At 44.7% G+C, this 144,179-nt stretch overlaps 1 protein-coding gene across 14 annotated transcripts; it reads left to right on the plus strand.

Annotated features, from left to right (window-relative positions):
• Nucleotides 1–27,015: 27,015 nt before the first annotated feature.
• tle3a (TLE family member 3, transcriptional corepressor a) lies at nucleotides 27,016–102,440 on the plus strand. 14 transcript variants are annotated; one of them, XM_060853132.1, is made up of 21 exons: nucleotides 27,016–28,131; nucleotides 28,311–28,408; nucleotides 28,763–28,826; nucleotides 29,435–29,479; nucleotides 53,238–53,300; nucleotides 55,361–55,465; nucleotides 64,893–64,922; nucleotides 67,458–67,662; nucleotides 69,340–69,356; nucleotides 77,554–77,670; nucleotides 78,446–78,496; nucleotides 80,671–80,823; nucleotides 83,846–83,972; nucleotides 84,592–84,773; nucleotides 84,902–84,978; nucleotides 86,577–86,826; nucleotides 90,120–90,367; nucleotides 91,798–91,945; nucleotides 95,151–95,301; nucleotides 98,549–98,625; nucleotides 99,799–102,440. In XM_060853132.1, the coding sequence occupies exons 1-21, from the start codon at nucleotides 28,108–28,110 to the stop codon at nucleotides 99,904–99,906; spliced, it is 2,340 nt and encodes a 779-aa protein (XP_060709115.1). In that variant the 5' UTR covers nucleotides 27,016–28,107; the 3' UTR covers nucleotides 99,907–102,440. The 14 variants fall into 14 exon arrangements, with proteins under 14 accessions (XP_060709115.1, XP_060709120.1, XP_060709118.1 ...); XM_060853137.1 differs by having other exon boundaries at nucleotides 84,592–84,758; XM_060853135.1 differs by having other exon boundaries at nucleotides 67,461–67,662.
• The last annotated feature ends 41,739 nt before the right edge of the window (nucleotides 102,441–144,179 follow it).

Raw genomic sequence — 144,179 nt, forward strand, 5'->3', positions numbered from 1 at the left:
TGGTCGGGATCCTAACTCAATCTACCCTCTTCATTCCACCGTACCTGCCTAACGAAAATCTTTCAATCTCAGTTTTGAAATTTTCAGTTGTTGACAGCTGGACCAGCTTCCTGGGCAGTGTGAGACAGATTGCCCCCTGTGCTTTGTGTGATGAACTGCTTCCCTGAAGTGCCTGCCTTTAATTCTAAGATTCTGCAGATACCCCCGCCCGCCCCGTGCTCTGGACTTGCCTCCACCAGAGGGAATCATACCTCTATCTACCCTTATCAGAACGTTTAATCATCGTAAAAACCTCAATTTGCTCCTGCTCCCCTGAAGGTTCTGTCTGACTCTTGCTGGCTTAGAGTGTCACAAATTGCAAGCACTCTCTGTCACGTTGCCAAAGTGCCTATTGTGTATGCATGAGCACAAGTGTGTCAGCTGCAGCTCAGTTGGTAGTACTCCCACCTCTGAGTCACAAGGTTCAAGTCCCACTCCAGGGCTTCAGCACAGGAAACCAATGTTGACTCCAGTGCAGTGCTATGGAGGTGCTATCTCTCGGATGTGATGTTAAATGCTGAGCCTCCTGGGGCATGTGAAAGATCCACTGACATTTCTTTGATGGAAAAACTGGGAGTGGTTATCCATCATTCAAAAGAACAGGCTAGCTCACTGCTGTCAGTGGGAGCATGCTGTCTGCAAATTGGCTGGTGCTACATCTCAACAGTAACTCCATTTCAAAGGTAATTTATTGTCTCTCATGTGCTTAGAGCTCCACAAAAATGAAATTTGTTAAATTAAGCTGTAAGTGTTAGCAAGCCATTTGACTGCAGAGTGTGGTACAAGGCAATCTCTACACACAAGGTCACAACAAACTAGCAGATGAGGAAGGCTATTCAGCCCATCTTAATTCTTCTAGCCAAGAGCTGCTATCCGTTCCTCTATAGCAGCTTCTAATTGTTCCTTACGTACCTGAGGGTTAATAGTTCCACTCTCTCTCTCTCTTTCTCTCTCTCTTTCTTTCTCTCTTATAAATTTATCCATATGTTAATAACTCTTTCTGTAAGCAAAGGACAAAAACAATCCCAATATCAATCCTAAAACTCTCCTTTACCGTGAACCCAGCTCTAACCCACAATTTAGGTTAATATTCTGGTTACAATTTTCTATAAATGTATAAAATCACCAAACAAAGAAGTTTAGATCACTCCCCTACCTCGCCTTTCCTCCTAACTTAGTCCTGACTTTGCATTCAGTCTCTAGATCCTCTCTGTAAAATCTCCAGCACATCCAGCTCTGTCCAGTTGAACTTATATCGAAAGCACTGTTTACCTGAAAATCTCTAACACAGGGTCAGTTCCTCCTTTGACAGGGATTCTGGCCTGGTTGAACATCTTATGGGTTTTACTGGTTGCAACTCTGTATGCTATTGATGATGTGTTTGAGTCATAGTCTTAGAGTCATGCAGCTCGAAAACAGACCCTTCAGCCCAACTTGCCTGCACTGACTAAAATTCCCAACCTAATCTGATCCCATTTGCCAGCATTTGGCCCATACCCCTCTAAACCCTTCCTATCCATATATTCCTCCAGATGCCTTTCAAATGTTGTAATTGTACCAGCCTCCACCACCTTCACTGGCTGCTCATTCCATGCACATGCATGAAAAAGTTGCCTCTCAGCCTCCTTTTAAACTTTCCCCCTCACCTTAAACCTATGCTCTTTAGTTTTGGACTCCTCCTCCCTGGGGGATAAAGACTTTGGCCATTATTCTCTTTAAAGGCTCTGACAGAAGCACTGCAATGCAGCTGATCTCTGCCAATCTACCAATGATACCTGTTCCCTAAACTCTGGAATTTCTCCCAAAAGTCTCTGCCTTTTTTCTCTGCTGCTTTAAGATGTGCTGTTTTCCTAAATCTCTACATGTGCCTGGGTGGCAAGTTTAGTTTAAACATAGAACATAGAACATAGAACATAGAACATAGAAAAATACAGCGCAGTACAGGCCCTTCGGCCCTCGATGTTGCGCCGACCGAAGCCTACCTAACCTACACTAGCCCACTATCCTCCATATGCCTATCCAATGCCCGCTTAAATGACCATAAAGAGGGAGAGTCCACCACTGCTACTAGCAGGGCATTCCATGAACTCACAACTCGCTGAGTAAAGAATCTACCCCTAACATCTGTCCTATACCTACCACCCCTTAATTTAAAGCTGTGTCCCCTAGTAACAGCTGACTCCATTAGCGGAAAAAGGTTCTCACTGTCAACCCTATCTAAACCCCTAATCATCTTGTACACCTCTATCAAATCTCCCCTAAACCTTCTTTTCTCCAATGAGAACAGCCCCAAGTGCCTCAGCCTTTCCTCATACGATCTTCCTACCATGCCAGGCAACATTCTGGTAAACCTCCTCTGCACTCGTTCCAATGCCTCCACATCCTTCCTATAGTATAGTGGCGACCAAAACTGCACACAATACTCCAGATGAGGCCGCACCAGAGTCTTATACAACTGCAACATGACCTCAGGACTCTGGAACTCAATTCCTCTACCAATAAAGCCCAGTACACCATATGCCTTCTTCACAGCACTATTTACCTGGGTGGCAACTTTCAGAGATCTGTGTACACCAAGATTCCTCTGCTCATCCACACTACCAAGAAGCCTACCATTAGCCCAGTAATCCATCTTCTTGTTACTACTACCAAAGTGAATGACCACACTTAGCTACATTGAACTCCATTTGCCACCTTTCTGCCCAGCTCTGCAACTTATCTATATCCCGCTGTAACCTGTCACATCCTTCTTCACTATCCACAACTCCACTGACTTTCGTATCATCCGCAAACTTGCTCACCCAGCCTTCAAGCCCCTCCTCTAGGTCATTTATAAAAATGACAAACAGCAATGGTCCCAAAACAGATCCTTGTGGAACACCGCTAGTAACTGCACTCCAAGATGAACCTATACCATCAACTACTATCCTCTGTCTCCTTCCAGCCAGCCAATTCCTAATCCAAACCTCTAATGCACTCTCAATGCCATACCTCCGTAGTTTTTGCATTAGCCTGCCATGGGGTACCTTATCAAACGCCTTGCTAAAATCCATATACATCACATCTACTGCTTTACCCTCGTCCACTTCCTTGGTCACCTTCTCAAAGAACTCAATAAGGTTTGTGAGGCACGACCTGCCCTTCACAAAACCATGCTGACTATCCTTGATCACATTATTCCTATCCAGATGTTCAGAAATCCTATCCCTTACAATTCTCTCTAAGACTTTGCCCACAACAGAAGTGAGACTCATTGGCCTATAGTTACTAGGGCTATCCCTACTCCCCTTCTTGAACAAGGGGACCACATTCGCTATCCTCCAGTCTTCTAGCACTATTCCCGTAGACAACGACGACATAAAAATCAAGGCCAATGGCTCCGCTATCTCCTCCCTAGCTTCCCAGAGGATCCTAGGGTAAATGCCATCAGGCCCAGGGGACTTATCTATTTTCACCCTTTCCAGTATTCCCCGGACCTCTTCCCTACATACCTCAAGGCCATCCATTCTAATCACTTGTGACTCAATATTCACATCAGCAACAGTGTCCTGTTCCTGAGTGAATACTGACGAAAAGTATTGATTAGGTGTCTCTCTAATCTCCTCCGCCTCCACGCACAACTTCCCACTACTATCCTTGACTGGACCGATTCCTACCCTAGTCATCCTTTTATTCCTGACATACCTATAGAAAGCCTTTGGGTTTTCCCTAATCCTACCAACTAAGGACTTTTCATGTCCCCTTCTCGCTGTTCTTAGCTCTCTCTTTAGATCCTTCCTGGCTACCTTATAACTCTCAATCGCCCCAACTGAACCTTCACGCCTCATCTTTACATAGGCCGCCCTCTTCCCTTTTACAAGGGATTCCAATTCCTTATTAAACCACGGCTCCCTCACAAGACCCTTTACTCCCTGCCTGACTGGTACATACTTATCAAGGACACCCATTAGCTGTTCCTTAAACAATCTCTACATTTCATTTGTGTGCTTCCCTTGAAGCCTATTTTTCCAATCCAAGCATCCTAAGTCATGCCTCACCGCATCATAATTTCCCTGCCCCCAGCTATAACTCTTGCCCTGCAGTGCACACTTATCCCTCTCCATCACTAGAGTAAAAGTCACCGAGTTGTGGTCACTGTCCCCGAAGTGCTCACCTACCTCCAAGTCTAACACCTGGCCTGGTTCATTACCTAGAACCAAATCCAGTATAGCCTCACCTCTTGTTGGCCTGTCTACATATTGTGTCAGGAAACCCTCCTGCACACATTGGACAAACACCGACCTATCTAACGAACTCGAGCTATAGCTTTCCCAGTCAATATCTGGGAAGTTAAAGTCCCCCATAACAACCACCCTGCTACTTTCACTCTTCTCCTGAATCATCCTCGCAATACTTTCCTCTACTTCTCTCGGACTATTAGGAGGCCTGTAGAAAACTCCTAACAGGGTGACCTCACCTTTCCTATTTCTAACCTCAGCCCAAACTACCTCAGACGGCGAGTCTTCCTCCATCGTCCTTTCCACCGCTGTAATACTATCCTTGACAAGCAATGCCACACCTCCCCCTCTTTTACCCCCATCTCTGACCCTACTGAAACATTTAAACCCTGGAACCTGCAACAGCCATTCCTGTCCCTGTTCTACCCACGTCTCTGTAATGGCCACAACATCGAAGTCCCAGGTACCAACCCACGCTGCAAGTTCACCTACCTTATTTCTTATACTTCTCGCATTGAAGTATACACACTTAAAGCCACCTTCCTGTTTACAGGCACCCTCCTTCGAGATCGATGCCATGTTCCTAACCTCCCTACACTCAAGGTCCTGAACCCTAAAGCTACAGTCCAGGTTCCCATGCCCCTGCAGAGTTAGTTTAAACCCTCCCAAAGAGCACTAGCAAACCTCCCCCCAAGGATACTGGTGCCCCTCAGGTTCAGGTGTAGACCATCCTGTTTATAGAGGTCCCACCTTCCCCAGAAAGAACCCGAGTTGTCCAGAAACCGGAATCCCTCCCTCCTGCACCATCCCTGTAGCCACGCATTTAACTGCTCTCTCTCCCTATTCCTCGACTCTCTATCACGTGGCACGGGTAACAAACCAGAGACAACAACTCTGTTCGTTCTATCTCTGAGCTTCCAACCTAGCTCCCTGAAAGCCTGCCTAACATCCTCACCCCTCTTCCTACCTATGTTGTTGGTGCCAACGTGGACACAATCTGGGGCTGCTCCCCCTCCCCCTTAAGGACCCGGAAAACACGATCAGAGACATCACGTACCCTTGCACCTGGGAGGCAACATACCAATCGTGAGTCTCTGTCGCTCCCGCAAAACCGTCTATCTGTGCCCCTCACTATTGAGTCCCCAATAACTATCGCTCTACCTTTCTCCACCCTTCCCTTCTGAGCAACGGGGACAGGCTCCGTGCCAGAGGCTTGAGCCTCGTTGCTTACCCCTGGTAAGTCATCCCCCCCATAGTTTAGTTTACTATGTCAAGAATACTATACAAATGTAAGTGGCTATGGTTGCTGGTCTGTGATGCAGGGGAGAGGAGGCAGACATTGGGCAGCTCCACACCCCTCATCCTTCATCCCTCTCCATTTCAGCTGTTCTGCAATCCAGTTACAATAGTATAGGAGTTGGGACATCACCTTATGGCTGTAGAGACATTGGTGAGGCTACTTTTAGGATACAGCATTCCGTTCTGGTCTCCCTGCTAGAAGGAAGATATTGCTAAACTTGAAAAAGTTCACAAAAGATCTGCAAGGATGTTGCCAGGGTTTGAGGGTTTGAGCCAAAGGGAGAGGCTGAACAGGCTGGGGCTGTTTTCCCTGGAGTGTCAGAGGCTGAGGGGTGACCTTATAGAGGTTTGTAAAATCATGAGGGGCCTGGACAGGGTAAATAGACAAGATCCTTTCACTAGAGTGGGAGAGTCCAGAACTACAGGGTGACAGGGGAATAATTTAAAAGGCACCAAAGGGGCAACTTTTTCACAGAGAGGAGCTAGCACTGTGGATTGTCTCTCGGTGACCTCCACTACAAGTGTGCGGCAGGATTCTGATGCCTCCCACTGTCGACCAACCTGTCAGTATCAGGCTGCATGAGGATGGACCATGAGAATGAGCTGGAGCTGCATCATCACCTTTGCCCCAAACATGAGTCAGTTCCAGCACACCAGGGGTTAAAGCACTTTACAAAGTCCCGCAGCCAGACTTTCAGTCAGCTCAGTATGATTCAACCACATGTGGCTTAACAGGCAGAGATGGGCTGCACATCCACTCCTACTGCAAACCCGACATGTGAAATGGATAACAGAGAGACTCAGAATCTAAACAAAACATGAGCCGTTCACCACTAAATAACCACTAAACTGAGAAATGTGTACTGTCTGGATTACATCTGGCAGAGATTTGTATCTCGATAGCATCGATCTCCAATATGAAACATACAATCTTAAAACTGCATTAAAATACTGCTGGATGCACCATATAAACAAACTCCATTCAGCCCATCTTCGTTCATTCATGCAGAGTGACTCTGCCGCTGCAGCAGGAACGTTTAGAGCAGATTTTTACATGGTCCCGAGGTGTTTCCTTGGGCAGTTCTCAGACAAAATCTGATACTGAGACCAAGGGCGGAAATAGGGACGGGTGTCAAAAAGGCCAAAGCAGCATTACAAAGGAGAGATGTGCGTGTGAGATGGACATGTTTATGGTGGAAATGGTTAGGTTTGGTGCTGAAGGCAAGGCCACCATTATCCTAAAGCAAATACAAACCAACCTCACACAGCCTGTCCTTAAGGCATTCATGTAGCGCTGTGGTAGTGTCCCTATCTCTGAGCCAGGTGACCTACATTCAGATCCCACCTGTTCTAGAGGTGGGAAATAACATTTCTGAACAGGATGATTAGAAAAGATCAACACAACCTGCCTTCACAATTTAACCCTTTAGACTTTGATTTGTTCAGTTCAATGGGTAACCATCAGTCAGTATTTGACAATGCTTCTTGGCCATTTATCTGTATCTTCTGTCACTTAGCTTCCTGCCACCACCTGTTTAATTATGAAGAGGAATTGGATAGACGGCGATTGTTTACTTTGGAACAGAGGAGACTGAGGGGCGACATGAGTAAAATGATGAGGAGTATAGATAGAGTCGACAGGAAGGAATGTTTCCCCTTAGCGGTGGGATCAGTGACAGGGGGTGTGGGGGGAACATAGATTTAAGGGAAGAGGCAGGAGGCTTTAAAGAGGATGTGAGGTAAAACCTTTTCCACCAGAAGGTGCTGGGAATGTGGAACTCACAGCCTGTGAGGATGGTAGAGGCAGAAACCTCCTAAACACTTAACAAGTATTTACAATGGGCCGAGTGTTGGAAAATGGGATTAGAGTCGTTCAGTGGTTGTTTTTCAGACAGACTCAATGGGCTGAAGGGCCTTTTTGTGTGCTGTAGACGCCCTATGACTAACTGCTCCCACTCAGTTAAAAGCCTGTTTTCCTGAAGTTCCAGGTTTTGTTTTCAGACAGCTAAAGAAACAAAACCCGAGCAAAGAGAATTTTCTTCTGATGCATTTGATGCTTTCCCTCCTGTGTCGCTCAAAGTGTGATGAAACAGGTCTGAGAGTCCAGGCCAGAGTCAAACCCCTCCCTCCCCCCAGTGTGGTCACACTGCTTGTTCTGGTAATCAGTGGCCCAGAGGTGGAATGTCACCGAGGGGTTAGCAACAGGGTACAAGGCTGAGCTGTTGATGCAGATTGTTACGCCACTAATTGGCTTCATCGCTCACAAACACACACAAGAGAGAGAAAAAAAACTTCTGTGACTGAGCAGTTTGGTGCCAGCACCCAGGGATTGTTGGTGACATTGGGGAGGGTGAATAGTCACGGTTTCTCCGTGGCTACCCCCATTCATTCTGTCCGCATTGATTCCAGCCAAGAAACGGCTATTCCGAGGCTTTGGAAAGCATCCAAGCCCTTCTGTCAGACACTCGACTTCACTAGTTGTTGGAATGCTTTCCTTTTGAGCTGCTAACCCCAAACATGAAAGCTGTCTTATAAGTTTCAAATTATGCACCCTTTGTTTCTTAATTATATTCATTCTGGGAAAGGATTCTTTTCATCCCACCATTTCATCTCACTACAGCGAGCGAAAGCAAATGTATGAAGTAGACAGGAACAGAATGACTCGGATTTACACAAGCCATTTAGGCCAGGCATATAAAATTAGGCTTTAGACAAAGCCTTTGTTCCTTTAGTGTTGCTGCCTTCAAAGGCTTCTTTTTTGTTCAGTTTTATTTTTTGCTTCTTTTTTTCCAACAGGACTGTTGATTCTGTCTAAGGTCACAAAGCTCATTTGGGATCATCCCTGAGGTGAAGATAAAGTCACTATAGTCCCATAGGGCTGCGCTGTCATTACAGATATACAGAGAGAGAGAAAGAGAGAGATGATTGGTGGTGGTTTAACCTGAGGGCCACCATGCCTCAGGTGCAGAGTAAGGGAGGAGGGTGAGAAAGTGGGAGCTATGTGGTAACCTCAGCTGGTGCAGGAAGTGAACCCACGCTGTTGGTGTCACTCAGCAGTCCAGCCAACTGAGCTAACTGACCCCCAACCTTTAGGCACCCCAGTCATAGTATATTTTGCAAATGCAATGGATGAAAAGTTACATTTACATAGCACCGGCTAGTCAAAAGTGCTTTTAAAATAATGAATACTTTGCTTGTTGTAATGTGACCATCACAACAACCAAACAGCAGATTCCCACAAACAGCAATGTGATAATGATCAGATTTTTAAAAATGTTATTAACTGAAGAATAAATATTGGTCAGGACAACAGGGAGAACTCCATTTCTCTTCCTTGAATCAGGATATTGTCTATCCCTAAGAAGGCATTGCTTTAATGCGGTATCTCAAATATAGCATCTCCAACATTGCAGCTCTTCCTCAGCACTGACCCTCCGACAGTACACACTCCCTCAGCACTGACCCTCCGACAGTACACACTCCCTCAGCACTGACCCTCAGACAGTACACACTCCCTTAGCACTGACCCTCCGACAGTGCGGCACTCCCTGAACACCAACCCTCTGACATTGCAGCACATCCCGGTCAGTACTGACCATCCGAAGTGTGGCATTCCTTCAGTACAAACCCTCCAACAGTGTAGCACTCCCTCAAGCACTGACTCTCTGACAGTGTGGCATTCCATCAGCACTGACCCTCTGACAGTGCAGCACTCCCTCAGCACTGATACTCCAACAGTGCGGTACTCCCTCAGCATTGACCCTCCGACAGTTGATACTCCTTCAATGCTGACCCTCCGACAGTGCAGCACTCCCTTAAGCACTGACCCTCTGACAGTGCAGCAACCCCCCCTCAGTATTGACCTTCCGAAGTGTGGCACTCCTTCAGTACAAACCCTTCAACAGTGTAACACTCCCTCAAGCACTGACTCTCTGACAGTGCAGCACTCCCTCAGCATTGACCTTCCAATAGTGTGACACTCCCTCAGCACTGACCCTCCAATAGTGTGACACTCCCTCAGCACTGACCCTCCAATAGTGTAGCACCTCCTCAGTACTGACCATCTGACAGTGTGATACTCCCTCAGCACTAACTCTCTGACACTATGGCAGTCCCTCCGCACTGACCCTCCCTCCATGTAGTACTCCCAAAGCACTGACCCTCCAACAGTGCAAAATCCCCCCTCAGTACTGACCCTCCAAATTGCAGCACTCCCTCAGCACTGACTTTCAGAAAGTGCAGCACTCCCTCAGTATTGACCCTCCAAACTGCAGCACTCACTCAACATGCACCCTCTGACAGCGTGGTACTCCCTTAGCACTGAACCTCTGACAGCGTGGTACTCCCTTAGCACTGAACCTCTGACAGTGTGGCAATCCCTCAGCACTGACCCTCCACCAGTGCAGCACTCTCTCAGCATCGACCCTCCAACAGTGCGGCACTCCCCCAGCACTTGTCGCCCTGACACTGTGGCACTCCCTCAGTGGTGGGTCAGCCTTGATTTTTCACTGACATGGTGAGTAATAAAGTTTGGCCCAACATGTTATCACAAGATGGAAACACGGTTTGTGAATGGGTTATTTCTTGCTTAGTAGCTACCAATAAGAAGAGACGTGAGGGCATGTGCGCAGAGTGTCTGAGGGTGACAAGAATGTACTCGCAACAATCCAGCTCAGACAGTAATGGAGAAATTATCTGACTGCACACTGTCGCATTGCATCTGTTTATCTGCAGATCTTTGTCAATGCTGTTTGAGTAGCATATCTTTGAGTGCTACATCAATACTCTGGGTCTCTGCACTTTGCTAAAGATTACAAACCCCAATTAAATTATACAGTGGGTTCTCTCACATTGAGGTTTTGTCCTCAGGATGATAGGCAGTAAAAACAGCTGCGGAGAATGGGATCTGCTGGAACCCTGAAGATGATGGTTCCATTTCCACTTTGACATTAATCAGTTTGAGACCTTCCTGCATTTCATACTGACGTGGTCCTTAGCAAAGAGAAAAGGAAGCCAAAATTGAAGAGGCTTTTCTTGAAAGGAAATTTGCGTTTTGGTATAATTAGAAATTAAATTGGCAGATGGGAGGAAATCTGAATTTGATTCTTTCAGAACAATGTTGGCTGTTTGGGATTTTTCCGTGCCTTCAACTATACGTAACAAAACTCTGATGAATAGTCACTGAGCTGGGAGAGACTCGGTTTTTCTCTCGACACAGATGCTGCATGAACATCTGTGGTTTTTTCTGTTTTCATTTCAGATTTACAGCATCTGCAGCACCTTGCTCTCTGTAAAAGCAACAGTTTCCGCTGCCCTTCCCTGGGGAAAGATGGCACTGGTCTTGCAGGCAGTCCAGAAAAGGTTCACTGGGCCAACTCCAGTACAGAAGGGCTGTCTTATGAGGAGTGGTTGAGTAGTTCAGGCCTGTACCCAATGGAGTTTAGAAGAATGAGAGGTGACCTTATTGAAAGATTTAAGGCTCTTAGCAGGTGTAATGTGGAGAGGTTGTTTCCCCATTTGGAAGACTTCAGGACCAATGGGTGGGGTAATCTCAGATTAAATGGGTTACCTATTTAAGATTGAGATGGAAAGAATGTTTTTCTCTCAGAGGGTAGTGAATTCATGAAATTCTTTACAGCCAGGGTCATATAGGTGAATAGCAAAGTATATTTAAGGCTGAGCTATTTCATTAGTGATGGAGTCAAGCATTCCAGGGAAAAGGCAGGAAAGTGGAGTTGAGGATTAGCAGAGTAACCATGATCTCATTGAAGGGTGCAGCAGACTTGGTAGACCAAATGGTCTAATTCTGCTCTTATGTCTTAAACCTATTGGACTGTAACCTGGTGTTGTGTGATTTTTAACTTTGTACACCCCAGTCCAACACCAGCACCTCCAAATCATGACTTACGTCTTATGGTTGTGTGGGATAGGCTGTAACATGATACTAGGATAGTTTATTAAATGAGGACTCTCTGGGATTCCAGGTAAAACATGGTTAAGCCTTGAACAAGATGTGTTCAGTCACATATCCATTACCTCAAGGTTTTCCCCAGGAATACAGGGGGTCAGCCTGGTCAAAGCAAGCTAAAGTTTGTTTACCATTTTCAAAATTAACAAATTACGTCCTCAACACAATGCCCTAGTGTGCATACGGAGTGACTGCATGCTATGACTCAGAAGGGTTACACAGATTCAGCAGACTGATACCAGGGTAGAAAGGGTTAAATTACAAAGTTACATCGACTGGACTTGTATCCCCTTGAGTGTAGACAATTACGGAGTGATCCAAACCATGGGGAAGAGGAGAGGTGACTGGGGGGCCAGGGAGAATAAGCTGATTAAAGATTCTGATGCGGTGGATGGGGGTAAACTATTTTTTCTTTGGTGGGAGGGGGAGTCTGTAATGAAGTGGAGACAAGTAATGTTAACATTGGAGCCAGACTCTTCATGCAAAAAAATGTGTGAAAATGCGGACCTCTCTCCCATCCCCTAACTTGGAAGAGGGTACTGATAGTAGCAGTCAATTTTCAGGCCTGAGTTTAATAGGTTTTTATTGGGTTAAGTTCTCAAATGATAAAGAGCAAAGATGGAGAAATAGAATTGTGTTTCTGCATCCATTCATGGAATGTGGGTGTTGCTGTCTGGGCCTACATTTATTGGCCCTTCCTAATTAGCCTTTGAGTTACAAATCAGCTTTAAATCAATTGACTATCAGTTCAGGCCCAATGGACTAAATGGGAGAAAGTGAGGACTACAGATGCTGGAGATGAGGCGTTTGCCCGAACCCTCGATTCTCCTGGCCCTCGGTTGCTGCCTGACTTGCTGTGCTTTTCCAGCACCACACTCACAATGGTCTAAGTGTCCTCCTTCATATTATATTCAATCTTAGAGATTTTTACTGTGTTTAAATTTTTTTCTTGAACACTGACTTCTCAATTGAAAAATCCCAGGCTGGGCTTGGTGTCTCCTCCTGTGTGACTTTATCAACAACAACAATTTGTATTTGTAAAGCACCTTTGATGTAATTAAATGTATCAAGACTCTTCTTGGGATTGATAACAAACAAAATTTATCACCAAGCCCCATGAAGTGCTATTGGGGCCAATGACTACTTTGAAAGCTTGGACAGAGAGGTGAATTTTAATGCCTGTTTTGAAGGAGGAGGAGACAAAAAGAGGAAGGGAAAGATTTGGGAATGGAATTCCAGAGATTACAGCCAAAGGAGCAGGGTTACGCCAATGATGAAAATCGGGAATGCACAAGGGGCCAGAGTTAGAGGAGCTCAAAGATCTCAGAGAGATGTAATGCTAGAGGGATGTTAGAAAGATAACAGGGAAATGGAGAATGGGAGACGAAATGAAAACAATGATGAGATACGGGTGGCACGGTGACTCAGTGGTTAGCACTGCTGCCTAACAGCACAAGGGTCCCAGGTTTGATTCCAGCCTTGGGCAACTGTCTGTTTTGGGTTTGCACATTCTCCCTGTGTCTGCGTGGGTTTGCTCCAGTTTCCTCCCACAGTCCAAAGATATGCAGGTCGGTGAATTGGCCATGCTAAATTGCCCATAGGTTAGGTGCATCATTCAGAGGGGAAATGGGTCTGGGTGGGTTACTCTTCGGTGGGTCGGTGTGGACTTGTTGGGCCGAAGGGCCTGTTTCCACACTGTAGAAACTCTAATCTAATTTTAGAATTTTTGCCCCTTGGGAAAAAAGGAGTGAGCAAAGGAGGGGAAAGGTCACAAGGGGCTTAAGGTACAGGCAGCAATCAGTATACAAAAAAAAATCAAAAATACAGAGAATATAAAAATTAGAATTCTTTTAGATCGAATTGTGAATGCAATTTGGAATGCAACACTGTCTCTTCAAGAACCACATACCTTCCACAACCATTCCCAATGGATTGGCAAATGCAACATAATCACTATTGTCATCAACTGGGGGTGTATGGAGGCCAGTCGGTCTGGAGATTTGAGTTTGAATGAATTGCTGTCAGGGGGACTGTAGCCGGTCTTGGATATTGGGAGGGTTGGAGACTGTTTTAATGTAAACGTCAGCTGAGGCAATCATCAGGATACTGCTGAATAATGTGGTAATACAGTGAGAGGAGTGTACCAACAACAGAACACTCTGGCCTGCATGAGGACTGAGTGATTCAAGCCCAGCTTCAGATATGGTGAATTACAGGGAATTAACTGTGGAGGAACAGATGTCTATTACCATTATAATGAAATGACTTTTGGATTTACGGCAGACAAACAGAACATTTGGGACAGGTTCACGCCGACCTCTTCCCACTCACCTTATTCCTCCAACTCCCTTCTCCCATGTTGGTTCTTGGACAGTTCCCCTTAATGGTATCTATACACCTCAGCTCAACGGTATAGCGAGTTGGAAGGACTTTTGTTCTGAACTTTTTATTTCAGTATTTTCTCATTTATTCCTACGATGTGTAATTCTGGACTTTTTATTTCTTTATTATTCTAATCTTTTTCCTTAAGAAATTGTACTGAAGAATCTGTACCTAGTTATGTTGTACTTAAGATGGCGACTTGTAAACTTTTCACCGTACTCGTGTGAGTACATGTGACAATGAAGCTTTTTTAATTCAGTTCAGTGAGTTCCACATTGTAAACATTCTGTGGATGAATATATCTTCCTGAAATCATGAGGACAGGAGTAGACCATTCAGCCTCTCTAAACTGCTCCTTTCACTATGATCATTGCTGATTTGATTGTAGCCTTAACACCACATTTCTTTTATCCCCAATAGCAATAACTCCCCTGTTAGTATTTCAGGATATCTTTGTTACAGTCTTATACCCACAACACCCTTGTGCTGGTCTGGCCCACCTGTAGAAACAGCTTCATTGTATTTAACCCGTCCAAACCTTTCATAATCTTAACAACCATGAACAGGTCACTATTCATTTTTCTTTCTTCAAGAGAAAGGAGCCCCAGCCTGTTCCGTCATATTCCAACACCAAAAGATCACAGTGAAGCTGTGTCAGATGTTGATCCTTGAAGGAGATTCCTGGATTGAGAATTCTGTGGGATATGAAAGAGCAGGAATGGTGATCAGAATAATTGAATTTGATCTTAACTCATTACAAGATCTAAAATCATTGACACTATAAACTTTTCTCCCTTATTTGTTTTGTGCAGTTGTTCCAGACAGTGAGGGTAAAGCAGGAGATAAGGGCTAGCTGAGTTCCTCTAACAGAGTGACTGTGAGGTGACTGTAAAAATTCCATTGCTTTTGTACTAAAAAATCAATAACCCAAAATTCAAGAAAATGTTGGAAAAACTCATTGGGTGGCACAGTGGCTAGCACTGCTACCTTGCAGTACCAAGGTCCCACGTTCAATTCCAGCCTCGGGCGACTGTGTGGAGTTTGCACATTCTCCCCGTGTCTGCATGGGTCTTCTCCCACAGTCCAAAGATGTGCAGGTGAATTGGCCATGCTAAATTGCCCACAGTGTTAGGTGCATTAGTCAGAGGGAAATGGGTCTGGATGGGTTACTCTTCGGAGGGTCAGTGTGTACTTGTTGGGCCAAAGGGTCTGTTTCCACACTGTAGAGATTCTAACCTTTCTTGTCTCTGAATTTACACCAACCAGATCCATTGGAACTAATGAAAAATAAGGTAGAAGTTGCATTTATATATATATCACCTTTTATGACTTCAGGCATCCCAAAGGGATTTACTGTCAAGGAAGCACTAATGAAAATGACTTCAAAATATAGGAAAGACAGCAGTCAATTTGCCCGCAGCGGGTTCCAGCAAACAGCAATGTGATCATGACCAATAAATGTGTTCAAAATTATTAGGAGTTTAGATTGAGTAAATTAAGGACAAACTGTTTCCAGTGGCAGAGAAGAATTGCGAACTAAAATTATAGGAAGGATGTTATTAAACTGGAGTGGATGTAAAATAGATTTACGAGGATGTTGAGACTTAAAGGTTTGAGTTGTAGCAAGAGGCAGGGATTATTTTTCCCGTAGCGTAGGAGGCTGAGGGGTGACCTTTTAGAGGCTTATAAAATCGTGAGAGGCATAGATAAGCTGAACAGCCAAGATCTTTTTTCCCAGGGTATGGGAGTCCAAAACTAGAGGGCATAGGTTTAAGGTCAGAGAGGAAAGATTTAAAAAGGACCTGAGGGGTAACTCCTTCAGGCAGAGGGTGGTGAGTGTGTGGAATGAACTGCCAGAGGAAGTGGTGGAGGCTGGTACAATGACAATGTTTAAAAGACATTTGGACAGGTATGTGGATAGGAAAAGTTCAGAGGGATATGGGCCAAATGCAGGCAAATGAGACTAATTCAGTTTGAAAAGCCGGTCGGTGTTGAGCTGAAGGGGCTGTTTCCGTATTGTACGACTCTACAACTCTATATCACGGATAGTGATTGACAAAGGAACCAGAGACGACATGAGTTCTTTTAATCACAGTGAGTTTTTCATAAGTGAGGTGGAAAATAATTGATGTTGGTTGAGTGGTAAATATTGACTCAGGTTGTGGGGAAACTGTGCTACTTTGCATAAAGCCATGAGATCCTTCAGATTCCGTATAGTTACAATTTGAATATTATGCTACGATTTGCCAGCAGAGACATTTTGCATTTAGAGAACACCACATCAGATTGTTGCAGCAGCTCCAAACACAATGAATTCTTTCAGAAACACATAAAACACTGGGTCTATGGGCAAACACATCCAGCAAACACAGCCAACTAACTTGTTGGAGACCAGCCAAGGTAGTGAGATAACTCCCTGTTTCACAGGTATCTCCTTCAGGGAAATCTTTCATTCCCACCTCCGCTACAACCAAACAGGTTACATTGTATTCAGAAGAGAGTTCTGTATTCCAAGGAAATTGTTGTGGTTCTGTTCGCCGAGCTGGGAGTTTGTGTTGCAAACGTTTCGTCCCCTGTCTAGGTGACATCCTCAGTGCTTGGGAGCCTCCTGTGAAGCGCTTCTGTGATGTTTCCTCCGGTATTTGTAGTAGCTTGTCTCTGCCGCTTCCAGTTGTCAGTTGCTGTCCGCTGCAGTGGCCAGTATATTGGGTCCAGGTCGATGTGTTTGTTGATAGAATTTCTGGATGAGTGCAATTTCCAAGGAAATTGACAACATAACACTCTGGGCGTTGAGATGATCAGACTCAAGGAGTGCGTTGACATTGTGAAGCTGGAGTTGAACCTACAACCTTCTGACTCAAGAGAGCTACTAGCTCACCAAGTGAAAAACTAAAATCACAACTTAATGTTTTCCATGACTGCAGCTGATATACACGCTCACAGAAAGGTTATAAAAGAAAGTTTACACTATTCCTAAAAGTAACAGATGCTAACAGTAGCCCCAAAATACTACTTCACTGTCTCTCAAGGCTGCTTGTTTTCTAGCGGGGCGTTTTTTTCTCTTAATACAATTCTGTTGTCAAATAATTTATCTTGGTCCCATAGAACCTGTCAAAGCTGGTTAAGACAGCCACTAAGTTTTCATGAGGGGCAGGTGTCTGACAGTCTGGCAGGCTATGCAGCTCATTCAAAGATGGAATCTTGTGACAATTTACTTCTGCATTTTTAAGGAGGAGTTTCACAGGCAGCCAAATTTGCTTCAACTTGATACGACTATCTTTGTAAATGATATGAGCTCTGTAATTCACATGCAGCCCATTGAGGACTGAGGCCTCAATCTCTTTTGATCTGCAGTTGTGTGTTCATTAGTTCTTGTCCTTCCTTCACTTTAGTATATGCTGTTATTTGCTGCTCGCAGTCTCCTCTTCACTGGGGAATTCAAATGCAGTATGGGTATTTGCTTTGCTGAATGTCTCTGTTCAGCCTGTGAGTGTGACCCTGTGATCCCAGTCACTTGCTATTTTAATTCCCATCCCACTCCCATTCTGGCCTGCATCTCTGATACTGTTTCAATCAAGCTCAAAGATGAACACTTCATTTTCGATTATAGCCAATACTGAGGTCACATAATAACCACTGCTCCCATTCCTTTAGACCACTCACTGCTGTTGGTGATGTCACTGGTACTGTTCTTTGCACTTTCCTCAGATTTATTGTCACCCACTTTTGTCATTAAATCTCTCCTAACTTATCACAGACATTTCCTTTAGTTTCCTCCCTTTCCTTGCTCCGATACTTGCTCATAATCTCTGACACCTTGAACACATTCCAATATTGATCAAATGGGACCAATGCAAAAGGCAAATAGCATGTGAGAAGATGGTTGTGGACGTTGGAAATCAGTTATCTCAGCTCCAGGCCAACTCTGCAGGGGTTCCTCGTGATAGTGTCCTCGACCCAACCGGTTTCAACTGCCTCATCAATGACCTTCCCTCCAACATGACAGAAGTGGGGATAAAAACCAAAACAACATCAGATGTTTCTGGAAAAGGTCAGCAGATCTGGCAGTATCCACGAAGTGAAATCAGTTAATGTTTTGGGTCCAGTGACCCTTCCTCAGAATGGGGATGTTTGTCGATGATTGCACAATGTTCAGCCCCATTCATGACTCCTCAGGTACTGGAGCAGTCCTTGTTCAAATGCCGCTAGACCTGAACAATACCCAGTTCTGGGCCGAAAAGTGGCAAGTTGCACGGTGGCTTAGTGGTCAGCACTGCTGCCTCACAGAGCCAGGGACCCTGGTTCAATCCCAGCCTTGGGTGTTTGTGTGGAGTTTGCACATTCTCCCCATGTCTGTGTGGGTTTCCTCCCACATTCCAAAGCTGTGCAGATTAGGTGAATTTGCCATGCTAAACTGCTCATAGGGTTCAAGGATGTGTAGGTTAGGTCGAGTAGGGGAACGGTCCTGGGTGGGATATTCTTTGGAGGGTCAGTGTGGACTTGTTGGGATGAAGGGCCTATTTTCACACTGTAGGGATCTAATGTTCACACCAAATAATTGCCAGGCAATGACAATCTCCAATAAGAGAAAACCTGACATCACCCCTTGACCTTCAATGCCATATGCATTACTGAAGACCCACTATCAAATTCTGGGGGGGTTACCATTGACCAGAAGCTGAACTGGACTAGTTATTTAAATATTGTGGCTGCAAGAGTAGGTCAGAGACTAGGAATCCTGCAACAAACTCTTGACTTCCCAGAGCCTGTCCATCATCCACAAGGCACAAGTCAGGAGTGTAATATTTCCAACTTGCCTGGATGGATGCAGCTCCAACAACACTCAAGAAGCTCGACACTATCCAAGATAAAGGAGCCTGCTTGATTGGCTCTATATCCTGAAGCACCCTCCACCATCGACACTCAATAGCAGCAATGTGTACCATCCATAAGATACACTGCACAAATCCACCAAGGCTCCTTACACAGAACTTTACAAGTCCACAACTACTACCATCTTGAAGGACGAAGGCAGCAGATATATGCCCGTAAGATTCCTGTCCGAACCACTCATTGTCCCAACTTGGAAATATATCACCATTCCCACAGTGTCGCCAGCTTAAAATCCTGGAATTCCCTCCTTAAGGACATTGTGGGTCTATCTTCAGCAAGTGACTGTAGCAGTTCAAGAAGGCATCTTGTCAACCCCTTCTGAAGGGCAAGTAGGGCTGGGCAATAAATTGTGACCCAGTCAGCGATGTCCACATCCCATGAGTGAATTTGAAAAACCCTGAAATGCTAAATCCGTCTCGGCTTCTCTCTCTTTCTCTCTCTGAAACTGCTGCTGGGTATGCTGAGTATTTCCATCATTTTGCTGGTTTCCACTTGTTTTAGTTTTGATTAATAAAGTGTCACATATGTTATGGGATCTTGCTATTCCTAAATCAGGTCAGCCATGGGTCAATGTTCTTCTCTGCTCCAATGTCTAAAGATGTTCTAAAGTGCTTTATCGCCAATTAGAAATTGTTGAAGTAGAGTCCCTATTGTACCATGGGAAATATGGCAGTCCATGGGCACAGCAAGATCCCACAAACAGCAGTGATAGTAAATTAATAATCTGCTTTTGTGATGTTACTCACGAATAGATATTGATCAAGAAATCATCAAGAACATATTTTTATTTCCTTGAAATAACCTCAGGGAATCTTTTACAGGGTAGAGGAATCCAAAGCTAGAGGACATAGGTATAAGGTGAGTGGGGAAAGATTTGAACGGGATGTAAGGGGCAACTCTTTCAGGCAGAGGGTGGTACATGTATGGAATGAGATTAGATTAGATTACTTACAGTGTGGAAACAGGCCCTTCGGCCCAACAAGTCCACACCGACCCGCCGAAGCGTAATCCACCCATACCCCTACATTTACCCCTTACCTAACACTACGGGCAATTTAGCATGGCCAATTCACCTGACCCGCACATCTTTGGACTGTGGGAGGAAACTGGAGCACCCGGAGGAAACCCACGCAGACACGGGGAGAACATGCAAACTCCACACAGTCAGTTGCCTGAGGCGGGAACTGAACCCAGGTCTCTGGCGCTGTGAGGCAGCAGTGCTAACCACTGTGCCACCGTGCTGCCCAAGCTGGTATGAGCTGCCAGAGGAAGCTGGTATGGTTACAACATTTAAAAAGTATCTGGATGGGTATATGAATAAGAAGGGTTGACAGGGATATGGGCCAAATACTGGCAAATGGGACTTGATTAATTTAGGATATCTGGTCATCATGGATAAGTGGGACCAAAACATTTGCTTCTGAGCTGTGCATCTCCATGACTGTACATCCACCTGAGACAACATGCACTTTAACATGTCACCTGTCAGCTGCCATCTCCAATGTGCTTTTGTGCTCAAGTCCTGGAGTGGGATTTGAATCTGCAACTTTCTGACTCAGAGTGAAACCCACTGAGTCACAGCTGTTCGGCAACCCATCCATCCTTAAGGTACTCAGAGGCCTCCCTGTACTCAGCCAGCACATGGTTTCTCATTAACTTCCAGGGGTTATTTGGAACGGAACCCAATCTGCCGTTGACACATCTGCCTCTCCAGATCACTCAATGAGTCAGGCTTAGGAAGAAAATAAAGTCCAGGCTTTTACAGCAAACTGCCAACTGCTAAACTAGCTGCATAAGTAGAATTGTGGACTTCAATTGATTACATTTAATGAAAGTGGTGACTCTGTGAGACTGTGAACCCATGAAATGACTCAGCTGGTGATTGCACTCTAGAAGCTAAAGGTCAAAAAGATTCCTATTGTACAGCCATTGTGCAGTGATCACTGCTGGCTGTTAGTCCTGATTGCTTGGGGAGAGATTAACTAGTTACCCACATTATGGGTAAGATCTTTCCCAGCTGCCTAGGAGGATTCTGAACCCAAAGTTTAATTTTAAATCATGAGACCGGTCTCTCTGGATCCATAGCTTTTCAAATTGCTCATCTCTCCCGATCCCTTTAATCTTCTCCAGCTCCAAAACCCTCGGAGATCTCCACACTCCTTCAATTCTGGTCATTTCAGCATCTCCATTTCTAACTGCTCTAATGCTGACGACTGCACCTTCAGCTGTCTCTGCCCTAATCTCTAAAATTCCTTTCCATCTCTTTATCTCCCTTTCCTCCTTTAAGACACTGCTGAACTCCTTCCTCTCTGACCAAGATTTTTGGTCGTCTGGCTAATTATCTCCTTGAGTGACTCAGTGTTTTTGTTTGATAATGTTTGTGAAGGGATGGTTTATTAGTAAAGGCGATCTATAAATGCAAGGTGTTCCTGTGTAAATGCTAACAGCCCTGTGATACCTAACCTTCATGAGTGGGTTGAGAACTTGATTTCAGGTATTCAACCATGAACAAATTTATTTCTGTCATAAAAGAGAAAAAAAGTTGCATTTATATAGCACCTTTCAAGAGCTTCAAATGTCCCCAAGTACTTTACAAACAATGATTGTTTATTTTTACTTGAAGTGTAACTATTGCTGTAATATAGGAATTATGGGAGCTGAGTTGTGCATAGCAAATTCCCACGAACAACATTGAAGTAAATGGCCAGACAAGCTATTTCATGATGTTGTTCAAGGGATAATTATTGGCCAGACTACCCAGGAGAACTCTCCTGCTTGCCTTTGAAATAGAACCATGCCCTAAATAAAAACTAAAAGAACTGCTAGACTTCTGAGGAAGGGCCACTGGACCCGAAACATTAGCTCTGATTTCTCTCCATAGATGCTGCCAGACCTCTTGAGCTTTTCCAGCAATTTCAGTTTTTGATCCTTTATGTCCATCTGACAGGACAGTTATAAAGCTGCTGAACAGGGCTGCTCTTCAATAAAAGCAATGCCAATACATTGATTCTCTCTCCACAGATGCTGCCAGACCTGCTGAGTTTCTATTTTTTCTCCCTTCCTGAATTTTACTTTCAAATCAGACCACCCATCTCCTCCACTCCAATCATCTGAGATACTTCACTTAAGAGGATAGAGGTGGGGGAACCTCAGTTTAGCCTCTCATCAAAAAGAGGCATCTCTGGCAATGCAGCACTCCCTCAATACTGCATGGCGACTAACGGTCTGGATTCAGAGTAGAAGCAGGAGCAACAACTTTTAGTCTCAGTCTCAGAGAGGAGGCTATTCCCCATTGAGCAAAAGCAGACCGCCAGAAAATACCAGGAGCATGTGGAAAGTGCAAATTCAGTGAAGTGTTCACTAGTTAAATATCTAGCCAACACTAAATGCCAAAGCTTCATACTAAAGGACATTGTTATACTCCAGTGAGACTATTATTAAGAATTCAGTTGGTAAATAAATAATGAGCTTTCTACTTCTGTTTCACTCAGTGATGCCAGCTCAATTGATGGATGCCTAGATACTCTTTATAGCCTTTTAAAAAGATATTTCTCAATTACTGCATCGGTCAATATGCGGAATATGGTGTAAGTTGTTGTAGATACATGGACTTCGGTATCTGAGAGTCTTGGAGACAGATGTCTGGCGCCCTTCAGCCACAATCTTTACAAAGGCCGGAGCTGTGTGTCTCTGCAGAGAAAGGAATGTGTCTTGGCATCACATCCATACACATTCCATGCCCACGAAAGCTTCTTGGGAATTTTTGCTGAATCAGTATGGTGAACACTTCTCACCAGCTGAGTCAGCAGGTCATTGTTGTAAATACCCACTCAACAGCCTTCAGCTCCATCGTCCGTTCTCCCACTGCCGGCGCTGAGAAAGCAGCGCACTGTCAAACGTTCTGCTCTTTGAATGAGATTTTAAGACTGAAGCCATGTCTAATGTCCACTCTGAATGTAAAAGATCCCATGAAACTATTTATAAAGGCAGGCAAGTTCTTTCCCAATGTTGTGGCTGATATTTAGGCCAGCATTCATTGCCCAGAGGACATTTAAGAGTCAAACACTTTGCTGTGAGTCTGGAGTCACATGTAGGCCAGACTGGGTGAGGTTAGCAGATTTCCTTCCCTTAAAGGCATTAGTTAACCAGATGGGCCTTACACCAATTGACAGTTGCATTGTCATTAGACCAGCTTTCCATGATTTTAGTCTCACCATCTGTCATAGATGGATTCAAACCCATGTTCCCAGATCATTAGCCTGGGTAGTTCTGGTAACTAGTCCAGTGACATTACCATGAAAGCACCATCTCCCCTTACGTTCCAACACTTCAGTAATTGGGAATGCCTTGGCAAACGCTGTATATACAAAAGCCAATTTTTTTTAGAGCAATTAATTGCAGCAATAACCACTGCTTTGAAACTGTCTCCCACGACCCGGGAACGAATAACAGAAAGCAGCTTGAGAAAATCAGCATAGCAGTGGCCCATGTAACTCTGAAGATTGAAGGTCAGGACTAGTCACTGATAACGGCCGGGAGATGGACAGAGCCTGGGGTTGGATTTCTCAGAGAACTGCAGGGCTTGGGGGATTCATTTCCAATGATGAGGGAGAAACTCAGTCAACACTCAAAACTGGCCCGTGGAGGTGAATGAAAGGGAAGGGTTCGAAGGGCATGGGAACAGGACAGTTCAATGTGATACAAACTATTTGATGTGTAGCTGAATGGCTGTTTGTATTTTGTAATGTTGAAGCATATGCTGTACCCTTTCTGATGCTGCCATGATACTGAGAATTGGGCGTATCTTTCAAACAAGAGTAGCAAAATGTTACATTTAGGTCACAATCTGGATTCTCTATGTACACATAGACATTCTAAAAATGATAAATTAATAACTCAAATGAGAAACTGCACTGCAGATGGAATGTGGAAAGAACTTGTTCAAAGTTCGTGTGGAATTTTTACCTCCACACAAGGAAGGGTTTAAACCGGAGGCAGGAACAACAACAATCTATATTTATCTAGCACCTTAATGCAATAAAATGGCATTTCACAATAGTGTTGTCAGCAAATTTGACCAAAGGACAACTTTGACCATAGCAAAGGACAGATGACCAAAGACTTGGTCAGGACAAAGAGCTACATCTTAAAGTTTGTTCTGATGATTAGATTAGATTACTTACAGTGTGGAAACAGGCCCTTCGGTCCAACGAGCCCACACCGACCCTCCAAAGAGCAACCCAATCAGACCCCTACATTTACCCCTTACCTAACAGTACGAGCAATTTAGCATGGCCAATTCACCTGACCCGCACATCTTTGGGCTGTGGGAGGAAACCGGAGCACCCGGAGGAAACCCATGCAGACACGGGGAGAATGTGCAAACTCCACACAGACAATCGCCCTAGGCTGAAATTGAACCCGGGTCCCTGGCGCTGTGAGGCAGCAGTGCTAACCACTGTGCTGCCCAAGATGGAGGCACAGATATTTCGAGATGAAATTCCAGAATTTTGGGCCCAAGCAACTCAAGGGTTAAGTCAGACTCAGACTCCCTACAGTGTGGAAGCAGGCCATTCAATCCATCAAGTCCACACTGACCCTATGAAAAGCATCCTACCCAGACTCACCCCATCCCTGTAATAATGCATTTCCCATGGCTAACCTAACCACCTAGCCTACACATCCCTGGACACTATCAGCAACTTAACTGCCCTCTGGGCAATTAGGGATGGGCAATAAATACTGGCCTAGCCAGTGATGCCCTGATCCCATGAATGAAAGAAAACATTGACTCACACACAAAGGCAATGTCTAGTCATTAATTCCTGGAAAAGGCAGATTTTATCAAACATTTTTCATTTCTTTTGTTTTTTCAACTGACGAGATTCTAATCTCCTGCTTATTTTCCCCTTTGTCTTTTGCCAAACATCAGTGGTGCTTATTCAAATACTTCATTATGCAACACGGCCAAATGTTTTCAAAGAAATCCACTTCAAGAGCAAAAATCAGACTGGATGAGAGGAGACTGCTGATTGGTTGGCCTCTGAACTCTTGATTGTTTGAGGGTGTACCATGGAGAATGCAGTAGTTGATGATGATTGACAATTAATTGCCACACTTCATTTAAAATTTTAAGCCAGGCAAGGTTGACACTGATTGGTCAAGGCATTACCTTGAGAAATGGGCCACTGAGTAGCTGTCACCTATTTTGATAAAATGAAGAACTGTGGGTACTGGAAATCTGAAATGAAAACAGAAATTGCTGTATAGTTTCAAGGGGTCTGGCAGCATCTGTGGAGAGAGAAAGAAAGAAAGATAGTTAGTTAGTGGTAGCATGGTGGCTCAGTGGTTAGCACTGCAGCCTCACCGTGCCAAGGTCCCAGGTTCAATTCCAGCCTTGGGCAACTGTCTGTGTGGAGTTTGCACATTCTCCCTGTGTCTGCATAGGTTTCCTCCAGGTGCTCCAGTTTCCTTCCACAGTCCAAAGATGTGCTGATCAGGTGAGTTGGCCGTGCTAAATTGCCCATGGTGTTATGTGCATTAGTCAGAGGGAGATGGGTGGGTTACTCTTCTGTGGGCTGAAGGGCCTGTTTCCATACTGTAGAAACTCTAATCTAATCTTAACCTTTTGGAATTCAGTGACCCTTCTTCAGAACTCAAAATGGCGTGTTTTTCTCGATGCTTTTTGCCATTTGCTATATGACGCAGTAATACTGCCCTTATATCTGAAACTGAAGGGCAAGGTTCAAATCCCAACTGCTCCAGAGGTGTGTATTAACAGGTTGGCTTTAAATATAAAAGCTTGCTATGAACAGATTGGTTGCCCTTCGATTGTGAGAGGCGCTATATTAATGTAAGTTTCTGTTGAAAATATTGTTGAGGCCCTGTTATGCTTGTATTGTTTTCGACATATTAACAGGGCGGCCTGCTGAGCCAGAAACTCCGCTCCTGGATTTCCTTCTTACCGTCAAATTTCAGCCAAGCCTTTGCCACTCAGTTTCAGTCCCACGTGGGATGTTTCCAACGTTCTCAATTAACCGGCCAATGAAAACTAATCTTTTCAGTAGCAAATGACCCTGACACTTCATGTAATATAAACAGTTGAAACGATTCCAATTAGGATTCGAACACTTTAAAAATAATTGTCAAGCGCTTGAGATTTATGCACTAAGGTCATAATTTATTGCATGGAACAGATCACGACAAGATGCAAACAAAATAAGATATTTTTTCGCTGTTTCAGTACTTGGGTGATAGAGGAGGCTGAATGGGAAATTAAACAATGACAAGAGTTTGGAGAATCAACTTTCAACCCGATTAGAACTTGCAGCCTAGCTTTCAAAATGATCATTCTGCTCTAGATATTAAGATAATGGGGAAATTTCCCCAATCAGCCGATGTCACATTCCCACATCTGCCTTTGTGATGGAAATATTGATATAGCTTTTTTTTTGAGGAGGTCAAACTCTTGAAGTTGGAAGTAAGGATCCATCAATACTTTAAGTTTTTAAAAGCTTCTGAATCGGGGCAGCAATCCCGAAGGGCTTTTGGTGGGTAGGGAACTTATCTCTTCCAACACCCTCCCACCCCCCCCCCCCAATCTCTATGGTACCAATTGGCTGCAATCCCTTTCATAAGGCGTCCCCCAATTAAAGTTTGCTAAGTATCGATGGGTTTTGTGATCATCACATTTTATTAAATGTGGTTTGAAAAGCGCACACGTTCCATAAAAATAAAGAATTCTGATTTTGTATTTAATCTTTCCCCCTTCCCCAAACTCCAAAACAAAAAAAAACCTCGCGCGCACACACACACAGATCCTTCTACCACATGGTACTGACAGATTGTTTGAGCTGTTGGGGGGAAAGACATTCAAAACTAATTAAGCAGCATTCCAGCCGCTATTTGCAAGCAGTAGGCAGAATCAAAGGCATTTGTCAGCGCTACAGCCGCGGCGGCCCCTCGTGGGTTTGATTGACAGCTCGGCGGGAGCAGGCGGGGCCAGGGACGGCTTTGACTGACAGGGACCGGGGACGCCGACCAATAGCGAGGCAGGGCGCAACCGATTGGCCGGAGGAGCCCACCCCCACGGGCCGCCGCGGGAGAAGCGGAGCCCCACGTGGGGCGCGGGGGCTTCGGATTGGCTGAGGCCGGGCCCCGCGGAACGTTGGTTACTTTCCACCCAAATATGGTCAGGCTCTCGGGGCAGTTTCGGAGAAGGAGAGAGAGAGAGAGAGAAAGAGAAATAGGAAAGCAAAGGAAAGGAAAGGAAGGGAAGGGGAAGCCGCGTGGTGTGGATTGTGGCTCTGTCTGTGTGTGGCATTCCGTCTGATCGTTCCCAATTCGCAGGAAAAAGAATCCCTGTCTGTCGTTTTGCTACAAAACTGTTACAGTAACAAATATTGTTGCAAAATACAATTGCAACTACAAGGTGGAGAGAGAGATCGTCCTGGGATTATGTCAATTGCAACAATCGCCGCTGAACTTCATTGAAGATTATTGCAATTTCCTCCTCGCTGCTGGTTTTCTTTTGGGCTGTTGTTCCGTGTGTTCCCTTCCTCCTCGATTTCCCCTCCCTCTTTCCCCCCCACTCCCGCCTCCCATCAGCTCGGAAGAAGCGAGCATGATCTCTCCGTCGAGGCTTGCGGGTCTGGGATTCGCCGTCGCCCCGCAGCCCCTCGGCTGCTGAAGCCGATCCTCCCAGGAGGAGGACGGAGCCGGATCCCGGCACAAAACTTCCAGATTGCCCGGCCGCACCTTCGCGGAAGAAAAAAGTGGACGCTATCGCCCTCCTTCTCTTCCCACCCCCCCCCCCCCCCCCTCCCATTTCTCTGCCTCCCTCCGGACCACGCTGCCATTCTGTTTTCGGAAACTGAATCGCGACTTTTCTGTCTCTGTGTGTGAAGAGAAGCCTTTTGTTTTTACAAAAAAAACACATTGTGTCTTTGCTTTTCCCCCCCACCTCAGCCGGAGTCGCTGCTAACTGACTGTTGTACCATGATCTCCCTTAATCCAAACTGTGCTGTCGGAGCTCCCCTCGTCTTCTAGCACAAAGGGACTTTTTTTTAAAACAAAATCTCCTCGCCTGCAGCCCGGAGGACTTGCTGCTTTGTTGTGTAGCATTGGGAGTGGTTCTGATCCTGAGCGGCGTGGCCGTAGACTCTTCACAGCTTTTCTCTTGTGTTGTGGGCTTGCATCTTGTTCATCGATCGTTGGAATTGTATCTCCCTCTTTTCCCCCTCCCGTGGGGTTCTTTCCCCTTTTACCCCCCCCACCCTTTCCCCTAATCGGGGATACATTGTTTAAAAGATGTATCCTCAAGGCAGGCACCCGGTAAGTGTCTTTCACACTCTCTATTTTGATACAAACAATCCTCTTAACTTGAATAGCGAGAGTTTTTTTTTGTTGTTGCTCTTAGACGTAAGGAGCACCTGATTGCGCCGGTATCGAGTGAGTGGTGTTTGTTGATTCGGAGGTTTTGTTTTTTTGAAAAATGCTGTTTGTACTTGCAGGCTCCTCATCAACCTGCTCAACCGTTTAAATTCACCGTGGCGGAATCGTGCGACCGCATCAAGGAAGAATTTCAGTTCTTGCAAGCTCAGTATCACAGGTGGGTCAATTCGATGGTGTTTACGCTGAGTTGGTTCGAGAGGGAGCGATCAGAATCTAGTCCATCACCCCCTATCTCCCCCCAAAATCTATCTTTCAGTCTACACCACTTCCCCCTTACATTTACAATTCGCTAGACAATAAGCAGACTGTATTTTAAAGTGATAATATTGAGCAATAAAGCAGTGAGCAATTTATTTGCTTTGTTTAGGTTAGTAGATGTCATGTAAACAAGCTTTTAAATTATTCAGCGTGTGATGTCAGTTCATTGTTTGGTTAATGTGTTGACACAGTCTCGGTTCCCTGAACCCCTTGAAATTGATACTTTTTCCTCTACGGTTTCTTTTTAATTCAGTTTAAAAATGGAATGTGATAAACTGGCAAACGAAAAGACAGAGATGCAGCGTCATTATGTTATGGTAAGGCTCTTTCTTTTACACACACTCTTCCTCCCCCTCCCCAAGGTATTTGTGTCTCTCTTCTCAATCCGGAATGCTCCTGTGTTAATCCATGTGAACATTTGTCAGTAAATTTTGTTGGCCCTCATTACGAGCTGATTAAAATAGGACATGACATAACCATTGACACCAACTCAATCAAACTTATTCAGTTGTCTGTTTTGCAAATTTCAAGATTTTAAATCATTGTGTTGGGGATTGTTGCTGAATTTGGGAAATACTTTTAAATTACAATCTAATGTTTAGTTGTAAGTAGTTGACCTTTTTGTGGAATAACACTGGTTGCTAAACACTCAGCTCTCCTTTACATCTGAGATGGTTTTCTTTTGAAAAGGTAAACGTGCTGTCCACATGTAGTCTATGAGTGAACAATTTTATAATTTCCCATCACCACAGCTGTTTATTAAAAGGACGCAGTCAGAGATGGAAGCAGGGATCTTAAAATCAAATTTAGGTGGAAATCAAGTGATGGTACACAGAGAGAAAACAACAGACAAGTGGGAAATTTGCAGGGAGATTTTCAAACATCCCAGAATGTAAATTAATGCATTGATTTTTTATTGTTTCAGTATTACGAGATGTCTTATGGGTTGAATATTGAGATGCATAAGCAGGTAAGAACAATGTGGAAATCTTTCCTTTAGGATGGGAAGATGAATTGCTGTAAATTTGAGTATTGGCTGTGCATAAAACTGATCCCCGTGATTCTACAGGTGGAGGGTCTGAGTGACCTTTGTGTGCCCTATTTCTACAGGGGGAGGGAAATTTGGGGTTTGTTTTGAATAGTTTGGATATAGTTTTGTTTTGAGTTGTGAATGGCAGTTCCACTTTCTGCCACAAGTTGGGGCTGCAATCTGCGTCTGACTGATAACAACTTCACTTTTTAAAGAGAACTCATTTTGCAGTGCTCCAATTCAAGCATCAGTCAGTCCTGCTTTCCCAAGTAGCATTGTGTGCTCCTAATTGGAGGTAATGTGAAACTTGGGTAATCAGTCATGGACTTAAAGGGACAGGGCTCCTTTTGTCTCTCCCAAGCAGGCTTTGGAAAGGATCAGTCCCCACCTTACATATTCTTCTTTACAAAAGTTCAGCGATCCTTTCAATGTCAAAGGCATTTAAAATTAATGAGGATGTTCCATGAATTTTTAAAAAACAGCTTTTTTTGGGGGGCAATTGTATTCGGCCTTTCCTCTCTCCACTTTAAAAAGGGAATTATAGTAAGTTTTTTAAAACTATCTTGTTTGTTTTCAATGGTGCTTGAGGAATTTCAGTCCAGTGATAAGTTGATACCTTGAAGCCAAGCAAAGAGAGGACGTCTATTAGCAAAAAAAACCAGGAATCCAAACTGAGATTCCTTTTTTCAATTTGCTTTGTTGAGTCTTTAAATGATTCCATTGTGGTCCTATCTAAATGGTCAAGCCTCCAGTAATATTCAGGCGCTTGTTCAACTGCTCCCTCCCTTGACCTGTACCACAACACTCTTGCTCTCTTTATGTATGCAAGCCCAAGGGCCGTAAAAGATTTTTTTTTCTGCCTGTAGTTACCTGTAACTGTGCAGTTATCCCTGTTGGCTCGGAGTTTGACCAACCCTTAACTTGTTGATGCCGTGTACTTGAAAACCAGTGAATGTCAGATTAGCCCATTTGATTGTTCTCAATCTGGAGTATGGTTGCTGCCCTTTTTGTGAAATAAGTTTATTGTCAGTTATGTTTGTCTCCAGTTTTCTCTGGTACCTGTCACTTTTTTTAAAGCTTTTTTTTCCCCTCCTGGTACTGATCTGAAATGACTTCAAGGGAGAAATGTGAGTGCTGTGTTGGAATGTGACGTGTTCAGCAGATAAGATACTATCAGGGTGGGGCTGTGTGCCTGCTGGAGTGAAGATCACTAGATTGGAACAGATTCTGTTTTGGTTACCATTGGTTTTGCTGTCATTGCTGTGGCCTTTTATTTTTGTCCAGCAGTGAGTTGCCTGGAGGACTGGCTGGATCTGCCACTGTGTTGTTGATGATTCTTTGACCTGTTGGTTGGAATCTGTGGACCTTTTTTTGAGGTTTACTGCACTGATAGGGATGCTTTCTTTTTTGTTCGAAGGATAGAGTTGTTCTTCCTAGAACTCTGCGCACAACGTTTCCCTCTGTCAACATTTTTCTTTTTTTTGGGATGGGTGGCAGGGATGAAATAACAGATTATCCAGTTATTGCGTTACTGGGAGCTTGTTTCATGTAAATCAGCTTCTGTGTTGTCGATGTTATGACAATGATTTATGCTTTGCTGGCTTCCTGAGGTCATGGTACAGTGAAAACCATCGCAGGAATGCAAGCTCTCGTTCCCGCAGAGCTGCCGATTTTGGGAAACTTTCCTGTGGTTCCTGCTCTTTGATTTACTGACGTGTGCGTGAGGCTGCGGAAGGTGTGAGGCAGCCTGGGGTGCTGAGGTGAACAGTCTGACTCCTGATCGAGACTTTTTCAGTTCAGCCCTTGGTGTGAATCGAGCAGAGTTTGTGGGTCTCTGTTCACTGACCACTTAGCGGCACGGTAACCCAGTGGTTAGCACTGCTGTGCTCTTCCAGCACCACTGATCCAGAATCTGGTTTCCAGCATCTGCAGTCATTGTTTTTACCTGCTACCTCAGCACCAAGAACCCAGGTTTGATTCCAGCCTCGGGCAACTGTCTGTGTGGAGTTTGCACGTTCTGCCTGTGTCCACATGGATTTTCTTCAGGTGTTCTGGTTTTCTCCCTCACTCCAAAGGTCTGCAGGTTAGGTGAATAGGCTGTGCTAAATTGCCCATGGTGTTCAGGGCTGTGTAGGTTAGGTGCATTAGTAAGGGGAAATGTAGAATAATAGGGTTGGGGAATGGGTCTGGGTGGGATACTCTTCAGTGGATCGGTGTGGACTTGTTGGGCCAAAGGGCCTGTTTCCCCACTGTAGGGATTCTATGATTCTTGCTGTAGCCCATCTCCTTGTAACTCTGTGAGACAATCTGGAGAGCAATTGCACTTTAAACATTGTTTTCACCTTCTGCAGACGTCAGTGAATTATTTACAACGTAACCGAGTTGGAGGCGAGCAAGACTGTGATAAATTTACTGGTTAGCCTCCTTTCACCAATTTTGCAAGTTAAGCGATTAAACTTTGGCCTGTTCACTAGGAAGAACTCTACCCCTCTATGAAAATAGCACCGTGGGATCTTCCCATTCACTTAAAGGACGGGCAGGGCTTTGGTTTGACTTTAGTGACTGAACGTCTGGCACACCCAGCAATGCAGCAGGCCCACAGTCCTGATTCTCAAACTATTGGAGTATAGCAGAAACTCTACCTGGTTCACAGTCATCCTTTTCAGAAAGGAACGTTGCTGTCTATTGCCTGGTCTGACCTGCATGCGACTCTAGACTCTCGGCGAGCTGGTTAGCTCCAGGTTTCCCTCTGAAATGGTCAAGCTGACCCTTTGGCTTTAGGGAGCTCGAGGACATTAAGGGACTGGCAATAAACTGCTTTCCATGTGTCCAAGAATGAAACTTTGAAAGTAAACCTTCCAGCTCAGAATTAAGGCTAGTATTGATCTTATTGCTTGTGAAATATGTGGTTTTGAGATTTGTTTATTTTTCCCTTTCTTCTGGAATTCTTGATTAATGTTTGTTAGTTACAGTGAGTTGGAACTTGGTGTCCATCTGGCTGCTGTGTTCTCAGTTTGAACAAGCACAGCATGTCTCTGTCTCTCTGTCTCTGGCTCCTCCATGTTTAGTTTATTTGACTGTAGATGGGATGGGAGGTCTATGTCAAGACCACAGTCTGTGTGTTGTGATGTTTTGCGCATTCATAATCCCTCTAGTCGCAATGACCTTTACAGAATAGGATTCATCCTTGTCCACATCCATTTCTACACACCGGCTTTCGGTTAGTATGGGGTTTATTGTTGGCAGCTTGGTATTAATCAAGTCCATTCCTGATGAAGGGCTTATGCCCAAAACGTCGAATTTCCTGTTGCTTGGATGCTGCCTGACCTGCTGCGCTTTTCCAGCAACACATTTTCAGCATTAATCAAGTGCAACCTGTTAGAGACCCTCAGTGGAACTGTGTCCCATTTTCTCTCCACCTTTCCAAATTCTCTAAACTTGCCCCTTCCCTATCTTTAACCTCCCACCACCAGCCCTTACACCCACTCTGCCTCCCACCCCCCAGCAGCCCCTACACCCCTTCCCTATCTCTGTCACCTGTCACCAGCCCTTGCCACTGAATATTTATATCTTTGCCCTGTCTAAACAAAGCTTTCTTTCTTTGTGAAGATCGGGAAAACAATGAAGCAACTTTCAAGAATGACAAGATAATAATCCGTTAGTCTTGTTCCTTTAACGGAGCTGTGAGATTTATTTTGAACAATAATGACGGCTCTACATTATTTTGGCTTTTGCAGTGGTCTTCGCTGGTTGCAGTTTTGTGTTGGAGTGCAGATTAACTGAGCTAATGAGCTTTTGTATCACTGGAATTTCCCAGCCTGCAATTGGACTTGTGGCATGTTGTTTCCCAGCATATCGCCATGGTTACTGGAGGAGTGCACGCTGGGTGTTGTCTAACAGAAACAGTCACTTTTCAGTAAACACTAACACAATGTAAAACCCTGTTGTTGTAAGTGAAGAATTCTTTGTTAAGGGAGGTCTTGGATGGACAGTTGTTCAAAGGTCCATTGTTCAGTGTCTCTGGACCATTCCCATCCTTAGCCCAAACCTGGTGTTCACAGTTTGGGGGCGTGACAGTGTCCGTTGGCCTGGGTCCTGATACAGGGAAAGGATGGAGTTGTACTGATTTGTCTCTTCCTGTTTTCCTCCAAAAGCAGGTTACTTGCAATTGAGCAGTACTTTTTCCAGCCTTTAGGACATCCAGCAGTGTAGTGAGAGAGCAGGAGAAGGCTATCTGGTCCCTTGAGCTTGTAAGATTTAAGGCCGATCTGTTTGTGGTCTCTACTTCACACTCCCACCTGCCCGTGGTCACCTTTTTGACTTTTGTCTAGAATCCAGCTACCTCTGCTACCTTTTGATGTTCAGCGATTCTGTCTCTATTTCCACATAGTCACGAACCTCTGAGTCGAGCGCAATTTCACCCCCCTCCCCAACTTCAGTGAGAGATCTCTGTTTTTCTTTCTTGAACTGTGCCCTCCCTGTTTCAAGACTCTTCCCACAAGTGGGTCTTGTGTCTGTGCTTCACTTCCTTGCCCGTCTCCCCTCGGATTCCAAAAATTCATCTCTGTATTGAAAATACCCAATGACTGGAATGCTGCTCCCTGGAGAGCCAAAGATTTGCACTCCTCTGTACACTTTAAAAATGATGTTCCTCTTTTTTTATACTTTTTGGAAAATGTTTCAAGTGGTGAATTTGAGTTTTTAGGTCGCGTTAAGATGACACCCAGCCTAGATGTTAGGAAAAGTGAGTTAACTTGACAGTGCAGTGTGTGATGGGTGAATCGAGTTTATCCCCTCATTCACTTTTTTTTTCCCCTGTGTTATTCTTTAAAGTATCTTGTGTTATTATATTATACAATCCCTACATTGTGGAAACAGGCTGTTTGGCCCAACAAGTCCACACTGACCCTCTGAAGAGTATCCCACCCAGACCTGTTCCTCTATCCTAAACTCTACATTTACCCCTGACTAACACACTTAACCTGCACATACCTGGACAATTTAGGATGGCCAATCCATTGTAACCTGCCAATCTTTGGACTGTGGGAGGAAACCTCACCGAGACATGGGGAGAACATTCAAACTCCACACGGTCACCCGAGGCTGGAATCGAACCCGGGTCCCTGGTACTGTGAAGTAACAGCGCTAACCACTGAGCCACCTTGCAGCTCTGTATATAATGGACTTTTCAAATGTAGTCCCTGGGATGTAGGAATTGTCGCTTGTGTCTCCCAGCATTTATTGACCATCAACCCAAGACTGACCGAGTTCTAGCATGTAGGAGCTGTGAGATCTCTATAACTTGGAGCTTCTGAGACAGTGCAAAGCATTTTATATCATTTCCAATCACTCAAACAACACTTTGAAGTTCCCTTTTGTACACCATAAAGATGGCATCCCATAGTTTGTGAGAAGATTTGTAGCTTGGGTGCTCGTTGTTGTGGTTCTGTTTGCCAAGCTGGGAATTTTCTGTTGCAAAGGTTTCGTCCCCTTTCTAGGTGACACCCTCAATGCTTGGGAGCCTCCTGTGAAGCGCTTCTGTGCTGATTCCTCCGGCATTTATAGTGGCTTGTCTCTGCCGCTTCCGGTTGTCAGTTGCTGTCCGCTGCAGTGGCCGGTATACCTAAAGTACACAAACCAGACATCCCACTCAGACCCATAGTATCCCTACCAGGGACACCATCACACAAACTGGCTAAAGAGCTACAGCAGAAACTGAAACACCTGATCAGCGGATCCAGACGCTCTGTACAGTCAACACAGGAATTCTTGGACATCATCAGAAATATACACATAGACAAGGAAGAAACCATGGTCTCATTCGATGTAACGGCACTGTTCACCTCTATTGACAAAACCCTAGCCAGAGAAACAATATCCAACCTGCTGGACATACATAACCGACAATAGGACGTTGAACCTATTAACAAAGACGGCATACTTAAACTACTGGACCTGTGCCTCACAACACTTCACATTCAACAACCAGATATATGAACAAATCAACGGAACACCCATGGGCTCACCCATCTCTGGACTCATAGCAGAAGCAGTAATGCAAAGGTTAGAAAAAACAGTTTTAACGCAAATACAACCCAAACTCTGGGTCAGATACGTGGACGACACCTTTGTAATCATTAAAAACACAGAAATAGAAAACACACACCGGATCATCAACGCCACACTCACAGGAATCCGATTCATGAGAGAGGAAGAAAAGGACAACCAGCTCCCATTCCTAGACGTGATGGTACAGAGAACACCGAACGGAGAATTCACCACGAAGGTACACAGGAAAGCCACACACACAGACCAAGTCCTGAACTATGAAAGCAACCACCCCAACACACACAAACAAAGTTGCATCAGGACATTATTCAAAAGGCCCACAACACACTGCAGCACACCTGAACTACAAAAAGAGGAAGAAGAACACCTATACAAGGTATTCACCAAGAACGGATACCCGCGCAATTTCATCAACAGATGCCTAAAGGAAAGACAACGAAATGAGGACATACTGCAACTCAAAGGACTGGCCAGGCCACACTACCATACATCAGGAGCATTTTTGAACTGATAGCCAGACTACTGCGACCACTAGGACTCATAACAGCACACAAACCAGCAGCCACTCTCAGACAACAACTCACCAGGACAAAGGACCCGATACCCAGCATGAGCAAAACCAATGTAGTGTACAAAATCCCATGCAAGGACTGCACAAAACACTACATAGGACAAACAGGAAGTCAGCTAACAATCCGCATCCATGAACACCAACTAGCCACAAAATGACACGACCAGCTATACTTAGTAGCCATACACTCAGATGACAAGCAACATGAATTCGACTGGGACAACACCACTATTATAGGGCAAGCCAAACAGAACAGCCAGGGAATTCCTAGAGGCATGGCACTCATCCACAAATTCTATCAACAGGCACGTCGACCTAGACCCTATATACCGGCCACTGCAGCGGACAGCAACCGACAACCGGAAGTGACAGAGACAAACCGCTATAAATGCCGGAGGAATCAGCACAGAAGCACTTCAAAAGAGGCTCCCAAGCACGGAGGATGTCACCTAGAAAGGGGACGAAACATTTGCAACAAAAACTCCCAGCTCGGCGAACAGAACCACATGGCATCATATTGTTGTTTAGGGAAATTGGGGTAGCAGTTTCTCACACAGTAAGATCCCATAAGAAGTTGTGAGTTGACTGTGGGGCAGAAACAACTTTTATCTGAATCTCCCTGAGAGGGATGAAGTTGATACTGAGCTTGTTAAAATCCTTCCTACATCTTGACCCCATCTTCCAACTTAGGAGCATAAAACCAGAATCCCCTGAGCTGTTTGATTAATATCTGGTAACTGATCTGTTGTTAATTGATAACCTTGAGGGAGGGATATTGGTTTGAACACTCCCACAGCTGGTGCCAGTGCCTTGATTTTACCTCCCACTGAGGGAACTGTGTGTCTGGCTCTGTGGTACTCCTTCAGTACTGCATCCCTGGTTCTGCTATACATGTGATTCTCACATTGGATGAGAACTTTCATTCCTAAGCCTTTACAAAGCATAACAAACAGATGAGCAAAGATGAAAGTTTAAGGAAGACAGTGCAATTATGTTGCTGAGTGTTTATTCGGTTGGCGACCTGTTGGGGGTGGGATGGATGTGTGCCATGATTACTCGTGTTGTTTGGGAGGGGGTGTGTGTAGGGGATGGGGCAAAGAGAGAGTGGGTAAGTGCTTTATGCAGCAAATCCCAAACTCCCCTTGGGTGCTGTTACCCTTTTAGTTGTTTTGTTTAAATTGATCCCTCCCAGAGGCCTATCTTTGTAATTCTGGCAGGATTACCCCAGGGATTATCATGGGGTACCTAGGGCTTATCCTTGTAAACGTCAACTCGCATTTCAGTAGTACCATTTTTTTTAAAGTAGCAACGAGCCCTGAAGTGTATCACTGGAAACTGATGAGATGAGATGTTAGCATGCCTGAATAAATGTGTGGTGGATTTTTAAGGTGAGGAAGGAGAGGGTGGGAGGGAATTCCAGAGGTTGGACTGGTAACAGTGATTTCAGCCATTGGTGGGATGATGACTCGAGGAGTGAAAGTGGTGCAGAGTGGAAGAGCGCAGAGATTTAAGAGATGATGAGACAAATTTTGAGGGTAGGGTGAAGCAGTGGGAGTAAGTTTGCAAACCATCCTAGAATCAAAGCAGCTGTCTGTGTAGTGGCGAGTGGGTTGGGGTAGGGGTGGTGAATGGTTCAAGCAGTGTCCTATCTTTCAAACTTGTCTGTCAGACACCAAATCGGGCATTCCTGATAAACCTCAGTGGGTCTGGCAGCATCTCTGGAGCAAAACCAGAGTTAATGTTTCAGGTCAAGTGACCCTCCCTCAGAGCTGTCCATTTCATTGTCCATCTGTGCTGAACCCTGTCTCTGCCCACGAGATGGAGTGCAGCCACTCCGCTGTTTTTTCTACCTAGTGGGATGGTTTAGTTTGGAGCTTCGAGTGGGATCCGACATCTAGGGTTAGGGGGTGGGGTGGGGTGGGGTGAGCACATTGGTATGTGTTAACCGCTTTGGGAGAGAGCATGAGCGAGTAACCAGGGCAGTGAGATGAGTGGGAATGCTGCCTAATCAGCTGGTGTTGATACATCGAGTTGTGGATACCTTTTTGGTACTGGCCTGGAGCACGCAATAAAAAGCTTTGTGTACATTGTTCAACACCTACCTTCTGTCGGTTTCTTCTCTCTCTTTTTCCCAAGCCTTGGTTCTCTCTGTTTTAAGCAGCAATTGTGATTCTTTGCCCTTCTCGCATTACACGTGGATGTTATAAGGTAAAATTGCTGGCAAAGTTACTGCCTCTTAAAGGCATCCTGCAACGCTTTAAATAGTATCATCTTGTTCCCATTTTATATCCCAATCCTGCCCCAATAAAGCAATTTATAGCAACAACACTTGCCTTTTTAAGTGGCACTTTGTTTGAATATAGTAGAGTTATACAGCATGGAAACATAGATCCTTTGACCCAACTAGTCCATGTTGGACTATGTTCCCAAACTAAACTAGTCCCACTTGTCTGCGTTTGGCCCATCTCCCTCCAAACCTTTCCTAGTCATGCACTTATCCAAATATCTCAAATATTGTAACTGCCCCTGCATCCACCACTTCCTCTGGCAACTCATTCCACCTGTGAATCACTTTTTTTAAAAAAAAAGTTGTCCCTCATGTCTTTTTTAAAAATCTTTCTACTTTAAAATATGGTCCCCATCAGGGAAAAGACCCTCTTCATTCACCTTATCTATGCACCGCGATGACTTTATAAACCTCATGCTCCAGTGAAGAAAAGTTTCCAGCCTTTCCTTCGAACTCAAGCCTCCCCATTCATGGCAACACCTGGTAAATCTTTGCAGAACTACCTCCAATTTAATGTCCTTCCTATAGCAGGCTGACCAGAACTGCACACAGTACTCCTAAAGTGACCTCCTCAACATGTACAACATGTTGAGGTACTCTGTAGGATTCCCATCCAACAAAGCTTGACATTGATGTAGGGCAAACGCCCCATAGAATTCAGCCAAGGGGCGTATCTTCCTAAATGTTTTGATTTGAGGTGATCTGGAGTGATTTCCAGAGTTTTAGCTCTAGGCAACTGAAGCCGTGACTTCCAGTGGAGGGGCAATAAGAATCAAGACAGTCCAGAGGTTGGATATGCCCAGAGATCTCTGGGCTGGAGAGGTTGATGTATCATTCTGACACCAAGAAGTGATTTTTTTTTTTCTGGTTGTGTCAGTGAGAGTAGGTTTTGTTCTGAGCTGTGGAGACAGGCTGGCATTGCTTCAGGATTGTCTGTTCTGCAGACTTGCCTCAAATTAGGATTTTTAAATTGTTCTTAACTGACTTGTTTATAATCTAAAACATCAAATGCTCCCAAAGAGGACAGTGATGACATATTTAATAGTAGCCATGATGTGGAGCTTCCTGATGAAGGAGCAGTGCTCTGAAAGTTAGTGCTTCTAAATAAACCTGTTGGACTATATAACCTGGTGTTGCGATTTAAAACAAAATATAGTAAATGATACCATTTTCAAGAATTGATTTTAATAAATATTGATTTGGTGAAGGATATAAAATTCAACACTGACCTGAAAGTGGCATACAACAGCCTGTGTCCCTGTATTTCCAGTCCATTGTTTTGATCATGACACCCCCATTATCCTCTAGTCCTTGCTTTATTGCTGAGATGGGGAGAGACCGCTTCTTGTGTGTTTTGGTGGGTCGGTGGTGTTGGGTATTGCTGGTCGCACGTAGTGGCTCTTAGTTTCCAAAGTGAATCTTTTTTAAAGATATTCTGGTCAGTTTTTGTTGAGAGGATCTGTCATAAATTAATTTAGTTTTGAACTGATTGCAACCACTTTGTGCACAGCATGCTCCCATAAGAGCAACGTGACCAGTTAGCTTGTTTCAGTCATGCTAGTTTATGGGGCACCGTTACTAATGGGAATGTAGGAACAGTGTGGCTGCTGGGATGGGAGATGATGGGGACGGTTCTATGATTTGTGAATCATAGAATCCTTATGGTGTGGATGCAGGCCATTTGGCCAATCGTGTATACCCTGACCCTCCTGAGGAGCATCCTACCCCATCCCTGTAACCCAGCATCTCTCATGGCTAATCCACCATGTTCCTGGATACTATGGGGCAACTTAGCATGGCCAAACCACCTCCCCTGTGTATCTTTGGATTGTGGTATGAATCCCATGCAGCCATGGGGAGAATGTGCAAACTCCACACAGTTGTCCAAAGGTAGGATTGAACCCAGGTCCCTGGTGCTGTGAGGCAGCAGTGCTAACCACTGAGCCATCGTGAACTCCAGTGACTTGTGTACACAAAGTAATTCATTGCATAAAGTGCTTTGACATTTTTTCAGCATGAAAGGATATCTTTTATAGATGCGATTTATGGCTATTAATTGAAATGGTTGTTGGAGTCTCTTTAGCTTCAACAAACACACTGCTCACTGCTTTGATTCTTTTCCCTTGTGGCATCATAAACACCAGCCACTTAAATGACATGTTTGCAAGAATTATTCAAGTGTATATGTTCGCTGGGGGGGAGGGAGGGCTGTGCTCAGCTAATTTTTTTTTCTCTCCCCTTTTCCTGTCCCTCCCCCACTTGTACGTATACTCTGGCTCACTTCTCAGTTCCTAATGATAGTGTAAGGTCAAATAGCTTTCACCATGCTTTTGACGGGAGTACTGAAGTGAGCACTTGAAATGGTGCTAGACAGCGGAAAGTGCTGATAATTGTGGAGCAGGAGTGTGACCACCAGTGCTCTGGGGCTTGTTTTTATCCACTTAATGGATGGTGTAGTGTAATGGGCCTTGCCAGCTCATGTTTTCTCTTCATTTTTAATCTGTCATTCGCATTGTTCATCCTCCCACTCAGACTGATGTGCACACGTATTTGTGGATCTGTGACACTGGCACGCATCCTCTGGTTTCTAGTTAAATGCGAAGTTGCTGGTTTGGGTGGTCATCCAGGAATACGACTCACTGTGACAGCTCCAAGCCACAGGAGCTGGTTTTAATACCTTACAACCCAGATCTCTTCCTGGTGATCTCGTCAAATGACCTGTACGCGTCATCCCACCCAGTCCTCTCCCTTTCTCCCCCATTGCGATGCTCTTTTTTTGGGAGAAAAAAAATGTGCCTAAAGAACCTTTTAAAAGGGGAAGGAAATCTGTCTCTAATGCTTCCATTTTTTTTTAATTGTTTGCAGCAGGACATTGGAAATTAATATTAAAGGCAGGGTCAAACTAGAGCCTTAGCAGCCCTCCTGGGCGTACTTGCTGAGACCTTCCTCTTCTACACCTTTTAGAGTTTAGTTCAGACAAGGTGCTAGATTCTGGGAGCATCTTTGCTGTCGAGTAGCCACCGCCTGATTTGGTCCGAGCGAGGACTGAAAGGGTTGGGTAGGAGCAAGTTACACTCGATGCTGGAATCCAAACTGTAAACAAAAGCTGCTGAGTTTAACATTGAGTCCAGATGACTCTCCAGGTCTGGACTTGATGTTAGCCTACTCTCTCTCTCTGTTTGACCCAATGTGATCTCCAGCATTTTTTGTTTTTGGTTTTCAGTTTGGAAAGGGTTAAGTGTTTGCAGGAGCAGATTTGTCCTTTTTTTTGCCCCGAACCTGTTTGTTTTACTTGTAAAGTATTTCTGGCATCACTGTGTCCCAGCCTTTTTTTCTCTCCTCCCTCCTCCGTTATGTTTTGACAGCAATGTCACCACAACATCTTTGAGAAAAATGTAACCTTGAGGTTGTTTTTGCTGTTTTTTTTTAAAATCTCCGTCCTTATCTCTCACCTGTTGCTGGCATTTACTTGCGGGTAGCTTTCCAATCCCCTCCCTCTAACCAGCTGTTGGAACTATTCCATCCCCCACACCACCACCCCAACCTTGGGTTTAAACAAAAACACCCAGCCTGTTTGAAGCCATCGTCATCAGAGTTGGGGTGTGGGTGGGATGTCGTTGTAAAGGTTGCTCCCTGTTCCAGTTCTGCTTCCTTCCTGTTGCAGTTATCACCAGGCCAAAGATTTGGTCAGTGGGGAGCATTAATACATGGGGGCCCCCCCCCACCCCTGGGGTGGTTTTTCACGGTAGAGTGTGTCTTTTCAAACCAGGAAGCTTGCACATATTGGTTGCAGTGCTCAACCTGCTATCACTTGTTGCCCTTTCCCTCACCTAACCTAATCTGAACCCAGTTGGGTTTTTTTTTGAGGATGATGCTGTTGCTAGAATTATTTCCTCTCGGGAGACCAGAACAAAGAGGCTAAACCTACACCATGTGCTCCAAGTGTGGTGTCACCAAGACCCTGTACCTCATTACGACTGTCCCTGTTCTTGTGTTCCACTCCCTTTGCAATAGATAGCAACGTTCCAATTGTCTTCCTAATTGTATGCTGTATGGATATCTATTTATTTGTGTTTCATGTACCATGGTGGGCATTGTGCTCTGCAGTTCAATTCTCCATTTAATTGTATCCGGATTTCTATTCTTCCTGCTAAAGTGGGTGAATTCATGGGGAGAAAAAAAAACATTCCCCCCCCCCCCCCAGCAATTATACAACATCTTGTTCACTCACTTAGCCTCACTCTATCCCTCTCTCCACCCCCTTGACATCATCGGTTATCCAATATCGTTTTGTTGTCCCATGTAGGTGTACAGTGAAGAGCTTTTGCAATGTCTCGTCTCCTTATAGTGACATCTTAGGTTCAACTCTTGGATACAGCAGAGGAATTAAAAGTAGTTGCATTACTTAGAGTTGAAAAATAAGTTTTTAAAAATAGGACAACATTAACCTTACTGAAATGGCACCCCTTTCAAGTAGCTACCATGCGTTCAGTCCCTTTATCCAAATCGAGAGTAGAGTTTGCCCTAGTACTGATCCCAGTGACCCTCCCAGGTTCTGGCTTACTCACTGCACCATGTTAACTAACCAAGCCTCTATCCATAGTTAGAGCCAGGCAATTCAGGAAGTTATTAGGAAGCATTCTATAGAGAAGGGAGTGGGAATTTGGATGTCTGTCTTTATGCAGTTTGACAGCTTTGCTGTAATGAGTCAGTAGCTTCTACTGGGATTGAGCAGCTGAACAGCGGTGTGCTCTGTTCATAGTGAGTTTCACTCACTCACTGTGTCTGAGAATGTAGGACCACAGTTAAAAGATGGCACGCATATAATCTACAAACCTGAGATTCCTGGGATCTACTCAGTCTGTCCAAGCTGGATTCTCTTGAGCAGGGATCACCTTCCATTCCTTTGTGGCAAATCTTCCAGGATTCCTGCTCCTGACTGGATAGAAATCCTTCTGCGAAGATAAGATCCTACACTGTTGTTCTCTTCCTGAGTAAAATAATTTGCCTGATCTGTGGTTAGACTCTTTTTTTTGGAAAGTAATCCATTTGTTATTTTATGTGTTGTTGCAGTCAGTGTGAGTGAGAGGTGATCAGGGAGGGGGCGGGGGGGAGAGCGCGAGAGAGAGAGAGAGGAGGGGGTGAGTAATGTATTCAACCACCCTGTTGTTTCAGTTGGAACTTTTAAGATATTTGTAGCAAACGATAGAGCTTGGTTTAAGTAACTTAGCTCAACACATTCCTCTCCAGTCTGCTCTCACTGAGGACTTGTCCCACTCGCTTATCGTGAAGAGTCGGATAGTGCCAGACAAAATATTGCAGATTATTGACTTTCGTTCTCCTGAACGTGGCTTTGCTTTGCTGTGTGTTATCAGTCCCTTACTTGCCCATGTATTTGAGTTGCACTTTGAGCTGATGTAGTTGGAGCAGCTTATTGCAAAAGGGCAACTTGGGGAAGGAGGCTTCCCTCCTTTTAAAGAGCACAAGTTTCCTCCATCAACTATTAGGGTTTCTGTGACTCTGACAGCTTAACGACCACGAGGTTGTCAAACTATCTGCATCATTGGTACTTGCGATGTTTTCAATTTGATATTTTCTCATCAACTCTGGATATCCAGATTTTTTTTATCGCACATCTCTCTGAGCAGATGGCGCTTGAATCCAGACCCCCTGGCTCAGATGTAGGGGCACTACCACTGCACCAAAACAGCCCTACTCTTGTAATTTGACTATGATAGTGAAAAGATTCTGATTTAAGACTATGGCTGATTAATACAGAGAAAGCTACGTAAGCTGCTTGCCAGTCCCCAGTGTCAGTGAGATGGAACTCTGACTAGGAAAGTTTTTCATGTGATCAGACTGTCTTAGGAGGATGCTGAAAAGCAACTTTGTGAATTTATTTCCAGCTTAATCTTTCTTTTAAAAGTCTGGACTCTTGGATAATGCATGCATATTTTCTTAGAATCCCTACAGTGTGGAAACAGGCCATTTGGCCCAACTAGTCCATAGTGACCCTCTGAAGAGTAACCCACCCAGACCCAATCCCCTGTAGTTTCTTGACACATGCATCTAACCTACACATCCCTGAACACTAATCAATTTGGCATGGCCAGTTCACCTAACCTGCATATCTTTGGACTGTGGGAGGAATTCCACGCAGACACGGGAAGAATGTGCAAACTCGATGAAGACTGTTGCTCAAGGCTGGAATCGAAACAGTGTCCCTGGCGCTGTGAGGTAGCAGTGCTAACCACTGAATCACTGTGCCACCCTTCTGTTGTTGACAATATTGTGAGATATAGCCTGTGGTGCAATTTAAAGGTGAAACTTTTAATAAAATACTGCAGCATTAGCTTATTTGATAGCAGGACCTTTCAATGCTTGACACTTGGGGACTAGTTAAGTTGGCGACAACAATGAGAGGTGGCAGGAAACACCAGGATCTAAAACAAAAGCGTGACTTTCCAGACGTGTGGAATCTGAAAGAAAAACAAATCCTAGCAATACTCAGCAAGCTTGACGATGTTTGTGAAGAGAGAAACCGAGTTCATGGCTTCCTTGACTGGAGGGAGAAAAATACTACACTGTTTCTCACTGGAGGCTGAACTGAGTATTTCAGGCACTTCCCTGGTTTGTACTTATCAGGTTCAAAGTTTTGGGAGAAGATTTGTAGCTCGGGTGCTCGTTATTGTGGTTCTGTTCGCCGAGCTGGGAATTTGTGTTGCAGACGTTTCGTCAGCACACAAACCAACAGCCACTCTCAGACAACAACTCCCCAGAACAAAGGACCCGATACCCAGCATGAGCAAAACCAATGTAGTGTACAAAATCCCATGCAAGGACTGCACAAAACACTACATAGGACAAAGAGGAAGACAGCTAATGATCCACATCCATGAACACCAACTAGCCACGAAACGACACGACCAGCTATCCTTAGTAGCTACACATGCAGATGACAAGCCACATGAATTCGACTGGGACAACACTACTATTATAGGACAAGCCAAACAGAACAGCCAGGGAATTCCTAGAGGCATGGCACTCATCCACAAATTCTATCAGTAAGCACATCGACCTGGACCCAATATACCAACCACTGCAACGGACAGCTGGAACTGACAACCGGAAGCGGCAGAGACAAGCCACTATAAATGCTGGAGGAAACACCACAGAAGCGCTTCACAGGAGGCTCCCAAGCACTGAGGATGTCACCTAGAAAGGGGACGAAACGTCTGCAACACATTCCCAGCTTATCAGGTCATGTAGGACAGGAAATTACTTTGCCTGTTTTTTGGAGGAGGAACTCCTCCAAATCATTTCCAATTTATCCCAAAATATCCTCCCTCCATTTCAATATGGGGTTTGTGGAATGAGTCCTAACATCCGTTTATTTTGATCACCTTTAGTTCTATTTAAGCTGGCAATGTTGTTACTACCCGTTAGTATGTGTTGTGATATTAGCAAGGTGGGTAATGGTGGGGCTGGTTATGTTGGGATTATGAAACAAACTGGGAGCCGGTGTGTGAATGGAGACTGGAGAAGCTTGGGGTTGTTCTTGGAGCACCGGAGGAGTTGGCAATTTAATCAAGATGTTCACAATTCTATCCGATTTTGATACCAATTAACCGATAGGCTGATGTTTATGGTGGGTGAGAGGTTATAGAAAGGAAACCCCCTTTACACCACTGTGTGTGGCTGGACACAGGTGCCAAAGTCGCTTTCTGAAGAAAATTGAATAGAATATTTTTAAGGGGACATGTTTCCTGGAGACTGAAAGCAATTGGATCGCAGTTTCAAAGGGCCGGCACAGACCCAATGGGCCGAATGGCAACTGGGGTACTTCCTGTGTTTTTTGATTCAATGGTGGTGTCACCCAGAAGAAGTCTGACAGAGGACGTTAGATCTTTCTGCTCTTCAGAGTCGATGCCTTCTGGCACTGCACATTACTGAGGGAGTTTGTCCCAAGAAGAGTGTTGTCCATATCTGTCTTTTAAGGATGGTGTAGACAGACTGTTCATCTTGGCAGCCAAGTCTGATCCTGGTCTAAATCCAACTGCACCCTTCCCTCTGGGATCACTGCTGTGCCATTGAATTGGAGGCTGAGCCAGACGCAGGATAAGCCTGTGGGATGTAGCTTGGTGAAATAACTCCAGAGGCCAGTATCCTGTCACCAAGTCACCCCTTTTATGAGCAATCCTTGACTTTAATGCTGTCTCTTCGGAGTCTGCCGTGAGTGTTAGTATCTCTGACACTGTCCCCTATCTGTCAGCCAGGGCTCCCTGATAGAGTCTGCTAATTTGGTCCAATCAGGCAACTCATTGAGCTCCAGCTGACTGACCTTGTTACAATCGCTCCCCTTAGGATATCTTGTGGTGCTATCTAAATGCAAGTAGAGTGCTGCTCCAATTTATGCTTTCCCACTCCTGTAAATCTGTTCTGAATGTAACGAGTCATAACTTTTGTGTGTTGAGGTATGTGATGTTACCTGAGAAAGTGAAGCAAGATAAATTTGTCTGGGTTGTGTGTGTGTGTGTGGGGGGGGGAGGTGCAGCTTGGGGGAGGCTGTGTTGAAGAGTATCGTAAATGGGACAGAAGCCTCAAGGTAGGAGCCTCCTTTCCCCTCTGTTTGCCTGCTGCTGCTGTCTGCTCGCGTTATCTGCACTTAATTTGCAAAGTGGCTCCGATTAGCAGCTTAAACTCCAATTGAATGACCTGCGTTGGTGCACGTTGTGCGGTTTCACAGACAGTTGTGGTCAAAGAAAGATGCAATTTACATAACGATCTCTGGGACTGGTTCTTATGTAGCCATAGTAACGGGAAAGATGGATTGAGAATTATTCTTGGCTGAAATTACCATTGCTGTTCTGAGTGGTGTGTTTTTGCCACTGAGGTCTCTCCGAGTATTATTGTGAGGCTTGGTAACGTCCACACTCTGCTAATTTGGACTTTGTGTTGTGTGTCAGACTTTTGGTGACTGACTATTCAGATGTGTTTTCAGAGCCCACACTTCTCTTGAGTTGGGTTGAGCAAACAAAATCCTTGCGGTTCACTGCTGTCTAGTCGTGGTATTTGTAGGTGGTAGGGCAATGCTTGAATTTAGTGAGCATATGGTCCTGCAGCAAAGGGAGCAGGCAAGTCAATTGCATCGTAGCTGGCTGATTGGAATCATTTGTCCAGCCCAAGACTCTGTGCAAAACCCGTGTCTATCAATCTCAATTTTAAAATTTTCAAGTGATAATGATGCAAGGCTGGTTTGAACAGATGGACTGCAGAATTTGATGACTCTGAAATAGTATTTGCATCTGCACTGCAGACCCGTTCTGCCTAGCAAGGTATCATTTTTCTCATTTTAATTTGATTTCCCCCCCCGTGTACATATGCTTGCAATCTGAACATTAATGAGGTTCCTTTTACATTTTTAGATTTTAACCTGTTGTAAGTAGAGAACTCTTTTTTTTTCCATTTTAAAATTGGGGAGTGGGGGGTGGCGGGTGGCGGGTGCAGGAGTCAGGAGAGAAAGAAACCACTGTTGTTTTGTTTCTGGATAAACAGAATGCAACCTCCCAGATTCAAATGGAAAAGAGGTTCCAAGTCTCTGTTTAAACACACGTACCTGGCCAGCTGAAAGTAACTGCGCTGTACTGAGTCGTGGTTAACTGTAACCAACTAAGACTTTCCATAACAGGCTAATAACTTAATTTTTGCTCCATCCCACTTGGGAATAGGTTTTTTTTACTCATTCACTGGATGACGGTGTCACCAGATAACTGCTGGCTGGCATGGACAATAAATACTGATTAAGAGTCAACCACATTGCTGTGGGTCTGGAGTCACATGTGGGCCAGGCCAGGTACGGTCATTAGTAAACCAGATGGGTTTTTCCAACCGTCGACAATGGATTCCTGGTCATCACAGGCTCTTGATTCCAGATTTTTATTGAATTCAAATTCCACCATCTGCCATGGCAGGATTAGAACCTGGGTCTCCAGAGTTGGGCCTCTGGGTTAAGAGTCCAGCGATAAATACCACTTGGCCATTACCTTCCCCTTCCACCTGCATGTGTTGGTCTGTGGGTGTGCCTGTCTGGAATTTGGCCCCTGCTGTAGAGAAGGTTGCTCTGGTCCTCAGCAGTGTCACTGACTAATTCCTTGGGCAAGCAAAGACTCCAATGCGGTGACAGCATTTCATTTATCTCCACAATACCCTTGTGCTAGTGGGTTCTCCATCCCTGCCACTCTCTGGGTGAATAGAACTTTCTTCTGAATCCTCGACTGAACTTGCTACTAAACAGGACAGAGGGGAAAGAGTTTGTTGCTGTGGTCCTGTTGGCTGCCCGGTTCTGGGAGAATGTGAGGACCGCAGATGCAGGAGTCAGTCAGTATGGTGCTGGAAAAGCACAGCACGGCTGCATCCGAGGAGCAGGGGAGTCGACGTTTTAGGCGTAAGAAATGTGTTGGGGTGTGCGGTGTTAGGTTGGAATGGATGGATGGGAAGGAAGATGGACAGGTCAAGAGGGTGGTGTTGAGTTGGAGGGTTAGATGGGGGATGACATGGGGGAGAGGGGTAATAAAGAAACTGGTAAAACTGACCTTGCTCCCGTGTGTTGGAGGGTCCCGAGGCAGAAGATGAGGCATTCTTCTTCTGGGCTTTGATTTGGTGGAGGAGGCCCAGGACCTGCATGTTCTTGGCAGAGTGGGAGGGGGAGTTGAAGTGGTCAGCTATGCAGTGGTGGGGTTGTTTGGTGCGTTTATCCCAGAGATGTTCTCTGAAACATTCCACAAATCGGCATCCTGCCTCCCCAGTGTAGAGGTGACCGCATCAATAGCAACAGACCAAGTAGATGAGGTGGTGTTTGGGTGTGCAGGAAAATCACTGCTGGATGTGGAAGGATCCTTTTGGGGCCTTGGATAGAGGTGAGGGGAGAGGTTTTGGATGCAGACTTTACACCTGCCCAGTGACACAACAGTGAAAGCACTTGGTCAGCTATAAAGCATTTTGGAATGATTAGATTAGATTCCTTCAGTGTGGAAACAGGCCCTTCGGCCCAACAAGTCCGCACCAATCCTCCGAAGAGTAACCCAGACCCGTTTCCCTCTGACTAATGCACCTTACGCTATGGGCAACTTACCATCGCCAGTTCACCTGCCCTGCACATCTTTGGACTATGGGAGGAAACTCACCCAAACACTGGGAGAATGTGCAAACTCCACACAGTCACGCGAGGCTGAAATTGAACCTGGGACCCTGATGCTGTGAGGTAGCAGTGCTAACCACTGAGCCACTGTGCTGAGGTTGTGAAAGATGCCATGTAAATACAAGTGTGGAGGGCCTGAATACCGGGAATCTGTCATGAGTTAATGCTGTGGACTTGGCTTGCTTCCTAGTTCCAGGTGGGGTATGCTTTTGGTCAGGCAGTGATAGGCACATGCCCTCCATGTGCAGAGTCTCTCCCTGTACAGACATACGTTAAAATGCTGAGTGCTTTGTGTTGTTTTGTAAAGTGGATTTTTTTGGTTTTTTTGCAATTGTTTGGCATCTGTGTCATGTGGGGGATTGCAATGTTGAACCACCAGAAAACCTGGAGGCCAGTGGACAGGAGTGACTTGTGAACTGTCCCTGTGTCTGAAAGTGGTTGGTCACTTCGAGAATCCCCAGAAAGATGCAGTGGGGGGAAAAAAATTCCATGACCATTTTAAAAACACCACTTTACTTGAGCGGCAGTTGAAGGGCTCTTAATTTACAAGGTGATTAACAGGAAGAACCCCCCCCCCCCCCCCCCCCCCCAATCGTTTATGCATTGGGAGTGTAAGGAATGTAAAAATCGTTAACGTCCCCAAAGTCTCAACATACATAAAATATTATGTAAGGTTTATAATAAAATAAATTTCACTCTAACTCAGAGGAGAATGGGTTTTAGTTGAAGGGTCAAACACTTTTTTTTTCTATTCACAGTGTGTGAAGACAATATTCCAAGCAAATTATATGATTTTAAGCTAAATGAGTAAACTAAGTTACTGGTGAGATAATTGTTCAACCCTCTCTACCAAGTTTAACATTAGTTCAGTATTTCAGACAAAATCCATAATATGCTGTTGAGCAGAGTAGAATTAGCAAATGGCACCAGGTCTGATTTGGGGTATTTACTCAGCGTGGATGATTTGGACCAATGAGACTTTTTGTTTGTTTGTTTGTTTCCATGCTGTATGATTGATTCTTGTAGAAGTAAGAGGGAAAACATATTCCCACCCTGCATTTGACCCATCGGTGTAACCTCACCGAGCTGGCTAAGCCTGATGGAGCAGTCTCCGCCTCATTTATCCCCCTCTGGCTGACTCTCAGCCCCTTTGTGAAAGTTAAACAGCTGAGAGGCACGGACTGGTTTGAGAGCAATTGCTGTCTTCCATTGAGGTTGGGGGGGGGGGCTACACGGAGACATGGTGCTGAGGGACCTTCTCAAACTGGGACATGGCAAGGTGAAGCTCAGTGAAGAGTTGGGAACAGCTTTGGTTGTTACTTGCATTAAGCCTACTTTAAGATTCAGTTTTGGTGACCTCCTGTCCTGGTGGAGGTTTACTGAGTGGGTCAGCATGTCCGAGGGTGGTGGTGCCCGAGGGAGTTCTGTGTTAAACATCAATTGCCTGAAGAGTAGCACAATCCCAGCCGAAAGGTGGACAGCTTCCTCAGTCTACGCCAGCCTCCTCTCCCTGTCTCTCCCTGTCTCTCCCTGTCTCTCCCTGTCTCTCCCCTCACCATCACTCCCCCTTTTCATGTGGAGCAGGCCTTGTGAACTGATATGTTTACATCTTCTATGTTATTGGTCTGTTCAAACTGTCTTTGACTTCAGAAGTCTGCTGTACTCCTGTGCTTTACGCTGGAGCCCACAGAGAATGCTGAAGGTTGGATTTGATGTCGTTTTGACAGCTGTTTAACATCAAGGACTGCATGCAGGTTTAGTGATAGAGGGAATAGGAACATCTACCATGGTGATTGTCTCTTAATGAAACTTCAGATGTCTGTGAGCTGAAATGTACACGAATAATCCTTTTGAACTGTTTAGTCAGGTAATTGTTCCCTTTAAGGGTACAGGTACTTGTGAAATTTATGGTGTGTAAGGAATGTGTTCAGCAGTGACCGTTTCACGTAGTCAGGAATAATGTTTCCTAAGCAAAGGAGCTTTGCGATTGCTGAAGTATTTCTGCTTTACTGGCCTTGTTTTCTAAGTGAGGGCTGACCATGAGGGAGATTGTTAATAGAGCTGCATAAGGTGCAGCCTGTGATTTGTTTGGATGGCAGACTGTGTGCTTAATTGGGCAGCGTGGAGAATTGTGTTCAAGCAACTGGAACGAGAAGAGCAAACCTCAGTGTATTTCAGAGCACTTGGACTGTGCCCGAAGTGTTCTCTAGTGCCTTGTTTGACGCGTTGGGCTGAAGTACAATCCCTTTTGAAAGCTCCTAATTCAGCAAAGCAATCTCCAATCCCTGTTGTAGGCTTGTCTCATCTGAGATAGGAAGTCTCAGGTTCCTGTCTTCTGAGTGAAGAGGCAGAGATGCAACAAAATTGATGCATTCTGTACCTGCAGTGCTGACTTGTTCCCATGGCAATGTGCTCGTGGGCCATAGTCAAGGAACGCGGGCTCGATCTCCCAGCCATTTTCTGGTCATTCTGATTAAACCTCTATCGCGATTTCTGGTGGCTGTTGGGAATTACTGTTTTATTTTGCAAAGGAATCTCCCACTCTGCCCTGTTGGAATGTTTTGAAGAGTTAATGAGCAGGGATGATGAGGGTAAAGTTATGGATGTGGTGTGATGGTGAGCAGCCAATATCCGTAGGCCTCAATGGTCTCACCACCGTACAGGAGTGTGCGGGGAGTTAGGCTGGAAGTTGAAGATTATCCATCATGTTGTTTGAAATCTAAGAAAAGCTGGAAGTGTTTGAATGATTGCGCTAGTTTCTGTTTGTTTGTAACTGGAGCAGCAGCTTTTTTGATCCAGTTATTGCACTTTGTATCACTAAGATTAAATAGAAGGGATGAATTCCACCTTTGGATGGTGGGTGAGGGGTGATGGTGTCTGTACCAACCTGAGCTTTCAGGACCTTTCTTTTTTAATGGATATATGATTATTAAATGTGGCTCAGATCTTCCTGTCTCCAAATGATCAGACACTAGTCCTGAAAGTTACACTGTGATCACTTCCAAGCAATTACTGTGTGGGACTTCAAAGTTTAAACCCCATGTAGGCAATGACCTGGCATCTAGAACTCTCTAGTCTCCAGCTCCGAATTAGAGTTGGAGCCTTCAAACTGACTTAGCTGATTCAGGAAAAGTTTTTAAAGGAATTTTAAAACCAATTTTAACCCTTGGTCAAGTGTAAAACTGACCCTTATTCTGACACACTTGCCCCAGTAAATTACACTCTCGTTGATTTGCCATCACCTGCCTACCCCCTCCACATTATGCTCTCTCGCACGGTCGTTCTCTCTTCCCCCAGTTACTGCTGTAAAACTGGATGTGATTTCTCCTCTGTGAATGGGCATGCACCGTGTTTCTCATGGACACTGGGTCCTGCTTGGCTGTTGTTATTGGACACAGTCACATTCTGTGATATCGTTCCAATAAGTAGTTAGCTCCATAATGGTGTTATCTCCCCCTGCCTCGTTGCTTTGTGTTCGTCATCTGCTGATGCCATGTGTTTCTGCAAAACAGTTTGTTTCAAATTCTAACCAAAGATTTTTTTATCTCTCTTGTTTCCTTTCTCTCCTGCTCAGACTGAAATTGCCAAAAGGCTAAACACGATTTTGGCACAAATCATGCCATTTCTTTCACAAGAGGTAAGTGGTCCTGCTTGATCCTCGAGTTCCTTGCTATTCATTGCTTTGTGTGGGTACTGAAGTTGAAATGTATCCAGTTTGTATTCAGTCCATGTCACATAAGAAATCTTTCCTGGCTCTTTCATTGAAACAACATCTCTTCAGTATCTCCTACCCTGACCACCTTATTCTGTTATTATACCCCACTCCACAAAAGGCTATTCCGAACGGGAATATTCCAGGTCCCAGTGCTAGTGTGATCTGAATGGGTAACCTCTTAATTACCCCACTTACATGATGTAGTCTTAATGGAGAAATGCTGTACAAATCTGTCTATGCTCCATCCATAGAGGCACATGTCAAAATTTAAACCCTGGCTGTGAACTATCTGCAGTTGCAATAGAAGAAAGTTTGCTGGTGTGGAAGGATCCAACCAGGGAGCACGAGTTAGATTGGCCAAGTTCTGGATTTTCTCTTGGTTATGTTGGCATGCCCAGGTTAACAGCTGGTCAATGCTGTTACAATGCCCACTCCATCCTAGCACAGGAATGCCTCATTCAGTACTTGTCTTTTTTGATCTCCTTCTACTCTGCTGGATTTTGTTTGTCCCCTGTTTTCCCCATGCTCCTGATATCCTGTTCTAACAAAAGTTTATCTGTTTCAATCCATATTTGCAATTGGAGGATCTATAGGTCAGTCTTCTCAACATGATGGTTGCATCCTTGTACAACCCTGTGTAGGAAAATTGCACATTAACGTTTAAAGTGATGGTGATGTAATCGCGTTAAAGTTACAACTAAAAGTTTGCACTTTAGAAACAGCATTCCCAATTTGACAATGGCGTTACAGCAAATTAGTGTTAATGAAACGCACGTTATGGCAGAATGGCCTGTAATTCCAATTTGCCATCATTCTGAGTTTGAACTGGAGACTTTAGTTGGCTTTCAATGGTGGGCAATTCACGACCTCTATTAACTCCCCACCCCCATTTCTGACTCAGGCTTGTACATTGCTGATTGGTGGTGTCTCTGTTGATTGAACCATGGTTCCTCAACATATTTCTGATCACCATTCTGACTCTGTTAAAGATAAGAGCTGAGGAAAACCAGTCCCTGGTGTGAGATTCCCACTGTCTGTAACTGCTCCCACCTCCACACTGCAGGCTGCGCCGATCCGACCCTGCCTGGTGCCTGGGCTGCATTACCCCAGCATGGGGAGGTGCAGCCTCTTCTGGGCTGGCAGCTACAATCCTAAAGCTGCTCAAAGACCCCCTAGCGTGCTGCCCTCTGAAGGTTTGTCAGGAATTTGGAGGGGGTGGGCTCTCCAGTTGACATTCCCTGACACTCGCGCCCCCCCAAAAGACAGGATTATTTTTCCAGTGACTGTGCGGTCAGTGGAGGATAGTTATGTAAATAGTGTGTAAAACTGATCCTAGTCTTATCTGAAAATGCAATCTTTAGGCATGTAATCGAGAAATTACCCAACATCTCCTTCTGAGCAGGTCTTGAGATGAGAATCCCTATAGAGTGGGAAGAGGCCATTCAGTCCACTGAGTCGTTAGTGACCCTCCAAAGGGATCCCACCCAGACCCACCTCATTCCTGAAACCCTGCATTTCCCATGGCTAACCCATCTAACCTGCATATCCCTGGAAACTGTGGGACAATTCAGCATACCTTTCCACCTGACCTGTACGTCTTTGGGAGGCAACCCATGCAGACGTGGGGAGACTGTGTACAAACTCTACAAAGACAGTCACCTGAGGTTGGAATTGAACCCAGGTCCCTGCTGCTATGAGACTGCAGTGCTAGCCACTGAGCCACTGCAGCACTGCATGACTGATATTGTTCTGGTTCAGCCTATCTCATGCTGGTGTCTGATCAGTCCAAGCTGAATTGGGTTAGCGTTTATCGGACAGCACTAGTTGAACACCACCTGCTGTTCAATCTTTTTTTTTTAAAATGTGGTTTCACCTCGTTTATCTCCATCTTAAAAAAAAATTGAAACTGCATAATTCCTGGATGTTTTTTGAATGTGTTTCTTCTCTTTTCCCACTTCCTGATTCTCCCCTCAATCTCTCAGCATCAGCAGCAAGTGGCACAAGCTGTCGAGCGTGCCAAGCAGGTGACTATGACGGAACTAAATTCGATCATCGGGGTACGTGGAGTTCCCAATCTGCCTCTCACAGTGTGTACACTCTCCTTTATTATTACTTGACAGTATTGAAGAGTAAACTAATACAGTTGGCCTGTTGAAAGGACGGTGGTGCTTTAATGATCTGTAACAAAGACTATCTGTAATGAAACAACAAAACTCAAAAACTGTGTTTGCCAGCAGTAAATGTTGGCACAGCCTGTGTGCAAAACTATAAAACTGCACTGGCTGTTCAATCCATTGTCCAACTAAAAGCCTCCCTCTCATTGAAAGTTTTTATTTAAAAGGGATAGATGGAAGAATGTTTCCCCGATTGTAGTGTCTTGAACTAAGGGCACAATTTGGACTGAGATAAATTGTTTTCATTCAGGTTGTGAATCTTTGGAATTTTCTCCCCCAGATGGCTGTGGAAGCTCAACCTTTGAGTATGTTTTAAGGTAGATTTTTACAGAGTGAAAATGTTTTGGAATATGGCAATAGGGGGAGAAAAAGCATTGAAGTGGCTGATTGAGGGCAGACCCAATGGGCTGAATAGCCTATTCCTGCTCTTGTGTTGCTTCCAGTTGCTCTCGCACCTCTCCTCCTCAATGTATCTGTCCAGTCCACAACATCTAGAGTGGTGGAATTTGAACCTGGGGGTTACCTGGGTCTCTGGGTTAACAGTCCAGTGACAATACCAATAGGCCATTGTCTCCCTTTAAGAAAAGAGGTGTAACTCATGTGGTATTGGAAGATCCAAAAGGCATTTATTGTAGCTCATTAACATGTAAGAGTATCATACATGGGCACATCAGTGCCTAGGCTATATCAAGCAACAGAGCAGCATGCTTTCAGCAGTCAGCTAGGATGGAAACCTGCTTTCTCCCCCAACCATTCTTGGGTCACATCTTCTGAGAGATTCACGAGCATATCCCTTTTAAAGGGGTACTGTCACACTGTCTCTTAAAGAGTATGCCCATTATCCGAACACAGCAGTGCTGGCAGTACCTGGAGGAGATCACTGCAGAGCATTAGAGAGAGTTCCCTTGATCTTAGTCACCTACAGTATGAGACGAAGCTGTGTGAAGTAGCAGGTTTGCAACTCTTGGTTTTAGGTCATTGATGTTTAGCTGTACTCAAGCCCCTAACAATTTGCAGCTACTGAAATTAGTGGGGTTTTTTGGCAGGGGGAGAGAGAGAGAGAGAGAGAGAGAGAGAGAGAGAGAGAGAGAGAGAGAGGGGGCAGGGTTGCAATGCTAAAAACATTGCTTGGCAGCTCAAGTTTTGCCTTGAATCCTGTTCCATTTTATTAAAAATAACCTGATCACTAGGTCTGGTGCCTTTTCATTAAAGAGTTGCCGCTCACCCTCCTTTCAAGTTGTGACTGCACAATTGGCTCTGACAATGTTGTATTTTGATGCAAGTCGCTATAGAAATTAATTGGGTTAAATTAGTGTTTAGCACGTCTAATTAATGGTTTCAATGGTGTGTGACATTGCAGCAACTGGAGATATTTGACGTGAAAAGATTCTGGTGGCTGTCAATGAAGATACTAGAGGGGGTGGAAAGGGCTTTAACACAACGTGATCCGCTAAGTGTTGGAGATGTGAGCAAGGGTGTAATCAGGAAAAGGAGAACTCCAAAGCCTCAGACACGTACTTTGCTTTAATCTTTCCTTCTGATGCATTAATGAATAAACTACCTTCAGACACTCCACCCAACTCCTGAAGACAAATTGATCTGGTCTCCCCTTGGATGCTTTATAAAAGATTTTTTTTTCTCGTCTTTCAAAAATGGCAAGATGTAAAGGAGGCTTCAGAATAAAGAGGCCACAGTTTGATTAGCCTCCTCCTCTCTTTTTGTGTGTGGGAGAGTTGAGGCCAAGAGATGGGTCGTGGCAGCTGGAGGCAGATATTGGAATTCAATTAAGGCAAATGAGTTAGGCCTGTGACCCCATTTTTGAGGTAATTGCTTCCTTGAATCTGGCTGAATACAACTGTTGGGCTGTCATTAAAGCAGGCAGCCATTCAGTCAGCTTGTCTGATGAACCGTTGCAATGATGGAATTATGGGCAATCAAGGAGAGCCTCTACTGTGGTTCTGTGTGTCTCTCTCTCTCTCTCTCTCTCTCTCTCTCTCTCTCTCTCTCTCTCTCTCTCTCTCTCACATGCTGCAGTGACATTCAGGCATGGCCTTTTTTTTTGTCTGTCCCAAGAAAACTGAGGCTTAATTTGATTTGGGGGTGGCAGGAGGCACCTAGGTGTAGGGTAACAGTCTCCCCTCCCCCGCCCCCTACTCCCCAACAAAAGGCCACTGGTGGTCTCTATATTAATGGCCAGCCAATCCAGTTAGTTTATTGTGCAGGATGTGCTTTGTGCTGCCCGTGGCTATGAGCAGGATGACGGGGCGGCACCTTTTTATTCTAACGTTCTCTCCTCCTGAGAGTTCTCGGATTGAGGCAAGTTTGTTGTCAGATGCAGGATCCCGCTTCTGCGGTTTTGTTTTAAATGGTTTGTCTCTGACAGCTTCTGGTTAATGTTCTCTTGCTTTCAACTCCTTCAGTCTCCACAGTCGTGGGAAATGTTACCTACCAATCATCTTTGGGAAAGGACAGGGAGCAAGAGTTTAATTTTACCTTACAGCCTTCACTTGTGAATTTGAGCCAATGTGTTACCTTCTGAAACCCCCTTCTTTTTTAAATTAAGTCGCTCTCTTGCTCTCTCCCCACACGTGTTCAATGGTTTATTTTGTGATTATCTCCTTCTTCTGGATAAAGTATGTAAACAGCCTGGCCTTTGGAATAATTTGCTATAACTGTCTGTTCCCAGTTGTGATTAAGAAGTTTATAACATAAACTGTCCCCTCAATGTTTGGGAGTGAAGGTGGAAAATATTCAAAATTGCAAGGTTTTGATGGGGGCACTTATCATGTATGTAAGGCTTTGCTTTTTGAATGTTTTATATTTAAAAAAAATATTTGTGTTTGAGAAGCTCAGATCTCTGTCCCTGGGTCAGTAACTCTGCCCCTGCAGTCTCCAAGGCCAGGCACTGTCTCCTGTCTCGGTGAGATGCTACTGTGCAAAGAATTGACCTCTTTTTGTTTCTGGAACTTGTTAACAAATAAAAAGGCCTCCTGGCTGATATATAACACCAGTGCAGGCATAAACAGTCTGGACAAGTTGTCCTCTAGAGTTTTACTTCCTCCCTCTAAATTTAATCTTCAAACAGCAAAACTCTCAGCATCATTTTCCAGCAGAATGAGCAGGCATGGATTTTCACTCTTTCATCACGGGTCATTTCACAATGATGCTCATTGATGCTTGCTGACCTAACTGAGATCCCAGTCAAACTCCATTGTTGCTTTTAATGCTCTGGGGTTTTTCCCCTGTTCCCTCGGTTACTGTGGGACCTTCACCTCCCTCCACTTTGTCTCTGCCCATTGGAAGCAGGCACTTTGTGTCAGTAAATCTCCATCTCTGGTGCCTTAGTTTTCATGAGGGGGCTGCAAGAATAGGCCTGTACTGCCTTTCTGTTCAATGGTGGCTAATCTTAACTTTAACTTTCCTCCTTTAAATTCCCTGATTTTTTTTGTTTTGACTCTTGTCCAACGTGTTCTGATCTATTGCTGAAAGCTTCAACAGAGCCCTCTGCTCCAGCCTCAGCACTTTCTGCTGGGCTTGGGGGAAAGAGTTAATGATTTCCTCACCCTGTAAATGACGATGGTTTCCTGTTATCACTGTTGGATTTTAGCTTGGCACCCATTTCATATTTAGATTCCCATCCATACCATATAATAGCGAGGGATAAACTATTGGCTCACTTTACCCAAAAAGATGTGAATTATATTGCTGTTTAATTTTCTACAGCCCTGTGAGTGAGCTCAGTCTGAGACAGTGCCTTACGTTTAACCACCTTGGCCTTTCCAGTTTTGTTGAAACCATTCTGAGGTCTGGAGAGATTCCCCCCTGCATGTCAGTGATGGATAAAAGGCAACGCTTAATTGTAATGGTCACCAGATGTCTGCCTGACTGTAAAACAGACCGTTCCTGCTGAGAGAAGATCCTAATGTGTGCTGCGCTGAAGGTGAATTTGTGGGATCGGACACTAGCCAAGTTGTTCCTCTTGTTTCTGAGGTAGAACGTTGTACGTTATCCCGGTAAAGAGACTAGAAGAACCATCCAGACAGAAGCCCCAGGTGTCTCTATGGGGGAGTGCTGCCCTGTTGGAGGAGCTGTCTTTGATGCATTAATCAAATGAAGACTCTTCGTGTATGGATATATGGGATATTGAGGCGGGATATTGAGGCACGATATTAAAGAAGAGTGAATGAACTTATGCCCGGTACCCTGGCCAATCATTACCCCTCAATCAACGCTATCTTTTAAAAGAGAGGGCTGATTATTTGGTCATTATCGTCTGGCTGTGCCCAGGTTAGCCGAGATTCCTAGGCTTTACAACAACCCCACACTGCTGCAATGCTTCAGAGTTCAGGAGTCCATGTCGGACTTGAAATGTTATCTCTGCTTTCTTTGCACAGATGCTGCCAGACCTGCTGAGTTTTTCCAGCAGTTTGTTTTTGTTTCAGATTTCCAGCATTTGGAATTCTTTGTTTTATTCTAGTGGGTTTATTGAAAATAATTTGTTTTGTTCCTATAGTTGAAATACAGAAAAAAAGTAGAAGGAATAGGCCATTCGGCCCTTCGAATGTCCTCTGCCATTCAATATGAACATAACTGATCATCCAGCTCAGTCCCCTGTCCCACTTCCTCCCCATACCCTTCAGTCCCTTTAGCCCTGAGAACTATATCTAAATCCTTCTTGAAAACGATCAGTGATGTGGCCTCAGTCGTGTTTTGTAGCAGAGCTTACAATTTAAGCAGAGAGGGATCTGACAGTGATGTTCAGGTTTTTACAAGGCTCAACTGGGGATTGAAAAAGGCTCTTTTTTTTAATGACTGACTGACTGTTTATTCTCCTGCAACCCCTCCCCTCCCCCAAACCAACCACCCTTCATGGAGGGAGGCTGGGGTGGGGGGGGGGGGGGGTGGTGGGGTGTGCTATTGTGTGAAGGTGTGTTGGCTTGATTCCATGTAATAGTCCTGAGGTTTTCACTTATAGATGGACCTGGTGCACGCAGGATGACCGCACACGTCCTGAGGGTTTGACCCCTTTCCAAATGGAATATTGAGGGGAGCATTGCAGTGATGGCTATTACATAATCCTATCACCACCTGGTGACCACCAACCAAACCTCACCTGCCTTTGCTCACCTCCCACATCCATCCTTGTTTCCCACAGTCAATTGGAAAGTGAACAGACTGTGATTAAACCTAGATTCCCAATTGCATTTTTAAATCAAATGACTGAAAATTAGAAAGTTCCTTCGGAGTTTTTTTTTTAAACCTGTCAGTGTTACTAGCTGCAGTGCCCAGTTCTTAGTTTCTGGAGCGTTGGCAGCCCAGGTTCCGAACACTTCTTCATAAGTTGTTAACTTGATGTTTCTGTAACCATTTTGCTGTCTTCTCTCTGGGCATCCAAACTCAGCACAACAAGCAAACCTTAAGTACTCCCTCTTTGCTCCCAGACACTTTTACTCTTGGATAGAATGATTGCATCTTCCAAATCCAACATGCGAATGTAAGGAATAGCTGCTGCCATTTGGCCTTTCCAGCCTGCTTCAACATGTATCATGGTTGACCTTCCACCTCCATCCCACACCCCCTTGTTGACCCCAGCTTTCCCAAAAATGACTTTCCATTGGGTGCCTGCTATCTGTCTACTCCTGGTTGGAGGATACTTGACAACAGTGTATTCCCCCCAATGTCTCTGGAGTAGAACACTTTGGAGGATCTTTGATGAAGTAAGTTCTCAACCTGGGTCGGCTATGTTGGGCTCTCTGTGACCCGATGTTTTATTCCCTAGATGGTGGTAACAACCACAGTATCTACTTATCAAACTGCTTTGGTACGTTTTTATAAATGAGGGTAAGGCCACAGCAGATTAAGTTGTCTACCACTTGCCTTGTAATCTTGGTCTCCTTATCCTCAAGAGGACATACTTGCCATTGGATGGAGTTAAATGAAGGTTCATTACTGGCTTCCTGGGGTGAGCAGAGTCAGCCGGCACTCTTAAGTTTAAAAGGATGGGATGTGATTTGATGGAAACCGATTTTCTTGGTGAGGGTGATGGGCGGAGAAGCTGCTTCCCTCTGACTGGACACCCTCCAGCTGGATCGTGGGGTGGGAGGTGTTCACGGGCTCTGGATAAAGGCTGCTGTATTTGGCAATGGAATCCTCGCTGATGTTTGGGAATCTTTGCAATCCGCTTTTCTTACACGATGATGCTGCTCCATCTTTGAGCAGATTCTCAGATGAGATTGAGGGAGTTGGCAAGAAAGTGGAGCTGCTGGTGAAGACCCATCGTGATGTTGAATGGTGGAGTGATTCTGATGGAGTTGAATAGCCTACCCCCCCGACCAGGTTTTAAGATCATTCACGGATGAACCAGTGTTGGAGATGAGAAATACTCTTGCTGCAGCAAGTTGGTGTGATCTGGAACAGGTGGTAGACGCACAAAGACGGAGTAATCCAAATGGAATTGGATAAATACTACAGGACCATGGGGAAACATCAGGAAGGAAGTGAAATGAGTTGAAGAGCTGGCAGAAGGCATAATGGCCTCCACATCATGGATGGTAGGATTGTCAGATTTGTCTCTCTCTTATCCCTATTAGATTGTATTAACACTGAGAGAGCAGTCCCCATACAGCATGGTTTTATTCCTTGGTGGAATGTGGGTGTTGCTGGCTGGGCTGTCATTCCTCACCCAGTCTCGCTTGCCCTGCTGAGCTGTCTCCCTGAGCAGTTGTGATTTTGACCCCAGTGCCAGTGAAGGGACGGTGAGTGTGTTCCTGATCAAGATGGTGAAGATATGACTGAACATTGTGGTGGGTGTTCTGGTCTTTGCCTCATCCCTCGCAGCGTGATGCTTCAACTCTTTTGACAGAAGCAGCTTCTGATCTCAGTTGCCAAAACAAAATCACTTTACCCCTAAATGCTCCACGATTTGTGCAACCCCCCACCCTCCCCTGCCTTGGGAAGTGAGGAGAATATCGAACCCCAGCTGAGTTCCTTTTCATGGTTAAATAAACCAAGCAAGGCAGTCAACAGCACGTTCACAAACTGAGGTGTACATTGCCATTTTATAAGTCAATTGTTGTTTCTAATCTCTAAACAAACCAAGCACATGATAGCTCTCTCGCTAATGGGTTGCCATCTGAATCGAGTGGGCCATTTAGAAAATTAGCACCAAAGTTCAACTGAGGCACTGACCTGTTATTGAAACAGTAATTGCTCCATCTCCACGTTCCGCTCTCCAGGTCACATTATCAGATGTTGCTGCATGATCTGGGGGATTGATTTCTGGGTCTCTAACTCCCTTGTATCAGCAGCCCTTATTCCTGTAACTGGTTAAATAGGAGTCTGTGCAGTGACCATTACCTGGCTGCTTGGCTGTGGAGTTCATCAAGTATCTATTGACTAGCCCAGTGTGCGTGCGCTTTCAAACCGATCGGTGATCAGGAATGGTTTGAATTCCTGAGAATGATACATAGTTCCTCATCTTTCTCCTCTGTACCACTGCTTTTCCTTCCTTCCCCCTCCCCTCTCTGTCTTCAGCCCTCTCTTCTTTCTCCTCCCCCTCCCCCCACACCAGCAAAACAGAGAGCTATAACTCTTTCCCCCCCTCTCCCCCCAAAGACAGAGCCTTCATTGAGCAGTTACTGTTTAATTCGTGACAACAGCTTTGCCTTGTGTTAGGCTGATTTCGATCCAGGATTGTTGTGGGTCACCGATCCTGTGGTTGTACGTTTTAATCTCTTCTGATTTATGGAGTTGGGAAGTGCAAATTTGCCAGCAAATGAACATTTTTACTGTGAATTCTCAATCCAAGTTTTAAGATTGTACTTCATAAGTTTAGAATTGCTCACAGTGTGGAAAAGGGCCATTCGGCCCATCAAGTCCACACTGATTCTTTTTGAAGGGCTTCCCACCCAGACCCAGCCTATCCCTGTAACCCTGCATTTCCCGTGGCTAAACCATCTAACCTGCACATCCCTGGACACTATGGGGCGATTTGTCAGAAGGAAGAAGGGCTCATGCCCGAAACGTCGATTCTCCTGCTCCTTGGATGCTGCCTGACCTGCTGCACCTTTCCAGCAACACCTTTTCAGCAGCAATTTGTCAGAAGATACAGAAGAGATTGTAACTGGAGTGGGAGGGGTCTTTGGCTGCCTTGTCAAGGTAGTGTGACGTGTAGCTGGAGTTGCTGAACGGAAGGTTGGCTTGTTTGATGAACTGGGCTGATCCCTCCCTCAGTGGGGACAACGGGCAGTAATATCCAGGCTCCAGGCAGACCCTGTGGTGCTAGGGTGAAGGAATGCTTCACACTGTGGGTACTAGGATGCTCTAACAAGTGCAGCCTTATGGATGGTATGGTTTTGTGAATGTGGAGCAGGAGATCAATGCAAGGTTATTGTGAAACTACAGATGTACAGTTGGCAGGATCTCTCATGAGGAAAAGTTCAATGTGTATCCACGGGAATCTAGAAAAGCTGATCAGGAAATGTACATGGTCCTGAGTGGACTGCGAGAGGTGGATACTGACAGGACGTTGCCTCTACAGTTGGAGTTTGAAAATTAGGGAGCTTCCTTTTAACACCAAAAAGAAGCAAATAATTTTATTTTTGAGTGTTAAGGGTCTATCACTGTACAGTTGGTTCTGCTATAATGTGCATTTCTTCAACACTAATTGGCTTTAATGCAATTGAAGAACGTAGACCGTTATTTTGTAAAACACAAATTTTCCTTACCTATATTGGCTATAATGCAATTTTGGCCCCTTTAGTGTAAATGGTGCTGCTGCTATAAAGTGGAATTGCACTGGAACGGAACCACTGTTACATCTGAACCGACTGCATTCCCAGAGAGTAATGGAGGTACAAACATGGAATTTTCAAGGTGGATGTAGATATAGTGTCTTCACTAACAGGGAGTTGGGGAGTGTCAGAGAATGGCCAGGATTGTGGGGTTGAGACTACCGCATGATCGGCCCTGATCTTTTTTGAGTGGAGCAGGTTCGAGGGGCTGAATGGCCTACGTCTCGTTCCTTTGAGAGTACATGCGTTGGCGGCAGAAGGGAAGGAGGTGGAGCAATGACAGGAACGGATTGATCGTTGCGTGTCCTTTTTTTTTTCCTCTCTCAGCTTCACCCTGGCCCGTGTCTCACCACATCCTGTGAACCTCATTCAGATCAAAAGACCAAATTGACTGTTGGCTTTTGTGAAGTCATATTTTTTAAAAGGGTTTATTGTGTGGTTTTTATTTTTAAAAGGTGGGGTTGCTGCGATGCAGATGGTGGGAGTTTATGTTCGTTATAATTTAACATCTGAAATCTATTTTTTTTTCTTCTTTTTCATTTCCCCAGCAGCACCATGCTATCTACCCACCTCTCACGGTTAGTCCCTCCCAGTGGAATTCTTTATACCTGTTTTTTAAATATGTCTCAAATATGCTCCCAGTGTGAGTTGCTGCTTCTGTGCAAGTTGTGTGCGCACACAGACCTGGCTGCTTCTGGCATTGCAGTGTTCTTAACGCTAACTGGCAGTGTGGCTAAGCTTAATAGGGACTGTGTGGATATCAGCTGCTATCCCTAAACCCCTTCCTTCTGCTTTCTAAGGTTGCGTTAGCTCGGGTCAGTGGGAGAGATGGGGATGATCCTGTGCCAGATTTTATCCCTCTCTGAGCCCCAATCGTCAATTTTCACTCTCCACCCAGACCGGGCTGGCTACGAGGGGTCAGCAAGTGTCCGAGCAGCAACTGTGGTGGGGGGTGTGTGGGGCAGGGGTGCTTAGTGAGGCAGAGAAATGGCTGGAGTGCAAGAGTTCAGGTGAATGAGTTATTGGACCCTCCATATTGGACCAAATCTGAAGAGTAAGTGTGCAGGGCTGTGGGGGTGGGGGAAGCCATCGAACACGGAAACAAACCCTTTGCTCCAACAGTCCACGTTGACCATGTTCTCAAACTAGACTAGACCCACCAGCCTACACTTGTCCCGTATCCCTCCAAACCTTTCCTGTTCCTGTACTTGTCCAAATGTCTACTAAATGTTGTAAGAGTTCCTGCATCCACCACTTTGTCTGGCAGTTCATTCCACACGTGAGTCACTCTGTATTGGGAAGAAAATGTTACCCGTCGTGGCTTTTTTTTAATCTTTTGCCTCTCACCTTTAAAAATGTAACCCTTAGTTTTGAACTCCATCACCCTGGGGAAAAGACCGTTGTTATTCACATGACCTATACCCACTGTGATTTTATAAATCTGAGGTCACCCTTCAACCTCCGACTCTCCAGTGAAAAATGTCCTACCCTATTTTTTTTTACAAGTCCAACCCTTAATTCCCAGAAACATCCTGGTAAATCTTGGAGTAATGGGCACCTGTTGTCACAAAGATGGTACAAGGGTGATGGCCTGAATGGCCTCCTCCTGTTCTCTGACATTCTGATTTTCTTTTCCCCCTCCCCCCAATGAGAAGAACAAGCAAGGTCAATGAAAAGTCCTCTGGTTCATCCCTCCTGCCTGTACAGTTGGCTGGCGGGTGTCTCGAAGTCCAGACATTGGCTCATTCCGGGTTTTAACTAACTATATGTTTGTCATCAGAGGAATGGGAAGAAAAGATTAAAAATAAAGGTCAGCTCACTCAAAAATGAGAGGACACTGACCTCTTTACCTTCTGAATGTGTCTGTTATGAATGCTATCGATGTATCCCAGAACCTTGACTTGTTTAAAACCAATCCCTGGGTATTCAATTGAGGGGCAATCTGTCAAGGATGAGAATGATAATCTGAGAACCATAACAGCTACAAAGCATGCCCTTGAGCCAAAAATCTGAACTAATATAACCTGTATGAGCCGGGGCTGTGTCGCGGTGGGTGCTGTGTGTGTGGGTAGGCCGGGGCTGTGTCGCGGTGGGTGCTGTGTGTGTGGGTAGGCCGGGGCTGTGTCGCGGTGGGTGCTGTGTGTGTGGGTAGGCCGGGGCTGTGTCGCGGTGGGTGCTGTGTGTGTGGGTAGGCCGGGGCTGTGTCGCAGTGGGTGCTGTGTGTGTGGGTAGGCCGGGGCTGTGTCGCGGTGGGTGCTGTGTGTGTGGGTAGGCCGGGGCTGTGTCGCGGTGGGTGCTGTGTGTGTGGGTAGGCTGGGGCTATGCAGCTGTCTGTACTGATGTTATCTGTTTTGGGTAGTTTGGTTTTTGCGGAGCTGTTTTCTGGATTATTTGTTCTGGTGTGTGCACATATGTATGCACTTTGATTAGAATTTGACTTGTAAATCACCAGTGAGATTGCAATGTTGGTCTCTCTGGACTTGGGAACGAGCTGTTGGTTAAAGTACACTGCCTGGGTCTGTGCTGATTTATCAGATTTTAGCTGGGGGTGGGGTGGGATTGGTAAAGTGGGATGCTGCATTGTCCTATTGCCTGGGGCAGCTGGGCAGTGCAGAAGACCTGGGTCAGAGTTCCAGTACATCAGGGTACATCAGGTCCTTCCTTAACCATCTCATCCCAGGGCCATTGCTCTCTGGAAGCTAAGCTGCTACCACTGGTGGTGTAGATAGTCTCCACTCCAGGGTCTTTCCACTGCCCCCCCCCCCCCACACCCCACAACCCCTGAATTCTGTGAGCAAGACACAGGGGAGAAATAGAGCTCCATTGTATAGAGGGAGTTTTAAAAAAACCAAACCGAAGCTTCATTGTTGTCTGGCTGAAGTATTTTTGTTGCTTTGTACAGTTTGGGGTTAAATTAACCACACTGTTTCTGGCATTTTCTCTCGCTCTTGCAGGATGCTTTTTTTGTTTAGTAAATTTTGTTTTAATCGTGAAATGTTACTCATGAGATTTTCCTGTCTCTCTCTTTGCATTCTGTCACTTCCTCATTGTCCTCGCTGCTCTTCTCCATCTCTGTTTCCTTCCAACACATTGTGCCCTTACTTTCTCCACAGCAGCAGCAGCTCCAGGCCCAGCACCTCTCGCACACCCACCCACCCACCGTCCAAATGCCACCCCATCCATCAACCCTGCAGCCTCCAGGCATCCCCCCGGTTACTGGCAGCACCTCTGGTCTCCTGGCACTTTCCAGTGCTCTGGGAAGCCAGGCTCACCTGTCGGTGAAGGATGAGAAGAATCACCATGAGTTGGATCACCGAGGTGAGGATTGAGTGGTGTTTGGTTTTGTGTTTGTTTGGTGTCTGTGCTCGGTTTAGTGTTTGTTTTTTGAAAGGGTGAACGGGTCTTAGTGGGTGGGAACACCCCATTGGAGAACTGACTCCATGGTGTTTTGAGTCCTGTCCTGGAAATGGTCACTTCCTTTGGCCAGTGACCCCTCCCTGTTGTGTGTGACCTAGTTCCAGGGGCTCTGTTTCTTGCCGTTCTCAGTCCGTTTGAAGTTTCAACAGGGAACCGATTCAATGGGATTTCACAATGTGACACTTAAAAGGAGTGACTTGACATTGTTTATAAAGTAGAGGATAAGAAGTGAAACTAAAATGTAAGGAGCTGACAGACACAAAGCACAATGAGATATAAAATCATGTGATTAGAACTTTGTAAAGCAAGTCGTAGCAAAAGGAAACAATCCATAACTATCTCCGATTAGCCACGATCTTAGTGAGTGCTACAGCATGTTAAAGGGGCTGAATGGTCCATTGTCATGGACATTCCTGGATAATTTTCAATTCCCTCTTGGGATGTGAGCACTCTGGGAAAACAGGCATCTATTGCCCATCCCTTGTTACCCTGAGAAGGGGTATTTAAGCTGCCTTCTTCATTGAAGCCTGTAGCAGAAGTGTCTGGCTGAGTGGGATAGCAGCTGATTGATCTAACATGGTGGAAGCTGAACATCAGCCAGCATTAGGGAGGTTTGAAGTCAGCCGCTGAACAAGTTCATGCTGAATGAAAGTTCATGCTCAAGTTCTGAACTTGAAGTTTTCTTCATTTTGGTGATAATGAAGTTAATTGCCATCCAGGTTTGGGGTTGGTGAGAGGAGGTTTACCAACTCCGCAGGTATCCTTTAGAGTCTCCAGTGCATCTTGTGGCTTAGTCAGTAATGCGCTATCCGCTGACTGAGTCCTGGGTTCAATTTCCACTCTGTGTCCCCAAGACAGTGCATACTGAGGGAGAGCTGCACTGTTGGAGTGCAGGCTTTCAGGAAAGACTTGGAGTACCTATCTGCCTGCTGTGGACAACATAGGGTGGGGGTTGGGAGGAAAGTACCTGTGACCCTGCTTTACAGATCAGGACTGTTCTCCCAGGTGCCCTTGCTAAGGTTTACCCCTCAATCAACATCACCGAATAAACACAAGCTGATTCGCGCACTGTTAAATGTGGGAGCTTGCTGTGCAGAAATTGGCTATGGAGTTTCCTCTCTTGCCACAGCAAGCATACATGAGTGTGGGATTGACTGCAAAGTGTTTGGAGTCATCCATTGGTGATAAACGGTGCTATATAATTGCAGCTCCCTTACTGCACTGCTTTGGGGGGAAAGCCCAGAACAGAGAGCATTGAGGCAATTGATAGGAAACATTGGCTGCTGAGAACATCAAACCATCAAAGACTGATCGTTTAAAAATGATCCAATTGGTTCAATATGTGATCCTTTTCCAATTGGCTGGAGGATGGTCTAATGGAGGTTGGGACAGCAGACACGCAGGGCAGGATCTGATCAGAGTAGGTGACTCAACCCCAGGTTCACTGGAACGCTGGACTGAATGTTTGTTGAGAATTCAGATACTAATTGCTTCTCTGTTTTCCCTTGTTTATCTTTGTCTGTCACTACCTGGTCACTGATCTCATTGCTCTTCTGACATGCCATCGCCTTTGACCAGAGAGAGAATCCAGCGTGGTAAGTATACAGTCTGTCTCGCGTAGTCTTATGATGTGATTTTTATTTGACCTCTTCGTTTCCCTCTTCTTTTGAGCTTCACACCGCCAGAAGGACAAAGAGCTCAGCACCTTCCCTGTGGCTGCACGCTGTATTCCTCTGTAGATAATGATCCAATTTTCTTTTGAAAGCCATAATTGATTTGACCTCCACCATGTACGCTTTCGAGCGATCGCTGTGTAAGGGGGTTTTTCCTCCTATTGCCGTTGGTTCACTCTTGCCCTCTGCCTGATAGCTGTGTGAAAATGTACTGGCTAACATGACAATTACCTCAGACTAATAAACCCCAAGTTGCAAGTTTGTAGTTTGAATAGTTACCACATGGACCATGAACCTTTCACCACCATTCTAGTCCTGTTCCTAACTTGGCTGTGTTTTATAAAGTTTATTACACAGCTGGACTGCAAACTCTTTGTCAGTGTCCTAAATTGCTCTCCGAAAATCTTTGGGAAGCAGAGTAAGATCTGACTACACTTTATCTTTCTAATCAGTTGCTGTCTTGCTTCTCTCTCCTTGGTTATCTTTCTGTTCTTTTTGCTTCGCTCTGTCCCTCTCTCTGTTTCCGTGTGCAAGTGCTCATTCACACACTCGTGTTAATGTCTGTACATTGCTTTCGCTGTGGGTCAGTGACTTAAGACAATTAGTTTTCATAAGATGAAGTTTGCTTCTATTCATATGATATTTGGTGTAGAGTAATTACAATTCAATCTCCAGAAAGCTCAGACCATTGACACGTGCGCAGGGTCTGGGTTAATGGATTTTAAATGTCGGGAATGTTAAATAAAAGTTTCGGTGTAATTGGAGATTTTTGCGGTGGATGATAATGAGATTTGTAAGTGGAGTGGTGTGAAATAATGATTTGTGAAGGCATTGAACTAAGAAGTGTATTGCTCTGCATTGTTCCAGTTTCCCAGTCTGTCAGGGAGGGTGAAGAACATGGTTCTAGCTCTGTAGAGTGGCCCGATTTACAAATCGTTAAGAGCCTTTGAAGATGTTGCCTAAACCGGAGTACTCCCTTTTGTATTGCAAAATAAAACATTCTTTCAGTGGTTAGCACTGCTGCCTCACAGCACCAGGGACCTGGGTTCAATTCCCGTCTCGGGCAACTGTCTGTGTGGAGTTTGCACATTCTCCCTGTGTCTGCATGGGTTTCCTCCGGCTGTTCCGGTTTCCTCCCACATGGTCATGCTAAATTGCCCATAGTGTTCGGTGGATTAGTCAGGGGTAAATGTAGAGGAATGGGTCGGGGTGGGTTGCTCTTCAAAGGGTCAGTGTGCACTTGGTGGGCTGAAGAGCCTGTTTTCACACTGTAGGGTATCTAACCTAATCCTGCTGCCCAGGAGCTTGGCTGTATCACAGATATTGTTTTGGGATTGGCATTTGGGGGTTTATTGTTGCTTACGTTGGTCTGCCAGATCCAGGGTCAGTCAGGGCACCTACCCCCTCCCTCATTCCCTCAGGAGTGAGGCAGCTTCACCCCTTCTACTGAGGAGAAGTGATGAAGTGATTCAGCAGGCCAACGCAGGAATTCTCATCGTGCGAGAGCCAGGCTGGAAATGCCCAGCGGCTGACACTGTCTCTGTGGGTGTGGGGAGAGGGCTCCTGATCTAACCCTTTCATCGTGAAACTGAGTCGGTCCCCTCTCCCCAGGCAAGTCCTGACCTGCTCCATGACCTCAGCCCACTGTATTGGTCCTGACCCCAATGGGGGGCATTGACTGGTTGCTGAATGCATGGCACAGACCTGGTGGTTAGCTCCATGTCTCTGATAGAGTTGGGCACTGACAGCCTCTCATCAACTACCTTCCATTTTCTCGCAATGCACTTTGCTCACCAAAGCAGTTTCCTGTTGGTGTGGAATGAGGTTTCCTGTCTACTATGACTGCACACCACAGGGGATCGACCCTCTAGTCAAAGGCCAGTTTGTGGTTTATTTCAGGTTTTTTTTTTGTTCCATCAGCTCTGTCCCCCACCCACCTTCTGGGTACTTTGAGTCTTTTTGCTATCTTTGCCTCTAATCTCCTTTTGTAAAGAGAGCTGCCCTTTGGGGTGAGAGAGTATGAGGCAGTTAGCAATTCCTTAATTTTGTCAGGGTGAGCACCAATTGGCACCTTCACCCAGAGGGTCAGGGTTTGTTTTGTCCGAGGGTGACCCGGGAGTACCCGTAGCGAACTGTTAGCTGAGGCTGCAATCAACCATTTTGTTAATTGAGTTTAAAGCATTCTGATGCTTTGCACTGCCATTGCAAGTTTATGTCTCATGCGAGTGAGTTTTCTGAATATGTGCAGTCAAGTCTAAAGAACTAAAAATCCCCCTGTGATTTATCCTTGATTAGGCTCCTGCGTTATTGCTGAGACTCTGTAACAGACCCTTAAGTCTAACCCATCCATGCCGGCCAGATTTCCTAAACTGATCTACTCCTATTTGCTAGTATGTGGCCTGTATCCCTTCAAATCTTTCCTATTCATATACTCATCCAGATGCCTTTTTAAATGTTGTAATTGTACCAGCTTCCACCACTTCCTTCGGCAGCTCATTCCACACACACCCCCCTTTGCGTGAAAAAGTTACACCACTAGTCCCTTTTTAAATCTTACCCCTCTCACCTTTTATACCTATGCCCTCTAGTTCTGGACTCTCCTACCCTGGGGAAATTATCTATTTATCCTACCCATGCCCCTCATGATTATATAAACCTCTATAAGGTCACCCCTCAGCCTCCAGCGCTCCAGGGAAAACAGCCCCAGTCTGTTCAGCCTCTCCCTATAGCTCAAATCCTCCAACCCTGGCAACATCCTTGTAAATCTTTTCTGAACCCTTTCAAGTTTCACAACATCCTTCCTATAGCAGGAATTGCACAAAGACTGATTTAACAACAACATTGAACTTATCTAGCATCTTTTTAATGGAAAGAATTGCCTCAGTGTTTCTCAGAGAGATTCTTTAATAAGAAATTTGGCACTGAGCTCTGAGAGGAGATTGTTTGTTAGCCCAGAGTTGGCCAAGAGGGGTCATTTTCAAGTTGATGATCTCACTAATGAAGTGGCGATGGGATCAGTGCTGGGGCTGCAACACTCTATGACTTGGATAATGTCTTTGTTACCAAATTTGTGAATAATACGAAGCTGGGAGAGCAAATTTTGAGGAGGCTGCAAGTCTCAAAGCTGACAATAGACACTGCAGACGATGGACTTGTTCATCTTCATTTCAAAGGGTGAACGTTGTCCATGCCCTCTTCCCCCAAATCATCTTAACCCAGCCCCAGCAACCTGACTGTTCCTCGTCTAATGACGGACTGAACACTGGAGTCAAACCTCATGATGCAGAACACTCTGGTCCACATTGAATTGGATTCACCCCAGTAACTCTGTAGGTAACTGCCTACTCACAGTTTGCAGTGACAGGGTCAACTCGGGCCTTTGAACTGGTGGGTCTCGCCCCATAGTGAGATGTCTCTACAGAGAGTCCTCTGCTTCAGGACAGACAGTGGGACCAGAGAATGTTCTGCAGTTATAGCGAAAGAGGTGGAATTGCCACTGGCTACTTGCAGGAGGAAGATCCCTTTTAAATGAGGATACTCCGCACGCACGCACACACCCCTACCCCTCGTGTTCTGTTCCTGAATCGATTCGCTCCTTGAAACTGAAAATGGGACCGGTCACGAGAGTAGCTGAGGAGGAAAATGAAAGATGATGAGTGGAGAAAATAGAAGAAGACTATGTCCAAGCTAAAAGTTGGCAGGAGAAGGAATTCAAAGCCACAGGTTAGCAGAGTTTCAACATTGGCTCTATGCTCATGTCGAATCCACAGTGAAACAGTTGCCCAGCCATCCCATTTCTATTCCAAACCAGCTAACCCCATCCTAAACCCACCACTCCTTCTATTACCCTCCCACCCAGCATTCTTTTCCCTGTTCCTCCTGTGTGTATCAATGATTAAATGCAGCACAGGTCACTTGGGATTATGGTCAGCACAGACTGAAGGCTCTGTCTCTGTGCTGTATGACTGAGGCACAGATAGTGAAACCAGAAACTTAACATCCAGAAAACATTTAGTGTTCTTAAAACACAACTCCATGACCTGTCATTGGTGTTAACTTAATATCCTGACATATCAGCTGTGGCTTAGAGTCCCACGCAGTCTTCCAAGTTTGAGTCTAAACTTGGCCACTGTGAAATGTACAATGAGGAATAACATTTACTTTCCACAACCAGTGACTCAATCCTGTTTATGGAGTATTTTGAAGAAGCCAAACTTCTTTCAAATAAAGATCCTTCTAGGAGGAGAAGCTGCAGTGAAATGGGGCAAGAGTAGACAGGTCAGGCTGACTAGGGCCTTTATTCTTCAAAAGAGCAGGAAGAAACGTGATGACCTGAATGGTCTCCGTCTGTACAGTAGTGATTGTTGAACTCACTGACACGTACAGTTTTGCCATTTTCTTTTGGATAGCTGTTTAAATTGTGGTTTTAAAAAAAAACTTAAATTGGCTCCATCAAAACTTAAATTTGATCCACATCTTCTGCCATCTCTTTCCCAGGAAAATGTGGCTGAAAATTAATAATTCCATCTTTATTTGGGAACAGAACTCTTGGGTAAAATTGCAGTCCAAGCTGACTCTCTTTTTTTTTTGACTTTGCATCTGGAGTTTTGGCTGAATTGCTGGTACAGAGGGCTGGCAGTGCCATGATGGCTTGAATGGCCACCATTTGTGCAGTACCTGCTCTGATACTGTTCGAACTCAGCAGGGAAGGTGGTGTGTAGGGGGGACCTTACCTCCCCTCACCCAACTCCTGAGTGTGAGATGGGTTTTGTCATTCCGAGGTGCTGCTTTGGATGGCTGTAAGAAATGAGAGAACTTTTGACCTGTATTTACTGGAACCCGGTTTTCTCATTAAAACAAGAACCAGAAAGAAGCTTTCTTTTAAGTTCCCTGGCTTTTGATATGGCCCTTGTGTTGAGCTGTAGAGAACTGACCATCTTAAAATCTCTACCTCCTGTGTCCTCCTTTTAAAGGGATTTCTTTGAAACTTGGGCTTCGGCGGGTCGGTGTGGACTTGTTGGGCCGAAGGGCCTGTTTCCACACTGTAAGTAATCTAATCTAATCTAATCTAATCTAAATCTTATCTTGACTGCCTGTTCTCCCATCTCCAATCACTCGAGGTTGAATTTTGTTTGCCAGTGTGTCTGGGAAGTGCTGTGGTGTTTTAGAGAAAACTACTATTGGCTGTAATAATGGATGGTCTACTCTGATCTTGGTGTGACCTATAACATTCCCAGAGCTGAAATGTTTGAGGTTAGGAACAGTCCTGAGTGTATCCAGAGCATCTACACCAGTGGGTAATGGAGCAGCTATTCACAGATCTGGGCTTATAGCATTACTTCAATCCATTTGACGGTTTCAACTGTGATTTCATTTTGGCACTGCCTGAGGATGGGGGTTGTGTAGTAAGGCAAGGGGCTTACTGCTTTCATATCTGGGCATTTTATTTTTCAGTCAACAGGTGTATGAAGGGCTTGACTTTAGGTGTGCTGAAAATATTTTCTGTCCTTTTCCCCCATCCCCCGCCTTTCTGTAGACTATCCACCAGAGTCTCGGAGCAGAATCTTGTCTTTTAATACTTGATCCCTGTTTCTTTTGACATAAAACTTACTTCAAAGTCGGGGGTGTGTGGGGAGTACAGGAGAGTGACCCCTGTCAACTTTGAGGCTTTTATGTAGTGGGAGAAACTGATGCTGGGATTGACCCTGATCACGCCCCCACACCCAATCTCCCACCCACCCACAAATGCATGCAGGTGTGTGCACGCACATCCACCCTCCCCCAGTGGCCACTTGATATTGATTTTTCAAAATGTCACTTTGCACAAAGACTTTGATAGTGCTGGGGAGGATAGGGGAGTGAGGAGAGAATTCAGCAGATCTTTAAGAGTCCCAAACGTCTGCAGATAAAAGACCAGATGTGTTTTGGATAGCCCGCCTGCCTCTCATATAACCTTATAAAAAATGCACAGCGGCCGAAAGATAAAAGCGTATTATTTTATTACACTCCAAAAACGAGAACCATGAAACCCCATTGGAGAAAAGCTCTGTCACGGCCTGAATGGGCTGTGATCTTGGAAGAGCTCCATTCAGAAAAATAAAAAAAAAATTGTCGATTGATGCGAATATTACCGCTGTGCTGGCAATGGGTTGCTTTTTCTAAGGGATTGAACGGATTCTGGAAAATGTTTGAAACACTTCTCCAATACTCCCAGCTTTTTCTTCCCCAGTTTGATTGACGTCTGTGGTCTTCCCTGCAGTCATGAGTTAATTCTCCCCTCAAACCCCCCACCAGCAAACGAAGAAAGGTTGATGTTTCTGAAGGAACACTGTTGTCATTTCCCTTTTGAGCGCAATGAATAGATGCATCATTGAGAAATGAAGACAAGGCACTATAGTTTCTCTCTCCGTCTCTGTCTCTCTCTGTCTGTCTCTCTCTCTCTCTCTCCACCAATCAGCCTGATACATTCTTTTCGTGCCTTTCCACTCTCAGCGGTTCACTCAGGCAGCTCCCGCTGTGAGAGCCCCTTTAGGGAGTTTGCCTCTTGAACTGCCTTATTCTGTACCTGCAGCAGTTTTGGAAATGAATGAGTTGATGCTTTAAATGTAAAGCACAGCTGATTAGCAAGTTGTTAGGCCTAATGTTGGCTTGTATTACAGTCTCCAGGCTAAATCCCTTCTCTTTGTTTTGCTGAATGAGTGGGTTACTGGATGGAGTTGAATAGAGGTTGAAATCTCGCTGATTTGTGTGTTTGTCCCCTTCCTCCTCTTTTTTTTATTTCTCAAGCAATGAGGCGTCTGTTCAGTCTTCATATTCCGGCCTTGCATTCTGTAAAGTACTGGAGTACTTTGAGAGCGCTTGTGCTGTGAAGTGATTGACAGTTTGAAGCTGGCTTTCAATCCCAGGCTGACATGTCTTTTCCAATAACACAAAAACCTGTTGCATATTTCCATTCATAGTGACATGGGAATGTTCTGCTGTGTGCAGTTTAATTTCTTTCCTCGCTGGCTTGTAACAATCTTGAGGGGTGTATTTTAAGGAGGAGCTAACTGAAAGTGACTCTAGTTTGCTCGCTGTGTGCCTCGGTTGTTTTCCTCTTTGTAATAAGATGACTGCTAGTTTCATCGCGTCCCTGCTTGCCTGCTGCGTAGCCCTTCTCCCATTGTTCCTGGTGCTGCTGTGCAAGAGACAATTGCTGTCTCGAGTGTTGACAGGACTGTGGGTCTGGAGTCATGTGGTCCAGACCCAATAAGGATGGTCGTTCCCTTCCCTACAGGAAATAAAGCATTAGTGAACCAGATGGGTTTTTCCAGCAGTTGACAATGGGATTGGCAGTCAACATTATTTCCAGATTTCATTTTTTTTAATGAATTCAAATGCCACCATCTCCCGATCCCCAGAACATTACCTGGGTCTTTGGATTAATACACTGAAAATGTGTTGCTGGAAAAGCACAGCAGGTCAGGTAGCATCCAAGGAACAGGAAATTCGACGTTTCGGGCATAAGGCCTTCTTCAGGAATCATTCCTGAAGAAGGGCTTATGCCCAAAACGTCGAATTTCCTGTTCCTTGGATGCTGCCTGACCTGTTGTGCTTTTCCAGCAACACATTTTCAGCTCTGATCTCCAGCATCTGCAGACCTCACTTTCTCCTCTTTGGATTAAATGCCACTAAATCATTGCCATCCCCCCCCCTCCTCCCCTCCCCTCCCCTCCAATGGATCTTGAGACTTTCTGGTCCAGAGGTAGGGACATTACCACTACACCACACGAGACTCAAAGGAAGCCATTTGTCTCCCTTGAGGCATCCCGCCCTCCCTCAGTCAAGGAAAAAGTGAGAAGAATCAAATGATTCTTGGCTGTTCGAATAAAAATAACTATTTTAAAATGGTTACCCCTGGCACCACCTTGACTGCCAGTCATGTGGCTTTATCTCCGGGATAATTCAGGCAATGCAGATCAACTGTGTATCTTGCTGTATGCTTTCCGATTGCATGTCTGTCTTACAGTATTGTATTGGATTTGATGTTCAGTGATCTTTGATCAGCTCTGTTCTCGGTCTGAGTAGTAATGAGTTGCTCTGCTTAGGTCTTTGATTAACCCCTCTGGTTTCCCTGCAGAATAACTGTATCTCACCATCAGACAGTCTAAGGCCTGAAAGGAACAGCAGGAGTTCCTCTGAGTATCTGGATGCAAAGAAACGAAAGGTGGAAGAGAAGGAGGCCATGAACAGATATGTAAGTTGGATTGTGGTGCTGTTTTTGGAAGACTTGAACATTTTAGTGAGACTGGGCTGGTGGGCTGTGTGGGGATTTTAAAGCCTCTCAAAATTTGATTCTCCAACTCGGCTGTCGTCAGCCACAGCTGAGCTAGGGTGAGTTCAGTCCAAATCTCGCGTACAGGATCCAGGCTGACACTCCCAGTGCAGTATCAAGGGAATACAGCACTGACTGAAGTGTTGTCTTTCAAAAATGCATATAAATCTATGTCCCATCCACCTTATTATATGAAAACATCCTATGGCACTATTGAAGGAGGGAGCGCTAGGCTCATTATTTTTTTTTTCTCCCCCTAATGTCCTGGGCCAATTTCTCTCCCTCCGCCTATATCTCATAGTGCACTACACACAAATGGGCTGCTATATTTCTACTTGCTTGACTCCCGTGTCCCTCTCTTTTCATGCAGCCCTCAGGTCTGTGAGTGGCTGTTACTTCCATAAGTAGAATGGTGGGAATGGTGTTTACACACCAATTGTCACTTGAAGCTTAGAGTGAGCGTTACTCAGCTGTAATACACTGAGATGTTTAGAGATTGTGAAAGGCACTATATAATTAAATGTTTTTTATGCATTTATTCATCTCCTCCTAATCTCCATATGGTGTCCATTGAGCACACCCAGCCTCTAAAAGATTTATTTTACGTTGAAGGTGCTGGAAGTGTTAGTTGTGAAGTGAACATTGGTCAGTCTTTAACTGGATGCTGAGTAACTTTAGTTTCTCGCTCTTTCTGTAGGACAGTGACGGTGATAAAAGCGATGACTTGGTTGTAGATGTTTCCAATGAGGTAGGAATTAGTGATTTTTCTTTACACCAGGGAATAAGGGGGAGGTGATGGCCTGGCGGTATTATCACTGGAGTGTGAATCCAGGGACCCAGATAATGTCTGTGGACCCAGGTTTGAATCCCACCAAATTTTTAATTCAATTTTTAAAAACCGAATCAAGAGTCTAATGATGATCATGAATCCATCGTAGGTTGTCAGGGAAAACCCCATCTCCTTCACTAGTGTGGAAGGATATCTGCAGTCCTTACCTGGTCGGGCCATCATCTGAGTCCAGACCCACAATGCGATTAACTCTTAACTGCCCTCTGGGCAATTAGGAATGGGCAGTACAGTCTGTGATGCCCACATCCTGTGAATGAGTTTAAAAACATCTGATCATTCTGTGCTGATTTTTTTTTTGAGTGGCTAGAGCAGGCAAAATTGCTATTTTCACACTGCCTTACTGAGGTTCCTTTTTTTGTTAGAGGAACTTTAGACCAAGGTCAGTTATATGAAGATGGGCATCTTTCTAAATTTGGTCTAGAAATTGAAGGAACCTTCACCTCCTTCAGCCCGCCTGCTCTTTTGTACCTGGTGAAAGCCAGGATAAAGCCTAGGATTTGGAAAAAAGTGACATTACCATCACATTTCCAGGTCTCCTGTCAGATGTTAGCTCTCGTGGGAGATTTCATCTTGTTTATCTGACTTTTTTTACTTTGTTTTGCCCAGAGAGATTGCCAGAATACCTCCCAGAATGTTTGTCTTGGCGTTTTCCTTTCTGTGATGCCCCTAATTCCGAGCACCTGTTTTATTCTGTCCTTGTTAAACAACCATTGACCGTGTCCCTGAATAACTCCATGCGCCTTGTCACCTGGTGTGATACTGGGCGTTATGAACTCCCGGGAGCCCCTGTTGGTTTTGTGGTGATGTCCCTGGATTTTGTAATTCACAGACCCAGGCTAACACCCTGTTTCAAACCCCACCATATCAACTGCTGGAACTTGCTTTCAGTTTTATCAGTCGAATCTTGTGACAATTAACTATCAATTTCTTTCTTGATTTTATTTTGAAAATCACTAACGTGTATCTGGTTCACTGATGTTCTTGAGGGAAGGAAATTTGCTGTCTGACCTACATGTGACTTCACACCCACTTTATTGTAGTTGACTCGTAACTGCCCTCTGCATGAGAAACCTAGACAATAGGTGCAGGAGTAGGCTATTTGGCCCTTTTTGAGCTCTCATTCAATATGATCGTAGCTGATCGTCTAACTCAGTCCCCTGTTCCCACTTTCTCCCCATCCCCTTTGATCCCTTTATCCCTAAGAACTATATCTAACTCCTCCACCTTGGAACGCAGACAGCTGAGTGAGCCTCTCAGTTGAAGGGTGGCTGGGAGTGAACAATGAATGATGGCTTTGCCAATGTGTTCTTATCCTATGAAACCTCCTCACTGGCCAGAGTGTCCTTATGATAGAGGTGAAAATTGACCATTGTTCCCACATCTGTACAGATTCTTAAAGCGCGGGATGAGACTATCGAGTCTGTGTCATCTGAGGGAGTTGTCTGTGACTCCTCTTTGTTCTCATACCCAGAGAGTCATAGTTTCAAGTATTTGCCCAATTGTCTTTTTGAAAGTTGCTGCTGACTGTGGTTGCACCACCTTTTTTTTTCGTTTTTTAGAGAGTGAATTCCAGATTACAATGACCTGCTGTGTTTAAACGTTTTCTCCTCCCCTTCCACAACAGAGGCCTACGCCAAAGGCTTCTTATAGGCGAAAGAGAGAGCCTTCCAGCCACACTGTGTTGTTGCTCTTACTGTAAGACAGCTGTTGGCAATGATCTAGGGGACGGAGCTGTGAGTCCACTGCATGAGGCTGTGTCTTTTAAGATGGCAGGGTAGGGACTTGGTGGCGGGAAGGGGAGGGAACTGACAGGCTCTCTGGAAAAGCCCCTCCATGACCTTCAGTACTTTGACCTCATTGAGTGTTGTGTGGCGTGGGAGGATTTGCAATGTTCTGGAGAAGTGACCAGCTCATGGGAAAGGAATTTTGCTGTTATTCCTGGAAATATGGCTGTTTGATAAAAGAGTTAAATTATCTGAGGGAGACCACACTGGCTCATCTCTTTAAACCTTGCTCAATCACTGTTTGTCAGTGTCTCATTCCAACAATTAGTGCTGTGTTTATAATGACAGGACCCAGCTACACCCCGTGTTAGCCCCGCTCACTCGCCGCGGGAGAATGGCCTGGACAAGGCCCGAGGGATAAAGAAAGATGCACCCAACAGCCCAGCCTCCATTGCGTCATCAAGCAGCACCCCCTCGTCAAAAACAAAAGATATTGGACACGTGAGTATAACCCACTGCTCTCCCTCTGCCTCTCACTCACTCGCTCTGAAAGGGTTTAATTTCTTGGCTGCCATTGAGGTCAGGTGCATCTGGTTCTACAATCGGACAGGAAGGGGAGCACGTTGTGGTCAGTGAAATTCTGACCGTTGTCTAGACCGAACAGCCAGAGCTCAGCCAGAGCGATTCCCAGTGCGCTCTCGTTGTCATCATCATCATCATCCCACCACCCCCAAAAAAGCAATTCTCTCCTTATCTCTCCTCCCTCTCTCCTTCCCTCTCTTCCACTGGGAAGGGGCTCATGAGGAGTGGGTAGAGCTGCGAGAGCAATATGGGGCAGGTTTCTTTATTTTAATGGAGAAAATGCCCCAATACTAAATGGGATTTGGATAAGGTACCAACAGAAGCAGCAACAATTCTTCAATCCGGCTGTGTCTAGTTCAAACACAGGAACGTCTTGCGTCCATCAGACTCCCAGTGACCCTGTTGACCCAGTGTGACAATCCAGCCCCCTCTGATATTCCTGACATACAGCACGAGTGTGTTTGGCCATCTACAAAGGACTCCGAGCTGATAACCTCTAGGTTTAGAGGGAAATGACTTGAAATGAACCATTGATTCCATTGGAAATGTTGAATTTGTGTTCTCCAGGAGCTCCTTACAAAGAGAACCCTAAAGCATTATATTCTGGAAGTTGAAACATGTTTTGCATTGCCAGTGTGCTACATTGCTAAATGAAAACTTCCTTTTTTTTTTCATAATTTTCCAGATGTAACTCACTACTCGCTCAGAATTTATCAAATGCCTGACCCCTTCCTTCTCTAGGGTTGTCTTACTTTCTGGTTTCTCGTTCGACTGTCCAGTGGTTACTCCTTTAACCAGCTGGCTGTCATTTGCTGGAATTCTCTCCCAAATACATCTGCTCCTGTAAAAAAACTCCAAGGTTACTGTAGGAGTCCAGGATTGTTCCAATCGATGATTTTCCTTTCAATGACTTAATGACTTGCCAGTGTTATGTATATCAACTGCAGCAAGTCAGTGGAAGGGTAGTGGCCTTTATTCAGAGTTGGAGAGCAAGAGAGTGTGTGATGGAGGCGGGGGGGGGGGGGGGGGGGGGGGGGTCATGTGATGGCATTATGTTGAAATGAATCTTGCAATGCTAGGGCTACATTGCTGAATTGGGCTAGCAAGGGAGAAGTTGAAAGTAATGGGGATGAATGTAGCCTTAGATAATTTTTTTTAAAAATCTGTTTTGTGTTTGGTGCGTGTTCCTACAGGAAGTTTTAGCTGGTGTTAAATGGAGTTTTGCAGTCAGTTTGAGAGAGAGGTCAATGTGTACATCACCCTTCACCAACCCATATCACTGGCTTTCCACCACGTCACTGCACTCAGTTTAAGAAAAACAATCCAGGCATCCACAGAACTTGGAAATAAATCTTTTTTTCCATAACCCTTCAACTCCAATCATGAAAAAATATTAAATACAAAGCCTTCATAGCAATCCGGATGAGGAATTCTGCAGACACTTCATGGGGGTAGACTGAGGGCGGAATAAGAGGGAGAATGAGCTGATTTGGGGAGTGCAGATGGGGGGGATAGGAGGAGAGCTCAAGTAGAAACACAAGCACTGACCAGATGGGCTGAATAGCCTGGCTATCTGCTGTAAATTCCATGTGATCATCCTTACCCAGTGAGTGGTTAAAATGTAGAACTTTTCTGATATGGTTAATACAAACCACATGAGTGCATTTGCAGGCAAGCTACAAAAGGACCCATTCGGGATCTAGTGGGACAGTGGTAGTGTCCTGATCTGAGCCAGGAAGCCTGGGTTCAGTAGTCACTTTCTCCGGAACAGGTTGGTTAAAAATGAAGGGTCTGTTGATGTAGTGAGAATGGAGTAAAGAGCAGTCCTACACAATGGTCTGACCTGGGCCACGGGCCAGTTGTAATTTACTGCTTCTCTGTTACTGATGTTAGCTTTTCACAAAACACAAAATCCGTTATGTTTGGAGGATGAAAGTTAGAATCAAACTCCCTCCAAGTACTCAAAATGGGATATGATCAGCTGAATATTTTTCTATTTGGCACTTACACTGGGTGTAGTAAGCCAGTCTTGTGATTGTGGCATATCTGAGTAATTCTGGGGCGAGCTGTGTTGCTTTAGTGACTGAAACAGTAAAGGGTTTTATAAAAATCCCACTAAACACCATCCAGTGGAGAAATCGATCTCCCACTGACCCACAACCTTCCAAGGTAATCTTTAATGTCTCGAACTTATTTAGCTGTGAAATCCTTGGACCATTCTAAGGACGTGGAGCACCTTATCTGTGCTCCTCATGACCATATAAACCTCTATATAAGGTCAGGCCTCAACCTCCTAACGCTGCAGTGAGAAAAGTCCCAGCCTCTCTCTCTAACTCAAACCCTTGTTCCAAGGGAGATTTCGAGACTAGGGACATGTTTTTAAAGGTGAGAGGGTTAAGATTTTAAAAAGAACATGAGGGGCAACTCTTTTACACAAAGTGGTTTGTATGTCGAAGGAACTGACAGAGGAAGTGGTGGATGTGTGGGTATGGTTACAACACTTAAAAGGCATTTGGATAAGTTCATGATTAGGAAAGGTTTGGAAGGAAATGGGCCAAATGCAGGCAGGTGAGACTAGGTTAGTTTGGGAACATGCTCATGGACTGGTTAGACTGAAGGGTCTGTTTCTGTGCTGTATAACTGATTTCAATAGAAATACTTTTTTTTGTTGTTGAGAGTCAGTAGATGTGAAGCTGGAAGGGCACAGCAGGCCAGGCAGCGTCGAAGGAACAGAAGACTTGACGTTTTGGACCAAGACCCTGATGAAGGGTTTCAGCCCGAAACATTGAGGTTCCTGTTTCTTGGATGTTGCCTGACCTGCTGTGCTCTTCCAGCCCCGTGTCTTCTGATCTGACTTCCAGCATTTGCAATCTGTACGGTCTGTTGTTCTTTGTTTCGCTCGGTCAGATGGCCTCTGATCATTTTCTGTTTTTTCTTTCAGAATGATAAATCATCGACTCCTGGGCTGAAGTCAAATACGCCAACCCCACGGAATGACGCGCCGACTCCCGGTACCAGCTCAACACCAGGACTGAGAGCAGGGAAACCCCCAAGTGTGGACTCGCTAGGTAACTGTCTCCAACTCTGTTTCTGATTCTTGTTACGTTTATGAATACGCAAAGGTCTTGGGTTTGGCTTGTGTTCCATTGTTGATGGTCACGGAAAAATCATGACCAGCTAATGACGTGTACGATTGTGTGTGCCATCTACAAGATGCAATTCAGCAAATCACCAAGGCTCATTAGACGGCACTTTCCAAACCCATGACCCCTTCCATCTAGAAGGAGACGTGGAGCAGGTGCAACGAAACACCACTGGCTGCAGACTCCAGCCCAATCCTGGTGTGCTCTAGTTCCATATTTTGTGTGTGTGTGTGTGTGCTCTTATCATAAAATAGAATCATAGAATTCTTAGTGTAGAAGCAGGTCATTAGTTCCATAGAGTCCACACCAACCCTCTGAAGAGCGTCCCACCCTGTAACCCTGCATTCCCCATGGCCAATCCATCTATCCTGCACATCTGTGGGAGGAGACCCACACAGACACAGGGAGAATGTACAAACTTGACACAGACAGTTGCCCAGGTCCGTGATACTGTGAGGCAGCCATGCTAACCACCGAGCCACGGGTTATGACTTGCCAGAGGAGTTACTGACCAGCTTGTGTGAACTTGTTTATTGGCTTCCAGCACCGACTCTCCGTGCCCCGATCTCTCTGACTGGCTCGTATGCCCCTTTTGCGATGATGTCTCACCATGAGATGAACGGCACACTGACCAGTCCAGGAGCTTACCCTGGTCTCCACAGCATCTCACCGCAGATGAGCGCTGCAGCGGCCGCCTATCGATCTCCTATGGTGAGCTTTGGAGGTGTACGTAATGAACTTCACTCTTTCTCATCACAATTCCTTGCAATTTTTTCTGAATTAAAAGTGGGCTGTTATTGACAGCGCCTGTCAATGAATATAAACTCAATTGTGCATTGCGTCTCTCTGAACAGGTCAGCTTTGACCCTCACTCGCACATGAGAGCTCCCGGACTCCCTGCCAGTCTTGCCTCAATACCTGGAGGGAAACCGTAAGTTTTTCCAATCCCGTTGTGCATTTTCGGAATTATGGTGGAAGTGTGTTATAATGTGGCTCGATTATAGTGCTAATTTGCTGATGTTTCATGGCTCATAAAAGAAATAAATCTTTGAGTAAAAACTGGAGTCTTATTGCGTTTCAGTAGCGCACACAGAATGCTGGAGAAACGCAGCAGGTCTGTGGAGAGAGTTGAGGACGTGAGAGTGCAGAGTCGAGAGTGTGGTGCTGGGAAAGCACAGCAGGTCAGGCAGCATCCAAGGAGTAATGGTGACCTCATTTCCTGATGAAGGGCTTATGCCTGAAACATCGATTCTCCTGCTCCTCAGATGCTGCCTGACCCGCTGTGGTTTTCCAGCAGCACACTCTCGCCTCTGATCTCCAGCATCTGCAGACCTTGCTTTCCCTCCACCGTGGTCCTACCACGATGGTCACCAAACTAGCGCTAAGGCCGGTGCTCAGTTTGAGTCCCACCGTGGCTGATGATGAAATTTTGAATTCGACAAAATCTGGAATGAAAAGAAAAGCTAGTCTAATGATGACCATTAAACCATTGCTGTTTGTTGTAAACAAACCGTTTGGTTCACTATGCCCTTTTTAAGGCCAGAAAACTGTCATCCCTGCCTGGCCTGGCCCCCATGTGACTCCAGACCTGCAGCAATGTCGTTGGCCCCTTCCTGCCCTCTGAGTAATTAATGCTGGCCCACTCCACATCCCATGAATGAATTTAAAGAAACAGTTAATGTTTGAGTCAGTATGAAACTTTTTTTAAAAGTTCCACTGAAGATTCAGACTGAACTCAAAACATTAGCTCTGTTTTTCTCTCTCTACAGATACAGCCAGGCCTGCTGAGTTTCTCCAGCAATTTTCTTTGGATTTCCAGCATCTGCAGTATTTTGTCTTTAATGAATCTACACTGCATACTCAGTTGCTAGATACCAATATTTCTATTATGTGAAACTATAGGCTGTCTATATTTCAAGCCCAGTATGAGAATGGTGAGCTCCAGTAGGTGGGAAAAGAGATGAAACCATTCAGAGTTACTTTCTCTGCAGTTTGTGTGGAACCTGAGGTAATTATCCATTGAGCACCCAAGGTTCTGAAGAGATCTACTGTAGACGCTGAACAATGTGTTGGTTCAATTGGATTAAGCAGAAGTACTTGTTTTCTATTTGTAGAAGTAGCAGGAACTAATGGAAATAGCACCACCTTGCTAACCTACAATCTTCTTCCTGACCTCTCCGCCCCCACTCCCACTCCGGCCTATCATCCTCACCTTAACTTGCTTCCACCTATCGCATTTCCAACGCCCCTCCCCCTCCCAGCCCCTCCTCCCTACCTTTTATCTCAGCCTGCTTGGCACACTTTTCTCATTCCTGAAGGGCTCATGCCCGAAACGTCGATTCTCCTGCTCCTTGGATGCTGCCTGACCTGCTGTGCTTTTCCAGCAACACATTTTCAGCTCAGATTCTTGTAAATGCCTGTTGTGCGAAGGGAACTGTTGTGCGCTTAGTGTTCAAAGCAGGAATGCTTCGTGTTTTTCATTTTTCTAAGCCTGTTATCTAATTTCTCTGGTGTCTCTCCCCTCCCCAGAGCGTATTCCTTTCACGTGAGTGCAGATGGACAGATGCAGCCGGTTCCCTTCCCCCCCGATGCCTTGATTGGGCCTGGTATCCCACGACACGCCCGGCAGATCAACACGCTGAACCACGGCGAAGTGGTGTGCGCCGTCACCATCAGCAACCCCACGCGGCACGTGTACACGGGAGGCAAAGGCTGTGTGAAAATCTGGGACATCAGCCAACCGGGCAGCAAGAGCCCTGTCTCCCAGTTAGATTGCCTTGTAAGTGCAACAGAGATAGGTGCTGGACCAACTCCGAGTCGGATGGGCAGGAGTTGATTAGATTAGATTCCTACACTGTGGAAACAAGCCCTTCGGCCCAACAAGTCCACACCGACCCTCCGAAGAGCAACCCACCCAGACCCATTCCCCTACACCTAACGCAATTAAGCATGACCAGTTCACCTGACCTGCACATCTTTAGACTGTGGGAGGAAACCAGAGCACCCGGAGGACACCCACGCAGACACAGGGGAGAATGTGCAAACTCCACACAGACAGTTGCAGAGGTGGGAATTGAACCCGGGTCCCTGGCGCCGTGAGGCAGCAGTGCTAACCACTGAGCCACCGTGTCATGTGTCAGAGTTTTGAGGAGCTGTGCAGTTTGTGGGTGGGGGGAGGCAGGGATTTCTGAATGTTTTATACAGGAGGGAGCATTCACCTTGACACAAGAAATCTGGGTCACCTACTGGCAGACGTTGTTGGATTAGATGTCAGCATGTTCTGCGTATAGTGCGACTTAACGTGTGAATGTACCACTGAGAGAAACCTCATTTGTGGGACATTGATGTTGCTGGCTGTGCCCAGTGTTTATTGCCCATCCCTAGTTGCCCCTTGAAGGTGGGGGTGAGCTGCTTCCTCGAATCGCTGCAGTCCACCTGCTGTGGGTTGACCCCAATGCCCTTGAGGAGGGAATTCGAAAGACTTGCATTTATATGCCACCTTTTCACCACCTCTAAACATCCCAAACATTTGCAGTCAATGAAATAAACTGTAACTAAAATAACTTTTTTGTTTCTTTTGCATTCTTGAAATGATGTCAAAGCCAATTTCATTCTGTTTTCAGAGATTTTTCAGTTTCACTAACTCTTCCTTTAGATACTATGGTCTCCCATAGTAACAATACCTTCTGTATTTGTGGTGATGGGTCCGTTGTCCCTCAAAATATAATTTTGTAAAATTCATTGTTATTCTTGACCACTCCTCCTCCCATTTAACTTTGAAGTCACAACTGCAAGAAAAGCTTTTAAATTCTGACACACATTATTTCGTTGAGCGCACACTTTGTTAAAAACTTGTTAATCTTGAAGAAATTTATCTCCTCACTGAGCTCCTGTTTTCTTGGTTCCTAGTTACTTGCGTATTCTATGCTTTCATTTCTTTGCGCGTTCTCTCTGCCCCTCTCAATCGGCCAATCCCCAGTTAGCAGCCAAACACCTTTTCCACCCTCCCCTGCATAGCCACACTCTCTTCCCCTAGTTTCACATTTCCTTTGATCAGTCAGCACCTCCATTACTTATTTGGGCCTGAATTCATTCATGCTCCTGGTTTATTTTGAATGCTGGTTGTAATGTAGGAGAAACAGCAGCCAGTTTGCACATAGTAAGTTCCTAGGGACATCAGTGAGAAAACCAAGAGGGATGAATTTTAGCCATGACACTGGGAGATCTCCCTTTCTCTGCATCTGAGGGGACAGGCGAGTACTGGGCAGCACGGTGGCTTGGTGGTTAGCACTGCTGCCTGACGTCGCCAGGGATTGAGTTCAATTCCCGCCTTAAGTGATTGGAGTCCTGTGTGTGTGTGTGTGTGTGTGTGTGTGTGTGTGTGTGTGTGTGTGTGTGTGTGTCCTCCCATAGTGCAAAGATGGGCAGGTTAGCTGGATTGGCCATGCTAAATTGCCCATAGTATCCAGGGACATGCAGGCTGTGTAGATTCGCAGCGGGAATTACAGAGATAGGGTAAGGGGTGTGGATCTGGGTGGGATGCTCTTTGGAGGGTCAGTGTGGACTTGATGGGCTGAATGGCCAACTTCCACACAATAGGGATTCATATGATTACAGCACAGAAGGATCTACCTGGATTTTGTGTACAATCTGGAGCCTGAGGTGAGAGTGTCACCCATGGAGCTGCTATTACCAGCTGGACACTGGAGAGAGAAAACATTTAAATTGTTCCCACATCAATCAGACACTCTCACCCAGAGGAGGTTTACCAGAATGATCCCGGGGATGAAGAATTTGTCATATGAGGAGTGGTTGAGGATTCTGGATCTGTACTCACTGGGGCTTTAGAAAGATGAGAGAGGATCTGGTTTGAAACTCTCAATACTGAGAGGTCTGGACAGAGTGAATGTTGAGAAGATCTTTCCACTAGTAGGCGAGTCTAGGACCCAAGGGCACAGCCTCATTGAAGAGATGACCTTTTAGAACTGAGATGAGGAGGAATTTCTTCAGCCAGAGGGTAGTTAATCTGTGGAACTCATTGCTGTGGAGACCAAGTCATTGAGTGTATTTACGACAGAGAGAGAGAGAGAGGGGTTCCTGATTAGTAAGGGATCAAGGGGAGAAGGCAGGAGAATGGGATTGAGAAAGATATCAGCCATGATTGAATGGTGGAGCAGATTCAGTGGGATGAATGGCTTCATTCTCCTCTATTTTATGGTGTAGATGGTAGCTAATTGGCTGACCCAGATTGGACTGATTGGCCTGAACCACATCAGTTTTGTGAATGATAGTTAACTTTCTGCAAGATGATTGTTACTGAACTTCTTGTTTTTGAAAGAAAAGCCTAAACAGACTAACTGTTGCTCTCATTGAATGCTGGATAGTCAAAATCCTTTGACCCTCTGAGCTGTGCCGTTAATGTGATTAGTCTTGGGCATCTCGAAATGAGATTAACTTAAGGTTTGATGATAACTGATTTAACCTCCCGAGATATTGTGGGGAAAGCCATTAGAGTGTGTGAGATTTAGCAAAACTATACCACTTGGACATTCCTCTGGAGTTCAGGAACCCAGTGTTTGGAGGAAAGCCCTCCCAGCTTTTCCAAGTCAGTCTTAGAGGCCATTCAGCCCATTACACAGCTCTGATACAGTGTCCTGGCAGGTCTGTACTTTTAACTGGATCCATTCAGCTGCAGCCTTTACTACCCAAGCCTAACTCTAACCAGCTTTAGTTTTGAAGGTTTTTTGAATATCTAAACTTCAGCAGTTCCCCTTTTAGAAGGAAGATAGTTCCAGATTGATTGTTATGGAGGGTTTCCATCTGCCACTCCTCCTAATCTGGGCTTATGCTCCCTTTGACCTGGACTCTATACCTTCCTGCCCAGACAAAACCTTCATGCTTGCATTGGCTAGATTTAGTTTAAATTTAGTGTTTTACTGTCTGGCGTAAGACTTGAATCCACGACCTCATGATGCAGAGGAGTGCGTGCTGACCCTTGCTTCAGTTGTACACTGATGGGATGCCTCCGTTTTGTGTAACGTGTTTGTTCCCCCACTCTGATTTTCGTCACAGAACAGAGATAATTACATCCGTTCCTGCAAACTCCTCCCGGATGGCCGTACGCTGATTGTGGGAGGGGAAGCGAGCACGCTGACAATATGGGATCTCGCTTCCCCCACACCAAGGATCAAAGCTGAGCTCACCTCTTCTGCGCCTGCCTGCTACGCGCTGGCCATCAGCCCTGACGCTAAAGTCTGCTTCTCCTGCTGCAGCGATGGGAACATTGCTGTCTGGGACCTACACAACCAAACACTGGTCAGGTAAGGCTACTGGCTTGGTAGTTAGCACTGCTGCTTCACAGCAACAGGGACCCCGGTTCAATTCCAGTCTCTGGCGACTGTCTGTCTGTCTGAGTTTGCATGTTCTCCCTGGGTCTGCGTGGGATACCTCCCACAATTCAAAGATATAAAAGAGACCTAATGGGCAACTTTTTCACGCAGAGGGTGGTACGTGTATGGAATGAGCTGCCAGAGGAAGTGGTGGAGGCTGGTACAATTGCAACATTTAAGAGGCATTTGGATGGGTATATGAATAGGAAGGGTTTGGAGGGATATGGGCCGGGTGCTGGCAGGTGGGACTAGATTAGGTTGGGATATCTGGCCGGCATGGACAAGTTGGACCGAAGGGTCTGTTTCCATGCTGTTCATCTTTATGACTTATGTGCCAGTTAGGGTGGATTAGGTAAAAACAAGGGCTGCAGATGCTGGAAACCAGATTCTAGATTTAGAGTGGTGCTGGAAAAGCACAGCAGGTCAGGCAGCATCCACGGAGCAGGAAAATCTACGTTTCAGGCAAAAGCCCTTCATCAGGAATAGAGGCAGAGTGCAGGGTGGATTGGCCATAATGTTCTGGAATGTGCAGATTAGGTACATTAGTCAGGGGTAACTGTGGAGGAATAGGGTAGGGGAATGGGCCTGGATGGGATACTGTTCGGAGGGTCAGTGTGGATATTTTGGGCCAAATGGTCTGTTTCCACACTGTGTAGGGATTCTATGATTCTGCTCTTCTCTGGAGGTAGGGTAGGATGCCCTTCAGAGGGTCAGTGCAGATTCAATGAGTTGAATGGCCTTTTTTCACTTTGTAGGGATTCTGAGATTCAAAATCACAACTTGATTTGTGCTGTTTGAGGTTTGTGATTTGTGTCTTGAAGTCCCCACTCTGTGTGATAGTCTGAGAGTAAAGCCAAAAGGACGAATGCCTGTCCTATTCTAACATTCAATTTCTCCAAGTGCCTCCATCACTCTATAGTGACTGGAAATTTAATATTCTGTTCTTCTGTTGGTCTGAGAATCATGGAAAGGACAGGGCTAAATGCAGCAGGATTTCCGAAGTAAATTGTGTTGGGGGTGCTGGGAGGGGGGTTGGGGGAATGACACTTTTCTTTTTTGATCGATCTCAATATAAACCAGAGAACGTTGGAGAAACTCTAGGTCTGGCAGCATCTGTGGAGAGAGAAACAATTAATGGTTTGAGTCCAACGTGATTCCTCTTCAGAGCTGGAGTCCTTCAGCTCTGAAGAAGCGTCATGTTGCACTCAAAATGTTAACTGTTTTCTCTCTTCATGGGCACTGTCAGACCCATTGAGTTTCTCCAGCATTCTGTCTCTGTTTTTGGCTGTTTCTGATCTCTATCATCTACAGTTCTTTCCATTTAAACTGTAATTAAAAAGCAATGACTTGTGTGGTTTTAGGCAATTTCAAGGGCACACAGATGGTGCCAGTTGTATTGACATCTCCCATGATGGCACAAAGTTATGGACGGGTGGCCTGGACAACACAGTGAGATCGTGGGACCTGCGAGAAGGAAGACAGCTCCAACAGCATGACTTTACCTCACAGGTGAGTGTCTGGCCATCAATGGGGCTAACCTGGTCTCATTTGTTTTTCGGGGGACAGATATTGGTTGGTTCCAAACCTGTCAACTGTTGAAAGAATCCATCAAACATGTAGAAATGTAATTTCTTGAAACTGTAGCCACTAACTTCCTCAGAGTACATAGTGTGCCTGGTCTGATAGATTATGAAACCATGTTCTCACTAGTCTGGCATAATGCTGTCACACTGATGTGTGATTTCAGTAATACACCGTTGTCTTGTCCCAGTCATACTTGGGCAACAAAGGATTGCCTCCCCATTACTGTTAATACCAGGAACTGCCAATACATCACTTCTATTGTGGTGCTGATGTTTTACACATTAATGTTGAAACGCTGGTGAAATGCATTTATTAATCCTTCAGTAAGCACAGAACAACAAAATATCATTTGCTCTTGTTGGTTCTGGGACTCTACTTCCCTGCATTATCCTGCAATTCCTTTTGGGTTTTTTTGCATTGTGTTTGCCAGGATAACAAAGGATGTTAGACCTGTCAGAATGCAGTTAACACAAGCACCAAACTTTCTATCTACCTGTCGCACTACCTCAGTAACAATCTGTGTGTTGAACCACAATGAGTTAACAACCCAGTAATAGGTGATATGGTCCTGCTGGTCTATCTGTGTCTGTGCTCCTAAGGAGCTTCACCTTCTCAGCTAATCTCTCAGGCATCCTTCCATTCCTTCCTTCGCCAAGTGTTTCTCAAACTTCTCAAATACATCTGTGCTTTTAGCCTTAATGACTGCGTGTGGTCGTGAATCTGACACATCACTTGTCATCTTTTTGGGGCTGAAGAAGAAAGGGAAACGTGGGCAAGTAGTTCCACCCTTCCATTCCTCGGTTTCTCTTGCTTGACAGAGGGCTGGTTAACTCCAGATTAGCACGTGGTTCAGAAACAGGCACAGGTTCCATTCCTGTTCCTGTCCTGGCTACAGCTGGCTTGCAGCTTGTCTCCCTGTCCCAAGGGTTGGAAGGCAATGGGAATCTACCAATGACCTAATCAACCAAGAAAAATGGCTCTGGATGAAACATCAGCAGATGATGTGCCATCAGACCATGGAATGGAATGTGTAAAGTTGCACCTCACAGATTGGCTTTCCAGCACTTAGACAGATGTTGGGTTTATGAAGAGAACGTAACTTCATATAAATGAGAACTTGTACCTTGCGTAGTTTAGCCCCCGTTTGTTGTTGTGCTTAACATTTGAGTTACTGCATTGAGGTAGACCCTTCATCCAAATGGTCTATGGCATGTTTGCCTGAGACATTCCCACTCCCACGCCACCTCTTACTCATCAGCCTATCTCTCTTAACCCTTTGAGGTTATCTAGACTTTCTTAGTTTACAGCAAGACTAATCATTTTTGCAATAAATTCTAGTTTCCTGTTTAAAAACATGACAAAATTTCACTACTAAAGACCTTTATTGCAACAGAAGACTAATCTACAAGCACCATTGACTAAACATTTGACGCAATCGAAAATGTGTTTCACTGATATTTAATTAAAAGGAGTGTATAACTATTCAATTTTCCTGGAAACAGGCCAAGCTTGTTCCTTTGCACCAAAGGTTTCCTTTTCCTTTCTTAGCCAAGGAAACTTTTAATTTCAGAACAGCCATTCATGGTGAGGGTTTCTCTCCCAGACATCCTCCTCCAAGTACAAGTTAGAAAAATCTTCCAGCTCTGTTTGAAGTCCTTGTAAATTTGATCTTTTTATCCCTGCATGCTGGGGCACAGATTGCCTGTGGTTGCTATCCCCTTCTCCGATCCTGACTGACTGACTTGACCTAGAGTTTCCATGATATTTTAGAAACTGCCCCCGACTACCACGAAACCCATCTGCCTGGCAACACGAATCATATGGGCCTTGTATCAAGACAGACATTCTGAGTAATTATCCTTGAGACCGTGAATTCCAAGATAATGGAAGCACAATTGTTTTACAATCTGACATTCTCAGCACTTTACTGGGAGTTTGGTGACTCCAACTATCCACTGTGGAACACCGGTTACTGCCTCTGTCTCTCTAAATAGCTGTACCTTTCTTCCCAGTAAATTGATCTGGGCCATCCAATCTCCAATAATTGAATAACCACCAGGCTTCATCAGGCAGACCTTAGAACATGTCTGACGATACACTTCCCCATCCCCCTTCATTTTACCTTCCAATTTAAAGACAGTCCCCAAAATAACTATCTTTTGAACCTTGTAATTAAATCAATCTTGACTTTGAATCAATACACACATTCACTGGAATCTTTCCCTGCAGCAGTGAGTTCAAAGCGGGTTTGTTCAATGAAATTTCTCGTGGTCTTTCCACTGCATTGTAGAATAACTCCACAGAGGCCGATATCACCAAGTCACCCTTTTATTTACGTGTGCATTGTACCTGACGCTGGTCTGACTTCCTCAGAGCTAGCTCTAAGTGAACAGAACCTCTGAAACTCCAGTTTAGATCTGTCAGCCAGGGCTCTCCCTTGGGACTGTTAGCCTGGTCCAATCAGGGAACTTATTCTACGATGATCAGCTCGCTGACCTAGAATCACTATTGACACGTTTTTTGATTATAGTACTTTTTTTTTAAACCTACTTTTACATGCAGGGTTTTTCCTTGTCAACCATAACAAATCCATTTTCAGGATCTTTAAAGACTTTGTCAGGCTAATCTATTGTCCTGTAATAAGAGAAGGCTGAACTCCATTCTGTTTAAACACTTTTTCTTATTTTTCTTCTGAGACGTATATCCTCTCAGTCCTGGGTCATCCTTGAGAATATTTTTCATGCCTTTGACAATGTGGAGACCAGACTGATTCCATAGTGCAGCCTCAGCAAAGCTCTCTGTGAACATAACTCCTGCTTTTTAGTTCTAGTTTCCAGGATATGACCACACTGACCCGATTTTATTTTAAACATTTTTTTTATTGTGGTTCTGCTCGCCGAGCTGGAAGTTTTTGCTGCAAACGTTTCGTTCCCTGGCTAGGGAACATCATCAGTGCTGTTGAAGCCTCGTGTGAAGTGCTGCTTTGATGTTTCTTCCGGATAAACAACGGATACCCGAGCTACAAATCTTCAATCAGATTTTAAACATTTTTTTTAGCCCTGTGTATTCACCTATTGCAGGCTGCCATCAATAGTGGTAATCACTGAATTATCTTTGCTCCCCTGTACAGATCTTCTCTCTGGGTTATTGCCCCACTGGGGAGTGGTTAGCAGTGGGAATGGAGAGCAGTAATGTCGAAGTGCTACATCATACCAAACCTGACAAGTATCAGCTGCATTTGCACGAGAGCTGTGTCCTGTCACTGAAGTTTGCATACTGTGGTAAGTAGGAAGTTGCAATCGTAACTGCTACTCTCCTGAATTGCCTCCTGGGGTGAGTAAAACTATACAATCCCAAATATAAAATAATGTGGCAGGGAGACATCACGTGGAAATAATGGCCATAACATATTCATATAGCTATACGTATGAATATATTCATACAGAAACCAATTTCCATAATACCACAAATTCATTCAGTATTGACAAATCCATGCATCAATTGTTTTCCAGGCCAGCTTCATAGTTGTCCAGTTAAAGGAAAGGTATTATTAAGCTCGAGAGGGTTCAGGATGTTTCCAGGTACAAAAGGTTTGAGTTATAAAGAAAGGCTGGGACTTCCCTCACTGGAGCGTAGGAGGTTGAGAGATGACCTTTGACTTCATAAATGTCTGTCAGAGGTTTAGATACAATTAATGGTAGGTGGCTATTCCCTAGGATGGGGGTTTCAAGACTAGAGGGCATACATTTAAGCTAAGAGGAGTGGGATCTAAAAAGAGACATGTGGGCAAATTTTTTTTTTAACATAGTGGTTAATGTGTGGAATGAACTTCCTGAGGAAATTGTGACACAGCCCACACTTACCATGTTTAAAAACACTTTTATACAAGTACACAAATAAGAAATGTTTGGAGGGATATGGGCCAGGAGCAGGCAGGTGGGACTAGTTTAGTTTGGGATTATGTTCCGCGCGGACTGGTTGGGTCTGTCCATGCTGATTGATTCTGTGACTCTATAATATATGAATTCTACATTGAGTTTGAAAATGTCATACTTGATTCACAAACCGCAAGTTTAAACTGAAGTAAATCATGTGGGTACGTTGATTGGGTAAGGTAGATTGAAAGGTATGACAGTGAATAAAATGAGAAATAAAAAAAGTTATTTAAAATATTGAAAAATAGTTCCATTGGTAAACAAAGATTCAGTGAAAATTAATCTGAGACTTACTAAGAAGTTATTAGATTAACAGAGCTGCTGCCTTTGCAGTATTCAAACAAAATCTGAGTATTGAGGGTGTCTGAAAAAAACCACCAAAAAGTTGATACCATGAGGAAACACAGGCTGAGATTGAACTAACCAGTCATGTAAAAACAGATAACAAGAGCTTTTGTAAGTATTTAAACAATGTAGAGCTAAAGAAAGTGTTTGTTCCTTTAAAAGCCAGGAAAGGTCAGACAATCATAAGGAATAAGGAAATGGCAGAGATAATGAACAAATATTTTGTCTATCTTCACTCTAGAAGATGAGTTAGACCCCAGAAATAAAAGGTAGCCTTGGGGTTAATACAAGGGCAGAAATTCTGGTTATTTAGCACAAGCAGAAAAAAATTACTACAGAAACCCGAGAATCTAAAATCTGATAAATCCACCTCTCTCTCTCTCTCTCTCTCTCTCTCTCTCTCTCTCTCTCTCTCTCTCTCTCTCTCTCTCTCTCTCTCTCTCTCTCTCTCTCTCTCTCTCTCTCTCCCTCTCCCACCCCCCAACAACAAGCCTCCTCCCTGGATTTCTGAATCCGCTGGATAATCTGCTGGCTGAGAGTTCCAAATTTCTCAAGACTTTGGAGCAGCCCCAGCAGATTGGAAGCAAGTGTTGTACCAGTCCGCAAGAAGGGAGGGAGAGAGAGAGAAAAGAGGGGAAACTACAGACCAATTGTCATGACATAAGTCATCAGAAATACACAGGAATCTATTATTAAGAAAGACTTGCAATGCTTTCTGAAGTGTAGTGTAATAATTTTGAACACGTCAACTGGTTTATAAAAGGGAGTTCCTGTTTGTTTGACAAAACCATTCATTTTGAGAATGTAATTATTAGATTGGATAAAGGGCAAACACTAGATATAGTATATTTGGATTTCCAAAATGAATTCACTGAAGTGCCATGCAAAATAAGATTTCATGGTGTTTGCATGATGTATTAGCTATTTGGATAATGGATAAGAAGCAGACAGTAGGGATAAATAGGGCATTGTCAGCTTGGCAGGTTGTGCCCAGTGGAGTATAACAGGGTTCTGTGGTAGGGTCTTGGCTATTTACAATCTATAGTACGTTTATGCTTAATCTCCTTGCAAAATTACTAATGTTCCCTCTGCTTGCCAATGGCATTATGTTCAGCTCCCTGGATGAGTGAATCAGAGATTTAGAGTAATTCTGTCTGGACATGAATCAAAATCCTATCGGAACAGTTTGTGGAATTTGAATTCCAACAATAAAGCTGGCACGTAGAGGTAGTCTCTGCATGATGGTGTCAATGTAGTTATTGTCACTTTGTTACAAAAACCAATCAGAGTTGATAGTGTCCCATGAGGAAAGGAAATATGCTGTCCGTACCTGGTCTGGCCTATGTGTGACTCCAGACCAACTAGATTGCTGTAGTGGAAGAGGGCAACTCGTCACCACAATTAGGAAATTAAATGGTGAATTGGCCTTTATTTGCAAGAGGATTGGAGTACAAAAATGAAAAGTTGCTAGGAATGTAGAGGACTTTGAGACTACTGTGCATACTTTCAGTCTTAAAGAAACATGCACTTACATTTGAGATGGTTTGGTGAGTGTCCATTTTGACTGGTATCTAAGACGAGTTGGGGAGAAGGGTCTGATTCCATGCTGTATGACTCTGTTCTGAAGGGCTGCTTCCCCTAGTGGGGAATGTCAAATATGGGCGTAATGACATGATAAGCACCTGGTGAGCAGTGACCGTACAGAGCGGCTCCATGCTGATGCCTTTTCTGGTGTCTTGTCTAACGCAAATGGTGCCTCGAGATGAAATATGGAGACATTTCCTCAGGAAAAGAATTGTGAATCTTTTTAGAATTCTCTACCACAAAGTTCTGGAAGTGCTTCCATTGAATAGATTTCAGGCTGAAATGGACAGATTATTGGGCCCTCAACAATTCAAAGGATGTAGAAAATGGAGTTGAAGATGGGCCATGATGTATTAAATGGCAGAGGAAATTGATGGGCTGAATGGTCTGCTCCTATTGGTGATGACGTTTTTATATTGGAGGCTTCTAGTCAAGATATATTTCCCCATTAAATGGAAGCACCATCCCTTTAATATCTGCCCCCATCAAACCCTTCCAGCTCACCTCCTGGCCTTCCTCCCCCTCTTTAAATGTCTATTGAGTGCACCCTGATGGGTTCAAACCGGTTTGATTATTTAAATGGGACACGTGATATCATTATAAATATAATAGATTCTTAAAAACTTGCTGTTGCTTTACGTAAATCATACCTGTTTATTTACAGGAAAGTGGTTTGTCAGCACTGGAAAGGATAACCTGCTGAATGCTTGGAGGACGCCATATGGTGCCAGTATATTCCAAGTAAGTGTAAAGAATTTCTGATGTGTACTTCATTCTCTCAGTTCTTGAAGAGAGATGAGCCTTCTGCCATTCTTCTTTTGTTTCTTTTTCTCAAAAAAAGAAAAGCAGAGAGAAAGTGAGGACCGCAGTTGCTGGAGATCAGAGTCAAAACGTGTGGCGCTGGAAAAGCACAGCTGGTCAGGAATGTGATGAAGAGCTTATGCCAGAAATGTCAACTGTCCTGCTCCTCGGATGCTGCCTGACCAGCTGTGCTTTTCCAGCAACACATGTTTTGACTTGAAGCAGTTTAGCAGATCCTACAAGGGATCGATTCTTGTTTTGATGCTCATGAGTTACCTCCACATCCACCATCCAAAAGAAAAGTGCCAGGGTATGTGATTAATGAGCTCCTCTCTCATTGACCTGGAGCTGTTCAGTAGCTCAAGGGGGTTCCTTTGTGTGTTTGTGGATATCTTTCAATGTGTCACCATATGACCCACCTCCTCTCTCCTGTCATTGGCTGCCTAGCACACCCCACCCACCATCCCACAGGAAGGAGAGCTAGTTCTTTATCATCTGGACGATTTCTGACCTCAGCTCACTGGTTTTAATTCTTCCTGTACAAAGAATTAAATTCCCTTTTGGAAGCTCCAGCTGTCAGCCAGAATACAATTGTGGAAGCTCCAGTCCAAATCTCGGGTTATCGGAGGGATTACGGCATCGTGCAAGGCCAGTCAGCCCATTTAAACTGTAAATGAAGGGTACAGGTGAAATCCTGGGCCTGGTGATGGTCGCAGTCCCAATCGGAATCACTTGCCCTTTTTTGTTTTGGATGGAGGGCAGAGGAGCTGTGTTTGCTCTGAGATGCCTTCTGCAGTTGAGTAGTCCTTTGTTTCCCTCCGAGAGGATTTATGAATGTTTAGATGATCTATCCAGAAACATCTGATCCACCTAGGACCAGATGTTGACCAACATTGACAGAAAGCAGCAATGAGCTCTGCTAATCCCTTGTAGGTTATTGACTGCTTGTGGGCTCATTCTTGCTGGCCTCACCAGAAGGGCTGTGTGGAAAGGGTGGGGATATACCCACGCTGCTGACTGGTACAAACTTGGCTGAGAAGGTTTGAAAGAGGAATGTCATTTGATTTCTTGCATGCTTCCATTTGTGCTAAAACTGTTTTCTTGTCCCTCTAGTCAAAGGAATCATCGTCTGTACTAAGTTGTGACATCTCCGCTGATGACAAGTACATTGTCACAGGGTCAGGTGACAAGAAAGCAACAGTTTACGAAGTCATCTACTGATGGTGGTGGGACTGAACGGCACTTTAAACTGTGGAGTTCGGGGACCGAGTCACTCTGGTTCAAAACACAGCTTTTAAAAAATGAACAGGGACGTATTTGGCATTGTCGTCAAGCTAACGAGGCCGAGTTAACTAGTTGTTTACTAGTTTCCAGACTTGTCTGTCTGGGAAATGCAGGACTTGCGACTGGAAGCATTACAAAGTCTGCCTGTGAACAAATGCTTGTGGTGGCCTGATGGAATCAGAGATATTTTGAGTTTTATAATTTCTCCGAGGTTGGTGTTGAAGACTTTCCTTTTCTTCGTTTAACCTGCAGCGGTAAATCTATTGAGCACAGAAAGCAGGATAGTCCTGCTGATAGAGAGTGTGTGTGTGTGTGAGAGAGAGCGCGAGAGCTTTTGAACCTCCATGAAGCAGTGCTTCATTATTCTGGATGTATTACAGTGTACTGTAAATATATGACAGCGGGTGAACTTTTACACCTGACCCTAGATGCGTCCAGTGACCTTCTGAGTATGTTCTCTCAGTCCAATGTGAGTGTGGCACCAGTTCCTCATCCAAGCTGAGAGAGGTTTGAATTTTTTTTTTGCCACTGAAATCGGAAGCGAATTTGTTGGTTTGGATGAGAATGGATGAGTGGCATTGGGGAAGATGGGGAGAGAGAAAAAAGGCAAAACTTTATTAAAGTTGCAATTTCCTCCCGTGGTCAATCAAAACATCAAGCATCTACTTTTGGTTCGAGTGCCGTGTTGTTGAGCAGCCCCTATTCTCCTCCTCGCCCTCTCCTCTCCTGCTCTGACACCGAGGGGCTGAAGAGACCAATCTGGAAAATGCAATGTTGGTGACACAGCTCAGGGAATCAATGGAACGGATTCGAGTGACTTTTTTTTCTTTTTTCTTCTTAAATTTGCCTCTTGAATACAAACAGAAATTCTTTGGATCTTACTGATGAAGACTGTGGACTTTTCTGATGTGGATTTTGTAAATGTCGGCCAACAGGTTTTAACCCTTTCCCCACCCCAACACTGTTTTCTCCACTTTGCACAATCTGACACATACAGCCTTGGTTCTGAATATGTTTAATTCCCAGGTCACCTGTGGCACAGTATTGCCATATTAAAGTGTCTTGGTTATTTTTAATTTTAATTTTTGAACAGCAAGAATCTGATCTGGATAGTGTCTCAAACTAACATGTATGTGTGCTGTTTCCATTCCTCACTTTCAAAGCAATGATGGCACACTAGTATTCATTTTGATTTGTCCCAGTGAATACTGCTTCACCGAGCAGCGAGGATCAGCTCAGACTGAAGTTTCTGTGAAGGGGCATGTAGGTCAGGAGGAAGGGTGCTGAGCTCTGTATGGGGATGGAGGCCCCTCTCCGTATGTGGGGAATATGTGGGGAGGAGGGTATGTGTGTCTGGGTGTATAAGAAGGGTAGGTTCATGTGTGGAGGGGGGGATGTATAACACTGCAGTGTGGTGTGATGGGTATGTGGTGCAAATGGTGGTGGTGTGTATGGGGGCGATAATGGTAGGTATATGGAGGGGCTGGTGCCTCTGGTGGCTGTATGGGTGGAGGGAGCCTGTGGAGTGCCTGTGATAGGTATATGGTGCTGGGAGAGTCTGTCTGTGATGGGTATGTGAGTGAGGTGTCAATGGTGAGTTTATTGCAGGGGGAGAGGGGTTGATGGGTATGTGGTGTGTATCTGTGGTTTGAATATGGGAGTGGGAGGGGTCTTGCTGGCCTTTTGGGGAGGGGTGGGGGGTGCTGTGGAGAGAACTCGGTGTGGTATCAATATCGAACACCTGATACCTGCATCCCTCAAGTTGAAGTCTCTACCCTTCCTGTAGCTTTGTCACTGCCGGCGTTGGAGAGGGACCTTTGTGATTCTCCTTGACTTATCATTTTTTGCATTATTTTTAATCCCTTTCCAATCCTGTCTCCCTCGGTCTAAGTTGCTGTGAGATCACTATCAATGATCCATGCTGTAGCAACGAGACTGGGGGTTGGTGCGTGCTGTTCAGTGACAGTTGCTATTAGAATTCAATCTTTCAGAGCATTATGTAAAGTAGTTCAGTCCTTTCTCCATCTGCATCCTAACCAGGGTTCTAGTCACCAACATTACTCGAGAAGTCAGTTAGTTTGATTGTGTTTCTAGTTTCGGTGAACTAATGTTTTGCTGATTCATTTATTTCCCTCTTTTTTTTGATGTAATGAGCGATTTGTGTAAATGTTCACTAACTCCCTCCCACCTAATCCCAGCCCAAAGGCAATCTAATTGGCAGGACTTATTTTGGGTTTAATTTTTTTTCTAATGCTTGTGTCAAAATTTTGTTTTTTTTTTAAGTAAACACAAAACTGAGCAAAAATGTACATAAATGTGTAAATGCTGGTGCTGAGTCATACAGAAACCACTTGATAAGTCGGTGAAGTGTTTAAGTCAAAATCTTCAACACCGGGATATGTAGCAACTTAACTTTGTGATTTCAGAAGATGATGTACAGTTGTTAATACTTCAATAAAAGTTTTTTTTAAAAAGCCCTATCTATATATGACTGGAAATCTGGTAAAGGTTCCAGAGATGTTTTGTAGGATTGAAACCAAGGCGTTTCTCTCCTGTTGGCCCTTCTCTGTTTGAGCATGTGGATGGGTTGTACGTTGAGACCAAAGACTGGCTAGTCATTTTGAACAGGGCAGGTTTGATGCCCCCACTCCCTTCTCCACCCACACCTCTAATGCCCACTCTCACCCTCTAATCCTTACCCAGCCACCACCTCCACCCTTTCTCTGCCAACTCCGACTTCCCACTGTTCCCTTTTTTCTCTCCCCCTCCTGTCCCACCTCCTTTCCCACCCTCTCCTCGTCCTCAATCCCCCTCCCCCACCACACCTCCATTCCGCCATTTCTCTGTTATCACTTCCCCTGCCCGTCCCCCACCCCCAACTGCACATGCCCGTCCCACTCTGCAGAAGTTCCATGGTCAATGGGACAGGGTTGGTGTTGGTCAGGGTTTCTCACCAGGGGTTACTAACTCTGCATTCTTGGAAATTTCACCCCACTGTCTTCCCCTAACAGTGGACCTTTTGTGGGGGTGGGGAGCGCAGAGACTGGGTGAGAGCTCCGCTTTTTGGTGTGGTTGACGTTGGTGTTGATAGGATGGGAGCTTGATTTTTTCTTAGGCAGGAGAGAGTGAGGAACTGAGTGGGCGGCATAGTGAGGTGGAGTGAGGCTGTGGGTGGGAATGGAGTTGGAGTAATGGGAAAACTGGCTGGGAGCAGGGCAGGGAGTTATGGGGGGTGTGGGGAGGGGATTAGGTGGGAACAGGGGTGGTGCAGGGGAGTGCCCAAAGGTCTTGGATTGCGTGCCCAAAGAAAAGCATTCCAATGAGATGGTGTTAGGCTCAAAAACCAACTGGTTTAATGTTTTGGGGAAGTGTTACAAAGGGGTGATGTGAGGCACAAATTTCACCCGACTGGGTGACAATGACCTGAAGATTGCCACCTATGAAGGTGATGGAAGTCATGATAATCTATTTACAGTCTGCTCTGTTGTAATGCAGTAATTCCATTTTCATGTAATCCCATGTTGAAAGAGAATCGCATAATAACATCACCATTTAAACTAATGTGGTTGGAATCACCTTATAACCAATATACACTTCAACCATTCGCACTTCAAACAGTGCCCTCCACTTGTCAATTGTGTTAGTGAATTTGCGTTAATGAAATGTGTGTTATAGCAGAGTGACCTGTAGTCCCAGAGTGGCTCTGGGGAAATGGCAGTGGACCCGACTGGATACTACAACAGCATGTACTGTATGTGGTGAATGAAGGCACAAGAGATGGCCAGGATTCTGTGGCATTGCCCAATGATGCTTCCTTTAGACATTGCAGGAAAACCTATAATGGTCACTTGAAGTCAGCACTATTCAGATCAATGCCACTAATGAGTTGTAGTGAGTTACTGCACATAGAATTCAGCAACTATTTAACCGGAAAAACTACCAGTTTCTCCCTCCACAACTAGGGCCAGATTAGCTGGCAATTTCTGTTTTAATTTAGCTTTTCCAGCATATCAGTGGTATTTTGTTTTTACCTACACAGTGAAACTATGCACAAAGTGAGCTATAATGAAATGCTGACTGGCTGGGCAACACTGTTTTTATATATAAGCAGATTGTTTCTTCCAAGATGTAATAAAATGCAAAGCCAGTTACTGATGGGATGGTTGCTGTGAAGCAGGAGAAAATGAGAACCAATCTGTCTGGATTAACATCGTTTCTCCTGGTTTTCTCTCACATCAATGCTTGCTGTTTTCAGTAGCCTGCAGTGAATTGCACAAACATTGCAAGCAGAGGGTCTGTGCTTCACTGTGGCCATAATTTCTGATCTATTTGCCAATAAGACAACTATTGTTTACAAGCTGCCTTTATGCAGCGTCTATTACAACCTCAGGATGACCCATTGGACTTTATCGCGAGTAACACCACAGATCCTGCTAGCAGAAGGTGAAGACTGCAGATGCTGGAGATCAGAGTCAAGAGTGTGGTGCTGGAAAAGCACAGCAGGTCAGGCAGCATCTGAGGAGCAGGAGAGTCGATGTTTCAGGCAAGAGCCCTCCATCAGAAATGGATCCTGCTAGCAGTTTGCACACAGCAAGAGCTCCCAGACAGCAATGTGAGAATGACCCATTCAACTGTTTGCTGTCAGCAGTGGGTAGAATTCTCATTTTTTGAAGTAGTACTGTGGAATACTCTGACTGGGTGAGAGGCTGCTTGTTCCCACTGCTTTGCCCACTTGGTGTCTGTGCCACCAGTCCAGCCATAGAGGTTCCACAGCATTAGAGAAAAAGGCCCTTTGAGCTGTCCACTCTGTGCCAAGCAAAAGCAAGCACCTAACTATTCAATTCAACTTGCAACTGTGCAATGTTCCCTTAACCCTTCTCCCTTGTCTACCTTTTAAAATCCACCTTTATAACCTACTTCTGGCCAGGCTTTTGGTCACCTGTGATAAAGCCTCCTTTTTGACATTTACCTGGTTTTGTTTGCATGGATGTTACCCCAGGGGCATTTTATAAATGAGAGTTGCATAAGGAGGTTTGTAGTGAATGGGCAGTTCAGACTGACATACTTCAGGCAAGTTGCCCACAATATTGCATGCCATCTTGTTTTAAACCTGGAGGTGACTTTTCCATCCAGTTTAAAGTTAGTTTTGTGGACGCTGTGTAATTGTGTTGACTATGCAGTGTTCAGTAATTTTCCTGAACTAATAGATGCCATTTCTTGTCCCTGATGCATTGGATCTTCTGTGTCAGCTGCAGAGTGATCTGCACTGGTTTAACCATTTGAGATAGTTCATTGATTGTATCCATTATACCCACTGAGATCCCTTCTTGTCAAACTCTCCACTTAACCCAAGGGTTTACCTCAGTCTTAATAGTTAGATTTTCTTTTAATATAATAACTTTACAATATTTTTTAATGAATCACATTGAATCTTGCTATCAAATTGTCCTGCTTTTTTCCAACATCTCTCAAAGGGTTGATGGAGGTAACAGCAGTTTATTCGCCATCTGACTGTCACACAAGCTGAATGTGATATCTTTAATAAGCCTGAAACAGCAAGATTCTGGCACATTTGAAATATTTTCCAAACGAGGACATATGTAATATCCTAGAGGCTTTCCTAGTGATGTATTGAACATGACAGAACCTGGTGGGGAAGAGAATTTTGAATAGCGGAGAGCGGGTGTTCAGGAAATTCTTCAGACACAAATGTTTTTAAAACCATCTACACAGGACTCCCAGCTGATCCTGCCAAGTCTCCTACACCTGGCATTGGTATAAAGTCCTGGAGGTGGGAATTACAGGTTCCAACAGCTGCTGCATTAATATTTTGTATTGTCACTTACTTCCTGCATTCATTTAACGTTATCAAGTTTGCCTCACTCACAATAAAGAACCCTCATTTATATTATGGAAAACTCAATGTCCCCCAACCCTTCATTGTTCCAAAAACACTTCAGTGCTTGCTATGAGCTGCAGTTGATTTGGGTTCAGGAAGATCACACCAGCAGCAGTGTGGCATTTATTATTGCTTTTTTTAAAAACACACATTGATTGAGGAATATCACTAAATATTGGAGAAAGGTGCCTTTTACTTTTGTGATGTAGTGCCAAGGAATTTTCAAATTGAAATACAGGTTGCAGCAAGATTCAAATGGTTGTGAAGTCTATTGAATGCACAAAATCCTTCTGCTATTTGTGCTTGAACATGAAGGAATGAGTCCAATGGGATTAATAAAGATTTGATCTAGCAGCCTGATTATGCTGATCTTGGATGAATTGCTTAAAGACCTGCTCAAGAAACTTGCATGAATGGTATTTCCACTGCATCCTGCTGTTGGAAAAACGTGCTCGTGTACTTCTCCCAACCACATCAGCAAGCATTTGGTACAAAGCTCCTATGATTGAAACTTCTTGCAAAATGTTTTATGTTGTTACAAGTTTAATGAGGGAGAGCTGATGAAGGCATTTTGAGATCAGGTTACAGGCTTCCCTACAAATCCATGAATAGACATTTTACGTAGACAGCAGAGAGAAAATGTGCCTTGCGTTGGTGAGTCACCACAGCTGGCTGCAAAAAGGTGATGCCTTCAAATTGAAGCGACCCATTCTCCTAGTCCTGGAGTGACTGGGAATGTGAAGTATGACTGTCTGAGGCTTTGTTGCTGGTGATGGATTTATGGAGATCTCCGAAAAGTAAGGAAAACCTTATGACCGTTTCTCAAAATTACTGCTCAGCCAAACATAGACAAGGAGACTGAAGAGAATCAACTGTGGGAATCTTTCTAAAAGAATTGTAATTCTATCTGGCACGGAATATGTAATAAGTATAAAATGACAATGGTTTCTGTAGTTTAAAATATACATTGCTTGCAGATAAAATAATGTCAATAGTTTTTTTTGTTAATCATTTGGTATTGCAAAAATTGGAAATGTGACATCCTTTTAGCTATTAACTGGAAGTTCTACTTAACTTTTTAAAAGGTTTATCAGTCTTTTCAGAGACCATAAACTGCAGAACGATTAGTGGAATATGTATTTGACTTATTTGCTACATTGTTGTGAGATTCAGTGGAAGGAAACTGGCATTTTCTTGTCAGCAGATATCAGCTTTTTCTATAATACTGTCTACCCCGTTGAACCGGGTGTATCTTTTACTCATTTCTTTTTCTTAGCCTTGTTTTGCAAACAGATTGGAGACAAAATCACTGCATTCAATGCAGCAGGGGATCGATATATTACTTGGCTCATTTCTGAGTTTGCTTCATTAAACTTGTAAACTGTGAACTAATCCCACTGAGCACAGCCCTTGGCGGTAGTGAACTCAGAGTTACCACTCTCTGGCTGAAGAAATTCCTCCTTATCTCAGTTCTATTGGGTCATCCCTTCAATTGGAGGCTGTGTTCTCAGGTCCTAGTCTCTCCTACTAATGGAAACACCTTTTCCACATCAACTCCTCCAGGCCTTTCAATATTCTGAAAGTGTCAATGAGATTTCCCCCTTATCATAGAACATACTGTTACAGTGCAGTAGAGGCCCTTTGGCCCTTGATGTTGCGCCAACCTATGGAATCAATCTGAAACCCATCATCCTTCTAAACTCCCTCGAGTACAGATCCAAAGTCCTCAAACACTCTTCAAATGACCAGCCCTTCATCCCTAGGATCATTCTTGTAAATCTCCCCCAGATCCCCTCCAACACTGGCACATCCTACCTTAGATACGGGGCCTAAAACCCCTCTCAATATCCCAAAAACAGTCTGATCAGAGCCTTATACAGCCTCAGCAGTACATCCCTGCTCTTGTACTCTAGCCCTCTTGAACTGAATGTTAACATAGCATTTACCTTCCTAACTGTCAACTGAACCTACATGTTAACCTTAAGGGAATATGAACAAGGATTCCTAAGTGCTTTTGTGCTTCCCATTTCCAAAGCATTTCCCCGTTTAGAAAATAGTCCATGCCTCTATTGTTCCTAAAGTGTATAATCTCAACTTTCCCACATTGTATTCCATCTGCCCTCTGTCCTAGCCAGCCCAAGTCCTTCTGCAGCGTCCCGATTCCTCAACATTACCTGCCTCTCCACCTATCTTTGTGTCATCTGCAAACTTTGCAACCATGCCCTCAGTTCCTTTATTCAGATCATTAATGGGTAATGTGAATCCTTGTGGTCCTAATTGACCCCCTGCAGAACTCCACTAGCCACCAGCTGCCATTGTGAGAAAAATCCCTTTATTCCCACTCCCTGTCTCTGCCAGTCAGGCAATCCTTAATTTGTGCCAATACCTTGTCGCTACCCCCCTCCCCCATGGGCTATTTTCTTTCTTAACAGTCTCCTGTGTGGCACCTTCTAGAAATTCAAGAAGATTATGTCCACTGGGTCTCCTTTGTCTAACTTGCTCGTTAATTCCTCAAAGAACTCTAACAGATTTGTCAGGAATGATATCCCCTTGATGAAGCTGTGCTGAAAAGTATTGTTTAGTGTGCTCTACAGGCAGATCAAACCATAAGAGAACATCAGGATAAGAGAACATAATGTTACAGCTAGAGAAGGTGCAGAGAACGGTCAACTCTAATACTTGAGAGGTCAATTCAAAAGTCTGATAACAGTGGGGAAGAAGCTATTCTTAATTCTTTTGTAATAAACGTATGTTCTATTATTGTAGAATATCTGCAGCCTCGTGTAAATATGTTTCAATAACTAACCATGTTACCTAACTGTAAAAGTTAATCTAATGATTATCAACTCTGGTTTAATTTTGAGATCTCATCCATCAAGTATTATCATCAGCTGAGATCATAACCATTTGTATTCCTGATCACTTCCTTTGTCTGCATTTTGTTTGCGGATATAATTGTAGATGAATTACAAACGTCAGAGTTCTGCAATTTCTCCCAATTTATAAATTACTGCTTTTCTATTCTTTAGGAATAGCTCCTATTGTCCTGTATTATTATACTTCATCTGCCAACATTTTGCCTGGTTCACCAACCCGTGTAAATCGCTTTGCAGACTATCTATCTCCTCTTCACACTTTTATTTTCCAACATATCTTGTTCTCCTCTGCAAATTAGACTACTGTATGTGTGATCAGTTTATCCAAATCATTGATGTAGATTGCAAATGATTTAGGCCCCATTGCTGATCCCTGAGACTCTCCATTAGTTAGAGCTAGCGCACTTGAAAATATTTAATTTGTCCCTTGTCAATGTTTTATCCAGCTCAGTGTTAACACCTACACCATATGCTCATAGTTTGTTTAGCAAACTTATCAAAAGTCTTTTGGAAATCCAAGTATAATCCACATCTACAGGTTCTGCTTTATGTACCTTGCTTAATACTCCCACAAAGAACTCAATAAATTAGTTAAGCTTGGTTTTACTTGGTCCTGAAATGGTATTCTCAATATCCTATGATAACCTCCTTTATTTTTTTTATTTTATTAAACAAATTACAAAAGTTTACAAGAAAACATTTACAGCTGTACAAGAAACAGCATTTTTACAAGGGAGAGGAGCAGCAAAGCTAGGCCCCAAACCCTACTGTTCAACCGTACTACAGGGAGATAAGGACAAACCTCAAATCCCAGTTCCACATATGACAAGACAGTGACAATGACATTTGTACATTAGACAATACAGACCCAGCAAGCCCCCTCCCCTCCCACCTTCTGATCACGCTAAGGTAGCCCGCCCCTACCCACCTTCCAGTTCTCGGTCCACCCCATGCCCCTTCCAGTTCTCGGTCCACTCTGACACACCTCTCGACCACCTCTAGGACAGCCCGCCCCGGTACCTGCCTGGGGTGACAGCGCTGAGGACAGCTACCCGCCTTCTGGCTCTCCGTCTGGATAACCTCCTTTAATTTTTTTTAGTCTTTTTTTTCCAAGTGCGAGACGCAGTGAGAGACACAAAGTGCACAAATCTTTATTTAATTTCCACCACCAGGAAAATAGGAAAACACCCGAGTTGCCTGTGACAAGCAGTGCCCTTCACATCAAAGGGCAATGCTGCATGATCAAACAGTGAAGGGGAGGGCAGGGACTAAATCAAAATAGAGTTGGAGGGGGATAACCTCCTTTATAACGGACTCCAGTCATTTACCAAAGATTGATGTTAGATTAACGAGTCAATAGTTTCCTGCATTCTAACTTTGTCCTTTCTCATCCTGCTGCACGTGAAGGTATAGCGGAGACTGATAAAGGGTAAAGTTACCATTACCTTACCAGACCTTGGGGATGCTCTCTCACTGGAGGGAGACGAGTGGTGGTTTAATCTGAGGATCATCATACCTCAGGAAAGGATAGAGTTTGAGATGGAGAATCCTTCATCATAACCTCAGCTGATGTGGGAATTGGCCTGGGAGCGGAGCCAGGAACTCCTAGTTGCAGTAGGCCAGACCAGGGTCTCCTGGTTATGGTCACTGCAGGCCCGGAGCGGGGTCTCCTGGTTATGGTCATCATAGGCCTGAAACAGGGATTCTTGGGAGTGGGCTTCCTGGCTACGGTCACTGTAGACCTAGAGTAGGGACCTCCCTGGTTACAAGTGGCCACTCCTGCATTGATGGTGGGGGAGGGGTGGTGGCAGTGACCATGTTGCTAATGAGCTGGCTCAGGACTCATGGTGGAAGCAGCAGAGCGAAGATCGACTCTCTTTCAGTTTTATCTTCTTACTGTTTTTATACTTAAAACTTTTAGAAATAGTGCCGGATTGTGGCAATAGTTGAAGCTTTTTACTGTATAATTGACTGTAAAATGCAAGTGACAATAATTCATTCATTTCAATTCAATTCAATTCAATACAGTATTGAGTACAGGGGTTGGGAGGTCATGTTGCGGCTGTACAGGACATTGGTTAGGCCACTGTTGGAATATTGCGTGCAATTCTGGTCTTCCTATCAGAAAGATGTTGTGAAACTTGAAAAGGTTTAGAAAAGATTTACAAGGATGTTGCCAGGGTTGGAAGATTTGATCTATAGGGAGAGGTTGAATAGACTAGGGCTGTTTTCCCTGGAGCATTGGAGGCTGGGGGTGACCTTATAGAGGTTTACAAAATCATGGGGGGCATGGATAGGATAAATAGATAAAGTCTTTTCCCTGGAGTGGGGGAGTCCAGAACTAGAGGGCATGGGTTTAGGGTGAGAGGGGAAAGATATAAAAGAGACCTAAGGGGCAACTTTTTCATGCAGAGGGTGGTGTGTGTACGGAATGAGCTGCCAGAGGAAGTGGTGGAGGCTGGTACAATTGCAACATTTGAATGCGTATATGAATAGGAAGGGTTTGGAGGGATATGGGCCGGGTGCTGGCAGGTGGGACTAGATTGGGTTGGGATATCTGTTTGGCATGGATGAGTTGGACTGAAGGGTATGTTTCCATGCTGTACATCTCTCTGACTCTACTGTCAGTGTTACAGTACATCACAAACCAGCCATTCAGCCAACTGAGCTAAACCAACAATGCATCAACAAAGGCTCACGTCAGTAGGATCCTAATGCAATTGGAGCAGCTTGTCAGTGGCTGGAGGAAAGCTAAGCATGGGAGGAGAAGAGCTCGGAGCAGAAGTGGGTCATTGAGTCCTTCAATCCTGTAACACCATCACATCATGGCTACGATCACAAGAGGAAAGACGGTTGGCAGAGGGAGGTGTCCTCTGCTGTCAATCTCTGGTAGATTTCTTAATCTAAAGGTTTGCAACACCATCCACCTCATCTCTAATCTAACAGAAAGGAAAATAGAAAATGGAGCTTTCAGAGGAATGTACACGGCCTTAGAACATCGCAAAGTGCTTTCTGGATAATGCAGGGCATTTGGACATGTTGGCGATATTTTGATTCAGGATCTGTAGCAGCCAATTTATGCACACTCAGCTCCCACACTTAGCAACAGGACAATGACAAGCTATATCTTTCAGTGATCTTGTTTTGGGGCCAAATATTGCTCAGGATGCAGAGGAAATGTGGGGGAGGGGGTTGGGGTGGGTGATCTCCCCTTTCCTCCTTCCACACAGTGCTATGGGATGTTTTACGTCTGCTTGAGAGAACAGACAGGATCTGGGTTTAGTGCCTGACCTGAAACACAGGAACCTCCGACTGTGCTGTGTTCGGTCTTCTTTGTTGATTTTTTTCCTCAGTCCATGCACTATCTGAGCGGGAGTTAAAGATCTAAGATGCAGTTATGGTGAACCTTGCTGTGGTTTATCCTTTACTGTCACAATCTATGCCAACTCCCCCAAGGACATCTTGGTCAGTGGTCAGTTGGCACCAGTCTGCAGTAATCATTATCAAGATATCCACTAGACCAGCACAACATAGACAGAAGCTCACTTAACGTACACTGCAGGGACAGAAAAAAATAATTAGCTAACAAGAGTACATGTCTGTAATAAAGTGACTCAAATCTCCCCATCTGTATAATTTATGATTGTATAGTTTTATATTTACTCAGTGAGTACTCGGTACTAAACCTCATGCTTCTGGCATTTGTTCCAACAAATATTTCTCTGGCAATCAATCCTTCCATGTACTGATCTTAATACCTTCATCTACAAAGCACCCTAAACAGCAACAGTGTACATTTACATAGCACTATTCACACAGTAAAACACTCCAAGGAACTTTAAAAGAGCGATCTTCAAGCAGACTTGGCACTGAGCCACGTAATGAGATAATTGGACAGGCAACCAGAATCTTACTCAAGGTGGTAGGTTCTAAATTGATAAAAGAAAACACACAATGTGGCAAAATTTAGTGGAGAGGCTTAAAAACCAACAAAAGATGATGGACCAAATAGAAATGAATGAGAACATAAACTTTTACGGACACTTGCAAATAATCTGAAGATCTAATTGAAACATACAGAATACTGAATGGATGTTGGGAAGATGTTTCCATTGGGAGGAGAGATTAGGACCCAAGGGCACAGCCTTAGAGTAAAGGGAAGACCTTTTAGAACAGAGATAAGGAGAGACTTCTTCAGGCAGAGAGTGGGGAAACTATGGAGTTCACTGCCACTGAAGGCTGTGTAGGCCAGGTCATTGAGTATATTTAAGACCGAGATAGATAGGTTCTTGAGTATCAAGGGTTACGGGGAGAAAGTGGGAGAACGGGTTGATAAACTTATCAGCCATGAGTGAATGACAGAGCAGACTCGATGGGCTGAATGGCCTAATTTTTGCCCCTATGTCTTACTGTCTAAGAGGTTCTTTAATTGAATGAAAAGGAATGGGGGGGGGGGGGGGGAAGTGAACCTGAAGGACATCTGTTGTGCATTGGTAAGGGCTGGTGGCCCATGAGAACTGTCCAAGCGTGGTATGGAATTTTGCATAAAGGTTATGAAAATCAATCTTAAACAAAAGCTTTGATCCATCTTTAACTTGCTGTCTGCACGATGTTGCAAACCTCTCTCAGAAGGCTGTAATGGGTCAGTGAGCTCAGTGAGCTGGTTTCCAATGCCCAGTGATGCCAAGAGGCCGAGGTCAGTGGGAAGGTCCTGCGTTCTCAACCTTGCCCCTCATCTGAGACATGGTGACCCCCAGGTTAAACTTCCATTGGTTGTTTCCCGTTAATGAAAGAGTGGGACTATGGTGACGTCCTTTCAAAAAAACGGTGAAGACCATTACCGTGGTAAATGCAAGTCAATGTTTACAAGCAGCTAATTCAGCTGAAGAAAGTGGGCGTGTGGTTGAATTGTTTGTATCATTAAAGTGTGCCATGTTACTGAAAATGTTGGGAACCATTGCCTGAGAGAGAAAGGCTGGGGAAACAATAATGGGACAAGGAAATGGCAGAGGGGAGTTGAATAAATACTTTGCATCAATCTTCACATTAAAAGACACTAATGGAATTCCAAAAATACTAAATAAATAAAGGCCAAAGGTTGGGAGATGCAGGGGGAAATATGTGCATTAACTATCACTATAAAAAATATACTAAGGAAAGTAATGGGACTAAAGACCAATAAGTCCCCTGGACCTGATGGATTGCAGCCCCGCATAGTAAAAAAATGTAACTACAGTGATGGTGGATGCACGAATAGTAAATGTCCAGGAATCCTTAGAGTCGGTAAACTGCTAGTGTAACGCCTTTAATTAAGAAAGGAGGGAGACAAAAAACAGGTAACTACAGACCAGAGAGATAGGGACACAAGGGGTTTATGGATAGCAGGTCAGAACAGAAGAAAAACCGAATAAATGATGAGAGTCAAGAGTGAGAACATGGGTTAGCTGTGCTGAATGTAGCCTAAATAATGGGAGTCAAACTGGTTCTGAGGAAGGGTCACTGGACTGAAACGTTGACTCTGATTTTTCTCCACAGATACTGCCAGCCCTGCTGAGCTTTTCCAGCAATTTCTGTCCCTGTCCTAACAGGAGTGAAACACATGGATGGATGGCCTCAGGTTGTAAAGTAATTGAACTCGACATTAAGTCCTAGAGGCTGCAGTGTACAGTATTTCAACAACATGCTTATAGCAATCAGTCCGAACACCCCTCCCAATTCCACCTTACTCTCCAATATCTCTTTAGGTTGGTTCTTGCTACTCTTCAGAAATAACTGAAGATAAAAGGAAAATCAAAGAAGGTTATCCACTGTGTGATCTGACTAACCAGCAATGAATCAAGACAGTCACATGCTTTAACATGGACTCTACATTTCAGAGAAAATTAAGTGAAATCTATAAAGACCAGCCCTCCTAGATTTCAGCACTCTCCAATTCTGGCCTCTTCAATTACAGTTCCATTGGCAGATTCCAACAGGCTAACTCAAGGATTCCCTCTCTAAATATATTTATAATCTTTTAATCTCCAAGAGACCACAGTCATTGCTAAAAGAAAATCGAAACAGTTGTGAAAACATTAATTCTAAAAATTTGTGCCAGAAATAAAACGTGAACAATTTACTGAAAGTTCAAAGATTTTCAAGAGGGTTGACATGTGAAGTATATTCACCAGTCAATCATTGAATCTCTAAACACTGCCAACAGGGGGTAGCCAGCAGTCCAGAGGTATCTGGAGCTTTGGGGAGTACAGGTAACTGACAAACCATCGCTTTCAGCAAGGACTGGCTGAGGACAGTCCAAGTCACAGTTGAGCATTGAGCCTTAAATTCCCCACCAAGTTAAATAGCCTGATAATTAAAATGGGCCAGGAGAATTTATAAAGTCTCCCCGCCGCCACCCCCACCCCCCAGAACCCTCCACCATGACTTTTCTTTCTTCTAGCAGTATTTCGGTGACTCCATGATTGTTGTCCCCTTTCAGAACTCTCTCTTACTGAGAAATGCCCTGTGTAATGATAGGCTCAACTCCTATTAGAGATGTTCAGTGTCAATTCCTGCTCAGCACTGCATCACCTCAGCTACTGTCAGATGATGTGATTTCGCCTGGTGGATTTTCATGTTTTGTGTGTGGATTGGGGTTAGTGGGGAGCTGCAGCAGGAGCTGAGTTTTCATAGCAGTTAACGTTCAGTGGAACACTGTCTGCCTGTTCAGTGAATAAGCTGCTTCCTACATTGCTTCATTCATTGGTCAGCAGCAGGCATCTCTTGTGATCTCGTCAAAATCTCGTTAAAGCCACAGTTGTAATTGGCAACAAAGCTTCCCTTTTGCTCGTCACATCATCTCAAATGAGGGAACACATTATGATCAACTTAATACGTTTCCTTCTGAGGCCGGGGACTTGTGTTTCCATGGGTACAGACAGCCTTCTGTTGTAACATCTGTGCGGTGTGTCGTCAAGTGAGAGACTGAATTATAGAGCTCTAATCGGTTGCTTGAACAAAGAGAGTAGCATCATGCCTGGATCTCCCCTGTACCTGATCAAAACATAAGCGTACAGCAGCCTCAGCTTGTCTCTGATAGCCAATGAAATACTTTTGAATTGTTGTCATTATAGCAACCAATTCGTACACAGCAAGTTCCCACAAACTACAGTGTGATATTGACCAGATAATCCAGTTTTTCCTGGTGCTGGTTGAAGGTAAACATTCGCCAGAATGCCAGGGTCATGACTGCACTGCTCTCTATCGAAACATTGCTGTGGGATTTTCACATGTCCACCTAAAAGGACAGGCAAACGTCAGACAGGGTATACACAGGAAGGATGTTCCTGACGACCAGACAGCCCAGAACCAAAGCTGACAGTCTAAAGATACAGGGGAAGCCATTTTGGACTGAGATGAGGGGAAATGTCTTCACCCAGAGACTGGTGATCCTGTGGAATTCACTGTCACAGAAAATAGTTGAGAACAAAATATTGAATGTTTTCAAGAAGGAATCAGAAATAGTTCCTAGGGTTAAATAGATCAAAGGGCATCGGGAGAAAGCAAGAACAAGGACCTGCAGTTGGATGATCAGCCATGATCGTATTGAATGGCAGAGCAAGCTCAAAGGGCTGAATGGCCTACTGCTATTTTCTACATTTCTTTGACTTGAAAAGGAACTCAGGGGTTCTGATGCCTTTGCCTTTTTCAGCACTGGATGCCTGATCAGTGTTCCAGTGTAACTGGTAATATGCATTGATTCCATTGGTGGATCCAAGGAGTGCCAATCAAACGGGCTGCTTTATTGCGAATGGTGAAGAGCCTCAGGGGTTGGAAGTACACTCACCCAGGCAAGTGGGGAGTATTCCATCACACGCCTAACCTCGACCTTGTAGTGCATAGACACTGGGGAATCAGGAGGTGAGTTAAGCACTGCATTATACCCAGACCCTGAACTGATGTCAGAGTTGCAGGGATTATATGGCTGGTGTAGTTGATAGACTCATACAGTACAGAAAAGGCCATTGGGTTCTCTGATAACTGTAGTAACTGGACATCAATGTAGTTTAATATGTGTGCAGCACTTTGAGATCTCATGATAAAGTTCTAGACAACCCTATCTCTGTAATGCTACATGTTCTAATTTGAACATGGCATATTTTTCACTGTGTATTTAGAGCCTTAGTGCACAGAAACAGACCCTCAGTCCAACGCATCCATGCCGACCACATTTCTTAAATTAATCTAGTCCCATTTGCCAGCATTTGGCCCATTTCACTCTAAACCCTTCCTATTCATATACCCATCCAGATGCCTTTGAAAATGTTGTCATTGTATCAGCCTCCACCACTTCCTCTGGCAGCTCATTCCATACACACACACCACACTCTCCATGAAGCAGTTGTCCCTCAGGTCCCTTTAAAATTTTTCCCATCCCACCTTAAACCTCTGCCGTCTAGTTTTGGACTCCCCTACCCTGGGATAAAAGATCTTGTCTATTTACCCTATCCATGCCCCTCATGAGTTTATAAACCTCTATAAGGTTACCCCCCAGCCTCCGAAGCTCCAGGGAAAACAGTCCCAGCCTACTCACCGTATCCTAAAATCTCAAATCCTCCAACTCTGACAAGAACCTTGTAAATCTTTTTGAACCCTTTAAAGTTTCACAGCATCCTTCATATAGCCAAGAGACCAGAATTGAACACCGTATTCCAAAATAACTTAACCAAGGTCCTCAGCACAACCTCCCAACTCCTATACTCAATGCTCTGACCAATAAAGAAAAGCATACTAAATACCTTCTTCACTATCCTATCTCTCTGTGACTTGTCTTTCAAGGAACTATGCACCTGTGCTTCAAGGTCTCTTGTTCAGCAACACTCCCGAGGACCTTACCATTAAGTGTATAAGTCCTGCCTTGATTTGCCTTTCCAACATGCAGCACCTCGCATTTATCTAAATTAAACTCCATCTGCCACTCCTCAGCCTATTGGCCCATCTGATCAAGACCCCATTATAACCTGAGGTAACCTTCTCCACTGTCCACTACACCTCCAACCTTGGTGTCATCTGCAAACTTACTAACCATACCTCTTGTATTCACATCCAAATCATTTATACTAATGAAGAAAAGCAGAGGACCCAGCACCAATCCCTGCCCCACAGAACTGGTAACAAGCCAGTAGTCTGAAAACAACAACCCTCCACCACAACCATCTGTCTCCTTTTTTCAAGCCAATTTGTGTCCAGTTGGTTAGTCCCCTGGAAACCATGTGGTCTAGCCTTGCTAACCAGTCTGTCATGTGGAACCTTGTCGAATGCCTTACTGAAGTCCATATAGGCAATGTTCACCACTCTGCCCTTCATCAATCTTCTTTGTCACTTCTTCAAAAAAATTAATCAAGTTCGTGAGATATGATGTTCAGTACACAAAACCATGTTGACTATTCCTAAATAGTGCAGAAGTGGATACTGCAGATGCTGGAGATTAGAGTCAAGATTAGAATGGTGCTGGAAAAGCACAGTAGGTCAGGCAGCAGCTGAGGAGCAGGAAAATGGACGTTTCGAGCAAAAGCCCTTCATCAGGAGTGATTAGATTACTTACAGTGTGGAAACAGGCCCTTTGGCCCAACAAGTCCACACCGACCCGCAACCCACCCATACTCCTAACCTAACACTATGGGCAATTTAGCATGGCCAATTCACCTGACCTGCACATCTTTGGACTGTGGGAGGAAACCCACACAGACAGGGGGGAGAACATGCAAACTCCACACAGTCAGTCACCTGAGACAGGAATTGAACCCGGGTCTCTGGCGGTGTGAGGCAGCAGTGCTAACCACTGTGCCACCGTGCCACCTAGCATTAGGTGATTCCTGATGTAAGGCTTTTGCCCGAAACATCCATTTTCCTGCTCCACAGATGCTGCCTGACCTGCTGTGCTTTTCCAGCACCATTCTAATCTTATCCCTGAACAGTCCTTGCCTTTCCAAATACATGTAAATCCTGTTCCTCAGGATTCCCTCCAACAATGTACTCACTACTGATGTCAGGCTCATTGGTCTATAGTTCCCTGGTTTTTCCTTACAACCTTTCTTAAATAATAACACCACATTAGCCAACCTCCAGTCTTCTGGCACCTCACTCATGGCTATCGATGATTGAACTATCTCAGCAAGAGGCCTGCAATCTCTTCTCTAGCTTCCCACAAAGTTCTGGCATACATCTGATCAGGTCCAGGACATCTATCCATCTTTGTGCATTTTAAGACATCCAGTGCTTTATCTCCTGTAATTTGGATACTTTTCAAGATATCACTATTTATTTATCCAAGTTCTCATGCTTCTATGTCCTTCCCAACACTAAATACTGAAGCAAAATATTCATTTGGACATCTTACCCACCTCTTGATGGCATTTTGATGTTTAAGGGGCCCTAGTTAGTCTTTTGCCCTTAATATATTTGTAGAATCTGTTTGGATTTTTAAAAGTAGATTAGATTCCCTACAGTGTGGAAACAGGCCCTTCAGCCCACCTAACACTACTGGCAATTTACTACAGCCAATTCACCTGGCCTGCGGGAAGTAACCAGAACACCCAGAGGGATCCCACGTAGACAATGTACAAAGTCCACCCATATAGTTACCTGAGGCTGGAATTGAACCTGGGATCCTGGTGCTGTGAGGCAGCAGTGCTAGCCACCATGCCACCTCAAAATGCTCCTTAACATTATTTGCCAACACTATTGGGGATGAGATGGCCTAGTGGTGTTATTACTACAGCATTAATCCAGAAATGAGGGTATTTTCTGGGGACTTGGGTTAGAATCTCACCATGGTGTGTGGTGGAATTTAAACTCAATAAAAATCAGGAATTGAGTCTCTTGATGATCGTGCACCCATTGATGATTGTCAGGAAGAAAAACCAATCTAGTTCACTAGTATCCTCAAAGGAATAAACACCTGCCCTTATATACAGGTGGCATGGTGGCAAGCACTGCTGCCTTACAGCACAAGGGACCTGGGTTCGATCCCAGTCTCGTGTGACTGTCCATGTGGAGCTTACAACACATTCTCTCTGTGTGGGTTTCCTCCGACAATCCAAAGGTGACCAGGTTAGGGTGGATTGGCCGTGCTAAATTGCTCCTAGCATTTTGGGGCGTGTAGGTTAGGTGCATTAGTCAGGGGTAAATGTAGGGAATGAGTCTGGGTGGGTTACTCTTTGGTGGGTCAGTGTAGACTTGCTGGGCTGAAGGGCCTGTTTCCACGCTGTAGGGAATCTATGATTATTTAAGCAAGTGGTTAAGGCAATGGTTAGAAATCAATTAGGATTTTCCTCTGCAAGTTTGAATCCTGCCCAGTCTGTTTCCTGATCTTGCAGTTTTTAAAATGACCCTCTGCTCAGTTAGTAATAGCTCAAACACCAGCAAAGCCATCCTGAAACGCTTATATTTTAGGGTGGCACAGTGGCTCAGTGGCTAGCACTGCTGCCTCACGGGTCTTGGGTTCAATTCCTGCCTCAGTCTGTGTGGAGTTTGCGTATTCTCTCCACGTGTGTGTTCCTTCTTGGTGCTCTGGTTATCTCCCACAGTCCAAAGATGTGCAGGTCAGGTGGATTGGCCATGGGAAATTGACCCATAGTATTCAGGCTGCATGGGTTAGCTACAGGAAATAGAGGAATTGGCTAGGGCAGCGGGTCTGAGTAGGATGCTATTTGGAGGTATGGCGTGGGCTGAATGGCCCGCTTTGCACTCTGTACGGATTCTATCTCAAATCCCCTTCTTGCCCTCCTGATTTCTCTCTTAAGTATAATCCTACCGACATTGGATTGATATTTTCCACTTCCCCCGTAGTCTCCCACGTTACGTGGCAGGGCCCAGGCTCCCTTGGAAGGTGCTGAGCATCACTAATTCATTAGCAGCAGCTGAATAAGGTTGAAAGCTTTCCTTTCATCTCGCAGCTTCTCAGTAACTGCAGCAGCCAGTGATGTTATTCCAGTTCAGCAGATGGCTGTGGGAGGTTATGTCACACCATCAGCTGCTGTTATCAGTATCTGAAGACACCATGTGCAAATTATGTTGGCCCAGTTCCTGTTCTGTTGCTGCATCCTACCAGTTTTAATTACCATAATTAAGCTATAATGAATGTGAAGTTGTCTGTTTGGATTTGCTCACAGTACAACAGGAAGTACTTACTCCAAAGTCAACTTCCTCATTGATGCTGGCGCTGACACGGTGCTGCCCCTATCAAACATCTGATGAGGAGCCTCTTCCCCTTATTTTCTGTCCCCCAACAGTCTGGCGATCTTCCAGGCATGGTTTTTGTCCTCGGGGTAAGCAGCGTGTGGGCAATGAAACAGCCCTGACTTTAATCTGATCACCGACCACACAGTCACGTAGGGTGCAGGGAAAGTAATGAAACTCCTACCCTCATCGCTCGCACCCCACACACCCCTCGACCGGGGACTTCACAACCAGGGCTCACAGTCTAAGGACTCAGGCCAGGCCACTTAGGACTGAGATGAGGAGAAATGTCTTCACCCAGAGAGTGGGGAGCCTGGGGAATTCTCTGCCACACAAAACAGTTGAGGCCAAAACATTGAATGTTTCAAGAAGGACTTAGATATAGTTCTTAGGGGTAAAGAGATCAAAGGGTATGGGGAGAAAGCAGGAACTGGGGACTCAGTTCCATCTTGAATCTACTCAATGACTGAGCACTCAATGGCCTCTAAGGTACAGAACCCCAATGATCTGTTCCCCTGCAAGTGAATGAATTCCTTCCTGAGCTCAGTCCTTAATGGCTCATGTACCATTTCAACACTGTAACCCCATGGTCTGTACCCACCAACCAGAGGACACAGGCAATGTCAAGTCCATGAAGGACCTTATGTACATTAATGATGTCAGCGTTGAGTCATTAACGGGGGTGGGTCAGGAATGGGGGAATGGAATTGGTGGCTCAGGGCTATGTGTGTGTGTCTGTTGGCGTGAGTAAGTAAGTGTTTGTGTGTGTGTGACTGTAGGTGGGTGTGGGAAAGTGGGGAGAGGTTTATCCTGTCTTCTCTCTTTGTTGGAGAAGCTTTGAATTTTCACCAATTTAAAACGACCCATTATAGAATCTCAGAATTGTTCCAGTGCATGAGGAGGCCATTCAGCCCACAGTGCCTCTTCTGGCTCTATTCCCTCATTCTCACCTTCCATCCCACCAACCTTTGGATACATCGCATCATCCTCCGCCACTTCCACCACCTACAAATAGACCACGCTACTAGGGATACATTCCCCTCCCCACCCCTATCAGCATTTCAAAGAGACCATTCCCTCCCTGATTCCCTTGTCAGATCCAAGCCCCCCCACCCCAGAAGCCCACACCCAGCTCCTGGTGACTTCCCCTGCCACCGCAGAAAGTGCAAACCCTGTGCCCACACCTCCCCCCTCACCTCCATCCAAGGCCCCAAAAGACCCTTCCGCATTGAACAGAAATTTACATGTACCTCCACTGCATGTCATCAACTGCATCTGTTGCACCCATTGTGGTCTCCTCCACATTGAGGATACAGGGCGCCAACTTGCAGACCGTTTCAGAGAACATCTCTGGGACCCACACCAACCAACCCCACCACCTTGTGGCCGAACACCCTCTCCCACTCCACCAAGGACATGCAGGTCCTGGGCCTCCTCCATTGCCAAAGCCTAACCACCCAACGCCTGGAGGAAGTACGCCTCATATTCCACCTTGACACCCTGCAACCACACGGGATTAATGTGGATTTCACCAGTTTCCTCATTTCCCCTCCCTCTACCTCATCCCAGTCCCAAACCTCCGACTCAACACCACCTCATCACCTGTCCTACCTATCCATCTTCCTTCCCACCTATTCACTCCACCCTCCTCTCCAACCTATCACCTTCCCCCCTTCACCTTCATCTACCTATTGCACTCCCAGCTACCTTCACCCCAACCCCAATTCCTCCCATTTATCTCTCAGCCCCGCGGCCCATAAGCCTCATTCCTGATGAAGGATTTATGCCCAAAATGTCAACTCTCCTGTTTCTCGGATGCTTCCTGACCTGCTGTGCTTTTCCAGCACCACACTCTCGACTCTGATCTCCAGCACCTGCAGTCCTCACTTTCTCCTAATATATCCCCTCATGTCAATCTCCTGCCTTTTCCCTGTATCCCTGCATTTTTAATCCCACATCATTTTTAAATCTCTTTGTTCTTTTTTTATGTGTGAGTGGAAACAGATTCCCCATCCACTCCATGCAGCATACCCCATCTGATTCTGCAAAGCTCTATCAGAACTCCACTCAGCCTTCCTCTCTCGAAGTACAGTCCAAATCTTTTCAATTTTTCCTCATGGGTGGCATGGTGGCTCAGTGGTTAGCACTGCTGCCTCAAAGTGCCAGGGTCTCAGGCTTGATTCCAGCCTCGGGTGACTGTCTGTGTGGAGTTTGCACATTCTCCCTGTGTCTGTGTGGGTTTCCTCCCATGGTCCAAAGATGTGTAGGTTAGCTGAATTGGCCATGCTAAATTGCCCATAGAGTCAGGTGCATTAGTCTGAGGCAAATGCCTCTGGGTGGGTTACTCTTCAGAGTTGGTGTGGACTAGTTGGGTTGAAGGGCCTGTTTCCACACTGTAGCTAATCTAATGTGTTGTACAAGGGTGAATCTGATTCTTATTATCTCCTTTTGTACTTGGTGCTATGATGTTATGCCAGCCCTCTGCCTACACTGCCTTAAGGATGGACAATCATGTCACCCCTTGGGAGCCATCTTTATTTTTTTAGGATCCTGGTGCTTTGAGTGTTGAAACTTGATCCACTTTGTCCTTTCAGCTGCCTTGTCCCTTAAACTCAAGAGGGGCCTCCCTGAATCCCTCCATCCTTGAAGCCACAGTTTGAAATCTTCTTTTGTGACCAAGCTTTGAGTCAACTGAATAATTCCTTTTGGTGTCATGGTGCCTGGGGGAGGGGGGGGGGGGGGGGTGCGGGGGGGTGCGGAAGAGGTATGTTAAAGGTGCTATATAAATGCAAGTTGTTGCCACAGCGTGTTGCTATTGGGTGTGATATCGATGTGTGGTAAACTGCTGGGGGACTGAATCCTACAACGTGCAAGCCCATCGGGCCTGGCCTAAGAGAAACCAATGTTTAATTAGCCATCTCTGGCAGGAGGGGAGAGGGCAGCCAGAGGTGGTTAGTGCTGTTTGTCTATCGCTTGAGCAGTCGTGCAGGGTACAGGAGCTGACTTTTTCACTCAGCTGCCATTCTGGCCTCCAGCTCGTCAAATCACATTAGCAACCTGCCAAACATCAGCGAAGGCACAGCATTAGAATGCTGGCCAGACTTTGGGAAGCAGCTTCAGAGTTTCCTAGGCCTTTGTCCCATTGCCTGAAACTAGTGTGTTGCAAGAGTCTTCAGAGATAGAAGGGTCACAATTTAGTACTGTTCCCTGAGTTCGGTGATGGATGGGACGGAAGGCAGGTCTTTCTTGTCTTCTCACTTCTACCCTGATCCATCCCAACCCTCACCCAAGACTGGGGGTTTTTGATGTCAGTTGTGGGTCCTTCAGCAGGCAATTAATGCCCAGGTGTGGAAGAAAGTGGACAGCAATCTGCATTTGTACAGCACCTTTAGATTAGATTAGATTCCCTACAGTGTGGAAACAGGCCCTTCAGCCCAACAAGTCCACACCGACCCTCCGAAGAGTAGCCCACCCATACCCATTTCCCTCTGACTGATGCACCTAACACTACGGGCAATTTAGCATGGCCAATTCACCTGACCTGCACATCTTTGTGACTGTGGGAGGAAACCAGAGCACCTGGGGGAAACCCACGCAGACATGGGGAGAACATGCAAACTCCACACAAGGCTGGAATTGAACCTGGGACCCTGGTGCTGTGAGGCAGCAGTGCTAACCACTGAGCCACCGTGGAAGATAATGCAGAATGTGCAGCTCTGAAACAGTCCATTCGGCCCAATGTGTTCATGCTCCACACGAGTATCCAATCTTGCATCATTCCACTCTATCAATATCCTGTCGTTCCTTTTGATTGTCCCCTTGACTCTTGGATTTATTCAATACTGATGGTATCTTATAGTTGAGTACAATATTGTTTTACAAGGATGTTGCCAGAGTTGGAGGGTTTGAACTATAGGGAGAAGCTGAACAGGATGGGGTGTTTTTGCCCTGGAGCGTCAGAGGCTGAGGGGTAACCTTATAGAAATATATAAGATCATTAGGGGCATAGATAGAATGAATAGCCAAAGTCTTTTCCCCAGGGTAGGGGGAGTCCAAAATGAGAGGGCAGAGGTTTAAGGTTGGAGGGGAAAATTTTAAAAGGGATCTGAGGGGCAACATTTTCATACAGGGGGTGCTGCATGTATGGAATGAGCTGCCAGAGGAAGTAGTGGAGGCTGGTACAATTACAACATTTAAGAGGCATCTGGATGGGTATATGAATAGGAAGGGTTTAGAGGGATATGGGCCTAATACTGGCAAATGGGACTAGATTAATTTAGGATATCTGGTCGGCATGGATGAGTTGGACCGAAGGGTCTGTTTCTGTGCTGTAAAATTCTATGACTTCTATAAATTGCAAAATGTCTCAACGCACATCACAGGAGTGTATCTAAAAAAAAGCAACAGAGCCACATAAGAGGAGATACAAGATAATGTGATGGAACTTTGGCACCGCCACCAACCCGAACAATCTCTCACCTTTCAGTGGGAAACATCACACCCAGGAATGCTGTAGAGATGTCTCTCATCAGGATGAATTGAGAACTTTCTTCAGAGTGTGTGTGAGTATCAGAGCTAGGAAATGACTCTCTCCAGCATCTGCTATGTGCTCAGCTGTAACTCACATCGAAACAAATGCTACTGTGGTTTGCATTAAGGAACACTCTTCTCATGTCTTGCCATCCATTACAAACTGAATGACTTCATAGCATGTACCCTCCCTGATTAGTACTAATTAAAACATGTATTAAATATTGAAATCTATGCTAATATATGTTAATAACACAATTCTATATGACACAACTAATGTAATTAAACGAAAGTTGTCATGCAATTGATGCAAGTGCTTGTGCAATTTTACGGCTATTAATTCCAAATTAGTTGCAAAAAAATGCTGTTGTAATCCTTGTGAGTCTTGGTTCACTCAGTGTTGTTTCGCTGTCTGTAAGGGTGTAGTCATTGCCATTTCACTATGAATCCATTGGAGTTGCTGATGGAAATTAGTTTGACTCCCTGTATTTTTTTGCAGTGTACAAGGAATTGAAAGGAAGCATGAAGGTGTGTGAGGAAGTGTGTGCACAGAAGAGTGTGAGTGTATGTGCCTGGGTGGAATGTATGTGTCCCAGTGAATATATGAGAGCAAGTGTGAGACACAGGATATGTGAACATGAATAATCATATATGTGTGTTTGAATGTTGTGTATGTGTGTGACTATGTGTGTGAGTGCATGAATCTGTGTATAAGTGTGAAAATGTATTGTTAATATGTGCGAGTGTGTGTTAATCACATATGTGTGTTTGTGCGCATTAATGTGTCAGCATGTTAATGTTTGTTGAAATGAACACGAGTGTGTTGGTATGAGTGCACATGTGTAAATACACCAATGAGTAGAGACTGGTTTTCCAGTGCTATGTCCAGACTCCCCATATCCAGACAAACATTGTGTGTCCATCTTGGTCAAAGCATTAATCCAACATCCCAACCCTCATGTCTGACCCATCACCACCTACAATCCTCTCAGAAGCAGATTCCAACAGAAAATAGTCAAGTGAAGGATAGATTACACTGTCTTCAAGGATCAGCAATCTCCCCCTACCCTCAGCTCCATCCTCACCCTCACCCTCATTCTCACCCTCACCCTCAGCGCCACCATCACCCTCACCATCACCCTCAGCCCCACCCTCACTCTTGCCCTCACCCTTAGCCCCACCTTACCCCCACGCCAGACAAAACATGCTGTTTTTGCATTAGGCCTGTTTCTCATATATATTTCTACTCTACTTCAATCACTCATTGGCATGTTCAGTTGACCTTCAATGGTTAACCTTTAATGGTCTAGTTTTAAGAAATCATTTTTGAAAGCAACACTGCAGCAACCCTGTTGAATCCGAACTGATAGACCCCTCCTTGTCCCAGATGCTGAACCAGGTAAGAACCTGGCTATGATTAGTAACTTGGCTTTAGTTAGTAACCTGACTATGATTAGCGTGTTTAAGATTGGATAATAAGACCAGATACTCACCAAAACACAGAGGGGCATGTGAGTGAGATTCCTTGAATTCAGCCACTTCCCTGGGTGTGGCTAAATTCAAGGTGGTTTCTTGGGTGGAATGGATAGAGATCTGACCTTCATCATAAGAGTAAAGAATGAATCAGGACACTTTGAAGTCAAGTGTTACCCCAAAGATTTGAACACTGAGAAACAATGGCCTTGGGATTGTCTATGTTTATCGGAGGGGGCAGGCTCCTTCATGTACCTGAAAGGCAACACCTCAGAAACCATAGCACTCTCCCTCTGGTAAGGAATGTATATTTTTATTTCTGTGCTTTTTTAAGAATTACAGACTGAAATGAGAAAGAGTTGATATAAAACCAGTGTTTGGAAAGGATTGCTATGTGTTTTGAAAAGCAGGTGAGTTGACTCTCATGGCCAGCATTATGTAACTAGTTGTTGGAACAATTAGTTATTGATGTAGTTGCAAATGAATTGGAGCTAAGGGTATTCACATATAGCTCTGGTTGGTCTATAAACTAATAGCCAATTATCAATGACAAAGGCCTTTTGCCATATGATTGGTTGTCTGGTAACTGAACAGCTTGGGAATGGGATATACAAAAAAGAATTTGATCTCCCCAGCTCAGGAGCTGTCTCTCTGTTCTCTGCAATCAATGCTCATTTTGGATATGTATAAAATAGTTCATCTTTCCTTCAGCAGTTCCTGTAGGCTGTGACACTCAGTTGATAAATATGGGACATTTTACATTTGAACCAGCCACATTGAACATCTTGCAAACTGGTGGAAGCATTCAGAGAAGAGAAGCCAGGAAGAAAAGTTTGGATCAGTTCAAGACCCAACTCCACAGAATTTGTTAACAAAGACTATTGAAGTATCTTTTCAGTTTTACCCCTCGATCCATGTGTATTTTCCCCCATCTATTTGTAAGGGGGATGTTGTGTCTCTGGAGAACAACTGAAACAGTGCTGACCAGCAGAACAATTCTAGAGATCATCTCAGCAAGAGAACGTGGGAACATAGGTTCCAATTTCCCCCCTCTCTGCAAAACATATTCCACCCTGTCTGCTTGTCTGTCTGTGTTTAATTGAGAGTTTATAAGGACATTAGAGTTTTAACTTGTAATGTTATTTGCTTATGGCGTATGACTTGTAATCTGCAGTTCCAATCTAATTATGTGTAATGAACATGATTCTTGTTCAATACAGAGCTTCTCTTGGGTCTGAAAATCAGGGAATCTTGTGGATTTATTTAAAATCTTGATGACTCCAGGAATAGTGGGGTTTGATTTCCAGCGAGTTACCTCAGTGTAGTGTTACACTTGGCGTTACACTAGAAAGTTTTCGCCTCAGGTTTGTATCTAAGATCCCAAGTCTCTGTGGGAAAAGGGATTCCAAACAGATTCACCCAACAGAGGGAATTCTTCCCATGCAAGTTAGGGAGGTGAGGAAAGGATTAACTTTGGCCAGCACAATATTGAGGATTTCCACACAATGATTAAGAGATGTTGGTTAATTCTTCACCCTGGATTAGCTGCAAGGTGGCGTCGCTCTCTGATCCGAGAAATATTTCCGACACTTGAGGAATACTCCGAGTAACTGATTGCAGAGAGCTTACATGGCAGTTTAATCACACTGGCAATGAAGCATGATGAGCAACAATCTACATTAAGTACACAGGGCATGACAGTCTCGTACAATGTTTAGAGTTCAGCTGTGGATGGCTAGTTTCGAGATACACCTCCTCAGATGCTATGTTTAATTACCACCGTCTCAGTGACTGCACATTAATCTCAAACAACCATGTTGGGTTTTAGGAGCAGTAAATGCTATTCTGTCAAATCGTGTGGTGAGTTTTGGGGATGTTGGCGAGCCAGTGACCTGATGGTGTAGGCGAACACATCCTGGCTGAACTCAATGCCAGTTTGTGGGTATAGAGTTCAGCTTCTGCCTAGTGGCAGTAACCAACTGAGAGGGAACACTGCCTCCAGGTCTGTCTGACTACACCACCTTTTCCACAGCATTGAGCAGTGCACTGTGAGATTGTTCTGCCCATAACATCCATGTAAGCCCCCTCAACCAGAAGACCCATCCATTTCTTGAACTCCTACAACGTGGAAGCAGGCCATTCAGCCAACGGAGTCCACTCTATCTCTCTGAAGAGCACTCCACCCAGACTCCCTACCCTATCCCTTTAACCTTGCATTTCCCCTGGCCAATCCACCTGACCTGCACATGTGTGCACTGCAGGAGGAAACCAGAGCACCCGGAGGGAACCCACGCAGACACAGGGAGAATGCACAAACTCCACACAGACAGTGGCCTGAGGCTGGAATTGAACCTGGGTTCCTGACACTGTGAGGCAGCAGAGCCACCACACCACTCCTTCCTCAAAATCTGCAAGTTTTCCTCCTCGCAATTATTTACCCAATCACTTTTGGAAAGTTGCAAATGAATTTGCTTCTGCCTCCATTTTCAGGTGATGCCTCTTTATGTACAAAAATGATTTGTGTTCTGCTTATCCAACTGCCATTGATCTGTGCCCCTTGGGTTGCAAATGCTTTAGCCCCCAGCTACAGCTCCTCCTAACGCACACCATTCAAAACCATTATGTGTTTCAATGCTGTGAATTATCCCTTAATCTTCTGTGCTCCAAGGAGAACAATTTCAGCTTTTCAGGTAGTTATAGTCCTTCATTCCTGATAACATTCCAGCAAATCTCACAGTTCCTGCACCCAGAATTTCAAACAATACTCCAGCTGATGTCCAATTGGCAGTTTCTGAAGATTTATTCTTTGGCTAGCGTGCATCATTTTTCGATCAAATATTTTCCCAGTTTTCTGAAAGATGCCACAAGGAAATGTCAGTTGGTTATGAACTACCCAGTAGGGGACAGTCCCCATGGGTTCTGTTAATAAGTACATCCCTGTGTCTGTTACAGAAACATGCACACTCAGAAATTCTGCTTTTGTGGTCTCCTAAACACTTTCAGCCTTCTCTGAGCATACCTGTCAATATGTTATCCCCATTTATTGCTGTTATTACTATGCATTCACATCATTGTCCACTCCCCCTCCTCGCCACGACACTGTAAAGAAAGACTTGCATTTACATAGCACCTTTGGCAACTTCAGAACATCTCAAAGCACTTTATAATGAATGAAGCATAGTCCTTGTTGTAATGTCGAAATTGGTGGGCAATTTGTGCACAGCAAGGTCCCACAAACAGCAATCTCATTGTGATCAGATAATCTTCTGTCAATGGTGACCATTCCCACCTGAGAAGGAAGGCACGGCCTCACTTTAGGTGTGACCCCTTCAGTAGTGCCGTGCAGTCACACTGGGCTGGTAATCCCAGAGGTTCAGGCTAATCCTCTGGGGACAAGGATTCAAATCTCACCAAGGCTGGTGGGATTTAAATTCAATAATAAAAATTGAACGTAAAACAGGTTTTAGTGACAGTAACCTATGGAACTCTCAGTTGTCATAAATGCCCTTTAGGGAATGAAATCTGGCCTACATCCAGACTCCATCAATGTCGTTGACTGTAAACTGCCCTTTGCGATGGTTGAGGAAGTCATTCAGATCAAGAGCAGTTAGGGATAGGTATAAAAGCAGTCTTTGTCAGTGGTTCCCACATCCCACAGAAACATACAGGAATCCCTCAATGCCATACTGGGAGTATTAGCCTTGTGTTTTAAGATCACGTTCCTGAGCTGACACTTGAACCTAACTCTCCTGACTCCACACGAACAGTGCTCCAAACTCAGGGTGGTAGGGTTAGAAAGCTTAGTTACTAAAAGGAGCTGAGTTAATCAGCACAATATTAGACAGGCAAAACTCCAGTTACACCTCGTTTAATTGTTGTTTCTCTGACTGTATTACTTTAATTCCCTTGTATTTTTCCAGTTTTTGTGATTTTGAACTCTCTCAGCACCTTATGTCTCCATTGGAAGAATTTCTCTTTTCCCATTACTTTAGGTTTCATCAGGACAAGAACATACCCAATTGTAATTTCACAACTGTTAGTCCCATGAGGAGATGACTCAGTGGTTAGCATTGCTATCTCACAGTGCCAGGGACTTGGGTTTGATTCCAGCCTCAGGTGGCACTCTGTGAGGAATGTACTCATTCTGTACCCTGTGTCTGCATGAGTTCCCTATGCTTTAGTTTCCTCCCGCAGAACAGGTTGTGCTGGTTAGATGGATTGGCATGGGACATACAAAATTATAGCTTGTGATGCCCTTTGGAGGGTTGACATGAACTTGATGGGCTGAATGGTCTGATTCCACACTGTCGGGATTCTATGATGCTACAATGATAATTGCAATGCTCAGTGTGTCACAACCAACTATGTTTATATAGCCTCTTTAACAGACCAAAATGACCCAAGGCACTTTACAGGAACAATTGTCAAGTGAAATTTGACAGATATGGAAGACTTGGTCAAAGAGGCAGGGTTCATGAAATATCGTCAAGGAAAAGAGAGGTAGAGAGGAAGCGAAGGGCTGAGGATCCAGGCAGCTGAAGGCTGGGGATGGAATGCTTCAAACTGGGATTGTGCAAGAACCCACAATGGATGAGGAGAGCTCACCATTCTGAATTCAGTGGAAATCTCTGCCTCAAAGGCTGTTGAAGGGAATATTTCTAGACAGAGGATTCTTTTCGACAGTGCAATATTGTTTCATGGGGTGAGCAGGAGTGTGTGGTATTCAAGACACAAACCGGTGGCATGGTGGTTCAGTGGTTAGCACTGCTGCCTCACAGCACCAGGAATGCCGGTTCGATTCCAGGTGACTGTCTGGATGGACGTTGTACGTTCTCCCCATGTCTCTGTGGGTTTCCTCTGGGTGGTCTGGTTTCCTCCCTCAATCCAAAGATGTGCAGGTTAGGGTGAATTGCCCATAGTGTTCAGGGATGTGTAGATTAGGCCTCTTAGTTAGGGTAGGTGGAATGGTTCTGGATAGGATGCTCCTCGGAGGGTTGGTGTGGACTTGTTGGGCCGAAGGGCCTGTTTCCACACTGTCGAGATTCTAGATCAACCATGATTTTATTAAATGGTGGTGCAGGCTCGAGGGGCTGAATGGCTTACTCCAGCTCTTAGCTTGTATGTCACACTGGGGAGGCAATGGTATTATCACGAGGCATTAATCCAGAAGTTCGGCAAAAATTCTGGTGACCCGGGTTCAAATCCTGCCATGGCAGATGGTGTAATTTGAATTCAATCAAAATCTGCTATGAAGAGTCTAATGATGACCTTGAATCCATTGTCGATTGACAGGAAACGCCCATCTGGTTCACTAAGGTCCTTCAGGGAACAAAGCTGCCATCCTTACCTGGTCTGGCCTACATGTGACTCCAGACCCTCAGCAATGCGGTTGACTCTTAACTGTCCCCTGGGCAATTAGGGATGGGCAGTATAAGCTGGCCTAACCACAGATATCAAATCCCATGAGAGAATTTTTAAAAAAGTATGAAAACATTAAGATCTTGTGGATCTGGTGGTGTGACCAGGCAGAGAACGTTGACTGGGACCCATCAACAGGGAATTGACATCAGGATTCCTCTGAGGGAATGTATGTTGATTATGGTGCTGAGGATGTTATTAAACAGGAGAGAGTACAGAGGAAATTTACAAGGATATTGCCTGGACCCAATGGTCTGAGTTACAGGGAGAGGTTGGACAAGCTAGGACTTTTTTTCTTTAGATTGTAGGAGACTGAGGGGGGGGGGGGTTCATAGAGGTGTATAAGATCATGAGAGGCAGGGATAGGGTGAATGCACTCAGTCTTTAAGCCAGCGTTAGGGAATCGAGGACTAGAGGGCATCAGTTTAAGGTTAGAGGGGAAAGAATAAAAGGGAACCTGAGGGGCAACTTTTTTACACAGAGGCTGGTGTATGTATGGAATGAGCTGCCAGCAGAAGTGGTTGGGGTGGGTACATTAACAACATTTAAAAGGCATTTGGACAAATACATGGATAGGAAAGGATTAGAAGGATATGGGCCGAGTGCAGGGAAATAGGGTTAATGTGGACAGACATTTTGGTCAGCATGGACCAGTTTGGGCCCAAGGGCCTATCTCCACGATGTAGGACTCGATAACTCTATAGCATTGCTGTATTTTTATGAGTGGAGATGTGGGGAATGACCCTGGTCTGTGCATCCCTTACTGAACTGAATCTGACAGTTAAAAATCACACAACACCAGGTTATAGTCCAACAGGTTTAATTGGAAGCACACTAGCTTTTGGAGCGACGCTCCGAAACTACATGAATTTGTGTAAAACTCCGTTATCTCACTTTTTAGATTAGAATCAATCTAAGCATCATGGCATAGACAGAGAACACAGGGGGCCAACACCTTCAACATATTGTCTAGCTATCACCATTGTTAACAGCTAACCCGAGAATGCAACTTTTTAAAAAAAGTTTTTGTGATTTACACATGAAAGAAGTGAAACTATCACTGTATTCTAACAGCTGAAAGGCTTAACAGACAATCAGTTTTTCAAAATATAATTTCAGTTACATCACACTGTAAATTTTTGTTATAAATTCTATGTGTTAAGATTGAGCCTTCCACTACCACCTGATGAAGGAGCGTCACTCCGAAAGCTAGTGTGCTTCCAATTGAACCTGTTGGAATATAACTGGTGTTGTGTGATTTTTAACTTTGTACACCCCAGTCCAACACCGGCATTTCCGAATCTGACAGCGGTTGCTTCATTTGGCCACCCTATTGCTCTGGGAAGTGACAGCCTGCGAGAAACATTGAGCTGGCTTTTGAATGCAGGCAGAGTAACGATTTAAAAAAAACAAAATCAATTAGCAAGCGGCTCAGTGAGCAAGGGTTTTGCTGAGTGCACGTTTCCTAACGTCGGTGCCTCAAAAAACACGCAAGAACAAAAATAATTTATTAAACATTGAAGATGCTGCAGATCGGAAGTGAAACGATAATTTTGGAATTTTTCAGGAGGTCTGGCAGGGCCTGGGAAGGGAAGGACAGAGCTAACTTTTCAGGTGTTCTCTGTCTTCAGTCTCAAACCCGCTCCGTGTTACTAAGTTACCAATGGAGCTTTATTTGTTCCACCATGTCCCATAAATTATACCTTCATCAACTGGGTATATGAATAGGAAGGGTTTAAAGAGATATGGGCCAAGTGCTGACAAATGGGACCAGATTCATTTAGGATATCTGGTCATCATGGACGAGTTGGACCAAAGGGTCTGGTTCCATGCTGTACAGCTCTATGACTCTAAGTCATGAAGAAGCCTGGAAGCTTGGTACATAGGATGGCACAGTGGCTCAGTGGTTAGCACTGCTGCCTCACAGCACCAGGGACTCAGGTTCGATTCCAGCCTTGGGTGATTGTTTGTGTGGAGTGTTGCATGTTCTTCCCGTGTCTGCATGGGTTTCCTCTGGGTGCTCCAGTTTCCTCCCACAATCAAAAGATGTGCAGCTTAGGTTGGGTTTGCCGTGCTAAATTGCCCATAGTGGCCAGGCTAGGTGGACCAGCCATGGGAAATGCAGGATTGAGGGTCTGGGTGGGTGCTCTTTGATGGATTGGTGTAGACTTGATGGGCTGATTGGCCTCTTTCCACACAGTAGGGAGTTGATGATCCCTCTCTCCCAAACAGGCCATGCATGCTGGATGGACTTGTGTCAGATGACATGCATCCTTAAATAAGGTTAGAATATCAAGGGGTTCTGGTACAGAGGTGGAGGGAATGAGCTGAATTGCTCATCAGTCATGATCTGACTGAATGGTACTAGGATTTGAGGGGCCGAATGGCTGACTCTTTGGTAAAGGCATACTTGATTGCGCAGCGTAACTAAACCCAAACTGGCAGTCATGTTCCTGATATCATATAGACACAGAGAATAGAAGCAGGAGTAGGCCATTCGGCCCTTCGAGCCTGCTCTGCCATTCAATGTGATCATGGATAATCCTCGTATCAATGCCATATTCCCGTGGTTGATTGCATTCCTTGTCTGTAGAGCATGTTGGGGATATCCTGAAGCTATGAATGGCACTATGTAAATACTAGCCCTTTTACTCTCTCTCTCTTTCTTTCCTTCTATCTACCCTGTGTCAGCATCTGTCAGATGGAAGAGGTGTTTCCAACAGAGAGCGTTTCCCTCGAAGAGTTATTTGTTGCCACAGGCAATTATTAAAATCAGTTAGCATCAACAGCAAGGGGAGTACCTGACACAAGCAATTTAGTTAAGAGCTGTTTAGTTAGATGGAGAATATTCTGTTTAAGTGGAATTGACTCAATATTATTAATCTCGTTCCACTCGATAACATTATTGTCATTTTACAGAATCCAGGGGAAAGCTGATTGATGCATACTGTTCACACAGTGCTGCTCTTCTCAAACTTGGGTATGGACTTGTACAGTGAAGAAAGCTTGTCTTTAATCTGATTCCCCGCAGTCTTTAATGCTGATGTTGGGCACGGTTTTAAAAAGCTGCTCTCTTTCCCCCCCTCCCCATCTGATGCTACTGACTCAGATGGGAAAAAATTGAGACTTGGGTAACCCAGTGGCAAGCATCATTGTCCCAGACAGGTCTGCGTCTCACAGAGAGAGTTTGCTTCTTTGGGCTGAGTGCTGGTGGGCTATTCAACTATAGGAGGAATGTCCCAGCCAGGTTCTTCCTGCTCCTTCCTCAGCTGTAGCCATTCAATAGCAGTCTGTTAGCACACGACCGTGGCACCCACAACTGCTTCCAAACATCACTACCATGCATCGATCTCAGAATCCTGCACAGACAGGAGCAAAGGGAATGTGTTAATCTAGAGTCTCAGGCTGGGGCTGTAGGTTCAAATCCTACCAAGGCAGAGTGACATTAGAATTCAATAAAAAGCTAATCTAATGTAATTATTGTTATAAAGACCCATCAGATTCACTAGTGTCCTTCAGAGATTGCAATCTTCCATCCTTACCTGATCTGACCTTAGACTTTAGACCCACAGCAATGTCCCTTAACTGCCATCTAACAATGGCTGAGTGAGACTCAAGGGTCAATTAAAAATGTCAGTAAAAGTTAGCAATGTCCACATTGTATGAAAGGAAGATAGAATGACTAAATAGGTACACTGACCAAGTAAAATAATAATATCTAAATAATAGGGACTGCCACTTTAACCTGAATCCAAAAGATTTAACTTAGTTTAACCTTTTATTTTACAGCGGCTGTCAATTTGATAAGCTTTTAAACATTCTCCATGCCATGGAAGGCAGTTGATATTTGTCCTGGGTCTGGGTCTGGGTCTGGGTCTGACTGCACAGCTCACGGCCCAGGTCGATATTGTATCTCTAACAATGCCAGCTCCTGGTCCAAGTTAACTGCATCACAGACAGTCACATTTGTTGTCAGAGATCAAGCACACAAAGAAACTCTTGTGAGGTCCTGTGTCCAACTGGACTTTACTGAATCCTTACAGTGTGGAAGCAGGCCATTCAGTCCATCAAGTACACTACCAACCCTCTGACAGCATCCTACCCAAACCAACCTTCTACCCTATTCCTGTAACCCTGCATTTCCCATGGGTAACCCACCTAGCCTGCACATTGCCAGAGACTATGGGGCAATTTAGCACAGCCAATCCGCCCTGACCTACTTATCTTTGGAGGATGGGAGGAACCTGAGCACCCAGAGGAAACCCACGCAAATACAGAGAGAACGTGTAAACTCCATACAAACAGTCACCTGAGGGTGGAATCGAACCCAGGTCCCTGTGAGGCAGCAATACTAACCACTGAGTCACCATGCTGTCCTGTCACCTTTGTCCTGACTGAACTCTTTGGCTCCACCTAATTCTCCGTAAGTTGGACTTCCTCTCCCTAAATACACAGAACTCAGTTTGTTGTTTAGACTCAGGAAACTGGAAGGATGAAGCCTCCAAGACATTTTTCTTCATTTACCTGTGTTTATGAAACCCACATCAGCCAGTCTTTGTTCAGAGCGTAGCTTCATCTTCTGCAATTACCATTTGCCTTTTTCACTGTTTGATGTACCTGCACGTTTATTTTCAGCAGCTGGTGCATTAGGACACTCGTGTTTCACTGGTACTTCCTCTTTCTCATTCAGTTCAAAATCTGCCTTCCTGCTTTTGCTACCAAAGTGGATTTCCCACCTCTATACATTATCCGACATCTGCCATGCATTTGCCCACTGACTTGGCCTGTCCAAATCACACTATAACATTGCTGCATCCTCCACATAGCTCACCCTCCACCCAACTTTCTTTCATCTACATTCTTGGAGAGATTACATTAAGTTACCTCATCCAAACCATTCATTCATTTCGACTTGGAGATGTTTGATGATCAGGAAGAGCATGATCTTGGAAGCTTGCTTGTATAATATAAATGTGCCCAGCTGTCAAAAGTTGAATAACAAGGTTTTAGTGTTTCTTCTAGTGCTTTGTAACTTCTGGAGATGAGTAAATGTTGCAATTAAAATGCCTGTGTTAAAATACAGACTTCTATTCTAAGTACCACTTCAAACTAGCAAAATGTAATTAAAGATGAATAAGACTTTGTCATGATACCATTCATCTATGAAGCACTGGTATTTGTGTATACTCTATCAGCTTGAATCAGGGCAGCAGAGGTATGTATTCACTGATGTGATTGTTTCTCTTCGGCAGTCCCTTGGGGTCAAGGATGACTTACGTCCACTCTGGGCTGGAGTATGTGGAAAGGACAGTGATCCACCAGGGCTGAATAGTCCAATCCTGGATCCATAGACTCTATCCCAGGAAGGGAGTGGTCTTTAAGGAGCGGGGGCTGGATTCTGGACGCTGTTTCTGTTGCTTGCACGAGGCCTCCACATGCTCCACTTGGTGACACTCAGAGTATTGGCACCTTCACAGGTGCTTCTTCTCCAGTGCGTACACTCTCGGGAGAGTGCTTCCCACATGTTGTGGGGATGCTGCATTTGTTCAGGGAGGATTTCAGAGTGTCCTTGTAGCATTTCCTCCGCTCTCCTGGTGATTGTCTACTATTGCAGAGCTCAGAGTGGAGGACTTGTTGAGGGAGTTTTGTGCCAGACAGGTGGACAATGTAGCCCACCCATTGCAGGTGGTCATTGTGAGACCAGTCCCTCAATACTGGGGATATTGGCCTGGGAGAGGGTACTTACGTTGGTGTGCTTGTCCTGCCAGTGGAGTTGCAGCATTTTGATGCAATACACTTTGTAGAGACTTCCCCAGGCCTTTTCTGTACAGAGAGAAAGTTTGCAACCAAAGCACACACCGAGAAGGCTTTGTGATTTGTTACTGTGTCTGTGCTGAACCAGGACAGTATTTTGGCTTGAGGGGGAAGTGGCAAATGGTTTTTTTTCCTGATTTTCACAGAGTAATGGGGCGGTCTGCATCTCTGTCTCTGGGCCAGGAGCTCCCAGTTGGATTCCTGATGGTCTTGGAAATTGACTGTGTTTGTTTTGTTCAAGTTTGTACTGCTTTTAGGGTGTTTCAATTTAATCTAGGAGTCCTTATTTTCTGACCCTTGATTTCTTCAATGTACCATAGTCTTTAAATGATTGCAGTCTATCAGGTCAGATCCTAAAATGATTCTGGCTCTGTCCAGTATTCTCATCACTGTGATCAGTAAAACCACAAACATGCCTCATTGTCCATGAGAGACATAGGCTTTGAGATGTCCTCGGCCTGTCATTTGTGCTATATCCTTGCACACCTTTGTCTACCTCCTTTGAGAGTGTCCAATATTACTCTGCATATTCCAAAAAGACAATAGAGGACGGTTCCCAGGACAAGCTGAGCAAAAGGTTCTGATCCATCTGAAAAAAAATTCCTGTCAGTCTGATTCTAAAATGAAAACTCATTCGAAACAGCACACCACCCAGATTGCAGGACTCAAGGCTAAAACAGCCTCCGACCTGAGCATAATGGAGCACAGTCAAAAGCATAATTTGAAGGCACTTAAACGGTTAGGAAAATTGCCGTTTTGGTTTCTGTCTGTCTTTGTCTCTAAAGTGCTTCTCGATTCTATGCACATGAACCATGAGACGAGTAGTTCTGAGGTAAAGGAGCTCAAGAACACTTGACCCTCTGCTGATTATCTGTTCTGTGGCAAGTTGTATATGTTTAATGAACTGCTTTGTACGCTTGGGGGTTTTGCACAAAAAATTAATTGAGTCTTTTGTTTAAAAAAACAAACCATCTTGGAATCCTCATTGCACGCATTACCTGCAAACCGCACTCTTGCCAATTGCTACAGGGCACAGGGAGAGTCAACACAATGTAGCTCATTGTTGCTGCCAGAACTATTTTCAGAATTAGACGTTTAACAAGAACAAAGGGACTTAATTGGTGGTTTAGGCACTAATGAGAGTTGCTCTGGAAAATTAACAAGTCTCATCAACAGAAACAAACACAGCCTTCAGCAAATAGCGGTGGAGGGCCAAGTAGCGAGGAATATAAAAAGGGTCAAAACTGAAAATAGACCATCTGTACTTTTTTTTATTGCTTTCTCTGTGGGGCTGAGAAAATGAGAGAAAGAGAATAAGGCTGGAGGAAAGTTAAATAACAAGGACCTGATGAGAGGGAGAGGATGGGACAAGCACCCATAATGCCAAATAAATTCTCCCATTTAATCCAACAAGACCCAGCATGACAAACTATCATAGTGAGGCCACAAAAAGAATGGAAAATCGCTTGCATTAGCATCTCAAAAAAGCCAAAAGGATTGAGGTCTATGCTCTCAGAAGACATCAGATTCCGATTTGAAGGGATATTTAGCCTTCCATTCAGTGTAGGACAAAAGGCCTGGTTCCTGCTCTAACAGTGCTAGTGCCCCTGATTAAAGCCACAGCCTGAGGTTGTATCCCTCTATGACAGGGCTCATTTGTTCCCTGTGTTTACTTAAACTGCCCCTCGAATCCCCAGTGAGCATTTGTGTTACTTGGACAGATTACTAATGGCAATGCAGAGATGGGGGTGGGGGGAGGTGGCGAGCAGCAGAAACCTGTCAGTTCCATCGTAATCAAAGTAATTAGAATAATCCCCTTCAGATTGAAAAGAGCGATTGTTTGCCTCTTTCCTTCTTTCTGGTTCTGTTTTTTAAAAAAGTTTTATCCATGGATGCCCATTCAAATCCCTCACAAAACCAATTGATGGAGAAGAAGGAAAAAACATCAGACTGAGCCCTTGGCTCATTAGCACCAAAACTCTCACAATTCCTAACCCCCACATGGCTTAATGTCTCAAGAAAGCTGTAGCCCAGTCAGTCCCCAGTCTGTCTGAAATAATTCCCCTCCCCTTCTCACCATCTCCTGCAGTGACCAAATAAACACTAGGCCCCTTTCAGAGTTTCTGCAGGCTTGTTGTTTGCCTGTCACAGTGAGATAAAGCAACTTACCTTGAGGATGGGAGACCTCTGGTGCTTAATCTGATGCTGTTAGCTTCACCAAACCATTGCGCTGTGCTGTACTGTGTCTGCAGGGAGCAGTAATTACACAGGAGGATTATAGACCTTAAACCTTACATACATTTTCTTTTCATAAGCAAGGCAGTACAAAGGCCTCAGCAAACACAAGATCAGACCTGCAGTGTATCAAGGGAAGCTGGAAGGATTTACATCAAGCAAAGATGGAAGGTGCCAGAATTAATTTAAGAAGTCCCTCTCCTGAATCTCTCGAATAAATCTTGATGAGTGATCAAGTTGCTTTGTTCTTTCTCGGCAGTGCTGAGATTGTTTTACTTTGTAATAAACATTACTTAGCTCCCCCTGTCAGTGGATTACAGCTTTGGAAACAGCAGAGAATGCCTTTTCCAATGTTGTGTTATGAAACAGATTGCGTTAGCTTCAAAAGGATTCGGAATCTCTCATCTTTTATCTCCATAATTCGGGTATCCTAGATTTTCATCATTCAACTCCCAGCAGCTGGATCTTCAGCTGCTTGGTCCAAATCTCCGGAATTCCTCCTATCTCTTCCTTAAAGTTTACCTCTTTGACCAAGTTCGGATTTGATTACCAATCCTAATGGCTCATTGTCAATTATTACTTATAAAATTTGCAAGATGCGTAAGGAAAACAATAAGGCCTTTTTTTTAATTAAATGTTTATATATGAATCTGCAAGTGTTAATACTGGAATAACTGCAGCAGACATCGCTGTGAGGACATTGTGGAGATATAGAGTGAAGAATGAGCTGTGAGGACCAGATCCGGGGATAGTGAGAGTCTCTGTAATAATGTAGGTCACATTCATGAAATAATTACAGTAATGTAATAAACCTCACACTGTTTACTCCTCAAGACACTTGCAGCTAGACCAGAAAGGTGGATGTCATCATCTACACCAGATCACTTTAGGCTTGAATGAACCCACAGACCATTAACAGACGTCTTACTATATTTATGCTCCAAATTGTTTTGCCTGAACCAGGCAGGTTTCGAGCAAACAGAGAAAGTGCTGGAGAAATTCAATAGGTCTAGCAACATCTGTGGAGTGAGAGTAGAGTTAACATTTCAAGCCCAGTATGACTTAAGGCAAATTGTGCTCCACATGAGGGCTGACCCCAGCTCACAAAGGGACTCCTTTCTTTTTCATTCACAGAATGTGGACATCATTGGTTGTGTCTTGCCCTGAGGGCAGTTGAGAGACAATGACATTGTTGTGGGCCTAGAGTCACATGTAGTCTAGGCCAGGTAGGGACATCAGTTTCCTTTCTTAAAGGGCATTAGTGAACCAGATGGGTAATACCTCCAATTAAAGGCAAGAATGTCATGGTTACCATAGATCTTTAACTCCAGATTTGCATTGTGGTGGGATTAACAGTCTTGCAATAGTAGCACTGGTCCATTACCTCCATCATGGAGATCAGCGCCACAAAGGGAAGTTTAAAAAATTGATTTGATTAATAAGAATACTTCCAGCACCTATAACTATATGTCTGCCCAATCCCACCCCCATCTCCCAAAGGCAATCCAATTCATCCCACTCCCTCTATTCTTACCCAACAATGTTTCCCATGCTTTCAATTCCCTTTAAAAATTCCATTCTCATCTCCCAATCAATTGAATGTTTGTTGAAATGTGGGGGCTGGGTCCCCAGAGGAAGAAAGGCTGCCTTGTCATTGACTGGCCATTGACAGAATAAAGGCAGGATCTTGAGGGATGGAAAGTTTCACCTAACAAAGCTGCTGTCCAATCACAGGCCAGCAACCTCCAATGTACCAATGGCATCACTGGGAGCAGTGACTAGTTCCAAGATTGCACTTGGGCAACAGGGAGGCATGTTGGGAAGAATCAAAATCAGAGAATACAGAAGAGGCTGTTCGGCCCATCAAGTTTGTACTACCAAAGTAATGGAACTACAGAACTGTGTAGGAACAAATTAGTGCAGATGCTGGAATTTGTACTGAGATCTGGAGATCATAGAGGGCCAGGCAGCATCCATGGATAGTGAGCAAGCTACCCTTTCAAGTCTAGATGACTCTTCATCAGAGTTTTGGTGTCAGCGAAGAGGAGAGAGCTGAGGTGTGAGATGCTTTGGAGGTGTCATCATGCATGGGCCTGTTTAGCAGCCTTGACAGTGGCTGAAACACTTGCATTTTGTGCCCCTTTGAGCAAACACTTTGGATGGCACAGTGGCTCAGTGGTTAGCACTGCTTCCTCGCAGCACTAGGAACCCAGGTTCGATTCCAGCCTTGGGCCACTGTCTGTGTTGAGTTTGCACATTCTCCCTGTGTCTGTGTGGGTTTCCTCCGAGTGCTCCGGTTTCCTCCCACAATCCAAAGATGTGCAAGTTAAGTGAATTGCCCATGCTAAATTGCCTGTAGCATTAGGTGCATTAGTCAGAGGGAAATGGGTCTGGATGGGATCTAATCTAATCAAATAGAAACATTTGAGCAAAGCTTGTCTCCAGTTCCAACTTCCCAGGCAGGAACATGGAGCTCATGAGCTACCACTGACTTTAACACGTTTTGTAATGAGCACGCCCTGGAGTACCTTTCAGATCGTAATTAAAACCACAGTGCTCCCTCAGGTGGATGGAACTCAGCTCACAGCATTATTTCGATGAAGAACAATATAATGGACCAGACGAAACTCCCTCAAAATATGTTAAGAATGTAGCCTAGACCCCACTGTTTTCTTATTTTGAAAGGCAAGTGTAAGGCTTTGTGTTCAGGATGCAACTTGACTAGTCAAACTACCGATCTTGAATTGAAACACATTTTATTTTTACTCCATAGTTAAAATACAAATAAAGGGAAGAATTGGAATAACTTAACAGAATAATAGATTATTTAACTACTAAACAGCAACTGTTCCAATGTAGTAGCATCCCATAAACACACAGTTGGCAAAGACAAATTCAGCAAAATAGATTGTTCCACATGTAATCGTCCAGTCTAAGAAGAAAGAACACCAAGAGAAAACTCTGAGAAAGCCAAGAGAACTTAAATGTTTTGCTGTAACAGGGAGAGATGTAGAGCAGCTTCCAAACCCCAACTGCTACTGAAGGTTAAACTAAAATCCTGGTTCTGTGGAAGCTTGACCCCACCCATTCAGGCTACTTTTATCTTTCAATTTAAAAAAAACATAAAGCCTCACAAGCTGTTTATTGTATTGGTTTGGAACAGGCCACTTGGCACCCCCTGTCTCAACCACTCTTCATAAACAATGCCAGGACAACATACCCCTCTTAAAGTCACAGTATCATAACAGCAGCAAAAAGCAGCCTCGGGCAACAGTTTTCTCTCAATCACAATCACTAAAAGACATTGCCTGGTCATTATTGGGTTACTATTTTTGGGATACAAAAACGGAAATTGCTGGAAAAGCTCAGCAGGTCTGGCATCACCTGTGGAGAGAAATAAGATCCAGTGACCCATCTGAGCTTTTCCAGCAATGTCTGTTTTTGTTTCTGATTTACACCAGCTGCAGTTCTTTCAGTTTCTATTTACCATTTGTGGGATCTTGCTGTGCTCCAAAGGATTGCTGCACTCTCTACTTCCCAACTACAACCGTGCTTCAAATTACCTCATTTTGGAACATCCTGAGGTTGTAAAAGGTGCCACCTGAATGCAAGTTTTCCTTCCTGTCAAATCTGCTTAAGCCACTGTTCTAAGGCTGTGTCTTCCAGCACTGGGATAGAGAACAAGTTGGAGCTGAAGGGCCAAGAGGGTTTGGAAAGCCATTGAGCAGGGAATTGTGGCAGTAAGA

The sequence above is a fragment of the Hemiscyllium ocellatum genome, chromosome 39, assembly GCF_020745735.1.
Source record: "Hemiscyllium ocellatum isolate sHemOce1 chromosome 39, sHemOce1.pat.X.cur, whole genome shotgun sequence".
NCBI lineage: Eukaryota > Metazoa > Chordata > Chondrichthyes > Orectolobiformes > Hemiscylliidae > Hemiscyllium > Hemiscyllium ocellatum.

What these genes read in the sequence shown, in the direction of transcription:
- tle3a (XM_060853132.1), top strand. Translation starts at nt 28,108, where the DNA reads ATGTATCCTCAAGGCAGGCACCCG. An exon ending in TTCCCAATCTGCCTCTCACA is followed by an intron (nt 55,466 to 64,892) that starts GTGTGTACACTC and finishes TCATTTCCCCAG; the next exon opens with CAGCACCATGCTATCTACCC. An exon ending in TCTCCCAGTTAGATTGCCTT is followed by an intron (nt 86,827 to 90,119) that starts GTAAGTGCAACA and finishes TTTTCGTCACAG; the next exon opens with AACAGAGATAATTACATCCG.